Here is a 141,519-nt window from a genome sequence, read left to right as displayed (position 1 = left end):
CCAGAGTGTCGTCAGCTCCATCTTCTCTGATGCCTGGAGGAGAGGAACACAAGGAGAGGTGTGAATACACTCTCTCACACACACACACTGTTCTGTTAGTTTCTGGACTACTTTTCCCATGATCCTCCTCTGCTTTCCTACCAGCGGTCAAAGGTCAAAGGACGTATGGCAGTTCCTCTGTGTGCAGGAGGAGGGAGCGGAGGTTAGACAGGAAGTGATGTAACAGGCATGTTAACAGTTTGGCTGCAGCTTTCAGCCTCTGAACTGTCCGTGTTTGCAGTGGCGTCAGTTTCTTACAGATTTAACCATGAATAAAGTTGGAATTAATGATAAAAACTAATTAGTTCATCACCCACATTGGTTTTTTTCATCATGCATGTGACTAATACATCTGGTGGTGATTTATCGTAAAGAAACAGCTTGTTCACAGGAAGTTTGACAGTTTTCACAAGTTGAAGCAGTTAGTTTGATGTTCAGGTTAGAGCACAGTGATCACGTGCACGCCAGCTAAATACAGTCCAATAAAACAGACTTTTATTACAATATGACAGAGTTTTATCTGAAATATCCCAGAGCACCAAACCAAACTCTAATTCACCCTCAACAGAAAGTTGGAAGATGCTCAGGAGAAAAGGTTTAACTCTTTAAAGACCTAAACTGCAGCTGAAGTGTTGGTTTTCTTTCTAACGTCATGGTGTGATGTGTGTTTACCCGAAACTAATTCAGTTCTGTCAGATCAGCTGTTTCTGACCAAATCAACACGAGTTTGAGCGTTTTGTCGGGTTTGTGGTAGCATACAGAATACAGCACGCCTGAACGTTACGGCGCTTTGTTGATGTCACAGTTTGCAAAGGAAGGTTTTCTTTACTTTCACCTTTTCTTACTGAACCCAGACTGTTCTGTCCAATCACAGCGCGGCTCTGACAGATGACAGAAACTCGCTTTCTGACTGCTGTGATGTTGCATCTTGCTTTGTGTTCACGACGTCTCCTTGTAATGTTCTGTTCTTCCTTCCTCTTCACTCCATCTTCCTCTCTGCAGATGATGAAGATCGACCCTATCAGTAGGCCCATTCCTGTGCTGATACCCACCCTCTCCCCTCAGCCCACCCCCCTCTCTCAGACTCCGCCTTCCAGGAGCAGCTACACCGACGGTCTGGTTCCATCAGACGATTCCTCCCCCTCACCACCCTCGCCTCCTCCGCCTCCACCCGGAGTCACGAGTATGACCCATCAGCCGGCGCCCGCCTCCTACATCAAGTACAGCACCCTGGCTCGCCTGCAGAACCAGAACCTGTCCAAAACGCAGCAGGCAGGTGGTGCCGTCCCTCCCTCCCTTCCCCTCCAGTCCGCCAAACCAAACTACAACACCCTTCCTGCTGCTTACAGCACCTCCCCTCCATTACCTCCATCCCCTCCCCCTCCTCCTCCACCTGCTGCACCCATTCCCGGCTCGGCCATGGCTGCGCTCAAGTTCGGTCCACCAAGCCCCTCGGCTCTGCCTCCCCCCCCGCTGGACGAGGAGGTGCACGACCCCTCCTTCCTTCCACCTCCTCCACCAGAGAGCCTTGAAACCAATGGGCTGCCACCTCCTCCCCCTCCAGACCCGCTCCTCGAATCCTGCCCTCAACTCTCCAACTCTGGCCTCCAGCAGTTCTTGTCACAGAAGTTTCCCAACATGGTTTACGACTTCAACCCGGCAGCGGAGGAAAACTCTGCCCCACCTCCTCCACCTCCCACTGAACTCTCTCCTCCTGCCTCCCTGCAAGTTCTCCGGCCCCTATCCCCAAACGCTCCCCCACCTGCACCTCCCAAAACCTTCACCGGTGGGTTTCCACCACAAACCGCTCGCAAACGCTCGGGTCCCTCCTCCCTTCCCATTGCCCTCTCACCAGTGTCTCCAACACAGCCACAAGTTGGACACGGGCCGGTCCGAAAGCAGCAGAGCTTCTCAACGGGACACTCCCCCAATCAGCCCCCTCCCACTCTGCCAAAGCAGCACAGTCTCTCCTCTAAAAACCTCGCCATCTCTCCTTCTTCCTGCTCCTCATCCGTTTCCATTGCAGCCGCTACCTCCTCTCTGGTCAAACAGATTGTCAATCAGTTCCCCGGAAACGCCTCCTCTCAGCCCGCCTCCAACGCCGCTGCTCCTCAGTCTCCCCCAGCAGTTAAAGCCAAACCAAAGTGGCAGCCGGGCGGCGTCGTGGCTCCACAGTCCCCAGAGTTCCCGCCACCTCCTCCTGACAGCTCACTGGGAGACTTTCCTCCTCCTCCCTCTTCTTCCTCCTCCTCTAAGACGGGTTCCCCCATCAAGAAGTCTCCTTCCACCTCATCTACAGGATCAAGCAAACGGGGGCCTCCACCGGCCCCACAGAGGGCCTCCTCCATCCGAGAGACACAGGATGAGAGGCCCAAGAAGGTGGAGAGCCTGGTCAGTAAGTTTGGCCAAGCTCCCCAAACAGGAACCTCCTCGAGCTCATCGTCTGCGACAGGTTCTCCTTCTAAAGACTCGTCAACACTTCCAGCTCCGCTCCCAAAGCCGGGGAAGCTGAACCTGGCCAATCTGCCTCTGGCACTCCAGGGACTGCAAACGGGTCAGCACCATCAGCCCTCCGAGTTCCCGTCTCCTCCTCCGCCGCCGCCCCCCTCCCAGCCTCCTCATCTGGACTCGTCACCAGACTACTTCCCGCCTCCCCCCACTGACTCCGAGCTTTTCCCTCCTCCGCCCCACCCATCAGAGTTCCACCACCCTCCAAAGGTTGCGGTGGTGAACCCCCAGCCTCAGATGCAGCCCACGCCACAGTCTGTAACCTCTTCCTTAACGTCATCGTCGTGGAAACAAGGCTCGCTGAAAAAGGGCACGGTCCCGCCAGCGACACTGAACCGGCGGAGCAGCAACACCAACCAGTATGACAACACAATCTCCCTCCCGCTCTCACCCCCACCTCTGTCCCAGACGCCCCCTCCCTCCCTGTCTTCTTACTCCTCCTCCCCGGTTCCTCCCACCTCCCCAAAATCCCCGGGACCAAGCTCTTTGGCACTTAAGCCTCACTTCCTGGAAGACCTCAACCGCACCCTTAAGAGGAAGTCGGTGTCGCGCCACGGCTCGCTCACCTCCTCCCACCTGATCTCCTCCTCTAAGATGGAGCCTGTGGGCACCATGGACGACATGGCGCTCCTCCCGCCTCCTCCCCCCGAGCTCCTGCAGCAGCAGCAGCAGGGTGTCCGGGGACACTCCCAAACTCTGTCCCGCCACCACTCGCGCTCCCACTCCACCAAACATGCCAACATCTCAGGCTATGCAACGCTGCGGCGAGGCCCGCCTCCCGCGCCCCCCAAACGGGACCAAAGCACCAAACTGACCAGTGACTGGTAGGGAAAAACAGAACTGAGCTATTGGGTCTCGTTGTTCCTGCAGAAGAAGAAATGTCTCCGTCTGTCATCCTCAAACATCCACCCTTAAATTCCAAACAAGTAGCAAGTTTCCTACTCTTAATCTCAGATTATGATTGTTAGTATTAGCCTCCTTATTACCATCATCATTACCAGAACATGTTTAATCCAACATGAATAGAAAATATATATATATATGTACATATAAGCAAGCCAGAAAATGGAGAAAAAAAAAGAAAAAAAAGTCACGATTCAAGCTTTTTTCACATCTGTGCAGCTTTGCAATGAAATATACAAAAAGACTTGAATGACAACAGCAACAGAGACATTTTGCTGCAAAATCACAGGTACTGCATGGAGTTAAAGAAGGAGCATCGCCGATCGATGGAAGGAACAAACAACGAATGACTGCGATGACGTGTACAGAAATGTATATTGTGAACTGAGGGTTAGGGGTAGTGGGGGCGAGCCTAGAGGGAGTATTGCCATTAATTTCACTCTTTTTTCTGTTTTTATATAAGATTATTTAATACTGGAAAGATATTGTTATAATTATTTTAAATTTTAAGAGGCGTCAGAAGAGAACGAGTTTGACTGGGTCTGTTTCCTAAAATATTTGGTTTGCCAAACGATCAGTTTTCATGTTTGGATCATTTCATCAAATGGTTTTCTTTAAATCTGGAGAATCACGGCTGATCGGTTACTGCTGCCAACTCACTGATGGAGCTACTGCTTCCTGTAGAGAAGCTGCCAGTAAAGCTGCTCTCAGATCCCATTTTAAACTCATCCAGTCTTCATGTCTTCCTTTTCCTCCACGAGTCTAATTAGGACACAGTTTGCACATCCATGTGTTCGTCGTCTCGCTGCGTTTCATTTGAACTCGGAAGTGAGAAAATTTAAATTCACATGAACTCAAAATCCAACATGGCTGCTCAGCGCATGAAGAGTGATGACAGCTGCGGTAACAAAGTGTTTGTTAGCACTTCTGTCAGTTTGTGTTTCAGTAAATCCGCCGCAGATAGCAGCAATTAGCTAATAATTAGCTAATTGCTAATAGCTAAATGCTAATAGCTGAATGCTAATAGCTGACTTGAAACTGGCTGTTTTTAAAATTTGGTGTGTTGGTAATAGGGCGATATGAGCTAAAATAAAATCTCTGATCCCCCTAAACTCTGCAGTGGACCGTAGTTTATTCCTGGTCTGACATCCAAACCCGTTCCAAACAACAGAAGCCACTGGGAACAAACTTTTCCCGCATGCTGCCACAGTTTGTGTCCCTGTGGGAAGGAAACGTCTGAACTATGGAAGCCCGGAGGCAGCAGTGGAAGTTAAAGAGAAAAACTACTTTCTTTTACAAGAGATTATCCTAAACCACGGAGTCGAATGAATCCATGAAGTCATTTTTAATGCCCAGGTTTACCTGGTTCCAGTGTGGCGGTTCAACCCCGGCTGATCGTTGCAGGTCTCCAGGAACCGGACTCCCTTCCCCTGCTTTAGAACCCCCGACAGAGGTCCATCTAAGGTTTCAGAATAGATTAAACCAGAATGATGAGGAAATGCCAATATCAAGGTCCACTGTAGACTTTAACAAGGTTCATTTTAGGTCGAAAAGTCAACCAGAATCACCCCTGGTTTAAAAAAGGTCACTTTGAACTCTAATTACAGCCAATTTAGGGTCAACGGTTAACCTAACATGCATTCTTTGGACTGTGAGAGGTTAAAGAATAAAGTTCTGAACCACTCCACCACATCCATGTCCTTCATCAGCTGTTCAGATTAGTTTTTTTCATTTTAGTCAGAATCCTTAAATCTGAGCTCAGCCTTACTGGTCAGCAGTATGAAACATTTCCTCAAATTCTAACAACCAACTCCATTACCATCGTGTTTAATCGGACCCGGTGCTGATAAAAGCTTATCGGCCACATCGAACTCTGCCGGAATGAAGGCGACTTTGCTTGTTAATAAACCCATCATGTGTTTGTCATTGCAATGACTGTCAATTACTTTGTTAGTTAGTGATGAAGGATGTTTGTCCACCTCATATCTGTAGTGATGAGAGTAGCCCAAGGGATGCTTTGGGAACAAGTGCCTGAAAAACAAACTGGTCCAGCGTTAGAGCCTGGAGTTTAGGATCTATAACTCACAACCATCAGCCAGATGCTGTAGTCAGACAGTCCTAATGTGGCGCAAAGGAAGCTCATGAAGGAACTAAGATGGGCTTAAACACCAGAGAACATGCCCCCTACAGGCCTTAATGTGTCATTACAAGAACAGTGAACCTGAAAATCACAGCAGTTTTAAATCACAACGTTTCAGCGACTGTAGACCGTATGAATAGATGGACGTGGTCACCGTGACGCGACAGACTGGTCTGTGGGGTTGCTTTTTGATTGGGTTTCTATATGTAACATGCCCTGAGATGGAGCTACATGAATAAAATTTAACTAAAAGCGCCAAGTCTGACATTTTTGACATCACCATCTTGTCTTTTTAAATCTGACCAAGAAAACTGGGCAGCAGCTTGTAGCTCCACCCTTGACATCCTACTTTGTCTTTTACTCTGAACAGCACCATAATTTACTAGATGCTGAATTAAAAGAGTCCAAAACGTTTACACAGTCAACAGGTCAAAGGACAAATAGTCATTTTTTGGCTAAATTTGGTTGTATCCAAGTTTGTTTACGACTCCTGCCTGTCGTATCCAAGTTTATTTGGAGCATCATCGTCTGAAATTAACATTATTTACACATTTGCTGTAATAAATAAGGGGGTAACCAGGAGAGGCAGTGTGGCTGGATACATTTTAAGGGCCCTGGACAACATCCTGAGAAACAGCCCGAGTAGACTGGTATTTTTGTACTTATTCCAAAAATCAAACGTGATTAAACAGTTTAGGGCCTGAAGCATTTAGTCTGGGTTACGGTTTAGTTTTTCTGCTGAGTAGCTCCAGCTTTCTTGTTTACGGCATCCTCAGTACTGTCAGTGTCTCTAGTCTCTGAACCTCCTGACGTTAAATTAAGTGCTTGGAAAACCCCCAAAGCAAAAAGGTGGAAAGCTCACCTTCAGTATTATCAAATACCAGGGCCAGTGGGAAACTCTAAAAGCCATAGCATATGAAGAAAAAGGCCGAATGGATACAACCCAGACCACTGTGTGCATCCGATTAGCTTGTAGCTTAGCTGAAACGCTCATACAGACTGATCGGTTACTGCCGCTCCACCCAAACATCCTTCAGCTGAAACTGCTACAGAAACTGGTTCAAACAGGTTTCTGATCAGTTTATTACTCCATCACACGCCGCTGTTTCCGTTTCTACTTCCCGTTTTATCTTTCTCTTGAATTCTCTGCTCAGTGTCACCACCACTGCGACAGCACCGATGCCAAAACAGTTGAACGAACTCTTCTTTTGTTTATGAAGTAGTGGATTTATATTCAGTGTTTAGAAAATGTTTTGTCAGTTTCCACATCAGATCTGTTCTGTGATGACGTTGTAGAGGAGGACTCCGCCGCCCTGCTGGACAACGCCGTCGTGAAGCGTTTCAGAGACACTAAAGAACATCAAAACAGAAACTGCTCAGTGTCTTGAATCGTCTTGCTCAAGGACACCCGTCAGCACACATGGCTGTTAATGGTGTCAGAACTGTTGTTGCATTTCAAATAAATGACTAAATCAAGCGCACGTTGTATTGATTTCACACAAGCCCACATTTACTGTTACCGGGAGTTAAAAATATGATAAAAGCATCAAATGTAGTCTATGTGGTTCGATCTGTCCCCATAAAAAGTTAACGACCCATCACCCGAACCCATTAGTCTGACTGAAAATGTGTTAGTTTCATAAAGTCAGAATAACACATCCATATAATGCAGTTGGAAGTTGAATTACTTGGATTTATTCTACTGACAACCTGGAACAAGCCATGTGAAACATAAAGCTCTGTCCAGATATCAAATTCACTGCTCAACATGGTAACAATTTGCCATCAAGTAGATTCCCAATAGTTTCTCATGTGAATACATTTTTTCTTAGTTAAAACCCTTTAATGGGCTATTTGAGCACTTTGTACCTGGTAGCCGAGTGGACATTAATTACAGAAGAAGGATTTAGACTTTTAAAGCACGTATTTTTTATATACTGCTGCTCTGAACTCCATATGTTAGCATGTACCATAAACTCGCATCATAAAGACGACACGTGCTATGGGACCTGTTCAACAAGATGGGTCCAGTTTGCTGAATCTTGTTCCGGGTCCTTAGTAGATGTGAACAATAATTATACTTCAGCAACGGACAATCAAATGTTCTCCATTTGTTTGTTTAAATCTATTTCAGTGTGGATTCTTGGCACCATTGACCACTTCCATATCCATTTAAAACAGTGCAGTGTTGCTGTTCTGCTCATATGAGGGAAAAAAGAATGGATATGAGGCCAATAAAGCTAATTCTGATCTAACTTTAGTGGGCCCACTTTAAATCATAAAAAACAGCACTGCAAATGTGATATTCCATCACCTTTTTATTATTTAGGATCTAAATATTTATTTAACTTCTGACAGCTGCATGTGTGCTAAAAGATCTGGGGTGCGATAATTCCCTTAAAACAATTCCTCCTGTTTGAAGTCTGCGTAATGGTCAAAAGGTGACTTAAGGTCACTTAATTTTAGGCTTCTTCAGTAAAACTTTCTGACAACACTGACCTAAGTAGGATGGTGTGAATTTAGCTTTAAAGGTGCTTCAAATTATGACAAAAATGGAGACAAACCGTCTAAACTGGTGACAAGTGGAGTTTGGAGCCAATTAATCAAGTTATGATCCTGAAAAAAGAAAAAAAAAAAAACGTTTCTCTTATTGAATGTCAGCTTGATTCAATCTTTAAAAGAGTCTCTTGATCGATAAAACACACCCAAACTTAAACAATAATTCAACTTACAAACCAAATTAACTGATTAATTAAACAGACTCATCTTTTTTCCAGTAAAGTAGAAGCTTTACAAACAAACCTGCCATCTGTAAATCCACCGACTCTCGCAAACTGGCGCCAAACGTCGAAGAACAAAATGGCGGCCGAAAAAAATAACGACCGTTACAGTTTAAAACCGAAGCCGTGGAGGGCAACCTGCTGGTTAAATGGAAGTACGGTTCACCTGTGAGTACATGCAGCAGGTGTACTGAGACGTAGACGTCTTCTTCTTTGTCATTTAAAAGTCATTCACAGCTTTTAAAAGGTCGCCACCTGCTGCCAGCTCTTATTAAATGAGAGAGGCTGCTCGTTAGTAGCCCGCAGCGTCATATTTTAAGTAACTGAACAGATAAATACTGTACTTTAACTACAAATTTACTATGATTTCTGTGTCCTGTCTTTACAAACAGTGCAGCAGACATATGTTCAAATGTTATAAGTCAAGTTTCAGCACTGAAATCCGTTAAAAAATAAAATAAAAATAAAAAAAACTAGCGCTTAATTTCCTTTTCAGAGCAAACAGACGTTTTTCCCATGAACTAGGTCCTGAAATCAAATTGAGGGGTTAATCAGATTTTTATTCATGTCTTTGTAGCAGCAAATTGTGTTCTACATTTACGATGTAAACATTTTACATGAGGAGAACATCAGAGGAATAATAATAATACAGCAAAAGTGAGTGCAGGGTGAACAGAAATCTTTAGTCAAGACAGAAACTGCAGCATGAAGACAGAAGTAGCTCACAGCAGCCGTGGGATCTGTTAACCGTTGGAGTCCAGACGGTGTCTGCGGTCATCCTGGTCCAAGGAGGAAGCAGAACAACACAGAAAGGAAAAAGGTGATGATATTGTTATTATATTGTAGCTGCCGCTGCAGTGTGGTCAGCTAACTGTGGCTTTAGATGGATGAACAGACAAAACACCAGATCAGGAAAAGCTGGAGCGGGATGGGAAATGCATATTTAAAAAATGCAGTAATTCTTACATTTTCTTTTACTTTTATTTCCTTCCAGATATTTAATGTTTTTATCTCATCAGCTTCCCTTCATTTGTTAAAATACATTCATGCGACAGTAGTTTCCGAGTTCTCCATCATTCTCTGCTGGGGACAGGTCAGGACTGCAGGCAGCAGTGCGGGGGGGTGGTTGTTTCTCTGCTGGGGACAGGTCAGGTCTGCAGGCAGCCAGTCCAGCACCCGTACCTCTTCTTCCTCAGCCAGGCCTTTGGAACGTGGCAGAATGTGGTTTTCCATGGTCTGCTTGAACAATGCTGGGACGTCCCAGGAAAAGATGTGGCCTTGAAGGCAGCATATGTTGCTGTAAAATCTCAGTGAGCTTTTCTGCATTAATGCTGCCGTCACAGAAGTGGAAATGAGCTTTGCCCCCTGATCCAACCCCATACCATCACAGAGCCTGGCTGCAGGGACTGGTTGCTGACAGCAGGCTGGATGCTGCTTTTGCTCTTTGCTCCATTTCTTCCACCAAAGATGTGGAATACTGATGGGTCTGACCACAGCACACGTTTCCACCGTGTGACGGTCCATCCCAGACGCCTCCGAGCCCAGAGAAGTGGACGAGGTTAACATCAGGCTTCTTTCCTGCACAGTAAAGCTTGTGAATGGAACTCTGTATTGTGGTGCTGGACAAAGGTTTCCACAGTAATCCCTTGTCCATGTGCTTCTATCAGCTGCTGATGAATGACGGTTCTTGATGCAGCGTCTGAGGGGTCAGAGGTCACGGGGTCCAGCTTAGGCTTGCTCCCTCGTCCTTTACACTGAAACTCCTCCAGGTTCCCTGAATGCTTTAATGATTTTCTGCTCTGTAGAGGCAGAAATATGCAGATCCCTTCCAGTCTTTCTCTGAGGAACATTGTTTTAAACACAAACTGGAGCTCCTCTGAACATCTTTGCTCCTCACAGACTGTCATGGAGGCTGCTTTAGGACCAGATCAGGCTTAAAATCACCCGTTTAGTTAACATCTTCATTTCTTTTTACATCATTAGTAGCTTTGAATTTTTTAGAGGATGTTTTAGGACTGAGATGTGTAAATATTAAGATATTAACAAATCAAATGAAGTTGACAAGATGAAACATTAAATATTAAGCTATCGAAGCTACTATTCCTTGATCCTCTAAGAAAAGAGGCATGGACTGGTTCTGAGACGGTTGTGAGGACGAGCGATCGCCTGTATTTCTGCTCTCAGAGCCATGAGTCAACCTGTCACTTCTACCTGAAACAGTTGTGTTCAAAGTCTTTTTGTTTTTGCAGTGAGTCTGCGGCCGTGAGTCTGCGGCCGTGAGTCTGCAGCAGTGAGTCTGCAGATGGAGTCTGCGGCCGTGAGTCTGCGGCCGTGAGTCTGCGGCCGTGAGTCTGCGGCCGTGAGTCTGCGGCCGTGAGTCTGCGGCCGTGAGTCTGCGGCCGTGAGTCTGCGGCAGTGAGTCTGCAGATGGAGTCTGCGGCCGTGAGTCTGCGGCCGTGAGTCTGCGGCCGTGAGTCTGCGGCCGTGAGTCTGCGGCCGTGAGTCTGCGGCCGTGAGTCTGCGGCCGTGAGTCTGCGGCCGTGAGTCTGCGGCCGTGAGTCTGCGGCCGTGAGTCTGCGGCCGTGAGTCTGCGGCCGTGAGTCTGCGGCCGTGAGTCTGCGGCCGTGAGTCTGCGGCCGTGAGTCTGCGGCCGTGAGTCTGCGGCCGTGAGTCTGCGGCCGTGAGTCTGCGGCCGTGAGTCTGCGGCCGTGAGTCTGCGGCCGTGAGTCTGCGGCCGTGAGTCTGCGGCCGTGAGTCTGCGGCCGTGAGTCTGCGGCCGTGAGTCTGCGGCCGTGAGTCTGCGGCCGTGAGTCTGCGGCCGTGAGTCTGCGGCCGTGAGTCTGCGGCCGTGAGTCTGCGGCCGTGAGTCTGCGGCCGTGAGTCTGCGGCCGTGAGTCTGCGGCCGTGAGTCTGCGGCCGTGAGTCTGCGGCCGTGAGTCTGCGGCCGCGAGTCTGCGGCCGCGAGTCTGCGGCAGCGAGTCTGCGGCAGCGAGTCTGCGGCAGCGAGTCTGCGGCAGCGAGTCTGCGGCAGCGAGTCTGCGGCAGCGAGTCTGCGGCAGCGAGTCTGCGGCAGCGAGTCTGCGGCAGCGAGTCTGCGGCAGTGCTTACCAGCACGTTGATCCACTGGGATTCAGCGTAGATGTACAGAGCTCTTCTGTCTGTTCGGAGCACCATCACATTCTCCGCCCGAAGCCGTCTCATCTCTTTCTCTCCATCTGCAACAAAGATCTGACAAAAGAAAACAACCGATTTCCGCTGTGAGCAGACAGAGAAGCAGCACATGCAACTAAACAGAGTGTCGGCTGGGATTGGTCCATCTATGACATAGGTGTCAAACTCTGGCCCGCGGGCCAGATTTGGCCCGCAGTGTAATTATATTTGGCCCGCGAGGCAATTTCAAATTAATATTAGAGCTGGCCCGCCAGTAATATACGGCGGCAGCGCATATACTACAAATCCCATAATGCTTTGCTGTTGTTTTGGCGCGTCAATTAGGACAGAGGCAGACACGCCCCCTCCTCTGTGTCAGTAGCATCTATGCTAGCGGTCTTCTTGTGCCCCCCGCCTCTCCCCCAGACCTCAAACCACAGCTGTCACTGTTACCTACCAAAAAATGGCCAAAAGAAAGGCAGAAAATAGAACTTTTCTGGACAGGTGGGAGACAGAATATCTGTTTATGTAAAATACAAACCTGTTTGTCTTGTTTGTGGTCAGTAACTAAGGAGTAACTAAGGAGTAACTAAGGAGTAACTAAGGAGTAACTAAGGATATAATATCAGACGACACTATGAAACGAAACACCAGGACAAATATAAGGACCTGGACACAGCTCAAAGGAGCCAGAAAGTAAAGGAGATGAAAAGAGGTTTATGTTATTTTATTTTCACATTTATTAGCTTGTGTAAGAAGCTAATTTTGACATTTACCTCAGAAGGCTGCAAACAGAAAGGAGGCATTAAATTTAAATTTAATTTAATATGCCATTGATATGTTTTTATTATTATTATTATTAGCAACTCAATTTCACACCCCTGGACTTTAAAGTTATATAAGCCTTGCTGGTTCAGTATTAATTGTTAAATCTAAACTTGTTCCATATTAACAGGTTAATTTGTTCAACCTTGGCCCCCTGTGTGTTTGAGTTTGACCCCCTGATCTACGAGGTGTGGTGTTGATAACAGATGTTCATTTGTGAGCCACACTGACCGTCTGGACTCTGTCCTGGAGCCTTTGTGGAGTTTGAACCTGTGAGCAGCTGCAGGTGGACGATGGTCCTCGACTTCCTGAGTCTCCCTGCAGGCCTGGCAGGACGTACACTGGAACAACAGAGCCAGCTATCACAAATCAGGCCCTTTCCCTTCCACTCAATCTCCTTCCCAGCAGGTATCCCTGGCCTGGTGTTACGCTGCTATCTGCTTTCCCAGCAGCTTGTTGTCCCTCTTTAACAGTTTTCTTCCAGTTGAAACTGAGTTTTCTGTTTGTTTCGGTTGTAATTTAATCCTTTACGTAACGATCAGTAAACATGTGATTCTGTAGAGAAAAGAGGGAAGTTTGTTCCTACTCTCTCAGCCATGAGCGCAGCATCCATGAGCATCTGAGAGCTAAAGCTTCATAATTCTGATTCAAAATGTTCGTGAGGTTTTTACCTTTTTTAATCTGCACCATGGATAATTAACTTGTGTTGACAGGATTAAAGAAGTTATTAACTATTCCCCATCATGCAGAACTTGTACTGGAGCTGCCATGTGGTCACAGACCTTGTCCAGGTCGTCCAGGCTCTCCAGTTAGACCAGGCAGTCCTGCTGGACCAGGATGTCCCTGCTGTCCCGTGAGCCCTCCAGATCCCCCCAATCCCTGCACACATTTAGATTAGATTAGACTAGATTTCCTTTATTGTCCCACAATGGGGAAATTCACACAGGAAATTAGCAGCAAGCAAGAGACAAAAAGAGGAAAGACAACAGAGACAAAGCAGGTAATACCACCAGATAAAGATAAAATTGCACATCGTTATTATACACATTATATACATTATACACATATGCATTATATCAATTATACACATTATATACATTATATACACATTATATACACATTATACACATCATATACATTATACACAGTGGTGTTAAACAGTCTGACAAGAGCAGGAAGAAAGGACCTCCAATAAATGCAATGAATGCTCCTTTAAATCACAGATTGAGGGACACATTTGGCTGGTTTTCAGGCACACAAACAACAATATTTTGACACCAACTTGATTAAAAGCATTCTGTGAATAAGACATTGACTTCTAAACAGAATTTTCTGATTTCTTCACTCCAAATTGGGACATTTTCAGAGTAAGCAGAGCTCCAGACTGCAACCTTTTAACTGAATTTAGCCACCTTTTTCTTTTTAAAAGACTTCTTCTTCTCCCATTAAAGATCACCAGAAGCTGTGTATATTTACCATGTTTCCTCTGGCTCCCAGCTTTCCTCTGGGTCCCTGCTCTCCCCTCGGACCGGCATCGCCTCGCTGCCCCGGGTCGCCCTGAAACACCACACATGCAGCCTCACAGCTTCTGCACATCCAGCTTCTACCTGGAGTGCTTCAGCCAGCGTTTTACCTTCTGTCCCGACCTCGCAGGGATGCCACGCTCCCCCTGCAGACACACATCCTGATCAGTTCACCTCAGAAACAAACTGTTAGGAAAATTCTCTCAAAATCAGGCTCAGAGTCGCTGGAAACGATGAACACAAAACATTTATTTCTTGCAAGAAAGAGACGAGTCGGCACAACCTGTCAGGAAGCTGCTCAGAGTTGTCTCCCCGACAAAATGGTGCTCCAGCTATTTATGTTGTTTATGCTTTCTGATCACACAATGTTATGAGAAAAGGTGCTTCTCTCACCATTCATTATTATGGGAAGGAACATAAAAGGTGCTTCTCACCAGTTAATATTATGGGAAGGAACATAAAAGGCATTTCTCACCAGTTAATCTTATGGGAAAGACTAGTACAAGAGTCAAAACACTTTTGCTTGAATCATAGAAGAGGAAAAGATGGAGGGACTCTTCTGTCACAGTATAACTTTATAATTTTTCCAACACAAACGCACAGAAAGAGAAGAGTTCCCCTCACCTGCTCTCCACCGAGGCCTCGGTATCCTTTCACACCCTTATGGCCCTGAAGGATCGACAGGCATGAGCTCAGAAACAGGCAGAAGAGGAAGAGTTGAATAAGCCAGGTCACTGCTACTCACCCTGGATCCTTTGGCTCCCTTACTGCCCTGCAGACACACAGGATGAGCAGAAGTTTCTCTGCAGCTCGCAGCAGACGGTGCCACACTTTAACGTTAAAGATGCAGTAAAACATGCAGATTGCTTGAGTAGAAGTTGTTTCAGGGTTTGGTGCTGATACTGGGCCGGTATAACATTCAGTCGACCCGATTTCAGATGTTTGGGCCACAGATGGAGCTGCCGCACCACCACAAACTGGTGCAGATGACCAGCTTTAGGTCAGAGATGTGTGAATGATGGGAGGGGGTCACCATTAATTCAGCTTAAGTGTGAAACTCTTCACCAGTCAGAGCTCAATAAACCATTTCTTTACATTTTATTTGGATTATCATGACCTGGACGACAGAAATCTCTGCATTTAGCTGTTAATTAAGTCTTTTTCTTAGCTAACTGAGTACATTCATTATGTCTTTGAGTCAAACAGCATCTTTCGACACCTTTTTGTTCATTTTGTTTCAGGCTGTTAAACAATAAATACATAGGATTGGCTTTAATTATCGGTCGCCCTACGGTTACAGTGGGAGTTGCCATTTAACTGAACCACCGCCCTTGTAGCTGTTTACAGGAGCAGAAGCAGGTTATTGGCTAAAGTATTTCTGACGTGTGGGAGGTCCTGGTCCATGTAATCCAGCTGAATTCACTGCTCAGACGCTGTCTTTCAGCTACTTTAACGGTGATTCTGTGGTTATAAAAATCAGGATTTTATTAGAGCAGAGCGACAGTCTGGAAATGCTTTAACACGTAGTCTTTATGGGCTGATTTCAGCCCCAGTTTCTGACTAAAGAGACAGAAAAATATGACAGAGCAGCTTTATTGGAAATTCAGCTGGAATAAGTTTGAGTTTATTTGAGTATCACTCCTAGGGTGTGTTGGTCCAATTTTAAGAAGCTCAATAAAAGTCCGGCTTTGGTCGGACAAACGTAATTTATTTGTTTTTTACTCATGTGAACATGACTGAGTCTGCACAGTTTAGTTCATGTGATAAACCAGGTGGTACATAATGCCAGAATCCTTTAGCAAAGTAATGACAAGTCTCTTAAAGGGGAACTCCGGTGTTTTTAAACCTAGACCTTATTCCTACTTTTTCTACTTTTAGTTTATCTACTGTGCTGCAGCAGCGGGTCGATGACGTGTGTAGAAAGCCCTCAATAAGCCCCCCGATAGCCGCCAATAACAACAACACAGCAGCTATGAGCTAACAGAGCTATGAGCTAACAGAGCTATGAGCTAACAGAGCTATAGCACACGTTCATTCATTCATTCTTCTTAAAGTATTGGTGAAATAAAGACAGATAATGCCTTATTTAGAGGCTGCATCCTCTAAGCCCCGTTCACTCCGTTATATGGATCTCGAGGAATCTAAATATCTTCTGAAGGACGCCGACTTTCACCAAACTGTTCTCGGTGAGCAGATGAACGTATTTCATGCCAGAAATAAGGTTTAAAAACACCGGAGTTCCCCTTTAAGTCACATTTGTCTGATTCATTCCAGCACAGCTCATTCACTCCGGTAAGAACGTCCATCTTACTCAAAGTCGTCGTTCAAGTTGTCAAAATCTGATAAATATCCTGCCATGTTGCACAAAACTATCAGCAGCAAACTCTGTGTGAAGTTAGCCGACTGTCACAGAGCACGGAGTGAATAAACTGTGCTGCAGGGGGGCGTGTGGATGAAGTGGTCCCAGTAGAGTGCCTGTGTAGAAATCCCTCCGTTAGCTCTCCTATAGCTGCAAGTAGCCACATAACAGCAGCTATGAGCTAACAGAGCTATAGCACACGTTCATTCATTCATTCTTCTTAAAGTATTGGTGAAATAAAGACAGATAATGCCTTATTTAGAGGCTGCATCCTCTAAGCCCCGTTCACTCCGTTATATGGATCTCCAGTTATCTAAATATCTTCCGAAGGACGCCGACTTTCACCAAACTGTTCTCAGTGAGTAGATTAACGTATTTCATGCCAGAAATAAGGTTTAAAAACACCTGAGTTCCCCTTTAAGATCTGAATGAATGCAGCAGCAATCCCAGCTGTGATGTACCTTTATCATCCCAGGAGTTCCGATGTCTCCGTACAGACCTCTCCAGCCTCTGTCGCCCTTTTCTCCCTGCAGACATCCATTCATGAGCTCCAGTCAACAAACATCAAATAAGCAGTTTCATGTCATCTTATATCTAAAGTATGACCTTCCCCATGAAAAAAGATCTAATATTTTTATATTCTTGCTTTTGTTTGTGCTGCAAAAACAAATCCAAGACACATAATATTAGGTATAAAGCAGAAATACGTGATATTTTCTCATCTCGGGGGGTTTTAAATGTAAGAGAATTCAAATTAAATCAAGAAAACATCTTGTTCTGTTTGCAGATAGTTTTCATCATAAAAAATTAAAAAAAATTAAGAATTACCAAAAAAAAAAGGTATAAATTCTCCTGATTAAAGTGAAATGTTCTCACATAAAAATATGACCTAAAACAAGCTCAACAATGTTAAAAAAAGAACTTCTGTACTTGTTCTTATTGGTATTTTAAAGTTAATCATGTCTTGGAAAGGCTTTGCTCTCCGAACTCTGCGTCCAATGAAATGTTTCCTCAGAACTTTGAATTTAAACAGCTGATACAGAAAAGTGGGCGGAGCCTCATCAGCCCACTGAAGCCGACCAATCAGAGCCAAAGAAGCCGACCAATCAGAGCCAAAGTACCGTTCCAATTCAAAGTCAAGGAGAGAACATCAAAGTGCGTTTTCGCCCATTTTACGGAGGATTCGTCTCGGGACAACTTGTGCGGACTTGAGGCAGCCGAATATTCCCAGAATGCATTGCGCTCCAGGTGAAGGGAAGATGGCAGAGAAGAAAAAGACCGATTCTCGAATTATTAAATTTTTTTTGGTGTACCTGAATGATTTTGGGCGGTAATGTTGTTGTTTAAACCTCAATCAGGAGGTCGATTCATAGTTAAAGTCTTTCAGATTTGGTTTTGATGCTTGACTAAAGCTTTAGATAAAGCTTTCTAACTGCTCTGTCCATTTTAAAAGCTTATTTAACTTATTTAACTACTTACACATACGTTTGAGCTCGAGTTAGAGACGGTTACCTTTTGACCCGGCTGTCCCAGGGTACCTTGTGGTCCTGGTTCTCCTTCTGGACCCACCACACCAGGTCGACCCTGAAATACACTTTTTTTTACAAACTATCATCCATAATCCACCCGTCTGAAAACATTTTGAGACTTATTCTTTACCTCCGGTCCTCTCGCTCCTCTGCAGCCCTTTGACACAAACACCAGGAAGTGAACCGCGTCGTAAGAAGATTAAAAACAGCAGATTCCATATTAACAGTACATGTAAATACACCGATAAGCCATAACAGTATGTATTTCTACTGAAATATGCCATTTTTTGGGTTTCTTTCTAACAACAGTAACAGTTTCCTGTGAAAGTCACTAAATATGCATCATCACTTGCTCATGGAGGCTGAGGGCCGCCCTTCCTGGTTCTGATGGAGGTTTATTTCTGTTAAAAGGGAGTTTTTCTTCCCACAGTCGCCTCGTGCAGCTCAGGACGGGGGATTGGATCAAAGTTTTTATCGTCTTTATCTTCTTTTACTTGTATTTATTGTCATTTTATCGGTTCTTATATTCTTAGCATTTTATGATCTTCTTGCTGACTCTGAGGCCCAACTTTTGTTGTTTTTAATTGTGCGACATAAATAAAACTTAACCTCGACCTTAGCAGCGTTTTTATTAATAGACTCTGTATGAGTTGGACGAATTTGAGAATTGGCTTGAATTGAACTGTATCTTTGACATGGATGACATTTGTTGTGATTTGGCGCTTTATAAATAAAGCTGAATTGAATGGAACCTGCTGAAGAAGTAAATCCAATGAATGGGAGCCCCACCTGTGGCTTGGTGTCCACCTTCAGAGGTGGAATCAGTAATGACTCGGCGCTGTTTTGGCTACCAAAGGGACCTATTCAGTATTAGGGCATATCGGTATGAACATTTGCGTGAATAAAAGGAGAATTTGACTCACCTTTTCCCCTTTAGGTCCTGTAATGGCTTCCGTTATATCAACCTGTAAAGTCAAGTTGAGTCAATGCTAATGTGACGTTTAATCCACAAAAGATCAAAGAACGTAGCTGTAGGACTGGAAAAGTTCAACAAACAAACAGAAGTCATCACCATCAGTTCCGCTTTTCGTTTGATTGGAGGAAACATAGGAGGAGGAAGAGGAGGGGGGACGAAGACTTCACACCTGCTGCTTCTGCTCGATGGAAATCCTGCAGACGTACAACAGTTGGACACATGTGTTAGAAGCCTGATGAGCGCTACTCTGCATCAGACTCCTGCTCCGAGACATTCGTCTTCCAACTTGGTCCATTACTGCTGATGAGAAAGCATTGTTTGCTAGCATCTGCAGCTAACTTACAGCTAACTGCTAACTTACAGCGAACTGCTAACTCACAGCTAACTGCTAACTCACAGCTAACTGCTAACTCACAGCGAACTGCTAACTCGCAGCAAACTGCTAACTCACAGCTAACTGCTAACTTACAGCTAACTGCTAACTTACAGCTAACTGCTAACTTACAGCTAACTGCTAACTTACAGCTAACTGCTAACTTACAGCGAACTGCTAACTCGCAGCAAACTGCTAACTCACAGCTAACTGCTAACTTACAGCTAACTGCTAACTTACAGCTAACTGCTAACTTACAGCTAACTGCTAACTCGCAGCAAACTGCTAACTCACAGCTAACTGCTAACTTACAGCTAACTGCTAACCTGTTTCCCTCTGGGATCAATAGAGTAACTCAGTGGGTCTCCATGATGAGATTAACTGGATTACAGCTACAGTTGGGTTCTGCTCCTTATCTGAGGGTAATTATCCTTGGATATATGGCGGTGAATGAATGGAATCACTGGCACAAAGCATGTCATACCCCGAAAATCACATAACGGATGTTAGCTAAGTCTCCACCCCAAAAACCAACTGTTAACAAAGAGGAAACAGACTGCCACTGTGCTCATACCAGCAGGTATTTTAACCTAAACCTGTCTTGTACATCTCAATAAGACCTCAGAAGACTGTTAAAATGGTACAAAACTAATCAGAATTAGGCTTTTCTCTTTAAATTAGTGGAGATTTGTGACTTTTAGCATGTGTGGGGAGAGTTGTGATCCAGGTCACAGCTGATTCGTCCCCGAAGGATCATTAAGTCAGATTGTCCACGGACCACAGAGCAGCTAGTGAGGGATTAGCGCTTTTTTAATTAACCGTAATTAACGGTGCACATGCATTACGATGAGTTACGCTGTGCACATCTCCAGCTTGGTCCATTACTGTTGATGAGAAAGCATTGTTTGCTAGCATCTGCAGCTAACTTACAGCTAACTGCTAACTTACAGCTAATTTACAGCTAACTGCTAACTTACAGCTAACTGCTAACTTACAACTTACAGCTAACTGCTAACTTACAACTTACAGCTAACTGCTAACTTACAACTTACAGCTAACTGCTAACTTACAGCTAACTTACAGCTAACTTACAGCTAACTTACAGCTAACTTACAGCTAACTGCTAAACTGTTTCCCTCTGGGATCAATAGAGTAACTCAGTGGGTCCACATGATGAGATTAACTGGATTACAGCTACAGTTGGGTTCTGCTCCTTATCTGAGGGTAATTATCCTTGGATATATGGCGGTGAATGAATGGAATCACTGGCACAAAGCGTGTCATACCCCGGTACGATAGGTGGCGCTGTCCCCATTTCAGCTATCGCTAATAGATCCACGTCCTGTTGACGTCTTCACCACCAACAACAACAAACTCAGGCATTCGATCCACTGTCGTCTACGTGTACATTCAAAGGGGAATTGGATCGAATTATCTTAGGGTCTCAATTCAATCGCAACTAACCCGATCCGATCCGTTTATTTGTCAGTTCCCCTTATTTATCGAAAGTACTCATTACACTTCGTAATGTTAGCTTGACAGCTGGATCTTTTGGTGTTGTTCGTACTTACTGGATGTGAAAGAGGAGGCAGCCGGCGGGAGGCCGGCGAGCAAGGCAGCCCATCCCAGAACCAGCAGAGCCAGCATCTCTTCTCCTCCTGCAACAACAGGAACAGCTCATCAAACACCAGAAGTCTTTAATTATACCCCTCTGTCTTCGACTATTCATCGGGAATTACTTTGTGGAAAATATACGGCAGCGCTTTCAGAGATTAGCTGTCATTTTTTTTAGCTAATTGTGACTTTGGCTGCAGTTTTCAACCCGATCAGTAGATGTCGCCACTAAGAATTACTCCGCAGGACAGGCATTGATGTACAAATAATATTATCATACTAACAAACAACTCAATATAATGTCAACAACAATAGAATAAAACCTGAAATCTCCAAACTTCTCATTCTTAAACAGTTGAGCAGATAGAAAATTAGTAATAATTCCAACATATGTTGTGTTTCATGAGTTGGAAACACAGAAAAACACTGTTCATGCGATCATAAATAAGGAAGAAAGCATCTTTATTTCGACTTATTTACAGCAGCTCTGACCGTCCAAATTAGGGCTAAATGTTAATGTTTAATAAACTTCTTCAAATGACAGATTAAAGGAGTTCTCTTTAGGTTATGAAATTTCATTATTATTTTAAAATCTTGACAGCATCAGAGATATTTGATCATCTGTAGCATCTGCTCTGTTTTATATTTATATTTCCAAAGAAAAAACCTTCCTGACTTTTAATGTTTTTTTATATTTCACAGTCTGGAAAATTGGTCATAATCCAAAATAGCGATAAAAATATTTACAAATGGCTAAATTAAGACATTTATATGATGATAAATGACATTAAAATTAAGCATCATATTAAATTATGCAAAATTAGGAGACATGTAAAAAGTAAAAATGGAAATAAATAGAAGAAAATGCAAAAAGGAAATTAAAGAGAAGTAAATACATCAAATAAAATTCACAAAAATTAAGACCATTTACGGTGAAATCGAAGAAAAATAAAGAAATAAATAATTTGGAGGGAATAAATAGATGAATATGATGTAAAGGAAACTAAAAATAAATTAAATATATTCCAATCAAAATAAATAGAATCTAAATGTAAATAAATAGAAACATTAACAAAAGCTTAAATTAATGCAGATTAAAAAGCAGAAAACACATTTTATACGATTGTGTTTGTAGAACTGTAGTTAATTAGCATTTATTATCATATAAACTTCATTTATAGATTTTTGTATTTTGGCAGTTTCAGTGCACCATACCACAGAACTTAAAATCAGCCAAATATGGCAACTTTGAATGTCGATTTAACAGCTAACGTGCACGTGCACGTGCTGAAGAACAGGTCAAATTACAGGCATCTATGCTGGTTTCCTCACTGAAAATGAAGCGGTTTAAAACAGGTTAAAATGAAGTTTTTATGCCATAAAAGCCAGAGTTTGGCAGCTGTTGCACCGGTTTATAGCCTGAATGAATCCGTTTGCATCCGATGTGCAACGTTAGCTGGTGTTAAACGTGCTAAATGCAGTCACTACTGTACCACTGTTGGCTGGAAGTTTGCAGCTGGAAGCAGAAATCTGTTTGGCTGATGAAGACATTTGAGTTCTTCAGACAGATTTACAGCTTTCAGTCACACTTAAATAAATTAAGCTGCTGTAGCTTTAATTCTTGGGTCTTTGCAGGGAAACAAACCCACGAGTGTCCTGATCAAAGTTCAGGATGCATCCTGCTGCATCTCGTGTGAAAAGTTGCTCACATGAGGCAGATTATCATCATCAGTCATCAACAAACATTAAAAACTCAGTTTATAATGTGAAGAAGCAGCTGAACACGAACCCAAATGAGCAGAATAACACAATTCTTCCCCTGAAATGTCGATAAAATGCAGCTGTGAGGGAAACAGCTGGACTCTGGAGGAGATCTGCACCTAAAAAGAGACATTTTCACAGGCAGAGAGGAGCGTCTTACCTCGGTGGCGTTTCCTCTGGAAGTCCTGCAGAGCTGGAGCAGATTCTGCTGGGCTTGCACGCCGAGTCCGACTCATCTCCATAAAGTGTGGAAACGCTGGCAGCGCTCAGCAGGAATAATCACTTAATTACTTAAACACTGGGCCAAAGAGGAGCTCCGTCAGAGGATGGAGGAGGATGGAGCCGGTGCCATCATCTTGGATTATATCAGCGTTTCAGGTTCTGGCAGCAAAATGTCTCCATAAGCTGCTGCTTATAGAGACAAAAAAAGCTTCATTTTCTCTGCTGACCTCGTTTCTTCGCTTTACTTCAGCAGCGGTTTGGGTGGAGTTAGGAGGTGCATCCATCTTTTATTTCATCCAGCTACAGTAACTGAGCTTTTTAAAAAAAATAAAATTAAAAAAAATAAAAAAAAATCACCAAACTTCATAAAATAATTACTTTTACATCCAACAATGAGTACGGAAGCCCAGAGATGCCAAAAAACACCAAAACAAAAAGTGAGGCTAATTTTTCTGCCACTTTTCCTTTTTTTTTTTTGCCTTTCACAGAACTATGGAAGCCCGAGAGGCAAAGAAAAAGAAAATCTAATATAAACCTTCAAGGTGAAGAAAATAAATAATTAATCAATTTCCTAAAACTTTTCTCCTCACTTAAAGACAGAAAATGGATGAGCAGAATTTTTTTTCTTTCCAAATTGCAAATTATTTTGTTTGTTTGATTTTTAAAATATGGAAGCCCGGAGGCAAAAAATAAAAATAAAAAAATCTTGACATCCTTTGACATTTTTTAAACTTTGCCCTGAAAAACAAAGAACAATTTTGCCTCTTTTCTTCTTGTTTGTTTCCATTATACTCGTTTCTGCTACCAGAGGGAGTCTAACTGAACCATCTGACAGACTTCAGCGTAAAACCATTTAACCGTGATGGAAACAGATGGAACTAAATGTCATGAAATTCAACTTTTCTGCAGCCATGAGCCATCCTGACATTTTCCATCAAGGAAAAGAACCACAAGAGTTTCAGTATTTATGTTTCAGAACTGCAGGCCTGCATCAACTCTTCTTCTATTAAATCAAACTGAAGACTTTTCTGTTCACCTCTGAGTTTAATCAATAACCTTTACTGCACTTCACTCTCACCAAGTTCTAATTCTTCCATGTTCTCTGTGCATCTCCAAGTTAAAGCAGAACCAGACGAGGTTCCTGAGGGGAACACGGAGGTCCAGAAGGAGCATCAACCTTCAAAGTAATCAACATGAAGAGTTAAACGCAGATTTAAAGCCTAATAGGAAGGTTTGAGATGTTAAATTCACACCAGCAGGAAGAAAATAAACCAGAAAAACTAACATTCAAGTGAAAAACTGAAGTTTCAGGAGCCTGAAAGTCAAATAAATAAAAAAAAAGTGGCTTTAAGTGTTGTCAGTTCCATCTTTTATTAAAGTATTTAAAACCACATAAAGATCGTGGGCTGCAGTCGGTTTGAAGACGATAAAAGTCCAATAAGACGTTTAGGTGAGTAAAAGGTGTAGAAACTAAGAAATACTACAAAATATACAAGAGCAGAGGTGTAAACCGCCTGAAAAGAGGCACATGAGGGAGTCCGTATGTACAGAGAAGGCGAGGACGGCGAGTCGCTCCTTCGTGGCACGTAAGAAAATACAATTCATGTTGCGACTACAGTTTAAAACGTGCGTTTTGAGGCGGCTGCGCTTCTTTCATCGTTTCTTAAAATCATAAAATGGAAGCAGCGGCTCGAACTAAAAATGGAAGAAAACGAGCTGCTGAAAATCATTAAAAACGAGGCCAAAAAGCTGAAGAAAATCCAGTTCAGATCAGCGGAGTGCGTCCGGTTAGTGTTTGCCGCCGCCGCAGAGACGCGCCTGCAGCTCGACCACGAGGCGCCTCATCACGCCTCCCAGCTGCTCGTGCATCGCCACCAGCTGCTGCGGCGTGCAGCGGCCCAGCTCCAGCGGCGTCACGCTGCAGCTCAGCGCCTCCACCGCCGCCGGCAGCGGCGCTTCCTCGGGTCTCTGCTCGCCCTCGGGTCCGTCGGGGGTCTGAGCCGCCGTGGCGTCCTGCTCCGGTCTCACGTCTGCAGAACTCGGCTCGTCGACCAGCTCCGTGGCTGCAAACAGGAACGGGTTCGAACACGTCAGGGAAAGTTTGTCATTTATCGGACGCAGCTTCAGTTCAACGGATTACACACCGAGGGTCTCTGCTGAGCTCCTCTCCTCCTCCTCCGGGTTTTCAGGCGCTCCGGCGTCCTCCGAGGTCATCATCTCCGTCTCGTCGAAGCTCTTCAGCTCGTCCACTCCTCGCCCTTTGCGCTGCAGGACCACAGATCAGCCGTTAAACACAAACTTTGACCAGTTTCCTCACCATCTGAGCCTTGACAAACCTGCTGCTCGTAGATCTTAAGAGCCTTCTTGACGTTTGAGATCTTCGGAGAGCGAATGGGCAGCGTCTTGATCTCACCGGGAGTCAGAGCGCTGAGGTCGCCGACCGTCTTCACGTTTCTGGCACGAATCAGCTGCCCGAAGCCTCGAGACCTGCGGGGAGACAACCGATGAGCCGAAGTGCCACTCGGGCCCTCGTTCAAACCTCTTCCTTCCAGATGTGCTGTTCTCACCACATGGTGGAGGATATCTGAGGCAGCACCGCCTCCACAGGTGCAGAGCAGCCAACCAGGGCGGGGAAGATGCAGTCTCTGGACACGGCTCGAGGCTCCTGGCTCATTTCAGAAATCTGGGAAAAACTAAAAGTTAAAAACTGCTCCAGACACATGAACCAAACTGAAAGCCACATTTCCAGAAAAGCGTTTGCCTGTTAACTTAAGAAAGTATCGATGGTCGAGGATCCAGTTGAGCCCGAGCCTCAGAGACTGGTTGTTGTTGCTGAAATCAGCCCCAATAAAAGGAACCATGGTTCTCTAACCCAAAAACAACATACCAGACACTTCTTGGAGCTTTTGAAAACCGGGCTGTTCAGGTTTCTGGGGCTCAGGATCGGTAAACCCTTCGTTGGAGTCGTGACCAGCTGGAACAAAAACAGAAGACCATCAGAAAGCCTGTCAGGATCACCTGAAGTACGGCGCCGCTGGTTCCGTGCATACCTTCGGCTGCGGGATGCTGCTGCCTTTAGACCTTCTGGGGGAGCTGGTTCTGACGGCCGGACTGCGGCGATCGATGTCGTCTGCGGTCTCTTGCTGTTGGATTGGATTGGCGAAAGACACACGCCGAGACTGCAGAGTTAAACAAAATAAAGTTACGGGCAAACAAAAAGGGTCGAGTCCGTGTTGGGGAACAGAATCCGGCTGCGTTCGGTACGTACTTTGACCAGAGGCGAGATGGTCTCCACCTCCAGTGGCCTCTTCTGGCCCTTCTTGAGGATGCTGGTGGAGGGTGAAGCTGAGGGAGACCAAGTTCCCCTGGTTCGTCCATCGCTGGGGCTTTGTCCAACATCTGGTCCTGTAACAGACTCCTGGTCCTTCCGCTTGACTGGAGACTCCTGGATGGTTTGTTCCGAGGACCCTGGGGTGCTGCACGCATCGGTCAGGGCAGTCTCCGAGGACCCTGGGGTGCTGCAGGCATCGGTCAGGGCAGCCTCCGAGGACCCTGGGGTGCTGCAGGCATCGGTCAGGGCAGCCTCCGAGGACCCTGGGGTGCTGCAGGCATCGGTCAGGGCAGCCTCCGAGGACCCTGGGGTGCTGCAGGCATCGGTCAGGGCAGCCTCCGAGGACCCTGGGGTGCTGCAGGCATCGGTCAGGGCAGCCTCCGAGGACCCTGGGGTGCTGCAGGCATCGGTCAGGGCAGCCTCCGAGGACCCTGGGGTGCTGCAGGCATCGGTCAGGGCAGCCTCTGAATGTTCACCAACGGCAGCCTCGATCACCTCGGCTTTACGGTGTAAAGGTGCGGCGTCTTCCTCGGCCTCCGTCAACTGAGTTGAGGCAGATAGTTTCTCCATCGCGTTTTGCGGATGCGCCTCTTGAGCAGCATCCTCTGCTGGAGCCACAGGAAGTTCTCTTTGGTCTGAATCAGACTCCAGCGCTGGTTCTTCTGGATCCACATCCCAGACTCCCGATACTTCCGCAGCCGAATCCTCCAACGCCGCTGGGACTTGGACCGTCTCTGATGTCTCGTCAGGATGATCCTGGTCCTGAACCGGATCGCTTACAGATTTGAGCATTTCCACGTCTTGTGAGGAAACAACCTCATCGTTTATTTTAGAGTCTCTCGGCTCGGTGTTTAGCGGTGCCTCGCTGCCCTGCTTGGTGTCATCGGCCTCGGATTCCTTTAGAGCCTCAGAGGTTTCGACAGCCTCAGAGGTTTCGGCAGCCTCCGTCTCCATTGGCAGCTCCTCTTTACTTTGCTCTTGGATGTTTCCGGTAACCTGCGGCGAGTCCTTCATACCTTGTGTTTCCGATGGCTCCTTTACACCTAAACTCTGAATATCAGCCCCTGGAGAAGCGTCGGCCTTTCCCACATCGCCACTGGGTTTGGATTCGAGGGTAAGAGGACTCTGCAGAGACACTCGAGGCTTCCTTCCTCTTCTTTTGGGAACAACAGAACTCACTTGGACTTCAGAAGATTCGGACTCAGAGGACTCCACAGCGGCTGCCAATGCTGGGGAGGATCTTCGCCTGGAGTATCTGCCCCTACCTTGGGAGGACTCAGATCCAGAAACATCTAGAGACTGGGAACTGTCAGGGGTTGATCCAGAACTGGACTTTGACAGCTTGCTCCTTCTGGTCCTGCCTCCAGCCTCTTCCTGACTGGTGATCGGTGCTGAAGACTGAGACCTTCTCCGCACTCCTACAGAATCCGTATTTTCACCTCTTTCTTCGGACTCTGCTGCCTCAGATAAAGTCTTGCTTCGCCTGGATCTACGTTTGGATGAAGGTCTGGTCTGAGAGTCCTCTTGGCTGAGCTGTTCATCCATAGTTTCTGTGGCGTTGCATTTCTCTTCGACCGTCTCCTCGCTCTCCGACTTCTTTATTGTTCCATCCTTGGACTCAACAGGTGGAGAAGCTGTGATGGTCTGAGGATCTGCTTTTTGTTGGGGTAGGACATCAGTTTGAGATGAAGATATGACCATTTCCTCCTCTTGTTTCGGCTCCTCTGTCTCGTCTTCAGCTTCTTTGGACTTGCTCTCTGTTTTAGGGGATGGCGTGATGATCTGGGAGTCCGTGTTTGGTTCATCACCATCCTTGGCAGTTTGGCTGGACGCCTCTTTGTCCGTCTCCAGCGGCCCTTTGCGTGGCCGGCCGCGCTTCCTCTGCAGCTGGCTTTCATTGTCTGACTGTGTGTCTGATTTAATGTCAGTTTGGCTGGACTCCAGCTCGCCGGTGCTCCTCCTTTTGCGGTCGGGTTTATCGAGGAAGTCCTCCGAGCTGCTGTACAGTTTGATCTTCTTGCGCGTTCGACCCTGAGAGTTCGTTTGGCTCGACTCACTCGAGTCTCTGCTCGACCTCGATCGTAGTCTGTCTCGGCCGCTGCCCTCAGCAGGCTGCTTACTCCTCGTGTTCGGCCTGCCTTCAGGCGTCTTTGGAGAGTAGATTTTGGGATCTTCTTCAGAACGCCTTCGTTTGGACTGGGTAAATTTTGCTTCCCGTTCATCGGGGTCTTCTCCAGGGAGCTGTGGTCTGACTCTTTGGCGCCCGGACCGTCTGGGTTCATCTGGAGACGCCTGGGACTGAGAATCCTCCAGTCCTGGTTCAGACTCCTCTTCCTGGCTCGATTCCTCCTCAGCCTGGGTGTCGGGGATCACGTCTTCATCCTCCGTCGAGTCGTTCTGCAGCCTCTCAATCAGCCTGACAGGCTCGCTTTTCGCCCTGGACTCTGGCGGCCTTCGAGGGGACTCTGGGGCTTTCCCCATCTGAGTGGAGTCCTGAGAGTTTGGACCTGTGGTGGGCTGAGAGGCCTCAGCGGAGGAGGACTTACTGGTGGAGGGCTTTACAAGCGGACCCGTAAACGAGGACACACTGCTCGGGCTGGCTGGTTTTCCCTCAGCGTACTTCTCCAGAGTGATGAATGACTGGCGCCGACTGTTGGGTTTCTGGGGAGTCCCTGAAACCAAATCTGAAGAGGCGGATATGTTTGGGCTCGTGTCGTCTTTGGACTCCATATCTTCTGCCACGTCAGTCTGAGCATCATCCTGCACAGGAACATCTGCAGAATCTGGGGCGACCTCCTCCTCCTGAAGGTTTTCAGCCGTCTTCTCTACATCTTTAGGGCTGGCGAAGTCTTGAGTCTCTTTTGTTAGAACTTCATCACTCTGAGGAACCTGAGAAACCAAATACAAGTTACTAAATGCATTTGTAAGAACTTAATCTTTCTGGCGTTAGTTCAGGTTCGAGTTTCATCACCTCGCCCGGAGCCTCTTTGGTAGCATCCTCGGCCGGTTCAGCTGGCACTTTGTCCCTGTGGTGACAGGGTTTGTTATTCGGTGTTTTAAACCACAGATGGAGGACTTTCTGAGATGCTGAGGGCTGAACTTACAGAGTGTCGTCTTGGCTTTGTGTGAACTGGCTGAACGCCGTCGTGTCCAGAGAAGCATCGAGGTTGTTGTACATGGCAGGAATGTCAACCCTGTGGGAGCCACAGAAAACTCAGACGAAGGCGTCGACGACCGAATTAACACCCGAACAAAGAGGAAGTCTGACCTTTTGGTTTTTTTCACCTCCTTCTGGTGCTCCGTCAGAACCCGCTCCTTCGTCTCAGGAGGGATGAAGACGAAGTCGATGGAGGCCTCTTCCTCCAGGAAGTTCCTACGGGGAGGTTTGGGAGAACCAAAGTCCAGCTTCGTCTGGGGTGAGAAAGCAAATTAATTTTAGATTACGGCAGCTTCAGGCCTCCATAGGACACCATTATTATCCCTTCACATGTAAATGGAAGTTTCATTGCATCCAGGTGAAAAAGCTGTGATGTTATATTCCACAAAAACTGTTTCAGATAAACAAAACATTACATTATCAGTGTCACACTGCTCATCATCATCCTCCCGTCACCAGAAAAGCTGCAGCTGCAAGGAATTATGTGACAGAATGAGCTCGTTTCTCTCATAAAGGCGTTTCCTGAAGGAGATTAAGGAAGCATCAGAGCTCCTTTCCTCGGTTTGAGGCTTTGGCAGCAAATTTTGCATGATGCATGTCAGTTGATTAAAAGAATTCCCAGAATTGAACCCTGAGGAACTCCACGCTACTGCTTGGATGCATCATTTTACTGTTGGAAGGTCTGTTGAACCGGACCGTACCACTAAAGCAACACTGCTACGAAGCCCGACACTTACAGAAACCGGTTTGGGGCTCTTTGTGGAGCTCCTGTCCTTCTCGGCGGCCTTCTCCATCAGCGAGTCTCTTTTCCCGGCAGAGGTCACGGGCATCCCGCTGAGCTTCGTCTCCAGCTGCGAACTCTCGCTCTGAAAACAAAGACGGCTGAAAACAGCTGGAAGCAAAACACGAAGGTGGGAGCAGGACGTTTATGGCAACTCACCGAATACGGCTCGCTCAGCTCGTCGGGAACGCTGACCGCCTCAAAGCCGGGAAGGATGATGGGAGTCTTCTGCTTCACCTGGCTGAGGATCGGCCTGCGTGGAGCACACAGAAACACCTGAATGAAGCTGAAATATTCTCTCACAGCAGCCTACAACGCTCAAACTTCCAGATTTTCACCTGATCTCCTCGGGGTACGTCAGGCCGGCGGCGTTGGCGAAGGTGGCGTTCCAGAACTGCGTGACCGTCGCCCGCAGGTTCTTCTTCTTGTGAGGAAACGCCACACAGAGCAGAGGCGACAGCAGAGCCAGCAGCTCGTCGTCGAAGGCCAGGCTGGAGCGCGTCTGCAGGCAGCCGAGAACGTCGCCGAGGAGCTTCTCAAGCTGCAGGACGACAGAAACCGTTTAAAACGCCGCACACAAACCTGGAAAAGCTGCGCACCTGCCAGTGAAAACCGACCTTCCCCAGCAGCTGTGAGCTGAAGCCAGCCGTCTCGCCGGCTGCTTGTTTGTAGAACAGCGTCAGAGGCTGAATCAGAGCGGTCAGAGCCTCCCGCACGGCGTTGCTCAGGACGACGTTGGCGAAGAGAGCCGACAGGATGGAGACCAGGGCGCAGCCCGTCGCCTCGCAGGGAGCCTCCGGGGCGTCCAGGTAGACCTCCAGACACTGAACCAGCAGGGACTGGAACGTGGTCAGGTTGCCCAGGGCTTTGTTCCGCTTCCGGGTCCAGTTCACCGGAGTGTGAGGAGCTGGAAGGAAGGATTTTAAAAAGGTGAATAATCGACAGACACTGAGGAGAAGGACGGTCAGGAGTTTCAGTTCTTACACTTCAGCTTCTGTTGGAAGTGAGGCGTGTACGGAGAGAAGTCCACGCACTCCACCATCACCTGCAGGACGCTGGAGACGGCGTTCAGCGTTGAAGGAGCCTTTGGGATCGGACGGATACTTAAATGCATCTTCTGCCACGTTAAAAGGTTCAAATTAAACTAAACTTTTCGTTAGCAGTTCTCACCGCCAGCGCCTCTCTGTCCAACGCCGCCGCCATCTTCGCACAGAGCTCCTCGCAGCAGATGTTCTCCTCGGCCGTGACCACCAGAGCGGAGCAGCGAGCGAACACCTTGTACAGCTTGGACCAGGATGACATCATCGCCTTCTGGGCCGCCTGAACGAGACACAGCGATCAGAACCAGCAGAGCGACAACACGGTGAAGCTGAAGGGCTCCATGAGCACAAACCGACCTGCGGGAGCGGCGAGCCGCGCAGCAGGTGCGTAACGGGGAACATCAAGGCGCAATGCATGGCGCTGAAGTTGTGCTCCAGAGCGTCACCTTGGTTCACCTCATTGGTCTGTAAGAAACATCAAATGTGTTGAAAGTGACGGAAAACTGAGAATTAAAGGCGTCGAACAAAGAAATCCTCGTGCACCTGTGTGATGGTGTCAGTGAGCGGTCCGACCACCGCGCTCCACATCCTCCACAGCTGCTCCTTGTTCTGCAGAGACCCGGCGCTGTGGCCGACGGCGCCCAGAACCGCCTCCGCGAACGCCAGAGGGGAGGCGGGGCCCGACAGGCCGCAGCCGACCAGCGTCTGGAGGCAGCGAAAGAACCTGCAGAAACACGAGGTCGTTCCGGTTAAAAACCACAGAACCACAGAGTGGAGCAGCTTCTCAGTGAAATGACCCACCTCTCGTCCTCGATGAAGGCCGGCAGCATGCTGCTGTTGAAGAGCAGCAGGATGAGGAACAGAGCCGGCGTTCCCTGAGGAAGCAAACAAAGTTTAACCCTTTAGGACCGCCATCAAACATCCGCCAACGCCACCAGCTGAGCTGAGGAGTCGATGCTCGACCTTAGCAGCGAACACCATTTGGTCCTAAAGAGACTCCAGCTGAAACGATTCATCGAGCAACTCGATTAAAAAGAAAGCCTCGATGTAAACGATGCTTCGTTTAAGTCCCATTTATTACCGCCACACAACGTGCGCACGTTTGTAGAAGCGTGATCTGATGGAGGAAACAACGAGGAGCAAAAATCAGAGAAGTGTCTGAAGTTTGGGAGAAAGGACAGAAAATAACAAACTTATCCGATTAAATCGATGCAATAATCCAAACTCATCCGATTAATCGATGCAATAATCCACCAAATTTATCCGATTAATCGATGCAATAAACCAAACTCATCCGATTAATCGATGCAATAATCCACCAAACTCATCCGATTAATTCGATGCAATAATCCACCAAACTCATCCGATTAATTCGATGCAATAATCCACCAAACTCATCCGATTAATCGATGCAATAATCCACCAAACTCATCCGATTAATCGATGCAATAATCCACCAAACTCATCCGATTAAATCGATGCAATAATCCACCAAACTCATCCGATTAATCGATGCAATAATCCACCAAACTCATCCGATTAAATCGATGCAATAATCCACCAAACTCATCCGATTAATCGATGCAATAATCCACCAAACTCATCCGATTAATCGATGCAATAATCCAAACTCATCCGATTAATCGATGCAATAATCCACCAAATTTATCCAATTAATCGATGCAATAATCCACCAAACTCATCCGATTAAATCTATGCAATAATCCACCAAATTTATCCGATTAATCGATGCAATAATCCACCAAACTCATCCGATTAATCGATGCAATAATCCACCAAACTCATCCGATTAATTCGATGCAATAATCCACCAAACTCATCCGATTAATTCGATGCAATAATCCACCAAACTCATCCGATTAATCGATGCAATAATCCACCAAACTCATCGGATTAAATCGATGCAATAATCCACCAAACTCATCCGATTAATCGATGCAATAATCCACCAAACTCATCCGATTAAATCGATGCAATAATCCACCAAACTCATCCGATTAATCGATGCAATAATCCACCAAACTCATCCGATTAATCGATGCAATAATCCAAACTCATCCGATTAATCGATGCAATAATCCACCAAACTCATCCGATTAAATCGATGCAATAATCCACCAAATTTATCCAATTAATCGATGCAATAATCCACCAAACTCATCCGATTAAATCTATGCAATAATCCACCAAATTTATCCGATTAATCGATGCAATAATCCACCAAACTCATCCGATTAATCGATGCAATAATCCACCAAACTCATCCGATTAATCGATGCAATAATCCACCAAATTTATCCGATTAATCGATGCAATAACCAAACTTAACCTATCAGTCGATGGAATAATCGAGTACCTAAATGATCATTTGACCTAAAAACAGTCAAAATCACCAAAGTCTCTGGGGTGGTAGAAGAAGAAGAATAAATTATGTCCGACTGAAAGCTCTCAGATGCCTGAAGATGACGACAGCCGTGAGCTCAGTCCACCTCCTGATGTCCCGATCCAACTTCACGTCATAAAGTGCAGGTTTAGTCTCATTTTAACCTCAGAAACTCTGTTTAGACTCTTCCACACGAACGCAGGACTTTACTGGAGCCTGTGGACGCCACATGAAGCTCCTATTGGCTCAGAGAGCTGTCAATCAAAAGATAAGGCAGGCTAGGTTCTGACATCACCGAATCAAGAATATTTACATCTATGAGGGAATATGTGACCGGGATCATCAGCCCAAAGTTCAGCCACTTCAGAAACAGAAACAGGAAGCACTTACGTTCAGAACGTCCATCTTTCCCACTTGATATGAAGCCGAGCTGAGGACTCTCTGAGGGATACCCTTCACCGTGGCCTCAAATAGAACCTGAAGGGGAAGATTTACCGGGTTTTACCACAAAGACTTCAGGAAATGGTGACAAACGCATTACATTTACAGATAAATCTGAGAAAAATGAGTTCAAACTCCATTTTTACATTTGCAGTGAGAATTAATCTGAATCCAGGCAGGGAAACGGCAACCTACCAGAACTCTGTCTGCCGGCAGAGCCTCCGAGGTGACGATGCTCTGCAGGGCCTTCAGCATCAAGGTGAGCGCCTCACAGCCCTGACGGTCCTTCTTGCTGCCTGCTGAGCACAGATTACATCAGTCGGTCTGTCCTGAAGCGTCTCAAACTCACCTGAAGAGTCTCTGAAGGTGAAGGAAGGCTCATCATCGGGGGAAACACCCCTCAGAGTTTAGGGTCTTCACAGCAGCTCAGACCGCGAGGATCTGAGGCTTCAGACTTAAACTGATGACGAAATGAGAGAGGGTGAGGCGGGGGAGGAGGGTGGGGTTTCACTGGCCCTCCTCCCACATGACGGAGCCTCCACCCAATCAGGGTGCTGTATGTGGAGCTGCGAGGCGAACCCACAACTCAAAGAGCCGCCTATTGAGCAGCCGCCCACAGAAACTGAGCATGCAGCAGGGGCGCGTCCTGCAGCGGGAGAGCGTCCAGGAGAGCGTCCCCACGCCGCCGCGGCGGGAGGAGAGCGTCCAGGAGAGCGTCCCCACGCCGCCGCGGCAGGAGGAGAGCGTCCCCACGCCGCCGCGGCAGGAGGAGAGCGTCCCCACGCCGCCGCGGCAGGAGGAGAGCGTCCCCACGCCGCCGCGGCAGGAGGAGAGCGTCCCCACGCTGCCGCGGCAGGAGGAGAGCGTCCCCACGCCGCCGCGGCAGGAGGAGAGCGTCCCCACGCCGCCGCGGCAGGAGGAGAGCGTCCCCACGCCGCCGCCGCGGCAGGAGGAGAGCGTCCCCACGCCACCGCAGGAAAACGTGACCCAACTTTACCAGAACTCACAGCCAAACCGAACACGAGCAGAACTCACCGGATTCTATGGTTAAGCTGACAAAGCGGACCAGGTGCGTCCATAAGACGGCGAGCAGCGACTCTGCGGGACGGAAAGATGCAACAAAACCGCTGATTAATGCAGATTAATCAGAGTCATTGATTTCAGTTCAATAAGAATTTATTCAGCATTTCTCTGCAGTCTTACTGTAACCAAAGTACAACCAATGAGCCTCCAGCAGGGAGGAAGGTGGCGTTTTCACCTGGAGCGTCTTTTCCGACGCTGGTGAAGCCGTCTCTGACGTTGGAGACGAGCGCCGCGGCGTGTTTGGTGAACGATGACGAGCCAGAGAGCAGCGGGTGGTTCAGGGGCTCTGGGAACGACACGAGAACACGTGCAACAGGTCAGAAATGCACCGAGCAGAGCCAGGAAAGTGCTTCCTGGTTCATCTAAAAGCAGCAGAACAGGTTTAAATCGGCCACAGTATGGCGGAGCTTTCTGTGAGGCTCTGACCCACCCAGAACCAGGACCAGTTTGTTCTTCGCTGCAGCAGAAACGACCTCCGGACCCAGGAAGTAGTGCAGCAGCATCTCCAGCCCCAGCAGCTGGATGGAGGGGAAGGTGGAGGGCAGCTGCAGGCTGGAGTTCAGGCTCATCCGAGGGGTGCCGGCCGAGGTGTTGAAGCTGGAACTTCCTGCTGAGACAAACCAGACGGTCAGACAGCTGAAAGGAACCAGAGGGCGACGCTGATGGGGGAGGCGGAGGCCCACCGGACTTGGGTGTGCTCGGCGCCACGGCTCCGTTCTGAGTGACGGGTCGAGAAGGAGTGCCGGGCACGGAGGGGGAGGAGGAGTCGGACCCGATGGTGGACTGAAGCAGAGGGACAGAAACCTGCAGAGACGTTCAGTCCAAACAGAAAGAAAATCAGTTTAAGGCAGGGGGGTCAAACTCAAACACACAGGGGGTCAAAGTTCAACAAATTAACCTGTTAATATGGAACAAGTTTTGATTTAACAATGAATACTGAACCAGCAAGGCTTATAGAACTTTAAAGTCCAGGGGTGTGAAATTGCTAATGATAATAAAACATATCAATGGCATATTAAATTAAATTTAAATAAAAATGTAATGCCTCCTTTCTGTTTGCAGCCTTCTGAGGTAAATGTCAAAATTAGCTTCTTACACAGGCTAATAAATAAATGTGAAATGTGAAAATAAAATAACATAAACCTCTTTTCATCTCCTTTACTTTCTGGCTCCTTTGAGCTGTGTCCAGGTCCTTATATTTGTCCTGGTGTTTCGTTTCATAGTGTCTCTAATATTATATCCTTAGTTACCCCTTAGTTACCCCTTAGTTACCCCTTAGTTACCCCTTAGTTACCCCTTAGTTACCCCTTAGTTACCCCTTAGTTACCCCTTAGTTACCCCTTAGTTACCCCTTAGTTACCCCTTAGTTACCCCTTAGTTACCCCTTAGTTACCCCTTAGTTAGCTCCACAAACAAGACAAACAGGTCTGTCTTTTACATAAACAGATATTCTGTCTCCCACCTGTTCAGAAAAGTTCTATTTTCTGCCTTTCTTTTGGCCATTTTTTGGTAGGTAACAGTGACAGCTGTGGTTTGAGGTCTGGGGGAGAGGCGGGGGGCACAAGAAGACCGCTAGCATAGACGCTACTGACACAGAGGAGGCGGCGTATCTGCCTCTGTTCTAATTGACGCGCCAAAACAACAGCAGAGCATTATGGGATTTGTAGTATAAGCGGTGACTGCGGTGTTACGGCGCTGGGCAGGGCAGCCAACATGGTTAAACTGTTATAACAGCTTAATGCCAGCTGCTCATGAGACAAATGCGCGCGATAGCATACGTTTCCATTATTCTGAAGAGATCAACCGGGCCTTATGTGTCTAAAGCAGGCAGATTTCACCAGAACAAGCCAGAATCTCATATTTCAGACTGAATTATGATCATATAATGCCGTTTGTCTCTCTGTGTGGACGGGCAGCAGCTTGGCACCCATCAAAATGTCTTCAGAAATGTTCTCGGATTATTTGAAATTGCCCCACGGGCCAAATATAGTTACACTGCGGGCCAAATTTGGCCCGCGGGCCAGAGTTTGACACCTATGAGTTAAACGCTCCGATTCTGGCGTCAGTTTGTTCTCCAGAAACCGTGAGAAGAACCCGGTCTTCATCACTACCGACTCCGGCCACATTCAGACCGAACATCTTCCTCTTAGCTGGGAGGAAACTCTACAACATGACTGCCACCTAGTGGCAGTGAGCAGAACTGAGATCTGACTTTCAGCCCGTTTTATTCAGCCTGGTGGAGCTTAAAGTCTCAGCCAATCAGCACCAAGAGGAGCAGAGACTCCTTCAGGCCCGACTGAGGACGTTCTTTAACTCACGGATCATTTCTGAAGATAACGGGAGGCGTGACCTGACCTGGTCGAAGTTGGACGACAGGTTGGGCCCCAGCTGCACCACCAGGTACCACCACACCTCCACCTTGGTGAGCAGCAGCGCTTCCGTCCTGACGTGGATGGAGGTGAGCGGCTGCATCAGCAGCTTCACACGTTTGGCGCTGCACAGGATGTCTGCAAGAAATGCGTTTAAAAACTGAGAAACTGCTCCTGGGCAGCTGCAGCTGAGAGGTCAGAGGTCAGAGGTCACGGCTGCGGACTCACCTGGGTTGAGAGCGAAGTTGTCGATGAGGCTCTTCCAGGCGATGAAGGCGATCTTCTTGATGGTGGGAGACGAGCTGCGGAACCCGAGCTCCTCCAGATGCAGCAGGGAGTTGATGAAGGGGCCGCCTCTGTGCAGCAGCTGGGCGGGAAAGCGTGTTAGTCTGAAGCCTTCAAAACGCCGTTTTTCTTCTTCATGGACTGCATTAAAAGCACGTCTTTTACCTTCCCCAGCAGCTTCACAAACAGAGGCCACAGCTTCAGGACGTTCGTCTCATTCTTGGACATGAAAAGCTTCTGCAGCTCTGGGATCAGCTTCTGTGAGGCGAGCAGGTCACAGGTGATGACATCACAGCACTATTAAATCACCACGGAGACACAGTAAACCCCGTTTTTTACACATCTGGCCGCAGGCGCTTACCGATGACATCATCGGCTCCATGATGGCGGCCACCTCCATCTGTTTGGCCAGCAGCAGCGGCATTCCCATCTCCATGGCGGCGGCGGCCCGCAGACGCACCTTGGAGGCGGAGTGCACCACCAGCGGGACGATCAGCTTCGCCCACTGCACCGCCCGCTCGCCCATCTGGGTCGGTACCTGCTCCAGCATCCTGAAAACAGCCGGAACAAACAGAACCAGAATGATGGCTGAAGCTGAAGCCGCAGTTTGGTGATAAAAGACCACGAGAGGATGATCCCAACAGTCCCGTTTCAGGCTGGATCTGAACCAGCTGGATCCGAACCAGCCGTCGGGCTCGGCCATGTTTCAGCTCTGAGAAACTCTGGTGCTGCTCAGCAGGATGTTTGGATCAGGATGAAGCTTTGGAGGCATTTACTGGACCTGGAGCAGATCAGATGTTTCAGCTCAGAGTTCATCAGCAGCTAACTAGCGGTTAGCATGTAGCAGTGTAGCCTCTGAGTTTGGGTCCACACCTAGAGGAACCCCACACACACACACCTAGAGGAACCCCACACACACACACCTAGAGGAACCCCACACACACACACCTAGAGGAACCCCACACACACACACCTAGAGGAACCCCACACACACCTACCTAGAGGAACCACACACACACCTACCTAGAGGAACCACACACACCTGGAGGAACCACACACACCTGGAGGAACCACACACACCTGGAGGAACCACACACACCTGGAGGAACCACACACACCTGGAGGAACCACACACACACCTGGAGGAACCACACACACACCTGGAGGAACCACACACACCTAGAGGAACCACACACACCTAGAGGAACCACACACACACCTAGAGGAACCACACACACACACCTGGAGGAACCACACACACCTGGAGGAACCACACACACCTGGAGGAACCACACACACCTGGAGGAACCACACACACACCTGGAGGAACCACACACACACCTGGAGGAACCACACACACCTAGAGGAACCACACACACCTAGAGGAACCACACACACACACCTGGAGGAACCACACACACCTGGAGGAACCACACACACCTGGAGGAACCACACACACCTGGAGGAACCACACACACACACCTGGAGGAACCACACACACACACCTGGAGGAACCACACACACACACCTGGAGGAACCACACACACACACCTGGAGGAACCACACACACACCTGGAGGAACCACACACACACCTGGAGGAACCACACACACACCTAGAGGAACCACACACACACCTAGAGGAACCACACACACACCTAGAGGAACCACACACACACCTGGAGGAACCACACACACACCTGGAGGAACCACACACACCCGTCCCAAACATTATGGACCTGAACTGTGGATAAAAAGTGTTTTAATCTCTACATGGCGGCGCTGAGATGGAGGGAAAAGACTTATTAAAGACAAATTAAAGTCTGGAATGTGTCTTTAATCAAGTCTGAACTGTTTTATATAGAGTTGGGGGGGAGGGGGGGGGGTTCAGGTGTTTTCAGGAAACCCAACAAGCAGCGCCGTTTAGCTTCGGTCCAACACCTTCGGTCCAACATTTACCTGATGATGACGTTCAAAGCCTCGTGCTCCATCACCACCGACTGGATGTCCTCTCGGGTCCAAACGCTCTCCAGAGAGCTCAGCACCGCCGGCACCTGAGCAGCAGAACCACAGGGATCAGTACCGGCAGAACCACAGGGATCAGCACCGGCAGAACCACACGGATCAGCACCGGCAGAACCACACGGATCAGCACCGGCAGAACCACACGGATCAGCACCGGCAGAACCACACGGATCAGTACCGCAGGATCAGCACCGGCAGAACCACAGGGATCAGTACCGGCAGAACCACACGGATCAGTACCGGCAGAACCACACGGATCAGTACCGGCAGAACCACAGGGATCAGTACCGGCAGAACCACACGGATCAGTACCGGCAGAACCACACGGATCAGTACCGCAGCTTTCGCCCCAGTTTCCCCGACCCGCTGCTGATGCTCACCTTCTTGGAGACGACGTCTTGGTGGAAGCTCTGCTTGGAGATTACCCACAATGCTCTGGTGCAGGTGTTCTTGTCGGTGGACTTCGTCACCAGGGAGCAAAGCGCCGACAGAATGTCGGCCGCGAAGGTTTCTGCAAAAAGAGAAGCCGCCCGTTAATCCCAGCAGCTCAAATCTGACCGACGGACAGACGGACGGACGGCACCCACCGGAGACTCCGGACACAACGTGAGAGTGATAGACGCAGAAGCCCAGCGCCTGCAGGGCGGCTTGGCTCAGCTCCGCGTTCGGGCTGCTGATGTGGGCCTGAAAAACAGCAGAAGTTAAGGTGGAATTACAGCCTTTTCTTTTTTTTAAGGCGGATGAGTGAAGCCAAGGAGACTCACCAAGATGGCTTCCCCCAGGCGAGAAAAGTGCTTTTCAACCGCAGGGAGAAACTGGCGTCCTTCCTCTCCGCTCAGCCGGCTGCAAACAAAAGCAGAGGTCAGCTTCCAGAGGTGACCGCCGCCCCCAGGAGGAACCGGGCCGGACGGGCGGGGGACTTACTTGGCGATGGTGAGGTAGGCGTCCGTCTTCTCCGACTGTCCAGCAGCGCCGTCCTCCAGAGACTCCAACAGCGGGAGGAAGCTGGAGGTGCTGGGAGGCTCTGCCGTCGCCATCATTATTACTCGCCCCTCGAGGCCTTGAAGGGAGGAGAGGGAGGCAGGCGTTAGGTTCCTTCCTGGTTCTGAGACAAACCGGGGCGATGGTGAGCAGATTGTTCTGAAGCATCCTTCGTTACTCAGTCTGTGACCAGAGTAAGCTGCTGCTGCGACTCACCGACCATGAAAGGTTCAAACCGACCATGAAAGGTTCAAACCGACCATGAAAGGTTCAAACCGACCACACGGCACCGTTAAGGCGAGCAGCTGAACAGCCGGTGCCGCCGCCGCACCAGAACGGCGCCCTTAAAAAAGCCCGTTTGGTCACGAATGATCCCTGTTCTGAGCGGTTTATCCCAGCTGTCGATTTAAAAAAGCCAATCAGGATCGTTTCAACCGTCTCGCCATTTATTTTGCTTTAAGGTTTCCGTTGTGCCGTGTGAGCCTTCATGTGGAAACCATGGCAACACGCCGGGTTTCCCTCCTGGACCCGACCTCAGACAAGAGGAAGATGACGATGGAAGACTCCTTTTAATTCATTTGTAACGTTTTAAACTCTTTATTCCCTGTAATTATCATCATCAGCTCCGTATCTGATTAAAAATGTGCTCACGGGTCATAAAACGGGTTTAAACGGCGTGTTCTGGAGCACGCTTCATCCAAAGTTTCTGCTGCAACACGTTCAGGGAAGCTTTAAGATCAGTTCCAGGTGCAGGAGTGACGAGTCGTCTGCGTCAGGCTTTAATTACGGACACAAAGCTCCAGATAAACTAAATAAGAAGAATAAAACAAGTTCCAGAGTGTTCAGAAGGACGAAAACAGCCCGAAAGGCGGGAACATTAGTTAAAATGTGGCTGTAAATAAAAAGGAGAACATTCAGCTCTAAAAAGGCCTTTTTTTAAACATAATCTGTACTCAGAGCAGCTTTTCTGCCTGTGCAACATGACCCAGGTGTGTCACCTTGTTCAATGAAGGGAAACTAGTGTCTGGACCTGGTTGGTTCTGGTAATTATTATAATATTAAGACTTTTTTAAATAAAACAGGATGTCACACTGCTGTAAAACACTCATTTAGTTCCTCACAAACATCCTCCTGATGCACAGTGTCATTATGAAGGTCCCTGGATGGCTGGCTGTCTGGTTTTTAAGGCTCAAGGTAAAGCAGAACCGAACTGGGCCTGCTGGGTTCCTGACACCATTTATTCTCCTGCTTCATGCTCAAAAACCTTGTTTACTAATCAGTTTCCTGCTTTTTGATACGATCTACGATGACAGGAGTTTCTTTTCTCATTTTACAACATTCTTGTGCTTTATGTGGTGTTTCAGGGAGCCTTAAACATCTTTTATCCAGCTGAAAGAGGGAGACATACCTCAGAGAGACGCGGGTCCAGCTGCGGGGCCCTTCACCGGCTCCACAGCTGCAAACGACACAGAAAAATAGGTCAAAAGGACGAGTTGGAGAAGTAAACAGGTCTGAGTTGAAGCTTGTGGGACCCACAACAAGTGTGCCGGCGTCCTGCAGGAAGAAAAAAAGCACTCAAAGACACTTCTGTGTGGGTTCCGGGACCAGAACCTGCAGGCTCCTCCTGGAACGTGCGGGGAGAAGCGAGCGGCTAGCTAGCTGCCACAAGTTAGCCTCACTAGCAGGCTACATGTCGACTGCCCGGCTAACGAAGCCTTCAGTCGGGCTAACAGTCGGGTTGCCCGCAGAGAGGGGCTCACACAAACCGAGTTTTAAGACAAACTCACCGCGGACAGACAAACATTTACACCCGCCCGTGAACCGGCTGCACCGCTCCCACACTGACCGCTCACCTCCAAGTTGTCTGACGGGACAGAGAGCCACCATCCAAGCCGGACACACAAACACTTCACCGGCCTCTGAACTCCGCTTTTAATCGGCTGAAACTGTAAATACAGCCGCAAACTTTGCTGATTCCTGGTTCTTTCTTCAGCTGCGCCGCTCGTTGTGCGGATACCCCGCGAATTCTGCTGGCGCCAAACCACCACGCCGACGTACGAAATTACCTCTGACCTCATCACGTCACGCTCAGGACCGCCCACTTTACCTTATAAGGAGAAAAGCAACGGCCCACTACAAATTCTCCTGTCACTGGTACTAAAACTACTACAAATACTGTTTTTATGATAAAGTACAAACAATAAGTTCATGTTTAACACAACAGTTATTATAAAACACATTTATTTGATCAAAGCGTTAATAATAATACAAATTCTTATTAAAAATATCAAATATTTTGCAGAAAAAATATTATTGCAATTATTATTCCTGTAAATGTGATTAAAAGAAAAGACATCTGGCTGGGTTAAGTATTTACGTTGCCCTGAAATGCAAATATGATGTATATTAACAGATAAAATAAAGTATCTATTTAAAATGACGTTGATTCGGACTGAATCTACACTTCAGATGTGTAAAATAAAAGATGAACATCACAACTTAAACGAAGGCTCTGTTTTCCAACCCCAGATTTGTTTCAGTAACAGGTGAATCTGCCTAATGTAGGCGCAGATTACTCTGAACGTGGCCAAGCTGCCAAATATCTTCTACACAAAAGCATAAAATGAACAAAAATAATGATATTGATGATGTAATCAAACAGAATAGGTCCTAATCTCCAAAACAAATCTTGATTATTTTACTAAATCTGCAGGAAAACATTCAGTCATTTACAGCTGCTGGAAATGTGATGTGAAAAAACTCTCCTGGGTGACAAAAGAAACTGAAATCAGACTGAAACCAGAGATTTATCCTAATAAATCATCACCAAAGACACCTCCTATGTTTGCTGTTGCTGTGAGAGCGCATTTTAGTGTGAAAGTCAACTCAAAATAACCACAAACCACCATTTATTAACCATTTAAACCATTTATTTAGCATTAAGCTACACTGAGCACTGCATTTATTTTCAACAGCACAAAATTCCACCTTGTTTTATTCCCAGAATTCTTCCTTTAATGACTCATCCATACAGACACTGAGATAACCGACGACATGAAAACAGCAGCAGCAGTTTGAGAAAAACATCAGTACAAGCTGTGTGTCGTGTTCAGGGCGACGTATTGTAACTGGAAGCCGCCGGCGGTGACGGAAGCATCCGAGAGAAACTTCAGCGTCATCACGTTTCCTGTAAAAACAACAAAAGCTTTGCTGGAGTGTATGGAAAGCCATTTAAGCCAAAATTAAACAAAGACAAAAGAGCATTCTTATTTACTTTATGTTTATCTAAGCACCATCAGTGATACAGATTCATTTCTTTGCTTTTGCCTTTTTATGTAGAATTAAGAGGCACGCTCACCTGTACTGATGATGTCATCGGGTAAATAATCGCCACAGAACCTGGAGACAGATTAAATAAAAAGAGATGCAGCAAATTTAATCAGTATTCATGAAAATATCCTGCAGTGTGGAGGATGCAGGGGTTTAAACTGCCTCAGAGTATGGTAAAGAAAGGCCTAAAAATCTGTTCTCAAGCCCTTTTCACGCACTTTATTTACAAATTAAAGAAAAGTCTCAAAGATATCAAAGAATGAGGCTCAGTGTTTGCATGATAAAAGCCAAGATCTGCCACTCAGCCCGGTCCAAAAGCCAGCAAGAAGGAATATGGGTTTAAAACCACTGAAGGTCTGAGCTGCTCTGATGTGAAAAGTTAGGCTGGTCCAAAGATTAGGAGCCTCAGCCGAAAAGACTCCATCACCTCCACCCTTTAGCCTGGATCTCAGGTGGTCCTAAGCCAACAGATTCAAAGACCCCGGTGCTTTGGGTGGAGCGTGAGGCTTCAAAAGCTCAGACAGGTAAGGGGCCGCCGTCCTGTGATGAACAGCCTGCAAACGGCTGATCAGCACCAGCATTCAAAGAATTACAACCCAAACGAGAGGTCATAAAAGCCTGAATTACTCTGAATAAAGTGATGTCGGTCCTCGCTTTACTGGGGAGTCTTAACTGGAAAAAGCTCGGCTGGATGTACGATCGAAGGTCGGTTCCTTCGCAGCCAGGTGACAGAAAGCAGATTGTTCAAAGACAACCATTTCCTTCTTCTTTTTGTTGAGATTACGAGCGTTTAACTCCGGCCACGATCCCAAAGACAGTTACTGCCTGTCCAGAGACGCAGGAGCAGGAAGGAAGGACCCAGAAGGTTTTATTCCAACAATCTAAATCACAGCTGGAAAAAAACTGGAAAATGCACAAGAAAACTGACGAAACTAAACTGTGGGAGGAAACAACGAGAGAACAACAAGGAGGATACGGCGAGCATGACGGTGCGGATCTGATAAAGAAGGAGAGGAACCCAGGAGACGAAACGCTGGGGAGGAAGTGATTACTGAGCAAAGACACCTGAGGATAATCAACACTGGAGATGGGTGAGGAACTGGAGACTGACAGGGAACTGGGAATGATGATGAAGCTCATGGAAACTAAGACTAGAAACAAGAACACAAAACTAAACCAGAAAAACACAAAAACACTACCACTGTTACTTTGAATCAGAGGATAAATCTGTAAATCATCAGCTGTGCTTTTTAATAATGAAGCCTTAAGGTGCCCCACAGGTAAACTGAGGACCTAATCTAACTGTCGTCTGAGGGATGAGACTGAAAGCATCCCAGGTGTTAAATAATGTTGTGATCTATGGTCCAAAAGTACCAGAACAACCAGGATCCACTGAAAAAAGCAGCTTATCTAAAACATCTGTTTCTGTGCTGCGGCTCGACTTGAAACCAGGAACAGAAATACTGTTTGAGACAATGTAAGCCTGCAGTTTACCATATATTTACCTTTTCTGAGACCTTGGATTAAAAAACTAGCTTAGAAACAAGTGCAAAATTAAAAAAGTAGAGTCCAAACAGTTAAATCCAGATGTGCTTATTGATGAGGGGTTGAAAGCAGCTGGAACACAATCAGAGAAATTGATCAAATCCACAATAGATTGGACATGAATGTTAGAAACTTCCTATAAATCAGTGTTTCCCAACCCTGGTCTTAAGGCCCTGCATGTTTTCCATGTTTTCCTGCTCCAGCACCCCTGATTCAGAGGAATGTTTATGTTTATGTTTCTGTATTTAGCAGCTGCTTTTATCCAAATGAAGATATAACAGCTTTATAAAAGCTAACAATAAGCTACATAGAAGGAACCCAGGAGTCCGACTCTGTCAGAGGGGACAGAGTAGAGATAGGGTGCAGGCATAGAAGGAAGTGCAGAAAGATAAAGTGCAGAGATAGAGGGGGGAGGGAAGTACAAGGTAAGTGCTGGGATAGGAGATGCTCTCTGAAGAGCTGGGTTTTCAGGAGCTTCTTGAAGATTGGGTCGTCCTCAGCGTTCTGCAGAGCTTAAAGACCCGACCCATTCCTCTGAATCAGGAAAACATGCAGGGCCTTGAGGACCAGGATTGAGAAGCACTGCTATAAAAGACAAGATGGGAACCAGGCGACCTCATGTGCTGAACTATTGCATTTAAGGAGAATACAAAGGAGAAACAGCTGGATCCACAGCGGGAGGAGAGGGAAACAACCCGATTGTTATGTTAAATTAAAGTAATATCCCAATACGAGCTGGTTGAATTCTCTAAATGTGAAGTGAAGCTTTTCAGAGAATGTGAAGGTAAATTATCTCGTATTAAAGCGCCACAATGTAAGAATCCCCCTGCGATACGGTCCATGTTGGTTCTGTGGTGTCGTTTGGCTAAAAGTTGATCAGATGAAGGCAGGAGAGGAAAAAAAGAAACTGATCTTCAGAGGAGACACTGAACCGTGGTGCTGAGGAACGAGATGAGCTCAGAATAATGTTCCTTAATGTGAAATTCTCATGGGACAGTTAGCAAGACACAGCGCTGGCTAACGGCTGCAGTGATGAAGCAGGGAGATCCTCACCTCCCAGCGAAGCCCGACACGTCGTCGTAGCTGTCGTACACCTCCAGGTAATCTGCGAGACACGACGTGTCGTCCTCCACGTCAAACTCCAGGAAGTGGAGGTGGATCCTCTGACCCAGACGGGCCCTGATGTGCCAGTAGCAGATCTGCCCGTCCTGATACTCGTCAGGGAACCCGGGAGACTGAATGAGCTTCTGCTGGTCGGTCAGAACTCCACCGCACTCCTTAGCTGTCAGAAAAATGAGAGATTTGGTGAGAAAACACATTATTTTTTTCTTTGGAACCCCCTCAGGAGGTCAGTTAAGAATCAGGCCCATTGATGGCATGTTTTTAAGGGCTTTTTAAGGGTTTTCTATCCAGAAAGAGAAAGAGGGATGTTGCAGCTCTTTGTGTTCTTTGGGATCACTTGTATTTGTTAGGAGGCCTTCTTTGGGCAGATGTTCTGGTGTCTTCAGCACCAAGAGGCAAAAGGAACAAAGGAGGCTGGAAGCATTGTGGCTCAGCTCAGCTGCCTTGAAGGGATGAACTGAAGGAAACCCGAACTACAACCATCAGTACTGTATAAGTTATAAATGAGTTTATTCTACAGTTTCAGCAGCTGTTTGACAAAGTAAAGCTGGGGATATTTTCTGTGTTTGACCAGTAAATTAGCATATTTCATCCTATCACAGGCACAGGTGAAGCCTGTGAGATGATGCAGTTACACCGACTTCCCACCAGAGTGCGCCACCGGTTAGATCCTTCCAAAACGTCCATCACAAGATTAAAGCTGAGCCAAAATGTCTCAGATCTACAGAGAGTTCCCAGCGCTCTAAAATGGAAAACTCAGAGATGAGTTTGTTCAGCAGCAGTTTGAGGAACACAGGAAATACAGAACATTACGACCCTGTTCGTTATTTATCAGAGACACAAGTTGTAATCTCACCGTCTCTGACTCACAGATGAAGCCTCAGTTAGCTCCTCAGTTCTGTTTCACACCAACATGGAAATAAGCTCAAATATTTCAGCTCTTTTAGAACATTTCACACCAAAGTCTTGGAAATTTCTCTGCTGCCTTCACATACGCCCTCTTGTCATGTAAACATATGGACTGCTTCAGAAACTGGACGGTGGTCGCAGTCATAAATCTGTTTAATTGTGTCTGAAGGCCGAAGCTGAGCAGGAAGTGAACGTTTCAACAAGATCTTGGTCCTTAGTAGGGTTAATGAAGGGGTTCATGAGCACAAAAAGCCTCAAACAGCGGACTGAAAAAGGCTAAAAGATGAATCCGGCAGCGAACAGTCGGGTGTGGCGGCTGTGTTTTAGTTATCTGTTCCACCAACATCTTATCCTGCCGGTTTATTCTTGGTCCAACCTCGATAACTCACAGGGTGGGCCTGAGACGTGGTTTTGAGTCAGGATAAAGGAGGGTGAAGTTATCTTCACCATCGGTCAGTGCCGACAGCTTCCTGAGTGAGTCTGTGGCGCCTCAGGCTTTATGACGGTTCTTAACCTGTTGGCTGAGGCCTGCTCCACTGGGACTCCGACTATTTTAAGCTGCTGTGTATCAGAGTTTCAGTTACACAAACACCATTATTACTCCTCCACTCCCACTTCAAGTAGATAAACACTGAAATGTGCCCCATGTGTTGATAGCTTTTGTATTAACAATCAGCTGAATCGGTTCTCTGTTCTTCTGCTCCCTTGGGCCAAACATTTACAGCCTCTATGAGCTCTCTTTAAGCAGAATCTCCTTCCAGAGTGTAAATATTAGAGCAGGTTTGTGTGTATTACACGTTGAGCCCATTAGGATTTAACTCTCTCCATCCTGGATGTTCCTAAACCAGAACCAGACCTAAACAGAAGAAGCTGTCTGATTCACTGATTTACTACGGTTTCCAGATCTCACCATCACCGTGTGATGCAAACAAATGCAGCTTCTCGACAAAAATTAACCAGATATGAGGTTAATTTTGCAATTGTTGTGAGTTATTTGTCAACACTGACAAGATGAAGCCTTAAAAGTCACGTAAGTGGGTGTAGTTAAAGTGTTTATTACTGTTTTGTGGTTGTATTGAAGAAGATTACAGAGGATTGTAAGTGAATGTTCTCATTTACATGTGCTGGGGTCATATTTGCATCATATACTTATAATTTTCTTTGCTTAGATGTATCTGAGTAATCACATCTAACAGAGTTTGCTGCTCAGAAACAGACAGGCCTCAAAGAAAGTGAATTTTTTCCTAATTTGCTGGTGTGCGAAATACCAACCATAAAGTGCTGTGTGAGATCAGTTCAATATCAGGGAACTGACTCGAGTCGATTGTTTCTTGTGAGCAGTGATGTTAAAGGTGACATATTCTGCTCTTTTAATGAATTTAACACAGTTTTCTGAGGTCAGATACAGATAATTACTCTATTGATCCCAGAGGGAAACAGTTTAGCAGTTAGCTGTAAGTTAGCAGTTCGCTGTAAGTTAGCAGTTAGCTGTAAGTTAGCAGTTAGCTGTAAGTTAGCAGTTAGCTGTAAACTAGCAGTTAGCTGTAAGTTAGCAGTTAGCTGTAAACTAGCAGTTAGCTGTAAGTTAGCAGCAGATGCTAGCAAACAATGCTTTCTCATCAACAGTGATGGACCAAGCCGGAGATGTGCACAGCGTAACTCGTAGTAATGCATGTGCACCGTTAATTACTGCGTTTAAACATTTTGGATATATTAACCTCATTAAACAATTACCTGGAGACCTCCATCTTTATCAGAAACATGCCGATGATGTAAGGCTAACACACCGAGAGCGGTACACGACGTTCAATGTAGCAGCGAGAGTGAGGAGAGGACCGGTGTTGTGTTGGAAACACACCTTAAACACAGCTGCAGGTTGTCTGAGTTACAGAACAGAACCGTTCAACTAGAAAGCTTCAGCTAACAAAGTAATGTGGGAACAATAATGTTCATCTTTCAGAGAGGAACAGCAGTAACTCCTTAGAAGTTGGTGTACGTCATCTTCATTAGCTAAGCTGTTAGCGTTAGCTGCTGCTAAAGGAGGAAATAAATCAGTAAATAAACCATGAGGAGTTATTTCTCAGATATTTACACTTACATTGAAGTGACATACGCCAACTTTGGTCTATGTCACTTCAGCCCTCCCCCGTTACTACAGGTGTACCCCAGGGCTCAATCCTGAGCCCCTTCTTTTCAACATTTACCTCATTCCCCTTTAAAATATTTTCCTATAATATAGCATTCATGGATGACACCCAGCTCCGTCTCTCCAGTAAACCCACTTCTACCCACTGCCTAATGAATTAAAATCCTTGTTTTCTTCAAAATTGTTTTATCTAAACTACAAAACTGAATTTCTTCTTCTTGGTATAAAATCAAGACTATCCAAAGCTGTCCCGTTTTACGTTGTTTTTAGTTTCTTCGAGATTGTTTCTGTGATTTTGTTGTGTCCTTAACCAAATGCATTGTTACATTATTTACTGACAACATTAAAGTAAAAGTTGTACTCACAGTTTGGGTTGTAGCAGTAAACATCCCATTTCTCACTTTTGTTCAGTCTGTGTCCGTAATCAATGATGCCGACTCTACCAAACCCACAGTTGGTGCCAGCTTTGACGATGGGGTAGCCAACGTGTCCTCTGTCAAACCATCCCGCAGCACACACATGGAAGCCTGAAAAAGAGAAAAAAAGACCGTTTTTTTGCTTCTACAACCCAACCACATGCTGTTCAGAAGCTTCCTTTCATCTCCTACAAACAGGCCTGTGGATAAAAGCCTGCTGGTAACCACTGCAATATTTAGTTCTTCTTATTTGTGGAGATGCTCGGAGTTTAGATAAGAATCAGCAGAACAGATGGATAAAAGAGGGGCGTCTTGAGCCGCCTGGTGTGGGGAAGCTCGGCTGTAACCTCAGACAGGGAGGCAGCCATAGTTAGAAGCTGGATTCAGTTTGAGTGACACAGAAACAGGGATTTTTCCCATCCTAGAAGGTGTTAACAGGCTTTTACAGCACTTGAGGGATGTTTAAAATTTGCCAGTCGTGCAGCAGTGAAGGACTCGTGGAAAAAGATGAGTTTGACTCACTGCTTCACATTAACCTTTAACCCCTCCCTGCATGTTAAAAGCATTCCTGCAGTTATAAGTCGTGTTATATCAGAGTCCTGTCCGCAAACCTGATGCTGAAAGTGTTTTACAGGAGAAAAAGACGAGCTCAACACAAGCATCAGGAGGAATGGATTAATGATGTGCATGAAACAACATCAGGCTAACAGATCAAACAGCTCGCTGTGGCTTGAGGGAACCAGTGTTAGGATGACAGAAGAACTGAGCTGCAGACCTATTTGACGCGCTGCCTCCAGTTGTTCATAAGTGGCCAACTTTCCTCCCTCGTATTTGCAGACAGCCTTGGCCTCTTTATATGTCAGCTGGTATCTCCCTTTGCGCGACTCCCGGTGGTAAACTCCAGCTGCTTGTTCTGCAGAGAGGGAAAACAGAAAAATTAGCATGAGCTGCTGAGGGCGACTCTCACAGTCGCTTTCATCCCAGCTACGTGTTTAAGGTCCAGAACTAAACTCAGAGAGACTGACTGTTTTTTTTATTTTTCAGTAGTCACTGGTCCTCTCAACATGGAGTCCTCGACTGATCCTGCTTTGGCTTAACACATGCATGACTGCAAAACTTGGCAGGATACACTCAAGATTAGCCAAAAGCAGTTATTTTGATCTTTTCAACCTGTTTGATGAATGTTTCTACACTAATCAAACCCACGTGCTCACTGCCTTTCATCCTTTCGTCCACCTAACAGAGTCATTTTCATAGATTAAAAAAATGTAAATCCCTTTTACTTAAAATTTAAATTTTAACCTTGATTTTTTTTTTCTGGTGTTACAAGGCCTATCATTAGCAAAAACAACACTTTGGGAGAGAATTTCTGTTTTGAATCTGCAGAATAAGACCAACAATTTCAGAAAGTTGAGATCAAGTAGTTTGTTCCAAGTAGAATATTTGAGGTCAGGGCTGTTTTGCAAGCTTGGTGACAAACTATTGAAATGTGAAGAAAAAGCTATTTGTTAGCTTGCGGCTAGCTGCAGCCAGCGGCTAAAAGAGAGTGATGCTAACTGCTTGTGAGTTAACCAGGTCTTGACCTGTACAATTGGACTGACCCGGTGTAGCAACTAGCTGCTAGTTAGCTGTAAGTGGACCCAGCCAATCAAATGGGTGCTAGCAAACAGATTTAGCCCAGCTAGCACTAGCTGCTAGCCACCGCTAGTGGGCAGAAATGTAAACATGGCCAGATTAGCATATTCATAGATAAGTGGCATCAAAGCCAAACCCCACTAAGTATATTTTTGGTTGAAAAGATGTTAAGATATGCTAAAAATAGATGGTTTGTGGATGTCATGGCTAATATTGTGCAAAATTAACTGCATAAGTGAGAGTTTAAAGTTTTCTCAATGTCCATTTGAAGATAATATTAACATTTAGCCCAGATTTCACCACGACTGAGATAGAAACAGTCCCATAGTGAAAGAAATTGAAACGCTTCATTCTTTACTTTCACATTAATAATGTCACTAACTGAGCTCTTCAGCCATGTTGATATTTAAAGCACCACCACAGTATTTTACCACTGATTTAGGAAACATTCAGTCTGAGGAGCTGTTGATTCTTTTCTGTACTTTGAAAAAGTTTAGATACTGTTTAAACCACTTTCACTGCAAACAGGAACTACTTCAAATGTGTTAAAACTTGATTAGCTATTTTAAATTTATGTATTCAACCTCCCTCTTTACAATGTGCTGGAATCAACATGCATGTACAGCTCGTTTATTCAATGAGTGGAATCCAGTGAAATATAAGTTTGGAATTTCCTTATTAACCAATAATGTTTTTCTTTCAATTTACAGCTGAACAAAGTGCTGAAATTTTGACTTGTTGATATTATAAAAAAGTATTTTCAGCAACAGAAAAGTGGGCGAAAGTTTAAATCTTTTATTCTCTTGGATTTTAGCACAAATGACTTCAGTTGACTTACATATTTACAGATATATGTGAGAGTATTATTGATGGCTAAATGAAAGTTATAACTGCATAGTGTTAAAATCTAGTTCTCAGGTGGCAAATCATTTCAGGGCCATGGAATTCGTTTATTGGCAGCAGTTGGTTGAAGATTAACAGCTTCTGGAGTGCATCTTGACACATCCAAGTCAAACCATTTATCAAAATAAAACCTGCATTTTTACCTCATTAAATTAAAAAAGGATGAAGTTAGAGTTGAAGGTGTCTGTTTGGGAAAGTCAGCAGCTTGTCTGAGTCAAATCTTAACACCTATAAGCTGTGATCTTCATATTATTTCACCAATATTTTCAAAAACACACGCGGAACATGATTTTCTGAGAGAATAGAAGCATTCAGTGTTGCATGGTGTTTTCTGAGGGTCTGGAGAGTTTGCAGAGCCCTAAGATGAAGTCATTTCCACTTGTTTACGGTCCTTTTGCAGCACAGCCAGGTCGTAAACATGCTGTTTGGCACAAGCAGCCGGACTCCTGTGCGTTTAGTCTTTGTTTCTCCTGACAATGTGCCTTTAAATCCAAACAGTGGTCATAAAACAGACAAGCACTGAAAAAGTAGCTTAAAAAAGTGAAACAAACCAGAAAATCAGCAGCGATTACGCACACAAAACAGTTCTAGGTGCTTCGTGTCTAGATTGGATTCTCAACTTCATTCCAACCAGAACATGAGAGAAAAGGAAGGAAAAGTCAAGCTGAGTAACAAAGTTCTGCAATTTCCAGCAAGACAAACAGATATATTTACCCAGCCATATAGAATTGTGAAATATTCCATTTCTGTAGCCCCATGCCTGCGCCTCCTTCAGCAGGAAGCCGAGTGTCCAGAGGAGAGCCAAGATGTGCATCCTGCAGCCGTGAGCGAGCAGCTGTTCTCTGCAGATGTTGCCAGCAGCTCCGTCCTCCGCCGCTCTGCTGCTGCTGCTTTATAAACAGACTGCAGCCTCCCAGGAGGGGAGGGGAGTGTACTGGGAAGGAATTAAGCACCGGCTGAACCACTCTGGCTGCTTTACTTTTACAGGCTGTTCATTTTCTTTCTGGTCTTTCACACAATTAGCAAAGTGAAATGCTGCAGTTACACCTTCTAACCATTTAGATTTGGTCCAGTCTGGACCAAACAACCCACACAGAGAAGATAATAAGAACATTTCCTGAGAAACATGGCAGTCTGTTAGGCTTGGTGGAGGCTGTAGAAGACCCACATGCTGAACAGCGAGCCGGAGGTAGATGGATGATTGCTGGAGGATTTTATCAAACCGGAACTGGAAACCTGAACATCTGGAAAGGCTCCAACATTACTGAAAGGTATAAACAGGTTTTAGAGCAACATCTGCCCCCATCCAGACGATTTTTCTCTGGTTTTGTTTGTGTCTTCTTCCCTAAAAGTTTGGTTTCCAGTAAGCGAGCAGCTTGTAGCGCCACCTGCTGACCACACTACGCACGCTCGGTTGTTCCCTCCAATTCAACTGATGGAAAACACAACATTTCATGTTGGGAACATTTAAAAAAACTGACAAACAGAACAAATATTCTTGTTTTATGAGCTGTACATTAGTTTTGATTCTGGAGAATGTGAACGTTTAGCCTGGGAATAAATTACGGGTTCAATTTGAGCCGGAAAATGGAGCAAAGGTGGAGTGAGTGCCTTTTTTTACAGGCATCATAAAGGATTTGTTTGCCGAGCTGCAGAGTTTCGTGATGTTTCTCTGCTGGTGGCCTTCACTGTGACACTTAGCTCTTTTGTTCATTGTTCACATCATAAGAAGAACTGATAAATAAGTTGAGTTCTGGTTCAGCGGGGGGGGGCTGAAGCTCTCCTGCAGCGTGTCGGCAGTTACTCAACAGCACAGGCCAGTGTGGGAGGCTTTCCAGATGTGACGCGTCTCCCACGGCGATGGGGTTCGTGATCTGAGGTCAAACACGGACAGAGTTTTAAAGCCAGATGAACGGCAACGTCCACATTTCTGAGAGACTGAAGCTAAATTTGATGAGAAGTTGTTGCTTTTTGTCTTCTGCAGCTGATCTATTTGATATTAAGAAGCCAGCTGACCCCCCCCCCCCCAAAACGACCAAAAACATGTCGTAATTTGGGTTAAAAGTACGTCAGATAAATGCTAAAACCAAAGAGTTGTTATATCTGACACATATAAAACGATATCTTGAGTGATAGGTTGATGTAACACCAACACACCAGCGGCTGGCCGGTGAATTGGTTCCAGATCTGGGAGGAAATGATCTGTGCCATCTTAATTCTCGGAGCACCTCGTGCAATAAACCCACACATGGAAAGTCTGTCTCAGACGTTGTAATTGTGACATACTGTACATTACGGCTGCATTTTAATAGAAGATGCATCATTATTTCCATGTGTCCAACAGCTAAAGGAAACGCTGTCAACGGCTGTAACTCAGTAAATCATTTAAACTGCTGACACCATGTCTGTTCTGAGGTTAATTAATGTACAAAAACATCATGAATTTACACAGAAATAGAAGAAAAGGCTATTAAATTATAAGAGAGCTCATAGCTCAAATGAAAAATACAGCAAGTTAATGAAAATAACATCTGAGCAGATGCAAATAAAAGGATTTTATTTTGAACATTTGGACCTGATCTCACCTTGTAGCCATTAAGCTGTTTTTATTTCTGTTGTTTTTGCTCATTATGTGTCAGATTGAAGAGATCTTTGTAGGTTGAAAAATCCCCAAATATGAGAATAAATCAGAAAATTAAAAAAAAACCTCCAGCAAGTAAGAAAAACATTAAAATTTCACATTTGAGTTGAATTTGACCCCAGAAAAATGTGTCAAATTGTTAAAAAGGGCAGAATATGTCGACTTTAAGCATCATTAAAAGGACGAAGTACTGGTTGAGGTTTTCGTTGGGTGTGTTACGGTGTAAGAGAGGTCGGGAGAGGAGGCTTTCTCTGAGGAGATGAGTTTTAGAGAGTGCATTTGGTGGCTGGTTCCAATAAATAAGAACAATCTGGACAGAGACTGCCTCGTTTGTTGGGGGGGGCAGAACCAGATGAGGTTCCTTAGAGCTCAATTCAAGGAGATACCGTAACAAACAGGGGTCCCAGCACCGAACCCTGAGAAACGGGGGTCTGGTGTGCACGTCTGTCCTTGATTATGCACTAAAAGAACGCTCAGAAAAGTGGGATTCAAACCAGGAGTGTGCCTTGCTTATTACCTCAAAGAGAGCAGATAGAAGGATGCAGATAGAAGGATGCGGATAGAAGGATGCAGATAGAAGGATGCAGATAGAAGGATGCAGATAGAAGGATGCAGATAGAAGGATGCAGATAGAAGGATGCAGATAGAAGGATGCAGATAGAAGGATGCAGGTAGAAGGATGCAGATAGAAGGATGCAGATAGAAGGATGCAGATAGAAGGATGCAGATAGAAGGATGCAGATAGAAGGATGCAGATAGAAGGATGCGGATAGAAGGATGCGGATAGAAGGATGCAGATAGAAGGATGCAGATAGAAGGATGCAGATAGAAGGATGCAGATAGAAGGATGCGGATAGAAGGGTGCAGATAGAAGGATGCAGATAGAAGGATGCAGATAGAAGGATGCAGATAGAAGGATGCAGATAGAAGGATGCAGATAGAAGGATGCAGGTAGAAGGATGCAGATAGAAGGATGCAGATAGAAGGATGCAGATAGAAGGATGCAGATAGAAGGATGCGGATAGAAGGATGCAGGTAGAAGGATGCAGATAGAAGGATGCAGATAGAAGGATGCAGATAGAAGGATGCGGATAGAAGGATGCAGATAGAAGGATGCAGATAGAAGGATGCAGATAGAAGGATGCGGATAGAAGGATGCAGATAGAAGGATGCAGATAGAAGGGTGCAGATAGAAGGATGCAGATAGAAGGATGCGGATAGAAGGATGCAGATAGAAGGATGCAGATAGAAGGATGCGGATAGAAGGATGCAGATAGAAGGATGCAGATAGAAGGATGCAGGTAGAAGGATGCAGATAGAAGGATGCGGATAGAAGGATGCGGATAGAAGGATGCAGATAGAAGGATGCAGATAGAAGGATGCAGATAGAAGGATGCGGATAGAAGGATGCGGATAGAAGGATGCAGATAGAAGGATGCAGATAGAAGGATGCAGATAGAAGGATGCAGATAGAAGGATGCGGATAGAAGGGTGCAGATAGAAGGATGCAGATAGAAGGATGCAGATAGAAGGATGCAGATAGAAGGATGCAGATAGAAGGATGCAGATAGAAGGATGCAGATAGAAGGATGCGGTTGGTTACTGCGCCAAAAGCTGCAGAGACGTCAGAGAAGATAAAGACTGACGCCTTCAGGGCCTCAGAGAAGTGGCCAGACTGAAAAAAGGCTGTTCTGTAAGAGGAAGTCTGAGGCCCGTCTGATAACATTAGACAGGAATCCACCAGGTGAAACTGGCCAGTTGTAACCAGGGTTCTGAGTCTGCTTTTTGACCAAAGGTGTTACCTGAGCCTCTTGGAAATGTGCCATTTGAACCAGGGACGGTCCGAAAGAAGATGGACCGAATCTTTCACGCCTCATGTTGAGCTTGAGGTAAGAAGCCGAACGCAGGACTTTCAGACGTGGAGGCAAAGGCAGGCAGAGGTTTTATTTAAACTTAACTGAAGGCGGTGCCTTGAGAGGCAGGAGAGAAAACAGAAGACAGAAAGTAACAGAAAACAGGATGTAGGGGTAATGAAAAGAAACAAGAGTACACAACAGAATCTGAGGACTGAAGCAGAGGAATAAGAGACTAAACTAAGGTTCTGAGGAATAACTGAACCAGAGCACAGAACCCAAAACATGCAGAAACAGGACGGATCGTGACAGAATCAGGCCCAACGACCATGAATCAGGACGGCTGTCATCAGTGAGTAAAGCAGTCAAAGGCTGAGCTCAACTGAAACCTGTAGTAGTCTGTAGTAAATCCTGGAGAGTGTTTCTGAGCACGTGGAAGATAATTACTGCCCTGAAATGACGTGAAGTTCTCACACATGTTCAGAGCTGGTTTTATTACTCAGATTCTCACAGAGGACGTCTGTAACTGGACTACATCCAACCGACCCACTCAGAGAAAAGGGGGTGTGCACGGAGGACAATGCTGCCTTTGTTTCTTTTTTATTACAGTAATTCTTACAATCTGCTCCCACTGACTTCCACGGATTTACATTTTGGAGCAGGGTCCTCCCTGCGGCGGTCTATGACACACATCCAGTCACATCCACACCAGACACAAGCAGTTAGCAGAAACACATTTAGTCATCCCTCTGGTTTCCCAACTGAAACATGGTTTCCAAAGTAAACTTGTGTGACGTCACATAAGTGTTGCTCATCACCTTCACAGGAGATATTACTGGCCCGTCGCATGTTGAATCTACAGCCAGTTATGTTGCAGGAAGACAGGAAAAATGGGCTAAAAATCGAACTTTTTCCTACTTGTTTTTAGGTCCAATGTATTAATAAAGTTTGTCAAAATGAAAAAAATGACCCACGTGAGGCTGTGCTGAAAATAATGACACCAAACAGAGCAAGCTTTTTAGTTTTTAACAGTTTTTAAGGTGAAATATGAAGGTGAAATCAAAAGTAGCTTTAAAAAAAGGCAAATTATAACCTGGGCTAAAGACAAAATGTGAAATATCTTGAGTTCATACTGTCTACAATCAACTGAAAAGTCAAAGTTAATGGAGGAAACGCTGTAGGGAGACATGTTTTACTGTATAGATCTACATATAAAAAGCAGTAGACTGAAACGGGAGTATTTTCACCTCTTATGAGCTCTGGCGCCCCCTAGTGTTCACAGATTCAAACTGTGAACCAATTAAAGGGAAATTTAATTTATAAAATGCCTTCCATGTTGGAACGGATCACTGGAAATATCTGGAGGATCAACAACCCTTCACTGTCCAAGAGGCCCTGGATGATCTACACCTGGATTAAGGAGGATGAAATTAAGCTTAATTCAGGTAAAGGTGAAGGTTTGACACATTAAACGACTTAGAAATGGAGGTCTGTGACTCAGTCTGAGTCCTGGGGTGTCATGAAGGGTAACGTGTGATGGGATGATAAGGAACTGCACACAGTGTGGCAGAGCCTGACCTTAAAGTCAGGCTTTAAGGGTCGTCCTGGGTTCACCTGAAGCAGCTGACAGGTACCGAGGCGCTGCAGCCTCTGGTTAAACCTTGGGTTTGGGAGGAATTCGGTCATGTAGACTTCCGTAGACTTCCGTTAGCCTCGAGGATGTTAAATATAAACCATATGGTGACCTGGGAGGAGAACTGTTCACCCAAACTGAGGATATTGTTTAAGGGGCATTTGGCACTTCTACCCTTTTATCCAAAGTGACTTACAGGTCATGAGATCCTTCCCCAAGTGGAGGAGTTCCAGTATCTCGGGGTCTTGTTCACAGTGAGGGACGAATGGAGCGGGAGATTGACGGCGTCTGCAGTGTTGCTCTGAACCGACCCGTCGTTGTGAAGAAGGAGCTGAGCCAGAAGGAGAATCTCTCTATTTACTGGTCAATCTATGTTCCCATCCTCACCTGTGGTCAGGAGCTGTGGATAGAGACCGAAAGAAGGAGATCGCAGATACAAGCGGCCGAAATGGGTTTCCTCCGGGAAACCGGTTTCCTCCCTTAGAGATAGGGTGAGAAGCTCAGTCATCCGGGAGGGGCTCGGAGTAGAACCGCTGCTCCTCCGCATTGAGAGGAGTCAGATGAGGTGGCATCTGGTTAGGATGCCCCCTGGACACCTCCCTGGTGAGGTGTTCTGGGCCCGTCCCACTGGGAGGAGACCCGGGGAAGACCCAGGACACGTTGGAGAGACTATGTCTCTCGGCTGGCCTGGGAACGCCTCGGGGTCCCCCCGGAAGAGCTGGAGGAAGTGGCCGGGGACAGGGACGTCTGGGTTTCTCTGCTCACCCCTACTGGAGACAGTACCTTTCATGCAGGGGATTTGAACCCTGGTCTCCCACACAAAAGGTGGCAATGATACCAATATCCAGCCCCTCAATCCCTAAGACCCGCCCATCGTCTTGGCCGAGCTTCTCTAGGGATGGACGAGGTTTATGTTTCTGTTTCTGTATTTATCAGACGCTTTTATCCAAAGCGACTTACAAATGAAGATATAACAGCTTTATAAAAAGCTAACAATAAGCTCCATAGAAGGAACCCAGGAGTCCGACTCTGTCAGAGGGGACAGAGTAGAGATAGGGTGCAGGCATAGAAGGAAGAGCAGAAAGATAAAGTGCAGAGATAGAGGGGGGAGGGAAGTACAAGGTAAGTGCTGGGATAGGAGATGCTCTCTGAAGAGCTGGGTTTTCAGGAGCTTCTTGAAGATAGACAGGGACGCCCCTGTTCTGGTAGCGCTCGGTAGGTCATTCCACCATCGTGGGACGACACATGAACAGAGTTTGGATTGTCTTAGGCGTGGTGTAGGAGCTGCTAGACGACAATCCTGGGACCAACGGAGGGACCCAGTTGGGACAGAAGCCTTTGCAAGAGCATTCAAGTTCATCCCGAGATGCTAAAGGTTCTTTGGTGTCGCTTGGAGGTCTGGAACAACACCTGTGAAGTGGCAGACCGGGATGCTGGTTCCCACTTTACAAAAAGGGACCAGAGAGTTTGTTCCAACTGCAGGGGCATCGAGTACTCAGCCTCCCCAGGAAAGTTTACTCCAGGGTGTCGGAGAGGAGGCTCCTGACCGATGGTCCAACCTCAGATTCAGGAGGAGCAGAGTGGTTTTCACCCAGGTTGTGGATAAAAAAAGGTGGAGCAAAACTATATATTCACCCCCTAAAGTAAAAAAAAGCTTAAAGAATTATATATTCACCCCCCTTAAAGACTGTAAGGGTTTGTCTTTATGAGCCACTGGGATGTTTGGACAGGTTCTGCTGGTGTTCAGCAATCTTTTGGACATGCCACAGATTCCCAGCTGGATTAGGTTTTGGGCTCTGACTGAAACATCTAAACGTTCCCCCTTAAACCACTCCAGAGCTGCTTTATCAGTAAGTTGAGGGTCATCGTCCTGCTGGAATGTGAACCTCCGTCATAGTCTTAAATCCTGTCTTTACTCTGGTCTAATCCATCGTTCTGAGCAGTTTTCCAGCTTTTTTAGTTCGTTTTTTCACAACTATCATTATTTATCCACCCCAACATAACTTTACACCAATTTAATTACTTGTTTTTGTTCTGTGGCCTGTGTTGGATGTTTTCTTGTGGTGAATTCCTGCTGCACACAAACTCAATTGAATTATTTACACTATTATAGCCACCAGGGGGCAGCAGAGGACAGGATACAGTTGACTGTGCTGCCCTCTGGGACAACTGGAGATGCATTAAATAAATTCCAGCCTTCTTTATGCTTTTATTGCACTGAAACAGAACCTCAAATTCTTCTGAAGTGTTTCAAGTATCTTTGTGTGCTGGAGGAGCTTCATTTAGAGCAGGGATGTCAAACTCTGCTCCTCGAGGGCCGCCGTCCTGCAGATGTTTCCCTGCTTCAACACACCTGGTTTAGCGGGTTTGTGCAGAACTTAACGATCTTTTGGAGAGATCCATTTAATCTGAACATCTAAAAACTTCAGGACAGCGGCCCTCGAGGACTCTGGTTTGATGTCCCTGATTCAGAGGAACAGAAGGAAAATGCAAAATCTGCACAGTCTCTTGATACATTTATCCAGCTGAATCATTAAGCAGGGTTACTGTCACGCAGGAGAAAGCTGGGTGGCACCAGAACCTCGGATCAGGAGGACTGTACCATTATTCAGCTGCAGGAGCTCAAAGATGGAGGATCTGAGACAGAGACTGAGTTCAGACTGCAGGCCTTAATGCTCAGTTTGCTGCTCAGATCAGATTCTCTGTTGGCCCGTTCACATCAGTCAGTGTGATACTGAGCCGACCCACATGTGTCCGGGTAACGAAAAGAGGCTGAGGTTGACCACATGATGACGAGGCCCAAATCGCAGGTGAAAAAACTGGATTCTGTGCTGTTTAAAATGTGAAGAATCGGATCGAGAGGCTGAATGTGGTCTTTCTGACTGTCGGACACGGGTCACTGAGCTTTGTGTTGCACGTGGCCTGATTGTGTCGCAGCCGTGTGATGTCAGAGCCCATCAGCGCCATGTTCAGGGAAGCATGCCGACAGCCCACACAGGTCTCTGGTCCTCACATGTTCCACATTTATTTGTGTAAATTTGTGTTTTTAGCTCCAAATAAATGTACTTATTTGATAGTTTTTAATCCCGACCGACAGCGACCGACAGAGACCGACAGAGACCGACAGCGTCCGACAGAGACCGACAGAGACCGACAGCGACCGACAGAGACCGACAGCGACCGACAGAGACCGACAGAGACCGACAGCGTCCGACAGAGACCGACAGAGACAGACAGAGACAGACAGAGACCGACAGCGACCGACAGAGACCGACAGCGACCGACAGAGACCGACAGCGACCGACAGAGACCGACAGCGACCGACAGAGACCGACAGAGACCGACAGCGACCGACAGAGACCGACAGAGACCGACAGCGACCGACAGAGACCGACAGAGACCGACAGAGACCGACAGCGACCGACAGAGACCGACAGCGTCCGACAGAGACCGACAGAGACCGACAGAGACCGACAGAGACCGACAGCGTCCGACAGAGACCGACAGAGACAGACAGAGACAGACAGAGACCGACAGCGACCGACAGAGACCGACAGCGACCGACAGAGACCGACAGAGACTGACAGCGACCGACAGCGACCGACAGCGTCCGACAGAGACCGACAGAGACCGACAGAGACCGACAGCGTCCGACAGAGACCGACAGCGACCGACAGCGACCGACAGCGACCGACAGCGTCCGACAGAGACCGACAGAGACTGACAGCGACCGACAGCGACCGACAGAGACCGACAGCGACCGACAGAGACCGACAGAGACTGACAGCGACCGACAGCGACCGACAGCGACCGACAGCGTCCGACAGAGACCGACAGAGACTGACAGCGACCGACAGCGACCGACAGAGACCGACAGAGACCGACAGAGACCGACAGCGTCCGACAGAGACCGACAGCGACCGACAGAGACCGACAGAGACCGACAGCGTCCGACAGAGACCGACAGAGACAGACAGAGACCGACAGCGACCGACAGAGACCGACAGCGACCGACAGAGACCGACAGCGACCGACAGAGACCGACAGAGACCGACAGCGTCCGACAGAGACCGACAGAGACCGACAGAGACCGACAGAGACCGACAGCGACCGACAGCGACCGACAGCGTCCGACAGAGACCGACAGCGTCCGACAGAGACCGACAGAGACCGACAGAGACCGACAGAGACCGACAGAGACCGACAGAGACAGACAGAGACCGACAGAGACCGACAGAGACCGACAGAGACAGACAGAGACCGACAGCGACCGACAGAGACCGACAGCGACCGACAGAGACCGACAGCGTCCGACAGAGACCGACAGAGACCGACAGCGTCCGACAGCGTCCGACAGAGACCGACAGAGACCGACAGAGACCGACAGCGACCGACAGAGACCGACAGCGTCCGACAGAGACCGACAGCGTCCGACAGAGACCGACAGAGACCGACAGAGACCGACAGCGTCCGACAGAGACCGACAGAGACCGACAGAGACCGACAGAGACCGACAGAGACCGACAGCGTCCGACAGAGACCGACAGAGACCGACAGAGACCGACAGAGACCGACAGCGTCCGACAGAGACCGACAGAGACCGACAGAGACCGACAGCGTCCGACAGAGACCGACAGAGACCGACAGAGACCGACAGCGTCCGACAGAGACCGACAGAGACCGACAGCGACCGACAGAGACCGACAGCGACCGACAGAGACCGACAGAGGCCGACAGAGACCGACAGAGACCGACAGCGTCCGACAGAGACCGACAGAGACCGACAGAGACCGACAGAGACCGACAGCGTCCGACAGAGACCGACAGCGACCGACAGAGACCGACAGAGACCGACAGCGACCGACAGAGACCGACAGCGACCGACAGAGACCGACAGCGACCGACAGAGACCGACAGAGACCGACAGCGACCGACAGAGACCGACAGAGACCGACAGAGACCGACAGCGACCGACAGAGACCGACAGCGACCGACAGAGACCGACAGCGACCGACAGAGACCGACAGCGACCGACAGCGACCGACAGAGACCGACAGCGACCGACAGAGACCGACAGCGTCCTACAGAGACCGACAGCGTCCGACAGAGACCGACAGCGACCGACAGCGACAGACAGCGTCCGACAGAGACCGACAGAGACCGACAGAGACCGACAGCGACAGACAGACACCGACAGAGACCGACAGAGACCGACAGCGTCCGACAGAGACCGACAGCGACCGACAGAGACCGACAGAGACCGACAGCGTCCGACAGAGACCGACAGCGACCGACAGAGACCGACAGAGACCGACAGCGTCCGACAGAGACCGACAGCGACCGACAGAGACCGACAGCGTCCGACAGAGACCGACAGCGACCGACAGAGACCGACAGCGAACGACAGCGAACGACAGCGACCGACAGAGACCGACAGAGACCGACAGAGACCGACAGAGACCGACAGAGACCGACAGCGACCGACAGAGACCGACAGAGACCGACAGAGACCGACAGCGACCGACAGCGACCGACAGAGACCGACAGCGACCGACAGCGACCGACAGCGACCGACAGCGACCGACAGAGACCGACAGCGACCGACAGAGACCGACAGAGACCGACAGCGTCCGACAGAGACCACCAGGTGCAGCAGAAGCTGAGGACAGAAACGGTAACGAATCAGCAGGGTGAGCGGAAAGAAGCTGGAAGGAGAGTCGAAGGGAAGTTCTTCAGCCTAAAGAAGGAACTGAAATATTCAGATATTCAGGAATGAGACAGTTTTTCTCAGAGAAGAGGAAGATGACTCACAGGAAGGACTCACTCTCTCTGAAGTGGTTTGTCCTGTGGGGAAAGTGGACGATGGAACAAATCACAGCAGAAGTCATCTCACAGCACTTTGTGGAGAAAGTAAACCAGTTAAGTTTGATAAGTCGTGTTGAATAAAGACCGTTCATCCAATTCATTATAATCCAATTCTTCATAATTGTATTCATATTATAGCAGTTTGTAAAAACCTGCTCAGCAAAGGGAACCACATCACTTTGACTCGTTCTGAAGAAGCTACAGCAGGGAGGAGAACTCATTTATAGCAGGAAGAGGCCTCCATCAGAACCAGAACCAGGACTTCAAACTTTGTTAATAAGTTCATTTATGTGGTGAAATCTTAGATACTTTCAGATGACCGCTGCTCAGATTATTGCTGCTGTTGCTCACTCGTTTGCTCCTTTTTTGCAGCAACGAGGGAAACAAACATGAGCTTATTATACTGAGAGGTTGACTGAGCATGCAGCAGACCACGTGCACACATGTGCACGTTTGTAGCAGCTTGATTTGATGGAGGAAACCAGAGAAAACAACAAGGAGCAAAAGACAAAAAGAAAAGTTTTGGAGCGTTTCAAAGAAAAGGGAAAATACTGCACATTAGCCAGTTAGCTTAGCACGATAGCACAACATCAAACAAACGAGAACTTTTCACTTTAGCATTTTAATGGAAATCATTTGGCTTGTTAGCTGAGAATCGAATGATCAATAGAATACTCGATTACCTAAATAATCTGAAGCACTGTAATCTTTTAATTTCAGTGGTTTCTGTGGCACTTTGCACTGAAATGTGTTATATTCTGTGAAGAAAGGAGGACTCGGGTGGCTCATCTCTTTTAGCTTGATGTAGATGTTCATGGCGTCCTCTCTTAACTTAAATCACTGGATTTCTGTCTCTCTTTGGGCCTTGGCGTGACTGGATGCTTCGTTTGGAGCTTCAGCATTAATTGCCGCCCCGAGCTGTGTTAGATAATTAAACACATCGATTCATTTAATGAGGTCAGACTCTGCTCTGCGCTGCAGTAATTAGTCTCGATCGTCAGCTTCAAACGATTCAAGGTTTATTTCACTCTGTGGACACTTTTTAAACCGGTCCTCCATCCTTCGATAGCGAGATCTTACCTGAGCTCATCACTGTCCTGATGGATGACTTTTTCATACAGGAGGAGGAGGAGGAGGCCGGCTGAAACCCTGCAGGAATGGGGAAGGTTGTGCAGACTTATCAGCTCACCTCAAGCAGAAATAACAGAACAAACACTTTGTTTCCTTCAGAGAAGTCAGTAAGAAGTAATTCTTCAGTGTACAAAGATGTAAGAAAGGTCTTAGTTGATGCATTTGGTGTGTTCAGGCTTTATACTCGTAGTTTTCAGCTGTATGAGGAGGTATATTGAGGAGTAAAGCTTGTAGAGTCCCAGATTTAATGGGTAAAGCTTGCAATGCTGCAGACCTTCAGGACTGTTGGGTTTTGATGAACTGCATCAGGTGAAGACAAACACATACCTGCGAGAATAAGGTATGTGAGGCAGGCCAGTTTGTGCATGTCAGGACAAAAACTGGCCATAAAGTGCAAGAAACTGTGCTGACGTTTCATTTTAGGTGAGGAAAATATCGAGGTGAAGGCCTAAAAGTGCTTCCAAAGCCCCGAGAGATCCAGGAGGGGCCTCAGTACCTGAAACAGAGGATGTTAAGAAGAACTGCTGGAGTGAATGCAACCAAACATATAAACCATCTTTACACTGGCAAAAAAACCAGCCAACAGCTTGAGTTTGAATGCAGTGACAAAGTATCAGATTTGGATTTAGTCTCTCGGCTCCGGCTCTGATCAGCATTGATGGGAACACGAGGCCCGGATGCCTGAGCTGACTTTACTAAGGATGCTGCACTCGGGCCTAAAAGGGTGAACACAGCTCCCCTTATTTACCATAACCCACATATCCACATATTTACCAACTGTAACGTCTCATCTGGAAGCTCAAAAACAATCGATTTCAGCGTCCAACGGTCTCTGCTGTGTGGATGATGGTAAATTAGCTTAATCATCTCAGTAAGTCGGCCCACAGGACGCCATTTGATAGCAGTTGAGGTGTTTTTTGCCTGTTTTAAAGAGGAACTGATGCACTTTAGGGGGAAACAACCTTGTGAACTGAGCGTCAGATTAAAATGACGTCACTCCCCAGCTGTTTGTGGTATGAGGGGGAAAAGCAGGACTTTTGCAAAGCTGAACATTAGACCTCAGATTCACTCCTAATATCCAAGCATGAGGCAAACGAAACGAGACAAAAGCTTTTGACTGAAGCAGGTTTATTGTTTGAGCAGTGTTACATCAACGTGGAGAAAAACGATCATTTCATTTGGCACCGTATGTACACACAATATAATATTTACACACACACTCTCCAAGTCCCTGCCTCACTGTGAAACCATGAAGGCCACAGTGCAGCCGCCCAGACCGGCCGCTGGCGGTCAGATTCACTGCGACAGCTCAGGCTCCGCCTCTTCCTGTGGGAACATGACGGAGGATTTATGACCCTGGACACAGCCTGCATCCACTCCCACAGCTGTGAGGGTAAACCCAGGCTGACATCTGTTCTGCACCGAAGCAACAAATCGTCACCTTAACGTACGACTGAGCTGTCGGAGGCCGTCGGTAAATCCGCTTAAACAGGAAAATAAAGACGTTTTTCTGAGCATCCAGAGGCTGAAACAGCTGATCGCTCGGTGCTGAAGAACTCCTACTGTCCAGAAACTGTTCAAAGTACAACAATGATGTGAAATCATTCAACAGACAGCTGCAGCTAATTAGAATTTTCATTAATCTGTCTGTTCGTGTCCCAGTTTTCTAAATACAGATTATTTTTTGTTCAACCTACAAACTGTAAATCAGGGGAAGGAAAACAGCTTAAAATCCACCTTAAAACCAAACACTTTTCTCTCAAGTTCAACGTGAGCACGAGTTTCCTCCATTAATGAGGTTTTAATGCACCATCACAGGTGAAAACCAAGTGTTTAATGCCTTAAAAGTGGCTGCAACAACAACAGAAATCTGTTTTTATTCGTATCTCTGTGCTAAACCGCCTTAAAAGGCACAGAAACTTCAGAGAAGATCAGTCAGGATGGATGAAAGTGGGAATAAACACTGGAGTCGTTTTTCCTATTTGAAAATTACTGATAAAGACCATTAAGCCAACAGATATAGATGTATATCAGAGCTCAGCTCTGCGGTTTTATGAGGAGCAGAGTCAAAGAGAAGAAACCGCTGGAAGATGATTCTACAGCTGAAACTGTGTTCTGGACCCTCAGAGTTCTGGGTTTTGGTCTCCGACAGGATCAGAAAGGCTTACTTCTTTATTCATAGACCCAAAAATACGAGCTGCAGCAACCATTTTACAGCGTGAAAAGATTACTTTCATAGGAAATATTCTTTAAACTTTAATCTTAATGAACAGAGATTCTTTTTTTAGAGGTTAATCAGTGCTCTTTAAACTGGTGTTTAAATCAGATTTAATGGTCCCCCCTTTAACAAACTGGCCATTTTCACAGCTTCTTCCAATTTAAAAGAGGCTCTGCAGAAAGATTGGAAATTAATTTGATCTGAGCAGTCAGAGCTGCTTCAATAGAGTTTTTTTTATTCTAAATGTACAAAACTTTGATATTTAAAGCAGTTTGAATCGTTACTGTGAGGCACATGTAGTTGTATTTTTTCACCACTGTAGTTTTAACATTGTTCAAGTTGCTGTTTGAAGTTATTTTCAACCTATTTTATTAAGTTTTTATCCTCTTATGGATTTAAATGATTGTATTTGAGGCCTTGAGAATTAAATAATTGGTTTGGGACCAAGTCAGAGGACAGATTTTCAGTTTCGTTGCTCTGGTCTGAAAAATAAGAATAACCATCAGGTTCATCCTCTGAAGTTCCGGTGCCGGAGGGGTCTGTTGGTGCTGGAGGGGTTTGTTGGTGCCGGAGGGGTCTGTTGGTGCTGGAGGGGTTTGTTGGTGCCGGAGGGGTCTGTTGGTATTGGAGGGGTTTGTTGGTGCCGGAGGGGTTTGTTGGTATTGGAGGGGTTTGTTGGTATTGGAGGGGTCTGTTGGTATTGGAGGGGTCTGTTGGTATTGGAGGGGTTTGTTGGTGCCGGAGGGGTTTGTTGGTGCCGGAGGGGTCTGTTGGTGCCGGAGGGGTCTGTTGGTGCCGGAGGGGTTTGTTGGTATGGGAGGGGTCTGTTGGTGCTGGAGGGGTCTGTTGGTATTGGAGGGGTTTGTTGGTGCCGGAGGGGTTTGTTGGTGCTGGAGGGGTCTGTTGGTGCTGGAGGGGTCTGTTGGTGCTGGAGGGGTCTGTTGGTGCTGGAGGGGTCTGTTGGTGCCTGAGGGGTTTGTTGGTTCTGGAGGGGTCTGTTGGTATTGGAGGGGTTTGTTGGTGCCGGAGGGGTTTGTTGGTATTGGAGGGGTTTGTTGGTGCCGGAGGGGTCTGTTGGTGCCGGAGGGGTTTGTTGGTGCCGGAGGGGTCTGTTGCTATTGGAGGGGTCTGTTGGTGCAGGAGGGGTTTGTTGGTATTGGAGGGGTCCGTTGGTATTGGAGGGGTTTGTTGGTGCCGGAGGGGTCTGTTGGTGCCGGAGGGGTTTGTTGGTGCCGGAGGGGTCTGTTGCTATTGGAGGGGTCTGTTGGTGCAGGAGGGGTTTGTTGGTATTGGAGGGGTCCGTTGGTATTGGAGGGGTTTGTTGGTGCCGGAGGGGTCTGTTGGTATTGGAGGGGTCCGTTGGTATTGGAGGGGTTTGTTGGTGCCGGAGGGGTCTGTTGGTGCCCTGCCACTTGGATTAAAGAGAAGGGAGTGCAACTGGAGCCTTTAACACACACACATGCACACACACTCATACATAACATCAAAGAAATCTAAATCTTTACAGAATCTGACTCTTAATATTCTCTGTGCAAAATGAAAATAAGAAGTCTATTGCTTAGTAAATATTAGTAGTACCAAATCATCACTACAGCTTCCCTCAGAAGTATGTGCTTTTAATAATCTGAATTATTTGTTGCTGTTCAGAGTCCCGCTGGGCAAAGAGTTCATACTACAAAAGCATCTTTAATGTTTATAAAAATATACAAATATAAGCTTGCTGCTCTGTACATGGTGCTTTACGTGGTTGTGAGTTTATTTCGTGTTTGTCTCGTATCAAGTCGAGGAGGTTTGGCTGCTGATCGGCAGCCCGGATCTGCTCTGTAACGATCACAGAACCCCCCCCCTCGGACTCATCTCACGTCCGACATCAGCGCAGAGAGCAGAGGGAGGAGTGTGTTCAGTCCAACGCCCGCCTCGCCTCCTTCCTCCTGGGGTCTGTTTGTCGGACCGGTCCTGCCGTGCCCCGTGCTGAGGGATCAGTGGACCCCGCCGTTGTAGGACTTCCCAAACATGCTGAAGTCCGTTTCTACGAAATGTGTGGAGACGGGCTGCTTGTACAGGGGGTTGGAGGCCTGAGGGGGGGGTCACAGACAACGACAGACAGTCACAAAGTGGAACGAAACGCCAGCGAACAGGTGAGGATGATCACACTTCTGTATGGTCAGTAATATTTGGCTGATGTATACATGTAACCGTGGCAACAGGAAAGCTGTTGACCGAGTTCAGCAGCTAACTGAGCGTTACAAACAAACACCAAGTAATGCCTGGAATAAGACCCGAATCAAGACGAGTTGAAAGAGGAGACGTCTAGGATGCAGAGTAGGGACAAAACAGAGAAAAAGGAGGAAGTTTAAATAATTTCTTCCTCTGATCATCAGGGGAAATGTGAGATCTCTGGTGGATAAAATGGACGAGCTTGGAGCCCTGATGAGGACGCAGCAGGAATATCAGGCAGAGACCTGGCTGCAGGAACAGCTCTAACAGCTCTCTGCTCAGCTTTAAGACTATCCGGGCAGACAGAGACTGCAGACAGAGCGCTAACAGTAAAGGAGGAGGATCACAGAGCTGGTTAGCAACAGATGGTGGAATCCTGGACCTGGCTGCAGGAACAACTCTAACAGCTCTCTGCTCAGCTTTAAGACTATCCGGGCAGACAGAGACTGCAGACAGAGCGCTAACAGTAAAGGAGGAGGATCACAGAGCTGGTTAACAACAGATGGTGGAATCCTGGACCTGGCTGCAGGAACAACTCTAACAGCTCTCTGCTCAGCTTTAAGACTATCCGGGCAGACAGAGACTGCAGACAGAGCGCTAACAGTAAAGGAGGAGGATCCCAGAGCTGGTTAACAACAGATGGTGGAATCCTGGACCTGGCTGCAGGAAGAACTCTAACAGCTCTCTGCTCAGCTTTAAGACTATCCGGGCAGACAGAGACTGCAGACAGAGCGCTAACAGTAAAGGAGGAGGATCACAGAGCTGGTTAACAACAGATGGTGGAATCCTGGACCTGGCTGCAGGAACAACTCTAACAGCTCTCTGCTCAGCTTTAAGACTATCCGGGCAGACAGAGACTGCAGACAGAGCGCTAACAGTAAAGGAGGAGGATCCCAGAGCTGGTTAACAACAGATGGTGGAATCCTGGACCTGGCTGCAGGAAGAACTCTAACAGCTCTCTGCTCAGCTTTAAGACTATCCGGGCAGACAGAGACTGCAGACAGAGCGCTAACAGTAAAGGAGGAGGATCACAGAGCTGGTTAACAACAGATGGTGGAATCCTGGACCTGGCTGCAGGAACAACTCTAACAGCTCTCTGCTCAGCTTTAAGACTATCCGGGCAGACAGAGACTGCAGACAGAGCGCTAACAGTAAAGGAGGAGGATCACAGAGCTGGTTAACAACAGATGGTGGAATCCTGGACACTGAGAAGGAGCAAGTCAATACATTTCCCCTACATGTTTCCTTCCCTCTGAACATTTATATGGTTACTGAAGCTTTAAATTGAAACAGGATCTCTAATATTTGTTTTCTAATCAAGTTTCAGATGAATGAGACTCTTTCTTACCATTTCATATCGGGCACGTGAACGTGCGCTCTGGAAGCGAGAGAACTCTCGCCGGTCATGCATGGTGATAACCAGCTTCCAGGTGGCGAGCAGAACCACTCCCACCAGCAGGATGCTGCCGACCACTGCGAGCAGCACCATGAGGGCGTCCGGACCAGAGCCGCACTCTGAGGGCGGAGAAGGACAATCAAATTTCACATGAAGAGAAGCTGCCAGGAGTCCAAAGTTAATGGGTTGAATCCGCTTTAAATGTGAAAACCAGTGACTGTTAAACTTTTATAAACAAACAGAAATGACCTGGTGAATAAACACTGAATCAATAAATAATTAAATACTAACGATGATTTAACGAGTCGTTCTGATTTTCCTTTCTAAATGAGTCACTCCTTAAGTTGACTCCGCCTCCTCTGCTAAGCCCCGCCCACTCACATCCATCCTGCTGGACGGATGAAGCCAGCTTCTGGTGGAAATGTTCTGCTGTCAGCTGCACTGAGGAGCATGCATCTTCCATCCAGCAGCAGCCTCAGAGGATATAAGAGCCCAGTGGATAAACTATATCTGAGGCTAATGTTCCAGCAGAGTTAGCTAAAGACCGTGAATGTGCAGCAAACACTTTTCATCCCACTGTTTTAACAACTTGGTCCAGTTCAACGCTGGACTGAAGGAACTGAGCCACAAAGAGGATCAGTTCCAACTCTCAGAGCCTGAACTTCAGAGCAGGGAAATGGAAGCATCTGAGAAATAACTCCTCATGGTTTATTTACTGATTTATTTCCTCCTTTAGCAGCAGCTAACGCTAACAGCTTAGCTAATGAAGATGACGTACACCAACTTCTGAGGAGTTACTGCTGTTCCTTTCTGAAAGATGAACATTATTGTTCCCACATTACTTTGTTAGCAGCAGCTAACGCTAACAGCTTAGCTAATGAAGATGACGTACACCAACTTCTAAGGAGTTACTGCTGTTCCTTTCTGAAAGATGAACATTGTTCCCACATTACTTTGTTAGCTGAAGCTAACGCTAACAGCTTAGCTGATGAAGATGACGTACACCAACTTCTAAGGAGTTACTGCTGTTCCTTTCTGAAAGATGAACATTATTGTTCCCACATTACTTTGTTAAGTGAGTAGCTGCTGACCTAGTTACCAGAGAGCTGCTGTGCTTAAACCAACAACCAGCTTAATAACTCATGATAACGTTGCTATGCAACACTGTGTTTCCAGTATTTGGTCCAAACGCTGTATTATCCAAATAAGTGTCGCTACAGAGACAAAAAGCTTTGTCTGTTTGACTGACCGGGCTCTTTCAGAGCGGTGAGGATGGACAGTCCGCTGGCGTGTTCGGAGTAAGTGAACTTCATCACACAATCGTTCTCCGTCTTATACAGACACAGCACGGCGCCGGGCTCGTCTGTCCCTGGAAGACAAAGGAAAACAACTTTGAGAGAAAATGAAGAGGACGTGTTTAACTTCTCCAAAATTCCATTTAAATTACTGGAAATTTCCAACTTTCTGTTGCTGTTGTGTTCAGGGACAAAGAGGAAAAGAGGACTCTTATAAACATTTGTCACATAGCCTGAATGTGTTGGCGGTGAAATCACAACTGCACAGACACAAAAACACATTTCTGATGAGACGCTGACGTTCTGGGTGCCCGAGAGGGAGGATGAGGTCAGCCTGCCCCGGTCCGCCCCTCCCTCAGCCCCTCCTTTTCCATTTCATGCACAAACTATCTGGAATGAACATGTGGAGACCATTAAAGCCGGTCAGATGGCTGAAGGAGTGAGGAATGCCATGAAACACGTCACATCTGGGCTAGGGCCACACTGGGCTGATGTGGAATGTTTCTGAATAGTTTCTGCAGATAAAACCGAGAGCCGTCAGTCTCCTCCGAGCGCCACAGAGCTTAAAAACTGCCGTGTAATAATGACTATGTTCATAGGCTTCTGCGAGGGAGCTGGGCCTCCTGCTTTCTGAAATCACACATGAGGGAGGCATGGCTTTGTTCAGCAGGTGGACACAACCAACAGAGCAGGATTTATCTGGATGGACTGGACTCTTTGAACTGAATGACGGGGTGTAGCCGGAGGTGGGGCCTGCTGTGGGGGTGGAGACAAAGTCTGGGGAGCCTCAACAGATCTCACGATGCCCGTTAATAACAGATATTTCAGTTTGAGCCACATCATCAGCACAAATAAAGAATTCTTAGATGGGAAAATATTTACTGGTTTCATTCGATATTATTCTTCAGTAAAAAATGAACAACAAGATCAGATACAAGTCTGGTTTCCATTTACTGGTCAAGAAAAATCTGAGACCATCTTTTGAAAAGCCACAACAAATAAATATGAATCAGGCAGGTTTCCATTGATGGTCTGAAGTGGCCAAACTCAGCTGTGTGGTGTCACCAGAGGGGGCGCTGTAGGCTGTGCTGTTGGTGGTTGGAATTCAGTAGAAGAAGTAGTTCTATTAGGAAACTAAGCCTGAGGAGGGAAATGCAACAACAACAACTGTGGTGGACATCCACAGGAGGAAAATGGAGAGAGCTCTTTTTCAGGAAGTACTCTAATATCTGGGATATTACATCATATCTGGGAAGTTTATCGTTTGTCGTCTCAGACCAGAAACAGCTGCTGAGTCGCATCAATTTAATCTTTCACAAGGTTGTTTCCTTTTCCTCTAAACAACATCAAGTCTTATTCAAAACAGAGAAAAGCCACCTAATGAGAGAGAAAATACCTTTTTTTCCTCAATATTTAACATTTCTATGAACATTTTCTTCTAAATGTGAAGCTAAAAAGCAGCAGGAGTAGCAGTATTGTGCATCAAATTGTTTTAATTGAGTTATTCGAGGAATCAGCCGTAGTTTTAATAGTTTCTGTGAACTCAGTTTCCCGTTAGCGACCTGCTGACCAAACCAGTTCATCCACATTAAACCAGTTTAAATCCCTCAGAGTTTGAGGTAAAGTTATCAGAGCATGCATTGCTTTAACCAAGCTTTGAAAGGCTGTTTGATGAGGGTGTGGTGTGACACCAACAGATCCGTTATGGAATCTGCAGCTTTGTGTGGGAACCACTCCTCTCCATGTTGTGCTTTATTTATAGAAAGTTGTTCCCTCCCTTTATCAACCAAAGAGCTGAAGCAGCTCGTCCATAAAACACTTCTCTGTCCGATTCCACTTGAACCTAAAGTTAACAGAGGAATAAATCAATCCATCTCAATCTGAGGTTTCCTCTAATGGCTGAAATCAGAGGACGACTGACAGCTTGTTGGCTCCGTCGCAACAATGAAAAGTTACAGGGCGGAACGTAAAAACCAAAACAGATGGAGAGACGCTTCCCTGCTGCCCAGCTGCTGTTAGTGTTCACTCACGGAGGCTCTCCACAGTGATGATTTCATCCTTGCACAGGCGCTGGCAGGTCTGGTTGTCCGCAAGCATTCCCGAGTTGAAAAGCCGACACTCGATACACTCCCTGAAACAGAAGAGAGGAAGTTCAGTGGAGAAGAGAAAGAACGATGCACAAATATACTCAGAACCCAGAGAGAACTTCTTCAAAATCACTTAAAACTGGAAATTCTTCTGTGGGTGAACCGGAGAGCGCAGAAACAAAGCTGTTACAGTCACCATGGTTACAGTTAGGTCATCAGATATGCTAAAACCTCAATTTGTGCCTCAGCATTTTGGTAAGATTGGAATAAAGAGACACCATTCAGTACGGAACGTCATTAGAATCAATACTGAAGAAATAAATGTAGAAAAACAAACATTTTTATGACATAGATCACGAAATAGATTTGGTGGGCTTTTGGATATTCCAGGGGGAAATGGATGTAAATATCGTTAGCTAAATGGGCCACAATGTGTGCTTTTACACAACGTGTTAAGCATCTAAAACAGCGTTCAAACGAGCTTCAGCCAAAGAATTGGAAAGTTTTCCACCCAGTGAGGAAAGGGCAGACCTTACTGATTAGCAGCTATGCTATGCTAAAGTATGCTATGATAACCTTTGCCATGTTATGCTAAGCTTTACTATACTATGTTATGCTAGAACATGCTATGCTATACTATACTGTTATACCATGCTAGGCTAACCTTTGCCGTGTTATGCTATGCTTTATTATGCTATGCTATACCATGCTATCTTATACTATACCATTATATGTTATGCTATACTAAAACATGCTCTGCTAAAACATGCTATTCTAACCTTTGCCATGCTATGCTATACTATGCTAAAACATGTTATGCTATACTATACCATGCTATGTTAAAACATGCTGTTATACTATACCATTATATGTTATGCTATGCTAAAACATGCTATTCTAACCTTTACCATGTTATGCTATGCTTTACTATACTATGTTATGCTAAAACATGCTATGTTATACTATACCATGTTATGCTATACTATACCATTATATGTTATGCTATGCTAAAACATGCTATTCTAACCTTTGCCATGTTATGCTATGCTTTACTATACTATGTTATGCTAAAACATGCTATGTTATACTATACCATTATATGTTATGCTATTTTTTTAATATATATTCTATTCTATGTTCTACGACTACTTTTATACTATAGGAAACCAATCGTAACTTTAATTTATATAAATTTGATTCATGGTTTTGTCAGATGTCTACACGAGTTGTAACTGTAAAAACATGCTATGCTATACTATACCATGCTATGTTAAAACACGCTATTCTTACCTTTGCCATGCTATGCTATACTATGCTAAAACATGCTATGCTATACTATACCATGCTATGCTAAAACATGCTATTCTAACCTTTGCCATGTTATGCTATGCTTTACTATGCTATGTTATGCTAAAACATGCTATGTTATACTATACCATTATATATTATGCTTTTTTTAATATATATTATATTCTATGCTACGACTACTTTTATACTATAGGAAAGCAATCATAACTTTAATTTATATAAATTTGATTCATGGTTTTGTCAGATGTCTACACGAGTTGTAACTGTAAAAACATGCTATGCTATACTATACCATGCTATGTTAAAACATGCTATGTTATATTACACGTGTTATAACTGTGCTGTTGCTGAAAAACATCCTGGTTAAATAAAAGTTATTATGATAATAATTATAATGTTCAGTCAGTGCAGTAATCCTGGCTTCTGTTCAGCTTCACATCATCTCTCAAACATCCACATATCACAGATATTTAACCTCAAAGAGCCCGAGCTGCAGCAGTTTTCTTTGTCTGGGTCACAGGTGTCATGAGACCGATCCGAACAACTCTCTCATGACTGCGTCATCAAAGACTCTTCAGAGAGCGTTATGGTGGGTTGACCTTCTACCTGCAGCACCAACAGCTTCTCAACACTAAGACTAAACTGAGACTAACTGCTGCGTCTTGTTTCAATTTCCCACCTCATCCATCATCAGTTCACACGATTATCGCAGAACAAATGCGGCGCTGCCTGAACGCTGGCCGAGTCTGTCTGAACGTCCTTAAAGTTCCTAAAACCATCTAATGGGTGGATGTGTTAATATTTCACCAGATTATCTATTTATTTATCCTTTATGGGGATTTTGATGTTTGAATTTTGTTTTTCTTTAACTTTTGTTATAAATTATCTTCACATAAAAGATTATTATTATTATTATTATTATTATTATAATATTTCAATATTTTTTATATAATCTTTATGTATTTTTTCCCTTTTCGTAACAAGAAGATGAAGAAATGTTTAAAACAGATCAAATAAATAAATTCCCTTCTGAAACGAAACAAAATTAAATAAAATAAACTTTTTCCAATAAAACAGATAAAAATAAGAAAAAAACAGGAAAAAAAACCACAAAATTCTGAGCATAATTAGCTTGAATGAACTTCATAAAGTAAACTGCACACAGATAAAGCTGTGGTTACCTTTTGGTGCCGCAGGCGTCGGGGCATATTAAACCGTGTCATTATTTACTGACAAAATCAGAAAAGGCAGCAGCAGTAAGAGAGAAACTAAGTGAACCCCTGATCCAGCAGCTTCAGCAGCAGTGAGAGAGAAACTAAGTGAACCCCTGATCCAGCAGCTTCAGCAGCAGTGAGAGAGAAACTAAGTGAACCCCTGATCCAGCAGCTTGCGACAGCAGTGAGTGTAAAACTAAGTGAACCCCTGATCCAGCAGCTTCAGCAGCAAAACTTTTTCCAATAAACAGATAAAACAGGAAGGAAAACAGAAAATTCTGAGCCTAATTAGCTTAAAATAACTTCTGTAAACTACACACAGATGAAGCTGTGGTTACCTCTTGGTGCCGCAGGCGTCGGGGCAGGTGGGGCATTTGTTGCAGGTCTGTCCGAACGCTCCCGGCTCCGTGCACTCGCAGCGGCCGCAGACGCACTTTCCCCGGCCGCTGCACATCCTCCCGTCGTCTGACATGCACGACCCCGTCTCCATGGAGCAGTTGCAGTTGTCCCCGATGTAGCCGGCGTGGCACTTGCACTCCCCGCAGTGGCATTCTCCGTGACCTGGCAGAGACAATCAGGGGGTTTTACACCTTTTAGAAACTCAGGTTTACCACCAGCCGCCTTCAGCATCATTTTATCTGAACTAAACCCAGCAGCAGGCGGCCCCCCGGGGGCCGATTCGTCTCGGTCATCCACGAGCGCCCTCCCTCCTCCGCAGGCTGCTGGGAGACAAGAGGAGTCCTTGATGGAGGGAGGACAGCAGCTGCAATCGAGGAAGCATTACTGAGGAGCTCATTTCACGCTCCACAAAGACCACTTTCACCAGGATGCTGCCACAGACGGACGAGCGATGAGAGAAAGGAGATAAAGACTTGTCAAAACAAGCCGAAGACGAGTCCAATCAATCGGCTTCAGACGATGATGATGATCCTGAAGCTGCAAACTGCTCTGACTGGACCTGAGGTCGTGGAAAAAGCAGCATCTGGCTTCACCTGCCCCCCCCCAAACCCTCGTAAACACCTCGTGGGAACGAACCTCGACTCAGAAGAACAACCGAGCTCAATTAAAGAGTTTAACACCCTGAATTAGACATTTTGTTCAAATAAAAGCACCAAATTGTCCAAACTGTAACGTTACATCTCAACAGAATCTTGGACAAAACACATGGAAGAGAGATGTTTAATCTTTGTTTCATGTTGAAGCAAATTTCAGTCAAAACCACCAAAAAATCGAATCTATTCTTGGATAAAAGCGTTTTAGATGATTTTTTTTCATATTTCAACATAAACACTGCATCAAAACCCTGAAAATGGTTGCAGCTCAATACTTTCTCACACTGGCACAAACGGGCTTCCGTAGTTTCAAACCCAGCCAGAGCAGCTTCTTTGCATTTCTTTGTGCGTTTCACCTGCTGCATGAAGAGTGATCGGAAGCCGAATTCTTCACAGTTTGGATGGAAACAGAATTCTGATCTAATGTAGAAGCGAGGGTGGAGGAAGTGGGTCAGATGAAGTCAGGGTTTGGGAGTGGCTGCTGCTTCCGCTCAGGACAGCTGATGGAGCGCTGAGACGACTCCACCTCAGACGGGAACAAGTCCAGACGTGCTATTTCTGCACAAACGCTTCCTTTTTCTCAGAGCTGAGCATCATTTAGGTGGGGAAACTGATGAAGTTAATCTTTTTCTGGTGGTGAAGAGGCACCACTCCCAAACATTACCGAGCAGAGGCTGACTCACGTGTCCTCGGATGACCCTCTGGGCACCCGGAGGGTAAAAGGAGTGAAAGTACAGCTGCTTTCACGTCAACTTTCAAGTGTTGGCGAGCTGCTGCCAGTCTGTTAACACTCCTCCGCTCATTAGATCTGAGTGGGAGGTTGGAAACGCTCTGCTGTCTCTCTTTAGGAGTGTCTCGCTGGTCTTTTGCATGAACATATCCTGCGAAACTTTATCGTATTCACAGAGGTTCATTGGGACGATGCAACAGCAGAATCCTTCCTCTGCTGTCACCGTGCTGCTCTCTGAAAACTATCGAATAAAAGCAAAAATGGATTAAGAACAAAAGAAATGAACGGAGGGAACGACGCTGAAACAGCCAAAAACCTGAGAAACCCGTCTCTGAGCTCAAAATGGCACAAAACACAAAGATAAACTGTTAGCTGGCGAACGCAGAGAATAATTTATCTGCCGAGGAGCCATGAGCCTCAAACCAGACGGGGTTTTATATACTGGTGTTAAAATCCAGTAAATAACCTCAGATTAACAACACATGACATATTAAACCGTGTCTTTATTTACTGACGAAAACAGACAAAACGCAGCAGCAGTGAGAGAGAAACTAAGTGAACCCCTGATGAGGTCTGGACTCTGACTGGACCATTGCAACACCTTGATTCTTCTCTTTTTCCCACATTCTGCTGTAGATCTGCTGCTGTGTTTGGGATCTTTGTCCTGTTGATGAGCCAGTTTCAGCCCAGCTTTAGCTGTGGGACAGATGGCCTCACATCTGACTCTAGAATACTTTGGTATCCAGAGGAGTTCATGGTGGACTCAATGACTGCAAGGTGCCCAGGTCCTGTGGCTGCAGAACCAGCCCAGATCATCAGCCCTCCACCACCGTGCTTGACAGCTGGTATGAGGTGTTTGTGCTGATATGCTGTGTTTGGTTTCCTCCAAACGTGCTGCTGTGCATTAGGACCAAACATCTCCACTTTGCTCTGGTCTGTCCAAAGGACATTGTTCCAGAAGTCTTGAGCTTTGTTCAGATGCAGCTTTGCAAACCTAAGCTGTGCTGCCATGTTCTTTTTAGAGAGAAGAGGCTTTCTCCTGCAGCCCTTCCAAACAAGCCATCCTTGTTCAGTCTTTTTCTAACTGTGCTGTCATGACCTTTAACCTTTAACCTGCTAACTGAGGCCTGTAGAGTCTGAGATGTAGCTCTGGGCTTCTTCACCTTGGGGTGACCTTTAACCTTTAACATGCTAACTGAGGCCTGTAGAGTCTGAGATGTAGCTCTGGGCTTTTTCACCTTGGGGTGACCTTTAACCTTTAACATGCTAACTGAGGCCTGTAGAGTCTGAGATGTAGCTCTGGGCTTCTTCACCTTGGGGTGAACTTGCTGGGACGTCCACTCCTGGGAAGATTGACAGCTGTCCTGAATGTTTTCCACTTGTGAATAATCTTTCTCTCTGTAGAATGATGGACTCCAGATAGTTTGGAAATGGCCTTATAACCCTTCCCAGACTGATGGGCAGCAGCAGCTGCTTCTCTAAGATCATTGCTGGTGTCTTTCCTCCTTGGCATCGTGTTAAAACACACCTGAAAACTGACAGAACTTCTGCTTTTATAGAGCTGCTCACACTGACTGATGATCAGTTAATCAGAGCATTGATCAGCAGCTCCTGGCTGCTTCTTACCCTCTTAGTTCCTGTGGAAGCAGTGAGGGTTCACTTACTTTTTCACACCCTGCTTCTGTTTTATCTCAGTATTTGTTCAGTAAATAATGACTCAGTGTAATTTGTCATGTGTTGGATTTACTGAGTTTTAACACCTGCTGAGGAACAGATCATTTTAATATATTTTGATGCTTAAAACACTAGAAGTGAGAACAGAAAGAGGGTGAAATGCTCCTTTTAATCACTGTTTTTTGGTTATGCATCAGTGGGTCCATGACTCCCACCATCCTTTGAGCATTCCTGCAGGAATGGATCCTTCTTCTTAGCCTGAAACCCTATAAATATCCCTCAGTGTGGCAGCAGTTGTCGCACCTTGAGGCATCGCTCAGCCTCTTCCTCTGGATACTGAAAGTCTTTGGCTCTCTTCAGCGCTGGCGTCCCGACAGAAGAAAAAAAAACAGCCCTCAACACACGAGCTCGCCGTCGGTCTGCCTGAAAGCAGATGTTTGGAGAACTGAACGTTATTTCTGTCATTTCTTTTCGTCACCGAGCTGCCAGGTTTAATCTCCTCTGCTGAGATTAAAGTCTGTTGATGACAAACAGAGCTGCAGCTGAGGAGGAGACGTGTTCAGATCCTTCAGAGCTGCGACCTTTTCCATGACGTTTTACTCAAAGCTCTGCCAGCCAAGCAGGAAGGAGCTTTTTCTTCAAATCGGAGACTCTTTTCCTCAGTGGAAGCTGTGCTCCAGTTCCAGAATGTTGCATAATCTCTAACCACTCCTGCAAATCAGATTCAATACATGCTCTGTTAGCAATCAGATGAGCTAAACAAAGCAAAGCAACAGAGCTGTGAAAGCAGCAGACGGCTGCAGGGAGGAAGTCTGCCCTGCAGGACAAACCGAGGATCTGAGAGGAGCAGCGCAGAAACGTCAGTTTCATCCGCCCACCAGAGAACAACAAGTGGAGAAAAGTCTAAAAACCACACCAAGAGCAGAAGAAGAAACATGATAACATGATAAATCCTGAGTGTGGATGGTGCAAATGGAAGGAAAATGTTCTGTGAACGGATGAAACACTTTGTTTAGAGGAACAAAAAGAAACAAAAGCACGGTGGAGGGAGCATCATGGCTTGGGCCTGCTTTGCTACCATTTTATCCTTCAAGGAACAAGTAAATAAAAACTGTCTGCCGGAAAAATCACTTCTGTTTCAATCAAATTTCTCCTCCGAGTAAATATTCAGTTGGACCCAAACTGGCCGAGGTGGAAACCACAGAAGAAGAAGAAGGAGGCGGTTATAGTTGCTGCATAAGAAGCAACTCTGTCCCAGTGTTTTCCTGCTTCCTGCCAGACACTCGTCCCAGGAAGGAAGGAATTCCTGGACTCGGTGTTCAGGCCAACACAATGAAATGAAACACACTTGAAACGCTAAAAGGAATCCAAACATCTGGATTTCAACAACGCCTCGGGATAATTTCTGCTCCGAAAGATAATCTGATCAGATAAAAAGCTCCAGAACAGCAACAGGACAGGTTATGGTGCCAGATCATCCGCTGTTTATTCAAGCTTCAGCGTCTAAAAGGAGAAACGGACACATAACGAGGGTCCAAAGAGCAGAAAACTCCCAGATCTGCACCTTGGAGCAGAGGGTCTCCAGATTTCAGTGCCGGGCACCTCTGCTCATGAATCATCAGGCAGCTCAAAGCTGAATTACAGCCCGTCTTTTCTGTCAGACTGGCAGCTTCAAAAAGACACTTTTATGGGATCAGGAATAAATTCCTGCTCTGCAGACTCTCATATTTCACACACTGGATTTCAACATCGCCTTTAAACAGGCTAAAGTAAATATTTGTGGACTACGTGAAGAGGAAATGAGCTGATGGATTAACTTATCATGCAGCTTTTAAACAAACAGGAGCTCAAGCAATGCCTCCCTTTCAATAAAGCACACTTTCTGCCCTTTTGTTCACTGGTTGACACAATTCCCTGAAATGTCGGCTTCCTTCTCGCTCTGCAGCTCCGTTCATAGCAGAAAGGTGGCAGTTCCAGGCCGTAAAGCCGTTTCCCTGTGGTTTGTTTTTCATGGCGAGCTCTGCTGTTGAGCTTCAATAACAAACTAAAACACTGTAATCTAAACTTTCTTTCTGGGATAAGACGTGTCAACCTCTGATTACATATTTTAAGGACATAATATGAAACAAAAATCCATTTTTTCTGCGCTTTGAAGCACAAAAGCGAGTAGCTAACGTTACAACATGTTTATCTGCACATTATGCTGCATTCACTGTACCTCAGACATGGAAAGGCTCGGTTTTTGCTTTGCTATTGACATCAGATTTCATCTGCAGTGCTATGGTTCAGGTTTCCTTGTGGTTCCCAGAGTTTCTAAAAGCAGAATGGGAGGCAGAGCCTTCAGTTATCAGGCCCCTAAAAGCAGAATGGGAGGCAGAGCCTTCAGTTATCAGGCCCCTAAAAGCAGAATGGGAGGCAGAGCCTTCAGTTATCAGGCCCCTAAAAGCAGAATGGGAGGCAGAGCCTTCAGTTATCAGGCCCCTAAAAGCAGAATGGGAGGCAGAGCCTTCAGTTATCAGGCCCCTAAAAGCAGAATGGGAGGCAGAGCCTTCAGTTATCAGGCCCCTAAAAGCAGAATGGGAGGCAGAGCCTTCAGTTATCAGGCCCCTAAAAGCAGAATGGGAGGCAGAGCCTTCAGTTATCAGGCCCCTAAAAGCAGAATGGGAGGCAGAGCCTTCAGTTATCAGGCCCCTAAAAGCAGAATGGGAGGCAGAGCCTTCAGTTATCAGGCCCCTAAAAGCAGAATGGGAGGCAGAGCCTTCAGTTATCAGGCCCCTAAAAGCAGAATGGGAGGCAGAGCCTTCACTTATCAGGCCCCTAAAAGCAGAATGGGAGGCAGAGCCTTCAGTTATCAGGCCCCTAAAAGCAGAATGGGAGGCAGAGCCTTCAGTTATCAGGCCCCTAAAAGCAGAATGGGAGGCAGAGCCTTCAGTTATCAGGCCCCTCTCTGTGGAACCGGCTGCCAGTTTGGCTTCAGGAAGCAGACACCCTCTCTACCTTTAAGATCAGGCTGAAACTTTCCTTTCTGATAAAGCTTATAGTTAGGGATAGCTCAGGTGAGCCTGAAACATCCCATAGTTCTGCTGCTATAGGCCCAGCCTGCTGGGGGAGCTCCCATGATGCACCTCTCCTCCCTCCATGTACAGATGACATCATTGCTGTCATTAACTTGTGTTTCTCTCTCTCAGCAGGTATCTCTGGCCTGGTGTTACGCTGCTTGTTGTCCCCTCTTTCCTGTCCTCTCAGCCCCAGCTGGTCCAGGCAGATGGACCCTTCCTGGTTCTGGTTCTGATGGAGGTTTCTTCCTGTTAAAAGGGAGTTTTTTCTTCCCACAGTCGCCAGGAAACTATATTTTAATTGGCTTTGCATGAATTGGGCTGATCTGTATTTGAATCGATTCAATAAAAATTGGATAATGATTTCTTGGATTGCAATTGGTTTGAATTGAAGTGCCTTGAGATGACATTTATGATTTATGATTGTACAGATGCAGATATGAGATGTTCAGGCAGGCAACACGTCAGCCTTGTGAGAGGAGCTGCGACTGTAGAACCAAATGTTCAGCAAGAAAAGCGAACTTTGACAGTTTTTATCTGTTCTCAAAGCCGGAGGTCATCAAACTAAACCCAGTAACCCTCATCAGGAATGCAGAGAGTGTCTGATGCGATGTGGAGGCTCTCAGAGCCGAAGCTTCTTCCCGGGTCGATGCGAGGAGAGAAGCGTGCACACTTCCTGCATCGTGGTCAAAGAGCTGCCTGTGTCCCAGTGGCTGTGGTGTGTTTGTGTGAATGGAAGGAAAACATGAGCTGTAACCTCCGACTTCTCCAGTTACACTTTGAATCGTCGCCCTGCATTCTGCTCTTATGAAAAGCCTTCGCTGGATGTTTGAAATGCTTGTGGTGCTGCAGAGTCGGCCTGAAAAAAGGAAAGTCGAAAGGAAACCAGTCTGGAAACGCTTCGCATCCTCCCTGTTCAACACGTCACATTAATGTTGATACAAACACGTGAAATTAGGTCAAATATTAAAACAAAGCTGCAAAGTTAAGGTGATGCATTTAAAAAGCGCTTTTCACACAGCGGGAACAACATAGAACCGACTTATACAGGCCAAACAGAGGCGGATCAGCGCCGAAATAGGACCAGTTTATGGAGGTTTCAGTCTGCTTTCTGCCACAGCAGAGTGAAGGATTGTGGGTATTTTTCCAATGCAGTCAAACAGAAGTGCAATCCTCAAACTTTAGCTTATATGAACAGTGTGTTTCAATGTTTTTGTTCAGAAATCCATTTATATTAAAGGTTTAATTTAATTTAGGACAATTACTGACCAAATGCTGAGAGTATAAACTCTTTCCTCCTCGTATTGATCGATTATAAGCGAGTCAGAGGTTTTTACTTCTCTCTGGCAAACATAAGCTGGTTAATCTTCCTGTTAATTATTAAGATGATCATACTGCAAGAGACTTTTTGACTTGTGGGGGTGAACACACATGCATGCACCAGTTTTGTTTCCAAGAAAACTTCACCAATTTGGACCATTTCTTGACATAAAATCCCACAAAAATCGCAAAAACATTAGCAAAGACTTTTGCAAGCCACACTAAAAGCTTATTCTAAAAAAAGGAAAATCTAAACAACTTGTGCAGCTTCTCAGTTAATAATTACCTCATATAGAAGATGTGTTGTGGCCTCTTTTGTCTGACTTCATTTAAACAAAGCAAACATGTCAAATGACAGAGTTTTGTGCAATAATTTCAGAGCAGCCTGACTTAACTTAACAACTCCGCAGCCCCTCCCCGACCATAAAATATGACTGCAGGGCTTTAAATGAGAGCTCTGACAGCAGAACAATATCACCATAAAACACTTAATTACACAGTGAGCTGCGGGATGAGATTACAGCTCAGACATGGGTTCAGACCGGCCCGAGAGTGCACGTCAGATATTTCAGCAGAAGCTGCTCCCATCAGGAGTTCAAGGCTTCAGTGTGGAATGGAGATAATTTCCCCCCTTATAAATGGAATTTAAATGTATATTTAAAGCGCCAGATACAAATAGAAAAGCCTTCGGGGGACCGGAGGAGACTCCTGCTCATCTGTGGTGAAAAACAACTGCTTCAAACTACACATCAGCGAACTTCTACCCAGAAGACTGCTGCTGCCAAAAAAGGTCAGGAAGCAGATGTGATGCTTTCATGACAGCAAGAAGCAGCAGAGGAAAGAATGAGCTTCTCTATTTGTGGCGAGTCAGTGAGCAGCCAAACTGCTGATGAAGCACAAACATTTTTCCACAAAGAGTTCACAGACGGGACCGAAGAGGACCGAGGACACGCTTCAGGTTCACCAGAGGACTCGGTCCAAGTTTAAACAGTCTCATTAATGAGGAAGGATGGGTAATCTTCCCTCAGGGCTACAGGCTGGGAAACATTCTGTTCTGATAAGAGGAAGACACAACACAGCGTTGCAGCCGTCTGAACCCGAAACCGAGAGGGAAACAAACTCCGATCACAGCGAGGATTCAGGATCTTAAAAACCTGCAGTGGCCTGCGTGGCTGAGAGCTGGAGGCTTGAACTGGTGGGAGAAGTGAAACACTCGCTGTGTGGGAACACAGAAGTTTCTGTGGGAAACTGATGTGACAACCTGCAGCCTTGTTTACCACCAAACAGTGGCGTCAGCACGCTGTGACGGACACCGCTGAGCTTTAAGTAATCAGCACTTATGTCAACATAATCAGGGCCAAAAAACATATTTGTCTACAAACATTCCTCCTCCTGATACAGATAACAGGACTATAGAACAGCAGATATTAGCTTTCTAGCTAACATCCAGCTGTGTTAACATCTGTTAGCTTCTCTCCTCCTGTCTCTGCTTTCATAAACTGTTTTAATGCAGCTGAAATCCTAATAAAGCCTCTTATTTCCTGTTTTATTGTCCGTTGTCAGACAACACAGTGACTCCGAATAACAGCTGTTAACACGACAGCTTAACCAGCAGCCTCTGATGTCAAAGATACAACACGTCTGATATAATGAGCTGTTTTTTTTTTATTGTGGTTGGACTTTGATGCGACTCAAAATATTAGTTCACATTAGCTTCCTCCTGTTCTCTGCTAGCTTCCCCCTGTTCTCTGCTAGCCTCCCTCTGTTCTCTGCTAGCTTCCCTCTGTTCTCTGCTAGCTTCCCTCTGTTCTCTGCTAGCTTCCCTCTGTTCTCTGCTAGCTTCCCTCTGTTCTCTGCTAGCTTCCCTCTGTTCTCTGCTAGCTTCCCTCTGTTCTCTGCTAGCTTCCCCCTGTTCTCTGCTAGCCTCCCTCTGTTCTCTGCTAGCTTCCCTCTGTTCTCTGCTAGCTTCCCTCTGTTCTCTGCTAGCTTCCCTCTGTTCTCTGCTAGCTTCCCTCTGTTCTCTGCTAGCTTCCCTCTGTTCTCTGCTAGCTTCCCTCTGTTCTCTGCTAGCTTCCCTCTGTTCTCTGCTAGCTTCCCCCTGTTCTCTGCTAGCTTCCCCCTGTTCTCTGCTAGCTTCCCTCTGTTCTCTGCTAGCTTCCCTCTGTTCTCTGCTAGCTTCCCTCTGTTCTCTGCTAGCTTCCCCCTGTTCTCTGCTAGCCTCCTCCTGTTCTCTGCTAGCTTCCCTCTGTTCTCTGCTAGCTTCCTTCTCAGCTAACAATCCGACTGATTTCCATTAAAATGCTAACATGAAATGTTCCCTTGTGTTAGTTCCGCTCAGTGGACTCTATGTGTGAACTGGCTGCTTTCTGCTGAGATGCTGTAGCATTGACGTTGTGCTATCGTGCTAAGCTAACTGGCTTTTACAATGGATACCCTCTTCTGTATTTTCTCTTTTCTTTACTCTGAAATGCTACCAAACTTTAGAAGTTTTTCCTTTCTCTCTCCAATTTTGCTCCTCATTGTTTCCTCATTCAAACCAAGTTGCTACAAACACAGCATCATGGATGTATTCATAGATCCTGCAACGGCGGCGCCATATTGGGTTGGGGTTGTATGAACCATAACGCCTTTCAAACCGCAATCGTCATAAAACAAGTCAAGCTAGCGGCAGCAAGCAGCAACATTTACCTTTCCAGCCACTGAGCTAACCGACTGACATGTTGTGAATGTGACTGTATGTAGCTAACAAGCTAACATTTCTTACAGTCTTTCCAAATGGCAGCATCTACGTTTACGTTTGTACGCACATTGTTTTTAAGTTCCAGATTGAGAACCAAGCTAACCTGGCAAATATTATTAGATAAGTAAGATTTTCTGGTCATATCACTCATCCCTAACTGTTGAAAACGTAAAAACTAGCTTATTTTGTGTCATAATGTACAAAATCTTTTCCGATTAATCAATAGAATGCTTGTTTACCTAAATAATCACTGGCTGCAGCTCCAGCTGATTTATTTCAAATTAAATCTGAAACACGAGGTGTCTAAGCTGACGGTTTAAGAGAAGCTCTGAGAAAAGTTAATCGGTTAAATCCAACACCAGATTAAGGCGATTTTCAGACCTGAATGACGTGTTCCCCTTTAAAAAGGTCTCTGTGTGTTTCTGTGGGGGTAAAACAGCTATAAATGTGGGTTGTTAAAATGTGCATGCAGAGCGAAGCACAGTCCATCAATAATAAACCTCAGATATCTCCCAGACACAACTTCCTGTCCGGTCTGGTTGTCTCTGCGGGTCAGAAACAGCAGAACCGCGTGGCGTCAGCAGCAGGATTTTTATGTGAATAACAAACTTAACAGACAACAGTCATTTGCAGCCATGAAAATAGTGTTTACTTCTAGATTCGGTTGGTGTCTGAATCACAGCGTGCCTCAACCTCCTCTGACATGACTCAGCGAGCTGAAGACAAAAGCAGGAGTTTCATAACTCTGCAGACGCCGGCCATTTGTCAAACACTGACGTGTGCTGTGTAAGCATTTCACACTCCAAACAGCAGAAAATCTGAATTATCTCTTTATTTGTATCTAAATTAACACACTGAAGCTCAAAATGGATGCACCTTGAGTTGGGTGCAAGGAAGTTAATCTGCTTCCAAACACAAAAAACTCTTTCCTTTGCTGCTAAGCTTCTGTTCCTTTGACATCTTTGACCTTTGGGTTTTCATCTGTTAAATCTGGGATAATTAGGCAGAGATCTTTGGTCTCCATCAGTGCTCTTTGGGTAGATCTGTGCTGCTCTTTGCTGGATTTAGGAACAAAACAAACTCCATTAGAGTTACAGAGACTGCAGGAGCTGGATGAATGGAAACTGGTTGGTCGAAACATTTCCAAACAGCATTCTTTGTATTTTTCTTTGGATCTCAATGTTCAATGTAATGTAAAAAGCAACGACAACATAAACAACATAACGGGCTCTTTAAAGGGCAGCTGCAGTCTTTTCTTCACCATTAATTCCCAGCAGAGTTTTAACCTCTCAGAAGCTCCTCTAAAACAATCAATTATTCTAAAACCTGATCAGTGAAAACAGTCTCCAGGAATCTGATTGTTCCCGATTGGTCATTATCTGAAACTTTGACCGATGATGTGGTTCTGTTGGCTTCTTCAAGCCGTGACCTTCAGTTCACAGCTGAGTGTGAAGCAGCCGGGATGAAGGTCAGCTCCTCCAGATCTGAGGCCGTGGTTCTGAACCTCCGGGTCGGGATGAGTCTCTGCCTCAGCTGGAGCAGTTTCAGCTTCTCTGGACCTGGTTCTCAGTGATGGTGAGTTGGATCAGAGATGGACAGACGGATCGGGGCTTCGTCAGCAGTAATGAGGGCGCTGCTCCGGTCCGTTTGGTGAAGAGGGAGCTGAGCCGGAAGGAGAAGCTTTCAGGTTCCTGCTCCATCTTTGTTCCAACCCTCACCTGAGCTCACAGATCTGGGTTCTGACCTAAAGAAGGAGGTCGTGGATACAAGCGGCTGAAATGAGTTTCCTTCAGAGGGGGGCGGGGCTCAGGCTTAGAGATAAGGGGAGGAGCGCCAACATCTGGGGGGAGGAGCTCCACCATCCGGGGGAGGAGCTACACCATCCGGTGGGAGGAGCTTCACGTCTGGGGGGAGGAGAGCCAACATCCGGGGGGAGCAGCTTCACCATTTGGGGGAGGGACTCCATCATAAAGGGGGGAGCTCCAACATCAAGTGGGAGGAGCTCCAACATCAAGTGGGAGGAGCTCCACCATCCGGGGGGAGGAGCTCGGAGTAGAGCCGCTGCTCCTCCACATAGAAAGGAGTCAGTTAAAGTGGTTCCTTTGGTTAGGATACCTCCTGTGAGGCGCCCCGGGTCAGAACCAGAACTAAATGGAGGGATTATATATCCCATCTGGCTCCCAGGAGGAGCTGGAGAGGGATGTCTGGGTTTCCCTGCTGGACCTGTTGCCTCTGCACCCCGACCTCAGATAAGAGGAAGGTGATGGATGGATCCTTCGTTTATTCCCTCTTTGTTAAGAGTTCAGTCTTCATGAATAAATAAATCAGTGAGAAAGAGAACTAAAGAAAAGGGAATCAGAATCTGCCTCTTTAGGCTCATTTTTTCCTTTGTTAACATCTGTCAGTATCTATAAACCGAGTCTTCTTCCCTGCTGAGTTGAGGAAAACCAGAGGAGCTAAACCCTCCACATGCTGCTGATATCTGCAGGTGATGGACTGTTATTTCTCAGCTGTTAAATGACAGCAGGGCATAAAAAGAAAGCAGCTGCAGAGGTTAGAGGATGTTCATTCAGCTCTGAAGAATGACTCTGGAGGCCTTTTATGAACCCATCCCATAAAACCTCACATTGGTGACTCCGAGTAAACAGAACTACTCCATCTTCAGCGGGAAACCAGCCTTTAGGTGGATTTAATGCGAGTCTGAGTGAAAAAAACGCACAAAATCCTCCCTCAGCTCGTCTCTTTTCTTTGAGACTTGACTGAACTCGACTGTCGGAGACAAAGAAACAGATTAATTAGCGGATTAATTAACTCAATCGGAAACTTGTAGGAGTTTCTTGGCAGTCGTGATTGATAAGAAGTGCGAGTCTCACTCAATCTGGCTGATCTCTCAATAAATGTAGTTAATATTTTAAATTAATAGCTCTTGGGACACAAGTGGAAGCTCAGGAAATGCTTCTTTAAAGGAGAACACCGTGTCTGTTTAGAGAATCAAGTGTTGCATCTGCTTTTTCCACTTTACGGGGCGATGTGGGAATTGAACACATGAAGCCAGAAGAGGAAGAATTTCCTTGACAATAAGCAGCTGTTTTCTGGGCCTCATTGTAAAGTCCAGTGGGCTGGAGGCAGCATAAAGAGTCCCCAGAGGTTACTGGCTCAACACCTGGATTTAAACCTTCAGCTCAACAGCTGACTGTACCTCTCAGAGAGGCATAAAAAGGCTCACAGCTGTTTTCTCGATGCTGGACGCACGCTGTGCCTCAACAGAGTGTCAAAGCATGACCCCGATGAGAAAATAAAGCTCCTGAATACAGCTCAATAATCAAGCCGACTCCAGGAACTGGAAGCTTTTCTTTTTCCGCTGATTTCTGTGGCTCGTCTCTGCTCTAAAGCAGCTGAGCAGCTGAGCAGGTGAGCTTGAGGACGTCTGCAGGTGGAAGTGATGAACATCCTGAATCTATAGCCGTCATCGCTGATGTTTCATCTGTTCACTCTGAGTCAGTGGCAAAAAAACGGTTTTCTGAGGTCAGATTCAGATGTAGGAGACATCTTGGTTAAAAACACCTGCTGGTTTAAGCACAGCGGCTCTCTGTCTTATCACAGCTGCCTGTTAACGGTTTGTTTGCAGCGGCTGAGACTTTGTAAGTGCTCAACTTTGACCTTTTGATGAGGTCAGCAGCAACTCACCTGCCTCTATATATAGATAATTACTCTATTGATCCCAGAGGGAAACAGTTCAGCAGTTAGCTGTAAGTTAGCAGTTAGCTGTAAGTTAGCAGTTAGCTGTAAGTTAGCAGTTAGCTGTAAGTTAGCAGTTAGCTGTAAGTTAGCAGCAGATGCTAGCAAAGAATGCTTTCTCATCAACAGTGATGAACCAAGCTGGAGATGTGCACAGCGTAACTCGTAGTAATGCATGTGAACCGTTAATTATTGCGTTTAAACATTTTGGATATATTAACCTCATTAAACAGTCGTACTCTGAGACCTACATCTGTATCAGAAACATGCCGATAATGTAACGCTAACACACCGAGAGTGAGGAGAGGACCGGTGTTGTGTTGGAAACACACCTTAAACACAGCTGCAGGTTGTCTGAGTTACAGAACGGAACCGTTCAGCTAGAAAGCTTCAGCTAACAAAGTAATGTGGGAACAATAATGTTCATCTTTCAGGAAGGAACAGCAGTAACTCCTTAGAAGTTGGTGTACGTCATCTTCATTAGCTAAGCTGTTAGCGTTAGCTTCAGCTAACAAAGTAATGTGGGAACAATAATGTTCATCTTTCAGAAAGGAACAGCAATAACTCCTTAGAAGTTGGTGTACGTCATCTTCATTAGCTAAGCTGTTAGCGTTAGCTGCTGCTAAAGGAAGAAATAAATCAGTAAATAAACCATGAGGAGTTATTTCTCAGATGCTTCCATTTCCCTGCTCTGAAGTTCAGGCTCTGAGAGTTGGAACTGATCCTCTTTGTGGCTCAGTTCCTTCAGTCCAGCGTTGAACTGGACCAAGTTGTTAAAACAGTGGGATGAAAAGTGTTTGCTGCACATTCACAGTCTTTAGCTAACTCTGCTGGAACATTAGCCTCAGATATAGTTTATCCACTGGGCTCTTATATCCTCTGAGGCTGCTGCTGGATGGAAGATGCATGCTCCTCAGTGCAGCTGACAGCAGAACATTTCCACCAGAAGCTGGCTTCATCCGTCCAGCAGGGTGGATGTGAGTGGGCGGGGCTTAGCAGAGGAGGCGGAGACAACTTAAGGAGTGACTCATTTAGAGATGAAAATCAGAACGGCTCGTTAAATGAGGAACTTATAAACAAAGAGGAACTGAACTGACAACACTGCAAAATCATGAACTGTCCATTTTTACTGCTGTAAATGAAACTAAATATCAAACTGACCAATGCATCTGATGATCTTTGCTTTCATGAGTCTGTGACGGCTGCATTGCAGACACACAAACTGCTGCATGTTCACATCAGGGGACAGAAAACATTAATGCGAACACTCGATCAAACGCTTCACAGCCAACAGACCAGATATATGCTCCAAAAAACTGATGAAAACCAAAGGAACAAAGGAGGAACGAGAAGCTAGCTTGTTTTACTCAAATGTTCATGATTACAAGGACACGAAAATATGAGATACTTCTAAAAATAATAACAGTTCTTGGCTGAGGCTGCACATATTTTCTTAATCTGATGTCTTGGCAGAAGCGCCAACATCATTTCTGTCTCTTTGTGTCAAACTGAGCTGGTTTAAATCTCCTGTAAAAGAGCCTCAGCTACGCTCTGCACGAACATCAACAGACACACATGCTACCATTTACCCTAAAAGGAGACACGCACACGTGCGTGCGCACACATGCACTTGTAACAGTTTTATTTATGAGGTAAAGGAAGGTTTGTGTGAGTCTGGGAAGTAGAGACATGCTATTTCTGGCAACTGGAGTCCACTGAGCGCTTAGATCACCATTTAGGAGCAGCTGTGGAGGAGATGTGGGTCAGAGGGGCAGGAAGTCGAGATTTACTGAAGCCGTGTTACAAAAGGACAGGAAAGAAGAGACTCTGAGGTGCATCGTGGTGTCCACCTCGGAGAGTAAAAACACATCTGGTAAAGACACATCAGCAGCATGCATTATGAGGTAATCAGATTACAGTTGACCGCAGTACCTGCCTGCACCACCAGGCGGAGTCTCTTACGGTTCGGTGACACGAAGTTTGTTTGATAACAACGTTAAGAGTAAGAAAAGTCACTTTTGATTCTGCAAACTCAACCACAGCATCCGCAGAGTGGAAGTTACCAACATGAGGACATGTCGCTGATACCGAGGATAAGATTACAGGAACATTCAGAGACCGACAGTCGTCCAGAAGACGCCACCTGACCCGGCGTCCTCTGCCAGGCTCCAACCTGCCAGGCTCCGACCTGCCAGCTGGCGCCCACTCTCACTCTGTGAATGCATACTGCTTCATCCCTTTGCCAAAGTTGATTCTTTAAAAAAAGTTTTAGCGTCAATAATTATTGTTAAATCTCATATTTTTATTAGAATAAGACATTAAAACGTCTCACTTATATGCCTCATCCTAAGAAAAACAGAACTTTATGCAAAAGAAATGTTAAAGCTGGTCCAAACATTCGTAATGAGAGTCAAATAAAATCAAATCTGAGTATTTAAACCTATTTAAAAAAGTTTTACTATCAATAATTATTGTTAAATCTCATATTTTTGTTAGAATAAGACATTAATATTTGAGTATTTAAACCTTAAAGTAGGCAGAGTTCTTACTGAGACTGACGAAGTTAACCTGAATATGCTGAATGAATGAAAAGGGGAAGAAATGTTGGAGAAATCCAAATATCATGAGGCTCCTCCACAGCCTCACCAGGGTGAACAAATTCAGGCGATGATTTGAGCTTTAATCTGTTTGAAAATCTGCCGAAAGTGTTGAGAAATGAGACTAAAAACCGAAACTATTCTGTTAAAATAAAATAAAACGTTCCTAATAATCAACTTGAATCTCTTTCAGCTCATAAAAAGGCCTGAAAATAAACGATCTGATGACAAACTAACACTGACTGGAGCAGAATCTGGGCCACCGGGTACGATGCTGTGTCACTTTTATCACCAGCAGGAATCTCCACCGTTCAGCCTGAAAGATGAGTCGACCTGGGAGGTGATATCACAGCTGAGCATCTCAAACAAGTGTGAGTGGAGCGAACCAAGAGCAGAAAAGACTTCCTTTTTATCTAAAGTTTTATCAGCTCGACACGGAGCGAGAAAAAACCCGATGAGCATCACTTCTTCTGCTGCACGCCGACTCCTTTGTGCACCAAAACAACTCCAAGCAGAGACTGGCTGCCTCACTTCAGACGTGCACAAACGTGCACTTTGACAGCTCGAGCAAACATTGGAGTTCAGCTCCGACTCCACAAGCAGCCAAACTGGCTTTTAACAGCTTTACAGACGCCGTTACGCACAAATAAACCTGTTTTACGTGTTAAAAACACTCGGAGGTAGAATCCTCTCCGACTGTGAACAGATGACGTCTGTAATTACAAATAAAATACAGTTTCTATTCTTTAAAACACTTCTGTAGCAGAGGATCTCTGCATTTAACATAGACAGTACCGGCAGATAACTTTGGTCCTGCTGAGCAACAATCCGTCGGGGTTTGAGATGAACTTTCAGTTCCAAAGACTCTTTTCTTTATCCACTTTAGCTCATCATCCATAAGATTAGGCTACATCTCTTCTTGATTTCCTGACCCATAGAGCGGACCGTGAGGAGGAATTTTACAGGAATTAAAGCCTCTTTCTTGGTGGTTAGCATGTCCCCCCACAGCTGATTCTCCTCATGCATGTATGAGTACTCTGGCTTCCTCCCACCGCTCAGAAAACATGCAAGTTGGGTTAATTAGTGACTCTAAACTGACCCTGGAAGTGAGGCTGCTCCTCCACATAGAAAGGACTCACTGCAGGGATTATAGATCCCATCTGGGCCCATGGGAACCTGTTGGTTCTGACCTCAGATAAGAGGAAGATGATGACAATAATGATGAAAGTGAAGGATCTAAATTTTACTTCTTCAATCGAAAACAAACTTGTCGAGTTAATAACCGATTCCAGACCTCAGACATGAGTCAGATGAAGCGTTTCTGGCAGAAACATCAGCTCCAGAACCGCCGGACTTTCCCGGACCGACTAAATCCGAGCAGGACCAGTCCAGGTGGAACACACTTTACAGGAGATTCCTGCAAGCTGCGGAGCCTTAACAGCACTTCCTGTGAGATGCTTTTACAGCGTGGTTAACGCGGTGCGCTCCACATTAATTACATGAGGTGGGGGGGGCGGTTTGGCATCATTAGGAACTCATTATGGTTCCACACTGAGAGGAGGAGTGAGACAGGAGGTAGTGGACTGTTAACATTTAATGGATGATCAGTAGAAGCAAACAGTCATTCTGCTGCGGACGCCTCTGTTTGTGCTCAGAAACACAGGCCGGCTTTGTCTTCGGGGATTGTGCCAAAGCTGGCCCCACCGCCACAAAGCGCCCTCTGTGGTTTCACAGCACCAACCGGCCACCGTCCCTCCCCCTCCCTGCCAGGAGGTCTCACACCACCGTCTTGGACCCGATGTTCTGGGAACACAACAGACTCCGCCTGTTCGGTTCAGACACACCGAGCCAAACCGGCCTTTTCTCCCAGCTCTAAAGGCTCAGGCTGCATCGGTGGGACAGCCAATAAGAAGACAAGCAGCTCAACCTGGCATCCAATTACCGGAGCAGATCTATGCCTCGGTGTGGCAACATGGAGAAGATTAGGGGCCACGGTCCCACGGCCACTCTGCTCCCCTGAATATTTACCATCACAGCACGCCAGTCATAAATCTTTCCAAGACAAGTATGATACAACACTTCCTCTGAGGCAGAGCAACAACAAAGCTTCAGCTGAACTGAAGAAGTCGTTCAGCAGCTGCTCCTCACAGGGAACGAAGCCCCCGAAGGTGATGGTCCTCAGAGAAGCCGAGTCATCAGAGCACCAAAAGCAGGAGTTTAACCATTTCCTGCTCTGGTCAAATTGTCTTTATTGATACACTTAGAAAATTATTCCACCAGACGTCAGAAACAGAATTCACCAAAAGCACAGCTTCAAACCCTCAGAATAAAAACAGGACAATAAACAGATTCCCATGAAAGCACATTTAGCTCATTCAGATCAGACTGACTCAAGAAAAAACCCTAACCAGAACCAACCAACTCGAACTAACTAACTAACCAGAACCAACTAACAAGAACTAACCAACCATGACAAACTAACCAGATCTAACTACAATCATGACTAACCAGAACCAACTAACTCGAACTAACTAACAAGAACCAACCAACTCAAACTAACTAACCAGAACCAACCAACTTGAACTAACTAACTAAAATCAACTAACAAGAACTAACCAACAATGACAAACTAACCAGAACCAACTAACTCGAACTAGAACCAACTAACCAGAAATAACCAACAAGAACTAACTAACCATGACTAACAACAACCAACTATAACCATAGCTAACTGACCAGGATTAAGTCATTAGAACCAACTTTAACTACAACTAACTCAAACCAGAACTACTTATAACCAGGACTAACTCCAACCTAAATTAACTAACCAGAACTAACTAGAACAGTTTATAACCAAAACTAAGTGATTATGGTCTAACTAACTAGAACCAACTCTAACCAGCACTAAGTTCAGGTTACTTACCGACACCCTTTGGTAACCAGAAACAGAACCAGCAGTGCTGGGCCAGAACATTAAAGACTTTTTCAGGCTTCGTTTGGTTTTCAAAGTAAAGCCGGAGTAAATGTTTTAATGTGTTCAGTCGACTGTAAAAAGCTTTGGAAGAATCTCAGCTTTTTACAGCAGGTTCAACAACTTAAACGCAGCCGTAAAACCTCGGCAGCTCAACCTCATCCCAGCCCGCAGCATCAGAGGAGGCCGTCCTACCTGAGCAGAGGACGCCTTTGTGGCGGGCGCAGGAAAAGTCGTCGCACTCGCAGAAGCTGCCGTAGATCTTCCCGAACTCGGACTCGTAGCACAGACACTGGTTGCAGCTGCACTCGCCGCGGCCGCTGCAGAACTGCTTGCCTTCGGCCTCCCGGCAGGCGCTGACGTACATGCTGCTGGCCTCGCTCTCCTGGCACTCGCAGCGGGTGCCCAGGTAGCCCGGCTCACACTGACAGGTGCCGCAGTTGTACGTACCTGCAGGGCGAAAAGAGTTAAGGTCTACTGGCAGCTGTGTCCGGTTGATTTAAGTTGATAGCTTCAAACATTTATACAACTCAAATTTTAAAAAATAATGGTCAAGAAGGTGCCCTAAAGGCTGAGGCTCTCACTCATGGTTAGATTGTAGTATTTCAGTCCTTCTCTTTAGTTTCTGGTCAGTTTCTAGACTTTTACAGTGAAGCTGAGAGGAGAGAAGTCGGAAAATTCGACTTTAAAAGTAGTTGAAAGTATCATTTTGTTCTTAAAATCACAGTCATTACCGTAACAACAAACAGCACCACTGTCAAGAAGGCAAATCTGTGTCTGAACCCTGCACATGCACAGCCATAAAGGCCACAAAGCTGCGGTATCTCAGCTGCCGGGGCTGCTGGGGCGGTTTCAGTCCACAACAAACCGATTTCATCGATTCATTCCACTTTGTGGTTGAAGACGAGTTGTTTTAATAGGAAACTGGTTTTCTCCGTAACTCCCTCTGGGCTTCCGTAGTTCATACTGCTGGCTCACTGCCACCTGCAGGTAACCATCACTGTGGGCGTGTCCGTATGACCGAGGGGGAGGAGCTTACAGATTAAAGACCTGTTGGACATTTATACGGTGGAAAAGCCGGGTTTATCCACAGGATGAAACACTTTGGACCCAGCTATGTGCTGCCAGGCAGGAAGTTGGACACCTGCACAGGTGAAAAGGCTCATTTTACTCTGCTACAACAGACCTCTGGTCCAGCAGAACCAAGCAGCCGTAAATGAGTCTGACGAAGCATTTTATCAACAAGGACTCTGAGTTTGGGAGGAAAAATATCTGAGATTTTATCTTTAGGTCACAACAACCCAATAATAAAAAGGCTGGTGTACTTCAAAATGAGTCTGAGACACAGTTTTATGGTTCACAAACTTCCAAAGTCAGGTCCAAGAACACCGATTCAGGTGCTTAAAAGAAAGATGGTTTCTAATTGAATTCTTTGTGAAAGTGTTCAGATATAATCAGGCTTGAACAACGCAGCCATGAGTCGTTCTGTTGGTATTTTCACATTATGGGACTCCTGGAAAAACACTGAAAATGTCGATGATTCACCCTGCAGGCGGAGGCGGGAAAGACTTCCTGTCCAGCTTTGAGTTTCTCTAAAGCCGGTGAGTAATGATAAGTGGAGCCTGATCAGGCCACTGCAGCCGACCAATCAGAGCAGACTCTGCTTTCAGGCAGGGGGGGCAGCCTCCTTAAGATCAGGAAAACTAAACTCAACATTCAGGTAAAAAAAAACATGAATTCTCTAAAGCCAGAAGGATGAAATCTGAGAATGGAGGAGCAGGAAACCAGCTGCTCCCTCTTCAGTGTCCTGGAAGCTTTAAGTTGGCAGCAGATGGCTTTTTTAGCTCCTTCTTCAGGACTTCTAAATATGAGGGATTAAATGTGATGAAGCCACGTCTTCAGCCAGTCTTTCCCAAACAGCAACCTGCAGGATGCAGTGTAAAACCTCCCTTCATGTTGGCACCTGCAGGCTTGCTCCCTGCCAGGTGGCGGTGCTTTCTGGACCTGTTCTGAACACACCGCTGAACACACTGCTGCCAGCAGCAGGAAAGGATTTTATCCTGTCAAACAGGTGTTCCCACGTTTGAAAAACCCGTTTAAAGACGCTCCTTTAAGCAGGCACCGCCTGCTGCCTTCAGCGGTTACACTAAACAAAGGCCAAAAACAAGAATCCACCTTTAAATATTAATAATATTTGGGTTTAGAGTGTTTTTTCCCTCCAGAAAGGTCTTAAATTACACCTGCATAACCCTGACCTACTGAATGTGATCATATTAAGCTTTTATTAATCTCATATGAATGTATTTCAGGGGGAATATGAGCTGAAATAAGAGATTAGAATGTTTTTTCCCTCCAGAAAGGTCTTAAATTACACCTGCATAACCCTGACCTACTGAATGTGATTATATTAAGCTTTTATTAATCTCATATGAATGTATTTCAGGGGGAATATGAGCTGAAATAAGAGATTAGAGTGTTTTTTCCCTCCAGAAAGGTCTTAAATTACACCTGCATAACCCTGACCCATTGAATGTGATCATATTAAGCTTTTATTAATCTCATATGAATGTATTTCAGGGGGAATATGAGCTGAAATAAGAGATTAGAGTGTTTTTTCCCTCCAGAAAGGTCTTAAATTACACCTGCATAACCCTGACCCATTGAATGTGATGATATTAAGCTTTTATTAATCTCATATGAATGTATTTCAGGGGGAATATGAGCTGAAATAAGAGATTAGAGTGTTTTTTCCCTCCAGAAAGGTCTTAAATTACACCTGCATAACCCTGACCCATTGAATGTGATGATATTAAGCTTTTATTAATCTCATATGAATGCATTTCAGGGGGAATATGAGCTGAAATAAGAGATTAGAGTGTTTTTTCCCTCCAGAAAGGTCTTAAATTACACCTGCATAACCCTGACCCATTGAATGTGATCATATTAAGCTTTTATTAATCTCATATGAATGCATTTCAGGGGGAATATGAGCTGAAATAAGAGATTAGAGTGTTTTTTCCCTCCAGAAAGGTCTTCAATTACACCTGCATAACCCTGACCCATTGAATGTGATCATATTAAGCTTTTATTAATATAATATGAATGCATTTCAGGGGGAATATGAGCTGAAATAAGAGATTAGAGTGTTTTTTCCCTCCAGAAAGGTCTTCAATTACACCTGCATAACCCTGACCCATTGAATGTGATCATATTAAGCTTTTATTAATATAATATGAATGCATTTCAGGGGGAATATGAGCTGAAATAAGAGATTAGAGTGTTTTTTCCCTCCAGAAAGGTCTTAAATTACACCTGCATAACCCTGACCCATTGAATGTGATCATATTAAGCTTTTATTAATCTCATATGAATGTATTTCAGGGGGAATATGAGCTGAAATAAGAGATTAGAGTGTTTTTTCCCTCCAGAAAGGTCTTAAATTACACCTGCATAACCCTGACCTACTAAATGTGATCATATTAAGCTTTTATTAATCTCATATGAATGCATTTCAGGGGGAATATGAGCTGAAATAAGAGATTAGAGTGTTTTTTCCCTCCAGAAAGGTCTTAAATTACACCTGCATAACCCTGACCCATTGAATGTGATCATATTAAGCTTTTATTAATATAATATGAATGCATTTCAGGGGGAATATGAGCTGAAATAAGAGATTAGAGTGTTTTTTCCCTCCAGAAAGGTCTTAAATTACACCTGCATAACCCTGACCCATTGAATGTGATCATATTAAGCTTTTATTAATATAATATGAATGCATTTCAGGGGGAATATGAGCTGAAATAAGAGATTAGAGTGTTTTTTCCCTCCAGAAAGGTCTTAAATTACACCTGCATAACCCTGACCCATTGAATGTGATCATATTAAGCTTTTATTAATCTCATATGAATGTATTTCAGGGGGAATATGAGCTGAAATAAGAGATTAGAGTGTTTTTTCCCTCCAGAAAGGTCTTAAATTACACCTGCATAACCCTGACCCATTGAATGTGATCATATAAAAGCTTTTATTAATCTCATATGAATGCATTTCAGGGGGAATATGAGCTGAAATAAGAGATTAGAGTGTTTTTTCCCTCCAGAGAGGTCTTAAATTACACCTGCATAACCCTGACCTACTGAATGTGATCATATTAAGCTTTTATTAATCTCATATGAATGCATTTCAGGGGGAATATGAGCTGAAATAAGAGATTAGAGTGTTTTTTCCCTCCAGAAAGGTCTTAAATTACACCTGCATAACCCTGACCCATTGAATGTGATCATATTAAGCTTTTATTAATCTCATATGAATGTATTTCAGGGGGAATATGAGCTGAAATAAGAGATTAGAGTGTTTTTTCCCTCCAGAAAGGTCTTAAATTACACCTGCATAACCCTGACCTACTGAATGTGATCATATTAAGCTTTTATTAATCTCATATGAATGTATTTCAGGGGGAATATGAGCTGAAATAAGAGATTAGAGTGTTTTTTCCCTCCAGAAAGGTCTTAAATTACACCTGCATAACCCTGACCCATTGAATGTGATCATATTAAGCTTTTATTAATCTCATATGAATGTATTTCAGGGGGAATATGAGCTGAAATAAGAGATTAGAGTGTTTTTTCCCTCCAGAAAGGTCTTAAATTACACCTGCATAACCCTGACCCATTGAATGTGATCATATTAAGCTTTTATTAATATAATATGAATGCATTTCAGGGGGAATATGAGCTGAAATAAGAGATTAGAGTGTTTTTTCCCTCCAGAAAGGTCTTAAATTACACCTGCATAACCCTGACCCATTGAATGTGATCATATTAAGCTTTTATTAATCTCATATGAATGTATTTCAGGGGGAATATGAGCTGAAATAAGAGATTAGAGTGTTTTTTCCCTCCAGAAAGGTCTTAAATTACACCTGCATAACCCTGACCCATTGAATGTGATCATATTAAGCTTTTATTAATCTCGTATGAATGCATTTCAGGGGGAATATGAGCTGAAATAAGAGATTAGAGTGTTTTTTCCCTCCAGAAAGGTCTTAAATTACACCTGCATAACCCTGACCTACTAAATGTGATCATATTAAGCTTTTATTAATCTCATATGAATGTATTTCAGGGGGAATATGAGCTGAAATAAGAGATCTGAGGTACCGATGGAGCTACAGATGCTGCTGTTGGGCTTTGCATCCCGGCTGCAGCCGCAGTCGCACTGAAAGTCCACAGCAACCTCCAGGCGGTCCTTGAAGCCCACTGGCTTGATGGTGAAGCTCTGGTCGGTGCCACGGGGGGGGCAGCCCCTCGCCTCCACGCTCACGTTGAACGACACCTACAGAGGAAGAAACAAAGCTGTGAGTGGACTGAAAGAGGCGCTAATGGAGGAAGGAGAGCCACTTCCTGTTGTTGGTTCCAGACCAAGTGACACGAGCCCAGAGAGCATCAAACACTCTAAACCGCTTCCAGCCTCACGGGCCTGAACTGCACGTGACCCCGGCCTGCGTTGTTGTGTTTACTTCACTGGACTCTTCTCCCAGAGAGGAATTTACAGGCTGCTCAGAAACTGGGACACGGGACCAACACCCATTTGATTGCTCAGAGGAAGGAAGTCCTGACAAGAGAGGCCCAACCCGAGCATAAGCCGGCTCTCCTGGTATTCCTCTCATATTCACTCAACCAAACCAATCATCTTTAATGAGGTCCGTTTCATGCAGAGTTCAGGGCTTTCCCGCTTTCATGCTGCCTCCACTGAAGCCACGCTTCAGCGAGTCCTCAAAATGTCCGTTTTCAGCTAAGTCCTGCAGAACCATAGAGGTCCGAGTGACACAAACTGCTCTGGTTTGGCTCCGAGGTCCGGCTCATTGGATCAAAAACAAACCCACAGTGCTGAGGTGCCAGAGTCCAGCTTTAATTTGAGGGTGCTTGCAGTCATATGAAATCAGCTATTTTTTAAACACATCCCTGATTTTAGAGTGATAAAGTGAGAGTAAAAGCAGCTGCAGGACGGGTGAAGCTTCATGAGCAGAGAAAACATCTGTTTCACCAGCTCTGACCCGATGCGTTCAACCAAAATCAAACATTAAAGCAGCTCTAGAAAAGCAGAAGTTCTGTCAGTTTAACACGATGCCAAGGAGGAAAGACACCAGCAATGATCTTAGAGAAGCAGCTGCTGCTGCCCATCAGTCTGGGAAGGGTTATAAGGCCATTTCCAGACTATCTGGAGTCCATCATTCTACAGAGAGAAAGATTATTCACAAGTGGAAAACATTCAGGACAGCTGTCAATCTTCCCAGGAGTGGACGTCCCAGCAAGTTCACCCCAAGGTGAAGAAGCCCAGAGCTACATCTCAGACTCTACAGGCCTCAGTTAGCATGCTAAAGGTTAAAGGTCACCCCAAGGTGAAAAAGCCCAGAGCTACAGCTCAGACTCTACAGGCCTCAGTTAGCATGTTAAAGGTTAAAGGTCACCCCAAGGTGAAAAAGCCCAGAGCTACATCTCAGACTCTACAGGCCTCAGTTAGCATGTTAAAGGTTAAAGGTCATGACAGCACAGTTAGAAAAAGACTGAACAAGGATGGCTTGTTTGGAAGGGCTGCAGGAGAAAGCCTCTTCTCTCTAAAAAGAACATGGCAGCACAGCTTAGGTTTGCAAAGCTGCATCTGAACAAAGCTCAAGACTTCTGGAACAATGTCCTTTGGACAGACCAGAGCAAAGTGGAGATGTTTGGTCCTAATGCACAGCAGCACGTTTGGAGGAAACCAAACACAGCATATCAGCACAAACACCTCATACCAGCTGTCAAGCACGGTGGTGGAGGGCTGATGATCTGGGCTGGTTCTGCAGCCACAGGACCTGGGCACCTTGCAGTCATTGAGTCCACCATGAACTCCTCTGGATACCAAAGTATTCTAGAGTCAGATGTGAGGCCATCTGTCCCCCAGCTAAAGCTGGGCTGAAACTGGCTCATCAACAGGACAAAGATCCCAAACACAGCAGCAGATCTACAGCAGAATGTGGGAAAAAGAAAAGAATCAAGGTGTTGCAGTGGTCCTTTCTTTTTTACAGGACTGTGTGGGCAGCAGTACACTTTATATTCAGTTCGACACTTTGGATCCTGAGGTGGATCTCTCAAACTTCCCGCTGCTTTATTTTCCCGGGATGGGAACCGGTCGGCGGAGGAGCTGAGGGTGATTCAGGCTGGATGAATGGAAGGGGCTCATGTCTTTTATCCCCAGGGCAGCAGCTCTGTCTGCTGCCTGCCAAGTTTCCTCGTCTTTTCTGAGGATCCTGGCCAGTCCGCTGCCCAGGTGTCAATCACAGGCTCAGTGTTAGCCGTGAGGCCTGCCACTGCATCTCAATGAGCTCGCACAAAGCAGCGGGGGGGGGGGGCTGTGAAACTGCAGCCGTGAAAGGAATACTCTGGCAGGGGGAGAAAGGCTCGCCATGGTTTTCATTGTCGCGCCCGCAGACTGACGGGATTCGTGCATGTGAAGGAAACACACCACGGGTTCTTTTTCATTAAAAGATTTTTTGTCCAAACAAATCGGAATCATTTGAATTTCGTTACGTCCCGTTTTGTTTGACCTCCTTCACTGGCTTTATCTCAGCTAATTGAATTTTGGGCAGTCATAAGAATTCCATCATCTGGAGAAATGTATCCATGGCAACGCCGCTTTGTTTTACTGCAACAGGGAGCGTGAAGCGTTTAAGTCAATCATCCACTTCCTGTTGCAGAGCCCCTCCTCCGTCATCAAGCCTCAGAACAAACTCAGACTCTCCCTGGATTAGATCACACAGCAACACAAGGAGGCGTTTTCTCAATGAGTTTTCCCCCCCGTCCACTACTACCACCCCCCCACCCCCGCTAGCTGCCCTAAAGAGCCACATGATTGGGTGGACCAGCCTCCTCGCGACTCACATTTACAGTAAATTTAATTGTGAGCCTCGTTAAGTCGTTAAGCTTCCCGCGCTGGAGCAGAGGGGGTTTCTGGGAGACATGTGACAAAGGCTCTTCCTCTGCTCTGAATCGCTTTGCATTGTTTGTTGGACTGAGCTGAGAACAAATGGTCCTCCAGGGGTCTTCCCCCCCGACATTTAAAAGTACAAACAGAGGCTCGACTTTTGATATAGGCCCAGAGATGCATCTGAATCTGTGAAATCTACGGTCATGTCTTCCTTGAAAGCTGCAGAATAATTTATCTGTAACCACGAAATACCAAAGAAATGACAGTTTCTTATCAAGACTGGACAAAAAAAGACTGTGGGGAGTAATTTTGGTGAGGAATCTTGAATATGAACCAGACATTTCACCGGGAGCTGCCTCACTTGTGATTAATTGAATTACAGCACTGCAAGCAGCAATCGAGCCTTTGGGTCATAGTCTGATGAACCGGTCCAGCTCCCGTCATTACAAAGACCAGATCTGAGAGCTTCTTCTTAAAATGGGACTCTTTTACATTCAGGAGGGACAGAAAACTTCAGATTTAGCAAAAAGATGAAGTTAATGCATCAAAAAAGCAGTTTAAACAAGTTCAGCTAATGATTGAAGATCTATTACATGTTAAAAAAAAAGGTGAAACAACCTCAGATGTAAGAACTTATTCAAAAGGTTCAACTTTACCGCTTCCACAGGAATTAAAAGGGTACGTGCTGCAAATCAATGCACTGATCAATTGATTATCAGCAAGAGAATTGAATGTTTCTAAATGGGAGGCTAGAAAAAGAATGACAAATATCCCGTGTCCAGCCTTAAAAACTAGAGTAAAGCATGAAGATAACCCCGAAGGTGGAGACAGATGGAGCGGTCATTGCTGTGCTTTACGTTTCTTATCGCAGATAAGCGAGGTCAGTAACATGGAAACATCTGCTCCCTTTGGCCTCACTTCCTGCTGACAGCATCTAGAACAGCGAATAACGAGCCAAAACCAGCAGAACTCAAAGGAACCCTTCATGCCTTCAGAAAGCAGCGCTGGAAGGAGGCTGTTAATGTGGGGGAGTGGCAACAGGTAGCAGAGGGATGGGTCTAATTACTGAAGCAAGCCTCCAGTTGAATGTTTCTACTGGATAATAGTGGTGCAACGGATCCTCATTGATCCGCTCGGATCAATATCTCCGGGTCGGTACGTGATCTGAGGATTGATTTATGAAAAAAATGTTCAGTCCACTCGCAGCGTGGTCATGGCGGGCGGAGGAACGGAGGAGCTTGAACGCACCGCGTCATTCAAGTCCGCTGTGCGGGGAAAAGAGGTTATATGTTTCTGTATTTAGCAGCTGTTTTTATCCAAATGAGGATATAACAGCTATATAAAAAGCTAACAATAAGCTACATAGAAGGAACCCAGGAGTCCGACTCTGTCAGAGGGGACAGAGTAGAGATAGGGTGCAGGCATAGAAGGAAGAGCAGAAAGATAAAGTGCAGAGATAGAGGGGGGAGGGAAGTACAAGGTAAGTGCTGGGATAGGAGATGCTCTCTGAAGAGCTGGGTTTTCAGGAGCTTCTTGAAGATAGACAGGGACGCCCCTGTTCTGGTAGCGCTCGGTAGGTCATTCCACCATCGTGGGACGACACATGAACAGAGTTTGGATTGTCTTAGGCGTGGTGTAGGAGCTGCTAGACGACAATCCTGGGACCAATGGAGGGACCCAGTTGGGACAGAAGCCTTTGCAAGAGCATTCAAGTAGATGGAGCCGTTCCATTAAGCTCTTTGTAGCTAACATCAGGGACTTGAAGCGGTTAAACCGTGACGGTGTGTCGGCACAAGACAAATGACAGGAAAGGCATCAGACATGAATCTGAAGCAGCAGGTTTCACTGAGAGGAGAGAAAACGAAGGCTGCTCGACAGCCACAGATCCCAGCGGCAGTTAAACAGCGCCTTGTTGCACAATCCGACCGGTTAAAGCCTCACAGACGCTGTTGGTGTGTTTATAGCTGCAGACACGAGGCCAGCGAGGTTAAAGGGAGGAAAAATTAAGCTGGTTTTCATTAACTATGTTAAAAAGAAGATAATATGCCTTAAGATGATTTTATATCATTTAATTTAATAATTTAAAAGTGTTGATAAACAAAAAGACCAAACTTTTTTTTTTTGCTGATCTGAAAAATGATCCGATCCGTGAGTTTTTTGACCCGTTGCAGCCCGACTCCCAGCCCAGCCCCCCCTCAGAGGGTACATATAATGTATAATGATGATGAAACTTTCCCCACAGATTTATCCCCCGTGAGGAAACAGCCTATAGTAGCAGAGGAGTGTTACACCGATTGGATCCGACCAAAAGATAAGAATTATCAGGCAAAACACAATCAGGTCAGAGGTCAAAGTGAGGCGACTTTCCCACATTAAAACTCACTTAGTCTTAGCTACGGTGGCACTTTGCAGGTGTCAGATCTCTCTTTGCTCACAGTAACATGAACCCTCCTCCTCCTGCTGCTGAGCTCTGATGTCAACAGGCTGGAAGTCACTACACGAGGGTTCAAAGGTCACAGGCTGATAAAGTGACGCTACTATCATTCAGGAGAGAAGACAGATTGGGTCTGTGTGGCCTAAGATATGCAGCATATGAGCTTGGAGCCATGATCCAGATTAAGCTGATCCTGAGAGCCTGAATAAAGGCAAAGAGCCCCGTTACCGTTATTCAAGCTCTTAAGATCAGCAACAAGAGATTTAAACAGAAAAGTCAAAGACAACAAAGAGTCCGGCTTCTCAGGACCAAACTGAAGGTGGTGGAGGTCTCAGAGAGCGTCACCAGGCAGGGTTCAAAGTGCCCTCCACATCATATAAAGGAGACGTGTCAGCTGGTCAAAGAAAGAGTAGAAGGACAAGCTGAACTTTAGCAGTTTCAGCACATTTCAGCAGTCAAAAGAAGCCGTGTGGAGACACCCAAACAGAAGCTGGGTGTGGTGCACGAACCTAAACATTACAGACGCAGGAGAACAAAGGTTATCCATCACTGCAGGGAAGATAGTGATGAGCTAAGCTAAGCTTTGTGCTGAACACACACCTGAAGGCAGACCAACAGGCTGCTGTCCCTCCACTGCTGTCCAAAACAAAGCAGGAAGTCAGGAAATGAAGAATCATTTCACCAACTTTAAACATCTCCGCATCGACTCGTGGGAAGGAGCCACTTAAACCCGTTTTATCTGAAGCTTCACCTTCTGAAGTGTTCGTAACACAGAGAGAAGAGAGGAGGGAGGAGACAGCCGAGAGACGTCTTAAACACTAAGATAAGAACAAGGAAATACCAGCAGGGGGGGGGGGGTCTGCCTTCTTCATTCTTCAGGATTCAGCGTTCATGAACTGAACTGTTCAGTAAAAACAGCTAAATCAGAACCTGGCATCAGGCACCGAGCAGCAAAGCTTGTTTTCTGGACCCTGAAACATCAAACCGAGAGTTTCTGTCGCCACAGGCTGCCGCTGCCCCCCCGACGCCAGCCGCCCAACCTCCAGCCACCCGCCCGGGGCTCTTCTGACGTGCTCAGGAGCCCCGTTCAGCCTGAAACCAGAACAGGTGCAGCAGCAGCTCGGGGTGTCTGAAAGGCTTTGAACCACAGACCTGACACGCTCAAACCTGACGATGGGAGGGAGTTACGTTTGAAACTGCAGCTCAGACTCATCCGACAGGTGATTTGATCGGTGCCTTTGCTGCTGCTTTAAAAGTTTCACTTTTCCCTCCAGAAACTACGGCAGCAAAGGACTGAATTAGGTGGTGATTTCAGGTGAGACCGAGCGGAGCCCAGATATCCGGAACCACGGGGTCCAAACCTTTTCCCTGGATCTGGATCAACTTTCATTCAGAAAGAAGAAACGAGGAGAAGCAGAACAACTGGGCGATTGTTTGGAGGAGAAACTTGATATCCACACCTCTGCAGACTGATTGAGAAACTTTCCAAACACTTTTTTCTCTTAAAAAACACCAACATTAATGTCCAGCTGCAGAAAGCCTGCCTAATGTCCGTGTTCACCTCCATAAAAAGCTCAAACTGAATGTTTCTCTCAGGTCAAACCCCTGAAAAGTCTAAAGTGATGCAGGCTGAAGCGTGGAAGGAAACTCACAGTGTCTCCGATCTTCAGGTCGGCACATTTCTGGTAGCCCGGCAGCGGCTTTCCGTCCTGGCAGGTGGCGGTGAAGGACACGCTGATGTCCTCTGGGTGGTCCCACACCGTCAGCTCCACTTTAGAGCGGATGTTCTGAGGAGAAAACGAGCAAGTTAGTGAAGAAAAGAAAATCAGGGCGTCTGTGGCTGGGAAACAGGGTTTATAAGAGTGAAGCACGGTTAATCTGAACACAACCACCAATGTTTCTGTATTTAGCAGCTGCTTTTATCCAAATGAAGATATAACAGCTTTATAAAAAGCTAACAATAAGCTCCATAGAAGGAACCCAGGAGTCCGACTCTGTCAGAGGGGACAGAGTAGAGATAGGGTGCAGGCATAGAAGGAAGAGCAGAAAGATAAAGAGCAGAGATAGAGGGGGTAGGGAAGTACAAGGTAAGTGCTGGGATAGGAGATGCTCTCTGAAGAGCTGGGTTTTCAGGAGCTTCTTGAAGATAGACAGGGACGCCCCTGTTCTGGTAGCGCTCGGTAGGTCATTCCACCATCGTGGGACGACACATGAACAGAGTTTGGATTGTCTTAGGCGTGGTGTAGGAGCTGCTAGACGACAATCCTGGGACCAATGGAGGGACCCAGTTGGGACAGAAGCCTTTGCAGGAGCATTCAAGTAGATGGAGCCGTTCCATTCAGCTCTTTGTAGCTAACATCAGGGACTTGGATCTGATGCTAAGGGCAGCCAGAGGAGCTCAATGAACAGAGGGGGGACGTGTTCTTTTAGGCTGATCCAGGACCAGACGCACCGCCGCGTTCTGGACCATCTGCAGAGGTTTCACAGGCTGGAGACCAGTTAGGAGACCAGTTAGGAAACCAGTTAGGAGAGCAGTTAGGAAACCAGTTAGGAAGCCAGTTAGGAAGCCAGTTAGGAAACCAGTCAGGAGACCAGTCAGGAAACCAGTCAGGAGACCAGTCAGGAGACCAGTCAGGAGACCAGTCAGGAGACCAGTTAGGAGACCAGTTAGGAGACCAGTCAGGAGACCAGTCAGGAAACCAGTCAGGAAACCAGTCAGGAGACCAGTCAGGAGACCAGTCAGGAGACCAGTCAGGAGACCAGTCAGGAAACCAGTTAGGAAACCAGTTAGGAAACCAGTTAGGAAACCAGTTAGGAGACCAGTTAGGAGACCAGTTAGGAGACCAGTTAGGAGAGCGTCCATGTGGGTGAAGCGGTTAAGAAGTATAGCCGGTTAGCTTCTAGCGTTGTCTGCGTTGTGTTTTTATGAACATGAAGAGGCCCAGACCAGGATATCTTTCTCCATTTATTCTGACAAAAGATGTAAAAAACAACTAAATCCTCCAGTCAATCGTGATCAACTTGAGCTCCTCCAGAAATTAAATGACACAGAAATATGTTAGCGCGCTACACAATAGGTTTAAGCTAGCAAGTTAACTAAAGACTAGGAGACCAGTCAGGAAACCAGTCAGGAAACCAGTCAGGAAACCAGTCAGGAAACCAGTCAGGAAACCTGTTAGGAGACCAGTTAGGAGACCAGTTAGGAGACCAGTTAGGAGACCAGTTAGGAGACCAGTTAGGAGACCAGTTAGGAAACCAGTTAGGAAACCAGTTAGGAAACCAGTTAGGAGACCAGTCAGGAAACCAGTCAGGAAACCAGTCAGGAAACCAGTTAGGAAACCAGTTAGGAAACCAGTTAGGAAACCAGTTAGGAAACCAGTCAGGAGAGCAGTCAGGAGACCAGTTAGGAGACCAGTTAGGAGACCAGTTAGGAGAGCGTTGCAGTAGTGAAGGTGGGAGATGACCATGGCCTGCAGCAGGAGCTGGGGGGCATGGCTGCACGTGTCGCTGCTGAAACTGAACTCATTGTGATGCACATGGACGAGCCTCTGAGTCACCGAGTCTAACCCTGAACGCCGCCACAGCCGGCGGCTGCAGTCGCACCATGAGTAAAATGCAGCAGCGGGTCAAAGGTCACTCCCACACTCTGAGCACGTCGACCCACGACCGACACAAAAGGAGAGCCGAGGAGGAATCTGAACGCCCACACAGGAAAACATTCAGGGAAAGCCCGGCGGCACACTTCCTGCTTCGTGAAGCCAGTTGTTTAATAATAAAAAGGTAATCGGATCAGAGCCCGGCCCGCATTTTAAAAAGGTTTTAACATTTAAAAAATAAACTTAGTCCATCTTATATTAACTTTACAGACAGTGTGAAGCCAACAAAAAGTTTTATCTCATCAGCTTCATTTAATCTGTGAACAAACATCATTTCTACACCTCAGACCTGCAGCATCCCATAAAGTCAGTGAACCTTTTCCCACTTTGTTTCCTTCTGCCAACACTTAAAGCCGTTCTGACTCTGAGGAAACCAGGTGATGCAGAGTTCCAGCTGTTATTTTGTCCCATTCTTCCTTAAACAGGTCTTAAGGTGTGCAGCAGTGCGGGGGGGTGGTTGTTTCTCTGCTGGGGACAGGTCAGGACTGCAGGCAGCCAGTCCAGCACCCGTACCTCTTCTTCCTCAGCCAGGCCTTTGGAATGTGGCAGAATGTGGTTTTCCATGGTCTGCTTGAACAATGCTGGGACGTCCCAGGAAAAGATGTGGCCTTGAAGGCAGCATATGTTGCTGTAAAATCTCAGTGAGCTTTGCCCCCTGATCCAACCCCATACCATCACAGAGCCTGGCTGCAGGGACTGGCTGCTGACAGCAGGCTGGATGCTGCTTTTGCTCTTTGCTCCATTTCTTCCAACAAAGATGTGGAATACTGATGGGTCTGACCACAGCACACGTTTCCACCGTGTGACGGTCCATCCCAGACGCCTCCGAGCCCAGAGAAGTGGACGAGGTTAACATCAGGCTTCTTTCCTGCACAGTAAAGCTTGTGAATGGAACTCTGTATTGTGGTGCTTGACAAAGGTTTCCACAGTAATCCCTTGTCCATGTGCTTCTATCAGCTGCTGATGAATGACGGTTCTTGATGCAGCGTCTGAGGGGTCAGAGGTCACGGGGTCCAGCTTAGGCTTGCTCCCTCGTCTTTTACACTGAAACTCCTCCAGGTTCCCTGAATGCTTTAATGATATTCTGCTCTGTAGAGGCAGAAATATGCAGATCCCTTCCAGTCTTTCTCTGAGGAACATTGTTTTAAACACAAACTGGAGCTCCTCTGAACATCTTTGCTGCTCAGACTGTCATGGAGGCTGCTTTAGGGCCAGATCAGGGTTAAAATCACATTTGAAATAACACAATTTTTAACTCATTTGCCAGCTTATCCCAGATTTTTACACGTTTCAGCCTGAAAAGCAAAAACCGACGTATATTATCAAATAAATTTAACTTAAAATCCTCTGTTTAACCGTCTTTAATGACATTTCAAAGAGAAACATTTTTAAGAGCCACAGCCATAAGCGGCCAACTTTAAACAATCTCCTCCTCTTATCAGATTCCTCCACATTAGTCAAATATTTCCCTCACAAACAGGAAATCAGACTTCCTTCACTCACATTGTAGGCTGTGATGATCAGCTGGATGACGTTCTTGGAGTCCTGGTCCAGGATCTCGACTGTGGTTCCAGGTATGAGTGCAGTGAAATTCTTTGTGAGGACAAAAGATTAAAAAAATCAGTGAGTTTAGAGTCACAAAAGCAGGTGAAAATGTTGGATTTAGTAAGAGGAAAACGCACCCTGTAGATGACGTAGAGCCGCTTCGTCACAGCGAAGATGAGGAAGATGTTGTTTTCGGCCAGTTTCTCCCCGAGCAGAGCCAGGGACGGATAATCCTGCACAGACAGAGATGTGAGGGGCAACAGATTTCAGCTCAGAGGACAGATAAGACGCTTTGATGCTCCTCTGAACTCGTGACCTCGGAGCAAATCTCGATGTTGTTTAACAAAAAAAAAACGAGCGCTTATCTCCCTCCGCCTTCCAGATTTCACTTTCAGATGGAATTATTTACTCTGGCGGCCTCAGATTTATATTTCAGACCGAGCAGGAAGAACATAAAAGATTAAACCGAACAGAGCGCTCCACAAACAGGAGGAAACAGCCGTCCGTCAGACCCAAACAGAGCCGGATAACGGAGGCTTTCCCTGTTTCACACTTCACTCATCTTTAATGCATCCTCAGCCTATCAAACCAGCCGTTATCATCCCTCCGAGCCTCTGAGCGTCGGCTGTGATGCAGCTGCAGAGCTCTGAGGTTTTACTGGCAGCCTCCAGGTGCTGAAAGGTGCCTCGGCCCCTCCCAACAAGCCATTATCAAAGGGCTCCTCCTCGATCTGTCTTTGGAATGAGGCATCAAAAGTACCTCAGTCCAGTAATCCTGGACGGATAAAAGCCAGGTGGAAGAGTGAATGTCAGAGAAGCACACTGCAGGACTCCAGCACCCACTTTGCAAACAAAAAGCTTTGTTGAATAATGGAGTAAAGAAGCGTTTCGATGTGAACTCCAGGTTCAAAGTTACCAGAAGCGCTGAAGCAGCAGGTTGAACCTGCATCGCATGTTTATAATGTACACAGCAGTTCTGCTCCTGCGGGAGCTGCTTTGTTCTTCAGAAAACTCCAATAAAACTCTGCTTCCTCCATCCTCTGGATCATCAAATCAGATTCTAAACTCGCTTTTCTCAGTTGTTCTCAGTGTGGTTCCCTGTTTCAGAAGGTTCAGCCCGTATTAAACATCGCCACGGTACCAAAACACCTCTTTTAAAGGGTTTCTGACGAGCTTCGTCTAACTCTGAGGTTCTGAGGTTTCTGTAGTTTGAGGTCCGACCTGATGGAGAGGAGTTTGGAGTCCCTCAGGGCTCCATTCTGGGCCCCGTTCTGTTCTCAGTGCGTCTGATTTCAGTAAAAACAAGGTTTCCTTTTATATTGCTTTGCAGATAATATTAAAAAGTAAACCTAAACTACATCAAAGAACTGGACCTAAATTACTCAATGTGTGAAAAAGCTTTCAGTTAAGACTTTAAGTAACTTAACTCGTGCCTTTGTTGTAGCTCATCTGGAACAAGATGCAGCCGTTAAGGATTATGGTTTAATCACCAGCTTAGGCCTCAATGTGAGCTTCAGTTTGTTAAACTGGTTGATTATTTTTTGTTTTTATTCCAGGTTTTTAAGTCTCTTAACAGTCAAACTTTTGCATTAAAGTCCCCTTTATTTATGCGTCTTATTTAAAAGTAACTTTCAATGAAGATATTTACAACTGGGGGACTGGGAGCCGATGGAGGAAGGTGACGTTTCTCTCTGCCGGCAGCTTTCTGAACCAAATACAAATGGTTGTTGGATCTGAAGCCACATACGAGAGGTTGAGAAGGCACGGCTCACCCTCTCAGGGCTTCCCTTTAGCTACAGCTCTGAGAAACTGGACCTGAAAACACTGAATATTACAGTCTGTAAGCTGGTTCTCATTTAGCTTCAGGAAGTTTCAGCTCATCCACACAAACAAGCGGCAGTTTAAGGGCAAATAAACCTGTGCATCATCTGCGAAACAGTGAAAGAAAATGTTCAGAGAGCATTTCATCTGGAGATGGAGATGCTTTAAAACAGCCACACCTTCCCTCTGATACCAGATTAAACCAGGGTCTGATGCAGCTGTTTAATCAGAATATATTTAAAACATTAAGAAGAGGTTTGTAGCTGCTCTAAAGCTGCTCGTCGGGTCGGATGCTCGGCCTTTTCTGCACAGCCGCGGTCGATTTGTTTCTGCCATTTACTCCCAGAGCAGAAACTTTATGAACATTTCACTCAAACAAATCTCTGAGTTGTAGTTTGTAAGAATCCTCAGAGAAAACCCACAGAACCGGCCTTCTTACCATCTTTGTGGAGGCGCTGTACTCGTTCTGGTCGTTCAGGTGACACCGGCCGTCGTGGGGCTGGACGAGACCCCCGAGCCGGCCGTCCAGCGCGAGGTGCGGCACGTCATCGGTGGCGAACACCAGCAGGTGGGAGGCCTCTTTCCTCCACCCAATTTCCTCCTGTTAAACAGCACAGCAGCCGGGTCAGAGTCCATCAGGAGGCGCTGTTTGTGTCTTATATGAACCCTGAAGTTTGATTTAATCCAATTCTGATGTGGAAACTTTACTGGAACCTGCTGTGAGTATATGAAGGGGTTACAGATCACAGAAACATCGAATCATTTGCACTAAAGTGTCATTATGGACACGTTTTTACTGACGACCGCTGATCCAAAGCCACACAAAGAGTGGAACAACAACCAGAGGTTTCTGCAGAGGCCTTTATCAACAGGAAACAACAGGCAGGGCACAGAGAGCGCTGACCAATGCAAGATACTAAAGAAACACGCCGATCAGCTGGGAGGCCTTTTGTAGCTCTTTTGTCCGTTATGTGTCCCGCTCAGAGCTGCGGACGCCCCGATCCGAGGCCTCTGAAGTGCAACAGAGAGGCTGAACTGTGCATCTCAGCCTTCAGAGCGCAGAGGAGGATTTCAGTCCAAGGACACGTCGCTGTTAGAGCTGTGGAAGGAAAATCCCTTTGTCTCATTTCCACTAAAAGCACCTTTCAGACACAATGCAACTCAATCCTTCTGCGTTTGTTGGGTAAGTCCCTCCAGGACTGATTGTTGCAGCCTAAAACCGTTGATTTCCAGCTAAAAAACTGGAAAATCTTAGGTTTAAAATGTTCACTCGGAGCTGGTGCACAGAACAGTGAGTCTTTACAGAGGATTAAATTGATCTGAAGCCACAGAGTGATCAATTCTGTCAACAAAACACAAAGAAATCCCAATTCTCTGCGTCTACTTTCAGCGTCAGTTCAGAAGCTAAAGGAGCAAACTGGACTGAGAATGAGTGGAAAAGCAGGAACGATCCAAAGAAAAAGACCTTCAGAAAGGTGGAGAACTGCTTTAAAGGTTAAATGAAGTCATAAAGGAACGAGGGCCGAGTGTTTAAACACAAACTTAGTTTAAACTCGTGCAAAACGGTGAAAAAGTGACACAGAATTCCTGTATTTGTGGTGTTCTGGAAGACTGACACATGATACTGTTAAAAACCTCCACCTGACCCACAGCGAGTGTAACAGAAGCCGTCAGATTAGGCCCCGCCCCCCTAAGGGCGAGCGTTTAAACACTGCAGCTCAGCTAAATTACAAGGCTGGAGTCATTCTCTTCCTTTAGAAAGCAATTAAAGTGGGGGAGGGGGGCGGGATGTGACCGGGCCTGCGAGTGACTCGTCCTCATGTTTAACCAGCTGCACCAGGCTTCACTTCCTGCCGCCCCCCCCCGCCCCGCGTCCTTTCCATTAACGAGCAAACAGGCGTGTCAGGAGCTCAGCGGCAGCTTTAACTCAGACCGCTGTCAGCGGCGGCCTCACCTTGCAAACTGCAGCCTGCAGGATGGCGTCAAACCCGCCCTCCGGTGCGTCTCGGTTGCGGGAAACCATCTGCTTCTGCACCTCCTCGTTGAAGCGGTCCACTTTGTCCGTCAGCGAGAGGATGTGGCGGAAACCGAAGGTGGGGACACACTTGGGGAACAGCTTGTACCTGCGCAGGGAGACAGGTTCAGTTTTTACCTGGAAAAGTCCAAGAAAGGGAGAAGAACCCGGCAGAACGCCATCTTTTCTCATCCTGCAAAAGCGAAGGTGGCAGGCAGCTGGGTCGGCCGGGTCAAAATGGTGTCATCCACACACACACGTGCACACACACGTGCACACACATGCACACACGACCCAGATGGGAAGTGATGCGCGATGGCGCTCTCACCTCCGGGCCAAACACTGCGTGCCGCAGCTCCTCTTCCCTCCACCCTAACTGCCCCCTTTCAGCTCAGCTCCAGCTCCCAGAGCTCTATTTCCAGCTCTGTTCTGGCAGTTTGGGCTCTTAGCCTGATACATGATTCATGAACGTGCACGAAAAGGAGCACGCAGCCTCGCTTTAAATGATTATTTCAGGAATTTCCCTCCAACTACTGCAGATTTATGTCAAAAAGAAGCTCCACGAAACGTCATCCATGTCGGTGGTTCTCAACCTTTTTGCATTGCTGTCTGCAGGAAAAGCCAGATTCCAAAAAGTCGGGCTGATATTTACGGAGCCTCGAACCTTTATGAGCCGCCGGTGTCGGCCCGGTCAGAGCCTTCTGTTCTCTGGGGGCTGATCTTGGGACCCCTGCTGCTGCTGACTGTCTGGAACACTTTTTATTTTAAGCCATCGCTCCATTTTTCCAGCAAAGTTGCTGCAGATGTGGCTAAAACAACCTGTTTTTTTTTTAAAATATATCCCCCCCACCATTTCACCACAGAGTGCTTCACTGACCAGAATCTGACCAGAATCTGACCCGATCAGAATCGCATACAAACACTGACTTTTTAAATGACTTTTGGACAAACAATGAAGCAGAAAACAACTCTGTTTGAAATGATGTAATTTAATATGAATGCAACGATGCTTACTTTTAAAATGTTTAAGTTTAAGTTCTGCGATTTCAGACTGTCTTTGAACGCTTTCTGCTGACAGCAGACCGAGGAGAAAGAACATTTCTTTGCTCTGATGTGTGAACGGCAGACATGAGACTCGTGGACAGGTTGTTGTTGTTGTTGTTTTGGTGTTGCCTAGTTACGACCAACAGCAACTGCTTTTGAGTAATAAAATGCCTGTTTGAGACCAACCGCTTGTCCTCCTTCTAACATCCAGTCGGAAGCTACATTAATTTGTGCTTTTACATTTTTCCAAAATGATTTGGCGACCCCCAGAAATCATCTCGCGACCCCAGCTGGGGCCGGGAGCCCAAGGTTGGGAATGGCTGATCTATGCGACCTGAAAGCCGCTTCCTACCCGTTGCAGGGATTCTCCTGATACTTGGGCGCCGTGTAGGAGAAGGGAGACATGTTCTTGTCCACGAAGGAGCCGAAGCCCAGCCGGAAGTTGCTGGTGAGCTTCCCCATCTCCTGCGCCAGCATGGTGCCCAGGTTCCTGATGGTGTTCAGGTCGTCCTTCATGGAAAGCGAGAGGTCCATCAGGTAGTAGAGGTCCACCGGGTAGTCCTCCACCTGCCGCACCTGCAGGCTGAACCACGTCTGGTCTCCTGCATTGGAAAGTCAGCTGGTTCACTCTCAGAGGGATGATTTGCTCTTAAACCCGAAAGGCGGCGGTTCTTACCGGGCCGCAGGCTGAGGGAGACCTTCTGAGGCATGATCTGGACCACGTTGTTCTGGGGCTGCCCGGATCCTTTGGAGCTCAGCGGCATGTTCTGCAGCACCGACATGCTGCTGGTGGGATACTCGATGAAACGCGCCTCGCAGCCCCTCCTCTGGAGGTTTGGACTGAAATCACAGCGTGAATTCAGAGTCCGGCTCCTCCCGAAGTCCTGCGGGTCGACAAAGGCCCAAAGTTAAACTTTCTAACATCTGAATCCACTCAAAATGCTTAGAAATTACAGTTCAAGATGAGTACAACAGATGAACCAGACGATTTAAAGCAGGGATGTCAAACTCCGGTCCTCCAGGGCCGCTGTCCTGCAGGTTTTAGATGCTCCAACACACCTGATTCAGATTAAATGGATCTCTTCGAAAGATTGTTAAGTTCTGCACAAACCAGCTAATGAGGCATTGATCTGATTCAGGTGCGTTGAAGCAGGGAAACATCTAAAACCTGCAGGACAGCGGCCCTCGAGGGCCGGACTTTGACATGTGATTTAAACCAAGGAGTCTGAGACACCAACGAAGAAGTCCTCTGCTGGAGTGCCAGTTTAACTCAGATTAAGTCGATTTACGGTATTCAACCAGAGAAACTGGACAAACAGCTCGGTGAAAAATGGCAAACAAAGCTGTGCTTGATAAGCAAAAACTGCCTTTTTGAAAAGATTAATGAGAACTTTGCTGTTGGAAACACTCGGCCTGCTGGCTGTGGAAGAAAGGGAGGAAGGGAAAGCATCCAGTGAACTCTCCAGCTTCACTGAGGCCATCTGAGCTCCGTCAGTGACTGGGATCAACAGCCTGACTGCATGTTTACTGCATTTCACTTCCTCTCCAGAGTTCTACTGATCCCAGAGGCTGAGAGGCTTAAGTTTGAGCCGCAGTTCCACCGCCACACCTCTAGGTGGCAGTAAAAAAAAGAGTGAATCAGTTTTCCTGTTTCCAACAGCAACAAACCTGTGAGGATGAACTGTTCTCTCGTCCTTCTGCTCCACTGTCGATAAATTCTTCAAAGTCTTTTTTAAAAACCGAATATCGGAGGTAAAAAAGCCGCTCGCCAAGCCGACCAATCGCTGTGGTCGATAACGGCGTCATCACGCCATACGGGTATAGTTTTGATTGGGCGCATGTCAGACCACCGCCGGTATAAATCAGGCTTTGTGGGGGTTGTGGCCCCCCCGGCCGGCTCTTCAGCTCCGCCCCTGGGAAAAATCCAACCTCCGTTTTGGGTTCTTGAGGATCGAATCGCTCTAATCTGGGCTCTAAACACCCTTCCAAAGATGATAATCTAATAAAAATAATAATAATCTAATCTGGGTTCCACTAAAAGACCCAAAAGCAGCAACAAAGAACCTCCCAAACGGACTCGTTTTCATATTCAAACCTGTTATAATCCAGATTTGTGGAAATCTTTTGACAGATTAAAGATGAAAAAGTGTCCTCTGACTTTCCATATTTAGAAGCGATGTTGTTGTTGGTTAGAATAGAAACACAGATATTTATATTTCTGCCTTCGTGGCACAAAATGGTGTCAGTTCCACTCTCAGACGTCTACAACAGCACTCCGGACAGAAAGAGTGATGTTTCTCAGCTAAATAAGACATTTTAAAGACATAAAAACACAGTTTTTAACACATGAAGGATATCTAGAGTCATTGGTTACTGTAATTATCTGATATAGGAGGTAAATATCCAGAATATTAATAAGAATATTCATTTTCTACAACAACAACGTTACTTTGGACATCAGAAATCTAAAGTTTGACACACAGACGTCACATTTTAAGTGATTCCAGCCTTTAAACGTTGCACTAATTGCTCGTTTCTCGGTAAGACGGAGCGGTGAAGGTGTGCACGGCGGCGGAGACGCACCTCCTGTGCGCACCAGGCGCAGCTGGGGTGGATGAGCAGGCATTCCTCACAGGAAGTAGCGCTGCCACTCATGCACATGTTGAGACCTGAGAGGAGAAGATGGAGCACAGAGACTGAAGGTTTAAACGTGCACGAACATGAGATGAGTTCTGTTACAATGCCTCACGTTATACTGGAAGTTCAATGAATTAAGATACATTTTAGAGAGTAAAGAAAAGGAAGGTTTGTATGAAAGGTGCCGACAAACCCCCCCGATCCAGCCGAGTTTCTTTAATCCTTTAAAGTGTCCTGATCAACAGTTCTGCAGCTTTCTGAGGCTCTTTCACAGTTTTTTTTGGCCATTTTCTGCTTTTTCACTCATTTTCAGTCCTTGTTCCTGAGCATTTTCAGTGTTTTTTCTTTGTTCAGCCACTTAACTCTGACCTTTGACCCATTCAGGCAGAAAAAAGGCTCCTAACTCAAGGGATGAACCAGTGTTGTGTCGACACAGAACAGACAACTTAGCAAAGAAGCCGTTTTAAACTGGATCTTTAGGCACTTTGTTACCAGCAGCCTGTCACAAAGACACATCATTTGTTCCCATTTCTTTAGCTGCATCTATGAAAAACAGCAAAGAAAACACAGTTTGACAGACAGAAAATAGGATTTCTGCAGCAACAAGGTGATTCCCAAAGAGCTATTAGCTGAAAACTTGGCATATCTCAGCATGGTGTGCAGTGGGTCCTTAAAACATTTGAGGAAACTGGACAAGTGGAGGACAAAAGAAGAAGAGTCAGGCCTAAAAAACTATCTCCAGCAGATGAACAGGATCTGAAAGTGATGTCCTTAAGAAAGAGGAAAAAATCCAGCTGTGACCTGACAGGACCTGAGAGATGCATCTGGACCTTCAGCTGATCCATCTACTGTTGGCCCAAGCCTCATCAGAAATGGGCTCCATGGAAGGGTGGCTGTCAAGAAGCCGTTCTTAAGGAAGGGAAACAGGGAGAAAAGGCTGAGCTGTGCCAAATGACACAAGAAGTGGACTGAAAATCAGTGGCAACAGGTCTTATGGAGGGATGAATCCTCCCCAGAGCCCGGACCTCAACATTATTGAAGCAGTGTGGGATCATCTGACAGAGAACTGAACAAAAGGCAGCCCACATCCAAAGAAGAGCTTTGGGATGTCCTTCAAGAAGCCTGGAGAACTATTCCTGAAGACTCCTTAAAGAAATGACAGAAAGCTTGTCTCAGAGGGTTCAGGCTGTGTTGGAGAATAAAGGAGCTCAGACCAGATATTCACTTTAAAGCTGCTGAGAACTGAGAAAAAACTCTGTTTCTGCCTCAGATTCTGGGTTTATGTTCATGTTTAACATGTTTCAGTGAATCCCTGCAGCTGTTTCCTGTTTTCATAGAAATATATAAAGAAATGAGGGCTGGATCGGGACTGTTGGAGCTTTTTCTACCCGCATAAATCGCCTCCATGTGGCATTATTCTCCTCCTCTCTCCCCCCGGGTGTTCCTACCTCCGGCGGGCTGCAGCAGCGTCCCCAGCAGCACCCAGCACAGAGCCGCTCTCCCCGGGCTCCACATGGTGCTTCCCACCGCTCAGTGAAATTCCAGATCTGTCGCTCTGCTCTCAGCTCACACACTTTCACACACGCACTCAGACGTGTTACTCTCCCATGAGACCTCTTTTATCTGTGCAAACCGCAGCCGTGTTCCACCGCTTCACGCGCGTCTCCGCGGCTCATTGTGACGGCTCCGCGTGCAGGGATGTGTCTGTGGGACAGCGGGACAACCAGCGATCCGCACCGTCCCGATGACCCGCGTCTACAACTCAACTTTGTGTTTAAACTCCTCTGCAGACCTCCACGTCCCCGACTTCTTCACACATAACTGACAGCGGTCCCTGAACCTCTCTGATGAGTTCACGGCACCATGATCCGCTCCGAAATATGAAGAAATTAGCCGAAAGTGGATAAAAAAAAATCAAGAACCGACCAACCACCTCATCACACAGATGCACACATTTAACTTTGAGGATTTAGTGTCGCCGCTCGGTTTGTCCGCTTTACGTCTCCGCTGGAAGCCCCGCCCATTCCCTGCCGGGGATCGTGCTGCGTTTGGGGCACCTCGGAAAAAAGCAACACCAACAACTCAAAAATGACATTTTCAACATCTGAAGCTCGATGCGAACAGCAACCATCGCTGTTGATAAAAATCGCTTCCAAGGAGGGATGTGGTTCGATTAACTTAAAACAGCGCTTTAACGATCATTTTCAGAAATAAAAAATATAAATAGAGTCGTTTATCGTTCTTTGTAAATGTCCTTCAGGGAATGTCGTAAAAAGCAAACGTCGCGGTTGAGCTCGACAGAACTCTTATTAAATTTCATTGTTGTGCTTTATTTGACATTTGTTCCAAGTTTGGGCAGAGAAAACACAGAGTTCCCTGTTTTCACCGCCTGCTGGGTGACTTTAACCCGTTCTTGGCCCGGTTGAACACGGAGCTAACGGCCGGCTAACGGTCAGATCTAAACCGGAGCCAGAACGGTCACAGCTGTCGGTTTGTGGCTGAAATCAGCGACAACATGACAGTTTAAACAGTTCAAGCTTAATTTTACACCCCCCACACATAATTACAATAATAACTCCAAATTCAGAACAGCCAAAGGAAGAAAATAAAGAAAAATGTCTGTGAATGTAAACGGAAAAGGGGATTTGGTCCGTGAACCTTTCAAATCTGGTGGTTTATTAAGTCACTTTACATTTATATTTTCTAATGAAAGAAAACAATAAGTGATTGTCATTCCTGTTCATTTTAAAACAATGTTTCAACAGCTTATTCTATCTACCTGAAAAGAGGCCATTTAGAATTAACAGCTAAATATTATCTAATAAATACACCAGAGACCCAAATGGCACAGAATTACTCTGATCAGCTGAAGAAAACAGAATAAATATAAGAATATAAGCTGAAAGAGACACGTGTAAATAAGGAAAATATCTATTTGTTGTGACTTTAAAAATCCAGAATGGTGTCATCCATCCAGGCGCTTTTTACATGAAACATTTGCTCTGAACAACTCGTGGATTTTGTGAAAAAGATTTGCTCTTTCTGTGCAAACCTGCATCTAAAACCTAAAAACGTGCAGTCTGGGGTGAAATCTGTTGGCTGAACATTTAAAATCTGTGTAAATATGCCCAAACTGAGCCCTACATCACTGTCCTGGGTGCAAACCCATGAGCCAAACCATCAGGTCACATTACTGCATGGAATCAGGAAACAGAACTACTCAAAAGTCAACATTACATTTGGAAAATGTGGCATTACGGCAGATTTAAAGGACTTATCGTTCACATTCTTTGAAACTATTTCAAAAATAGCTTTTATCACCTACTTAAAGAGGTCATAAAAAGCCTTTTAAGGTTTCTGTTTTGCTTTTTGTGTAAATAAACGGTCTGAAGAATGAGAAAAGTCAGCCCAAAGGAAGCTTTTCAGGCCTCAGCTCTCAGGAAGACGATTAAAAACATCAATTTTACTGTAGTACAATAAATATTTGATAACATAAAGCTGTATTTGGTTGAAGTTAGTCAGATAAAATCAACTATTGTTCTTTATGGTATGTTACAGTCTTTGTTCAGGCCACTGGAGCCGACCAATCAGAGCAGACTTTCTTTTTGGTAGCAGCAGCCTCTTTACTTTCATTTTTTTTTAATGGGAAACGTGTAAATATCGTGTTAAACAACACTCAGTTTTATTCAGCCGTGTGATTAAAGCGAAAACAACCGAACAGAATATCCTTTTGATTTATTGACAAATTAAACAGAATCCAACAAACTTCTAATCCTTTGTAGCCTTGGAAACCGTGTAACTGGAAGAAAACACAGAGTTCGCTTCGACGTAACAACAGTGGAGACCCAGAAACTTCTCTAACAGAAAAACAACTTTGAACAAGTCAACAAAAACTTGGAGGCACCGAGTGCTTCCTTCAACGTCCGGCTGGCGCTGCGTGAGCTCCGCTGTCATGGCGTGGAAGCGTCAGGGCGTGCAGGCTCCCTTCGGACCACAGGCTGGAGCTGGAGCTGAGAGGTGGAGCTGAGAGGTGGAGGTGGAGCTGGGATCAGCTGGACAGAAGCACAGAGCAGACAGCACAAACAGAGGAATTAATCCGTGTTAAAGCTGGAGTCGGTGAACACCTGAAGGCCGGGTCACAAAGCCTCAGGTTTAGGATCCGTCCTGTAAAAGGTCTTAATGGCGTTTTGGAGTAATGTTGATGATGCATCCTGCAGAAATGTGTATTTGGGACAAAGCGTCCAATAAAATGCTAACTCACAGGTTTAAACTGCTTATCCCAACTTTAACATGTACAGAACTGTGCAAACATCTTAAGTCTCAAACAACTGCATCACATCCCTGACAGAAAGGTCCAAGTTAAAGCCAGTACTGCCCCCTGGTGGCTGTACCTGCACATTACGCTGCACTCAGGTTTAACGGGTCATCAGAACCCGTTCTGACCCACAACCCCACCCAGAAAGTTCTGATGAGATCCAACAGCAGAGATCATGTTTCTCCAGTTTTAGCTTCTCTTCATTGGCTCCCTGTTAGATTCAGAATAGAATTTAAGGTTCTTCTCCTCACATATAAAGCTCTTAATGACCGAGCTCCATCACAGCTTAAAGATCTCACAGTTGGATATTTCCCCAACAGAGCACTTTGCTCTCAGGCTGCAGGTTTCCTTGTGGTTCCCAGAGTTTCTAAAAGCAGAACGGGAGGCAGAGCCTTCAGTTATCAGGCCCCTAAAAGCAGAACGGGAGGCAGAGCCTTCAGTTATCAGGCCCCTAAAAGCAGAACGGGAGCCAGAGGTTTCTTCCCGAGTCTGCCAGAGGTTTCTTCCCGAGTCTGCCAGAGGTTTCTTCCCGAGTCTGCCAGAGGTTTCTTCCCGAGTCTGCCAGAGGTTTCTTCCCGAGTCTGCCAGAGGTTTCTTCCCGAGTCTGCCAGAGGTTTCTTCCCGAGTCTGCCAGAGGTTTCTTCCCGAGTCTGCCAGAGGTTTCTTCCCGAGTCTGCCAGAGGTTTCTTCCCGAGTCTGCCAGAGGTTTCTTCCCGAGTCTGCCAGAGGTTTCTTCCCGAGTCTGCCAGAGGTTTCTTCCCGAGTCTGCCAGAGGTTTCTTCCCGAGTCTGCCAGAGGTTTCTTCCCGAGTCTGCCAGAGGTTTCTTCCCGAGTCTGCCAGAGGTTTCTTCCCGAGTCTGCCAGAGGTTTCTTCCCGAGTCTGCCAGAGGTTTCTTCCCGAGTCTGCCAGAGGTTTCTTCCCGAGTCTGCCAGAGGTTTCTTCCCGAGTCTGCCAGAGGTTTCTTCCCGAGTCTGCCAGAGGTTTCTTCCCGAGTCTGCCAGAGGTTTCTTCCCGAGTCTGCCAGAGGTTTCTTCCCGAGTCTGCCAGAGGTTTCTTCCCGAGTCTGCCAGAGGTTTCTTCCCGAGTCTGCCAGAGGTTTCTTCCCGAGTCTGCCAGAGGTTTCTTCCCGAGTCTGCCAGAGGTTTCTTCCCGAGTCTGCCAGAGGTTTCTTCCCGAGTCTGCCAGAGGTTTCTTCCCGAGTCTGCCAGAGGTTTCTTCCCGAGTCTGCCAGAGGTTTCTTCCCGAGTCTGCCAGAGGTTTCTTCCCGAGTCTGCCAGAGGTTTCTTCCCGAGTCTGCCAGAGGTTTCTTCCCGAGTCTGCCAGAGGTTTCTTCCCGAGTCTGCCAGAGGTTTCTTCCCGAGTCTGCCAGAGGTTTCTTCCCGAGTCTGCCAGAGGTTTCTTCCCGAGTCTGCCAGAGGTTTCTTCCCGAGTCTGCCAGAGGTTTCTTCCCGAGTCTGCCAGAGGTTTCTTCCCGAGTCTGCCAGAGGTTTCTTCCCGAGTCTGCCAGAGGTTTCTTCCCGAGTCTGCCAGAGGTTTCTTCCCGAGTCTGCCAGAGGTTTCTTCCCGAGTCTGGTTCTGCCAGAGGTTTCTTCCCGAGTCTGGTTCTGCCAGAGGTTTCTTCCCGAGTCTGGTTCTGCCAGAGGTTTCTTCCCGAGTCTGGTTCTGCCAGAGGTTTCTTCCCGAGTCTGGTTCTGCCAGAGGTTTCTTCCCGAGTCTGGTTCTGCCAGAGGTTTCTTCCCGAGTCTGGTTCTGCCAGAGGTTTCTTCCCGAGTCTGGTTCTGCCAGAGGTTTCTTCCCGAGTCTGGTTCTGCCAGAGGTTTCTTCCCGAGTCTGGTTCTGCCAGAGGTTTCTTCCCGAGTCTGGTTCTGCCAGAGGTTTCTTCCCGAGTCTGGTTCTGCCAGAGGTTTCTTCCCGAGTCTGGTTCTGCCAGAGGTTTCTTCCCGAGTCTGGTTCTGCCAGAGGTTTCTTCCCGAGTCTGGTTCTGCCAGAGGTTTCTTCCCGAGTCTGGTTCTGCCAGAGGTTTCTTCCCGAGTCTGGTTCTGCCAGAGGTTTCTTCCCGAGTCTGGTTCTGCCAGAGGTTTCTTCCCGAGTCTGGTTCTGCCAGAGGTTTCTTCCCGAGTCTGGTTCTGCCAGAGGTTTCTTCCCGAGTCTGGTTCTGCCAGAGGTTTCTTCCCGAGTCTGGTTCTGCCAGAGGTTTCTTCCCGAGTCTGGTTCTGCCAGAGGTTTCTTCCCGAGTCTGGTTCTGCCAGAGGTTTCTTCCCGAGTCTGGTTCTGCCAGAGGTTTCTTCCCGAGTCTGGTTCTGCCAGAGGTTTCTTCCCGAGTCTGGTTCTGCCAGAGGTTTCTTCCCGAGTCTGGTTCTGCCAGAGGTTTCTTCCCGAGTCTGGTTCTGCCAGAGGTTTCTTCCCGAGTCTGGTTCTGCCAGAGGTTTCTTCCCGAGTCTGGTTCTGCCAGAGGTTTCTTCCCGAGTCTGGTTCTGCCAGAGGTTTCTTCCCGAGTCTGGTTCTGCCAGAGGTTTCTTCCCGAGTCTGGTTCTGCCAGAGGTTTCTTCCCGAGTCTGGTTCTGCCAGAGGTTTCTTCCCGAGTCTGGTTCTGCCAGAGGTTTCTTCCCGAGTCTGGTTCTGCCAGAGGTTTCTTCCCGAGTCTGGTTCTGCCAGAGGTTTCTTCCCGAGTCTGGTTCTGCCAGAGGTTTCTTCCCGAGTCTGGCAGAACCAGGAAGAAACCTCTGGCAGAACCAGAGGTTTCTTCCTGGTTCTGGTTCTGCCAGAGCTTTCTTCCTGGTTCTGGTTCTGCCAGAGGTCTCTTCCTGGTTCTGGTTCTGCCAGAGGTCTCTTCCTGTTAAAGGGAGTCGTTCCTTTCCACAGTCCCTCAGGCTCAGGACGGGAGATTGGACTGAAGACAAGTTTCGGTCCAATCTGTTGGTTTCCTTAGCTAGGATATTATTTTTTGAATTGGCTTGAACTGGACTATATTATCTAAGAGCCTTGTTGTAATTTGTATAAATAAAACTGAGCTGAATAACGGAGCCAAACCCGTTGAGTCTGAGCAGGGAACTCACCTCGGCTACATCCCTGCAGGACACACAGCTCTGAGCCTCCGGCCTCCTCACCGACACATTCTGCATTTAGAACAAACCCATGACAACAACCTGAAAGACTTTAAAATCTCCACTTTAGAGGCGGTGACGTGATTAACCTCGAGCTGAGTCCGGGTCCGGCTGGATCTCTGCTGCAGGTTCTGGATGCCGCAGGTCCTCTTCGGCATCGAACCACAGCTCCATGCAGCTGACATCTTCACGCGCTCCAGCTGTCCAGAAAACAAAATGACACATTTAGGACGTAAGGGACAGCTTCTGAGGGGCTTCAGGAACACTTTACAGGAACTTTTCCTCCTACTCAGCTGCTTTTCCTGCTTCTGGCTGTGGTTTAGACGCCTGCCACTGGGCACCAGAGTGGCAGCTCTCCTCGTTTTGTCTTTTTCTTTCTTGGCAGGTTTTACTTTTCTCTGAACAACCTGTTAAAGGAAGAAACACAAGAGTTTATCCTGGTCAGAGAACTTTAATCCCTTCATTTAGCACCATAAACTCTACATGCTTCAGAGAAAACAGCTGAAGGAACCTCTCAGTTTTACCTGAAGCTGGTTGCTAAGGTCTTGGTTAAATAATTTAAGTAATTTAAGTAAATTCCTCAGGTTTAAGGTAAAGGTGGGAAGAAAATCTGAAAAAGGATAAAACCTCTGGGTGTTCCACACAACCGATTTTATTATTAAAGGATCCTCGACTCGGATTATGAGGAACAAAGTTTAAAGCATTTCTTCCTTTAATCATCAGGGGAAATGTGAGATCTCTGGTGGATAAAATGGACGAGCTCAGAGCCCTGATGAGGACACAGCAGGAATATCAGGCAGAGACCTGGCTGCAGGAACAGCTCTAACAGCTCTCTGCTCAGCTTTAAGACTATCCGGGCAGACAGAGACTGCAGACAGAGCGCTAACAGTAAAGGAGGAGGATCACAGAGCTGGTTAACAACAGATGGTGGAATCCTGGACATGCCCAGATGTTGAACTGCTGGCTGTGAGTTTCTGTCCATGTTGTCTGCTGAGAGTTCACCTGAGTTACCTGCTGACGCTGTGTGTGACATCATCAGCTGAGTTGTTGCTAAGCTACAGAAACAACAGCCCAACCCCCTGATGGAGACCTCTGAAGGTTCCTACCACACCTTCCTCTCTGTCAGCTGATTTATATTTAATTTGGTTCTCTGTCTGTAACAGCAGCTGATCTTTGATAATAATCAATACAGCATTGATATAATTTCCCTTCAGGGATTAATAAAGTGAAATTGAATTGAGTTGAACTGAATTGAATTTACCTCAGGGATATATGTCATTCTTCAGGGATTAATAGAATACTATTGACCTGAACTGAAAAAGGGACATCTTAAGTTATTTTTGCACCTGGCTTCTGGATTCAAAAAGCAACAAACAAAGAAGACGTTTAAAAAGTTTCTGTTCGTCTTTCACTCTGCTGCTAACCTGGCAGTCGGTTTGACTTCGATTATCCGGACGGCCAACTTCTGCAGCTGCTTCAGGCTTCTGTTGCTCCCGGGAGGTCCTTAGGACAGAGAGGAAGCCGAATAAGAGCAGCTGGACTGGGTTTGTTCTTCATGATGCTTCACCTCTAATCTGAGAGACTTCTTCAGGTGTAAACTAGTCGATTGTTAGAAAAATTATGTAGATTAGTTATACTATGAGAAAAGCTGCAAGAATAAGAGTTTCTATGATGGGGGGGGAGGCCTCCTCCTGTTTTTAGGTTCTCATAATGCTATGAAGCAAGCAAAAGTGTTTTTGACTGTCTGAACTCGTCTTCCCATAACATTAAATGGATAGTAATGCCTTTTCCCATAACATTGTGTGGCCAGCAAACATAAACAATATAAATATAAATATCACCATTTAGTTAGCAGATAACTCTGAGCAGCTTCCTGACAGGTTCTGCAGACTCGTCTCTTTCTTGCAAGAAATAAATGTTTTGTTTTAATCGTATCCAGCGACTCTGAGCCTAATTTTGAGAGAATTTTTCTGACATCGATAAAGAAGCTTTTCAGATGAGGTGAAACGTCTTCAAGAATCCCGAATAAATCCGGCTGCCCCGATTCAAACTGAATATAACCTAAAAATGAGCATTTTGTAAACGGCTGACATGGAATTAAAAGCAAAGCGTGCGTTACCGTACCAAGACGAGAGGTTTCCCAGCATGTCACCGATGACCTGAAAAAAGACAGAAGCCGATTTCTAACAGCTGAAACCAGCGGCTCGTCATCGGTCGGGAGGCGGAGTCTCACCTGAGCAGGGGTGTAACGCGCTCCTGTGGTTACCTCCTCAGAGTCGACAGACAGCGGCTGCAGCCGCTCCAGAGGAACCCCGGTCAGGAGCCGACGCTTCATCCGGTCGTAGTCCGAGTCCAGCTTCTGCAGAATGCCGATGACGTTGGCAGGATGTTCGTTCCTCCTGCAGAGAGGAGGAGGACAGAAGCTGAAACTGCCATCATTTCCCGGCGTGTGAAAGTGACGGCGTCTCCTCACAGCATGGTCAGCTGGCTCGGTTCTGCAGACGCCTGGTAGAGTCTCCAGCAGTGCTGTCTGCACATGTTGTACTGCAGCGCGAGCAGGCGCAGCTCTGCGCTCTGAGCTCGCTGGAAACAGTCGCAATCCGTCCTCACCCGACGACCAGAACTGAAAAAAATGCAAGAAATCTGACCTGAAGTCAAACGGAGGAGATGCACAGGAACGGCTTGAATGAAGGACCCAACACCGACTTAAAGGAGTAAAAACGGTTCCAGCTCGTGTGATTAAAAGCAGCCTCCAGATTCCTGCCGGCTGAAACATCTGGATGAACAGAGTTCATCAAACATCTGTCCTCTCATAAAAAGGCTCCAATCTGAAGCACATCATAGGGGGGGGCGATATGGAAAAAACATAATTTCACGATTTTTTTTAAAAATTAAATCACGATTTCGATTTTATCGCAATCTTAAATTAAAACGTGAAAAACAGACAGTGTTGCAGAAGTAATTTTCAGCTGGGCAGCTCGTACCGCGGCTCAACTACTTGAAGCAGACATTCGAACCTTTTCTACCTTCTTGAATGGCATCTATTGCAAGATAAAAGGAAACTGCTTCTGTTACCTCTTTCTATTGCTTGCTTGACTTTGTCAAATGCCTGTGTTAATGTTGTCTGCTTTAGTCTTAGCTAGCAGCTGCCTACGCTAGCAGCTGCCTACGCTAGCTGCTGCCTACGCTAGCTGCTGCCTACGCTAGCAGCTGCCTACGCTAGCTGCTGCCTACGCTAGCAGCTGCCTACGCTAGCTGCTGCCTACGCTAGCTGCTGCCTACGCTAGCTGCTGCCTACGCTAGCTGCTGCCTACGCTAGCTGCTGCCTACGCTAGCTGCTGCCTACGCTAGCTGCTGCCTACGCTAGCTGCTGCCTCCCCTGCGGTGCCGGTGCCGCCGGGCCCCTCGCTGTTTGGCTCTCAGCATACTGTTTGGATGCTTCCTCTTCAAGTGATTGAACAGGTTCATCATGTTGCAGTTGATCAGTTGCGGAAAATCCAAACCAATTCCATATGATGGAGGTGGAATTTCTTTAGCGACCAGCTCCTCTGTTTGGCTTTCAGCCACAGCTCTCCATGCAGCTACACACACAAACAAGGAGGTGGGTAAGAAAGCGCGTCACTGCCCGTAATTCGCTGTGATTGGTCGGTCGGGTTGATGATGTAACACGTCTGGTGGGTCGGTGCGTCAGCATAGAGCTGCAATTTATAGAATGTGCCCGAGACGATCCACGATCTGCAGTTTGACAGATCGTTACGGAGCGTCTTCACGTTGCAATCGGTCACGATTTAATATCATATTATCGCCCACCCCTAGCACATCAAACAGATGTGTGTCTTTCCGTTTCCATTTTCTAACATAATAAAGCGCTTCATTAACAGCTGAAGGAAACTTTAAACAGACGACTGGGCTGTAAATACCATGAAGCTTTAACATCTGTATCCCACAGGTTACCTCTTGCTTTTCTCCTTCAGCTCCTTGGACATCTTGAGTTTGATGAATTCCTGAAATAGAGTTTTTATTATCGGTTATTAACACTGTGGCAGCAGCAGGTGACTTGGCTTCATCTGGTTCCTGTACCTCAGTCAGATAGTCCATATCTGCCATGTGGATCTCTGTGATGACCTGCTGCTCAGCTGTTGCTGCAGCTTCGGTTTGGGTGTGAGCCGACGTGCACGGCGCTGTGCACGGCGCCGGCTCCGTGCTCACCGTCACGTCACAGGTGGGAGTCGTGGTGGAGGTGGCCTTCTCTGCGGTGTTCCTCCTGAGGAACGTCTGATCCTCCCGGGTCTCACAGCTGGCTGTCGGAGGGTCACTGCTGATGGCGACGGGGCGCGAGGGAACGCCACCATCATTAGCGCTCAGGTCTTCGCCGGCCAGACAGACGAGGACGCTCTCATCCTCCATGATGGCGTGGAATTTATGGGTCTGATCCTCAGAGCTCAGCCCACACACAGCGTCACCCTGACCTTCCTCCTCTGTGGCGTCTTCCTCAGCCGAGCCCACAGCACCGCGGGTCTGTGGGCCAAACCTGAGCCACATTAGCATGAATTTATCTCATAAATGGGAAATGAAAGACCCTCTAATTCTTACAGATTTACGACTAAACAGAGATCACTTCATTAACTTTGACTTTTATATCAGTTTGAACCCAAAATATTTCATGTTCGACATTTCAGGCTGAAACACATTCAAGAAAGTTGGGACAGAGTCAATTTAACGCTGGAAAGAAGTCAAAATTATAACAGATGTTGTTTCAAACAGCTGATTTTAACCCTGATCTGGTCCTAAAGCAGCCTCCATGACAGTCTGAGCAGCAAAGATGTTCAGAGGAGCTCCAGTTTGTGTTTAAAACGATGTTCCTCAGAGAAAGACTGGAAGGGATCTGCATATTTCTGCCTCTACAGAGCAGAATATCATTAAAGCATTCAGGGAACCTGGAGGAGTTTCAGTGTAAAGGACGAGGGAGCAAGCCTAAGCTGGACCCCGTGACCTCTGACCCCTCAGACGCTGCATCAAGAACAGTCCTTCATCAGCAGCTGATAGAAGCACCTGGACAAGGGATTACTGTGGAAACCTTTGTCAAGCACCACAACACAGAGTTCCATTCACAAGCTTTACTGTGCAGGAAAGAAGCCTGATGTTTACCTCGTCCACTTCTCTGGGCTCGGAGGCGTCTGGGATGGACCGTCACACGGTGGAAACGTGTGCTGTGGTCAGACCCATCAGTATTCCACATCTTTGTTGGAAGAAATGGAGCAAAGAGCAAAAGCAGCATCCAGCCTGCTGTCAGCAACCAGTCCCTGCAGCCAGGCTCTGTGATGGTATGGGGTTGGATCAGGGGGCAAAGCTCATTTCCACTTCTGTGACGGCAGCATTAATGCAGAAAAGCTCACTGAGATTTTACAGCAACATATGCTGCCTTCAAGGCCACATCTTTTCCTGGGACGTCCCAGCATTGTTCAAGCAGACCATGGAAAACCACATTCTGCCACAGTCCAAAGGCCTGGCTGAGGAAGAAGAGGTACGGGTGCTGGACTGGCTGCCTGCAGTCCTGACCTGTCCCCAGCAGAGAAACAACCACCCCCCCGCACTGCTGCTCACCTTAAGACCTGTTTAAGGAGGAATGGGACAAAATAACAGCTGGAACTCTGCATCACCTGGTTTCCTCAGAGTCAGAACGGCTTTAAGTGTTGGCAGAAGGAAACAAAGTGGGAAAAGGTTCACTGACTTTATGGGATGTTGCAGGTCTGAGGTGTAGAAATTATGTTTGTTAACAGATTACACATCTTTTTTGGTGGATGAAGGTTTAAAGTAAAGAAACACACTGTGATGGGCCGACTGCAGGGTTGGTGAAGTCTCCTCTCTGCCTGAATCCTTCCAGCTCCACGTCCACCGACAGGCTGCACCCCGCAGAACTGCTGCTGCTCAGCTGAAACAGCAACAAGCGTCCGTCTTTCACCTTTAATCCACTTCAGCTGTTTGACATCCTGGAGCACACTCACCTTGGGGAGGCTCGGCTTCTGTGTGAGGGGAAAGCCGGCGCCCTGGTGGAACCCGTCCGGCTCGTGGATCGCTGGTGTGCAGCAGGTGTCCTCAGCGAGCTGCTCCTGTGATCCACATCTGCAGCTACAGCAGCGAAGCAGGCCTAAACTGTCCCTCACGTTACCCGGAAGCAGCTCCAACTCCCGGTGAGTGTGGAAGGTTTCTACTTAAAGAAACAAACAGCTGTGAAGTTCAACTTCATCCAGGTGTGAAGAGGATTTTGTACTGCTGCAGTAAAACGGATGAAAAAGCAGCGTCTACTCCGGTATTTTTAAACCTTATTTCTGGCATGAAATACATTAATCTACTCACTGAGAGCAAGTGAGTTTTACACAGGCACTCTACTGGGACCCCTTCATCCACACGCCCCCCTGCAGCACAGCTCATTTACTCCGGTAAGAACGTCCATCTTACTCAAAGTCGTCGTTCACATCGTCAAAATCTGATAAATATCCTGCCATGTTGCACAAAACTATCAGCAGCAAACTCTGTGTGAAGTTAGCCGACTGTCACAGAGCACGGAGTGAATAAACTGTGCTGCAGGGGGGCGTGTGGATGAAGTGGTCCCAGTAGAGTGCCTGTGTAGAAATCCCTCCGTTAGCTCTCCTATAGCTGCAAGTAGCCACATAACAGCAGCTATGAGCTAACAGAGCTATGAGCTAACAGAGCTATGAGCTAACAGCAGCTATGAGCTAACAGAGCTATGAGCTAACAGCAGCTATGAGCTAACAGAGCTATAGCACACGTTCATTCATTCATTCTTCTTAAAGTATTGGTGAAATAAAGACAGATAATGCCTTATTTAGAGGCTGCATCCTCTAAGCCCCGTTCACTCCGTTATATGGATCTCCAGTTATCTAAATATCTTCTGAAGGACGCCGACTTTCACCAAACTGTTCTCAGTGAGTAGATGAACGTATTTCATGCCAGAAATAAGGTTTAAAAACACCGGAGTTCCCCTTTAACATGGGACTGTAAAGCTGCTTTCTTACAGCCTTAAATACACTCGATGTATCTGGAGTTCTCCCACATGAGAACCACCTAATATTACTTCTTACTGTACCATAATAAGACGCCTCTTAACGTCCCTCAAAGCAGAAACAGAAAACTCTTTTTCACATGCAGAAAGCAAAGAGTGAAGCCGACGTCTTACTGTTGTAATCATGCATCTGCAGACTGGATATTCTGTTTATTTACTCTGAAAACTATCGAGTTTAAGTTTAATTAGTCATTTGTGTCTCGCTAAAAAAGCTCCAAGAATTAGTCGTGGTTCAAGGTTACATCCTGTTGGTCTGCTCTGGAGATTAGGATGGAAAATAGGAGGCATGCACACGTTATGATGCGGGAAAAGAGCATTAAAGTGGTCATAAAGGGACGCATTAACCTCTCAAAGGACAAAGAGGCCAATCAGGTATTTCTTTTGTTTGGTCTCCATCTTAAAAACATCTGTTCCACATGTTGCTCGTGTTATTTTATGTTATAAAGAAAGAATCACAGATAAGGTTATACTGAATCCCACTGGAGTCATTTGTGCCTCATAGGGTTGAATTTAACATTCAGTGATTCAGGTTCTTATAGCCCAGCCTGAGCTTCAGCCATCAACAACACACAATGAAAAGTCAGATACTGGCTTCAGAGTGTCGGATGATCCTTGTTTCGTGAGAAAACAAATCATAAGACAGCAGTTTGTTTGCACATTACCACATCTGCAGTTCTTCAAGCCGGACTTTTGAGCTCTGAGGACAAAACAGAGTTTCAGCTGAGAAAAGATGGCGCCTCGTCTCATGTCTGAAGTCACTGTGAGACGTACCTGTGCCTGCTGGATGTCACCGTTGGCTGCGCCCGACTGGCGCCGCCGACCCGATCTGTGGGAGAACGAATAAATGGTCACGTGCACGGCTGTGAGAGCGCACATTCAGCAGCTCCAGACTTACACTTCACAGAAACGTGACCCTGAGACAGCTTCAAGCCGGGATGTCTCTGCAGGAACTGGTGAAATCCTCCCTCATCTGGAAGGAAACACAAACCGTCAAATTCAGATCCAACGCCTGCAAACAGGCAGCACCCGACCAAAAGAGCCACGAAGCAAACGGGTGTCGGGACCACAGCAGCCTTTTACTTATCGACTGATTACTATACAACTCAGGCTTTTCTTTCACCTCCTTTTAACACAAATGTGGGACTTTATGAATCCCTGACATGTCCATCTGTTGTTAACCAGCTCTGTGATCCTCCTCCTTTACTGTTAGCGCTCTGTCTGCAGTCTCTGTCTGCCCGGATAGTCTTAAAGCTGAGCAGAGAGCTGTTAGAGTTGTTCCTGCAGCCAGGTCCAGGATTCCACCATCTGTTGCTAACCAGCTCTGTGATCCTCCTCCTTTACTGTTAGCGCTCTGTCTGCAGTCTCTGTCTGCCCGGATAGTCTTAAAGCTGAGCAGAGAGCTGTTAGAGTTGTTCCTGCAGCCAGGTCCAGGATTCCACCATCTGTTGTTAACCAGCTCTGTGATCCTCCTCCTTTACTGTTAGCGCTCTGTCTGCAGTCTCTGTCTGCCCGGATAGTCTTAAAGCTGAGCAGAGAGCTGTTAGAGTTGAAGCTGCAGCCAGGTCCAGGATTCCACCATCTGTTGTTAACCAGCTCTGTGATCCTCCTCCTTTACTGTTAGCGCTCTGTCTGCAGTCTCTGTCTGCCCGGATAGTCTTAAAGCTGAGCAGAGAGCTGTTAGAGTTGTTCCTGCAGCCAGGTCTCTGCCTGATATTCCTGCTGTGTCCTCATCAGGGCTCCAAGAATTCAGTCTGCGACTTAAAACTCTGGATAAATACCTTCACACAATATAAACCTCTTTCTTTATCTGTGTGATGCAGACACATCCAGACCAAGAACCAGCTCCACCAGAATCAACCATTTATCATCTAAAAGTGCCAGAAACTGAATCCTCTGCATAGTGAATTGGCTCGAGGTTTGGTGCTATACAAATAAAACTCAGTTTAATTGAATCGGACGGCTTTTTGTTACCCAGGATGATCTTCCTGTCCTCTGGAGACAACAACAGATACCAGCGCAGCAGCTCCGTGTCCGTTAAGGCTAAAGCAGGGTGAGCAGCCACCAAGTCAAACACGGACCTGGAAACAGGGCAGAAACAGCTGTGATGCTTCTGCATGATGCACCATCAGTGCGGAGGAGGGCAGGAGCTCACCTGTGCAGGTAGAACATCCTGCTCTCCGTGGAAGCTAAACCATAGTTGGATGATGGACCGTATCCTGGAGGAAACAGAAAGAATGGAGCAGCCAATGGGTTGAAAGTGTCCCACTGCAATTGGGACAATGTTTCGGGGACTTACTTGCTGTCCGGTTATCCAAAATCGGAGAGTAAAACAGAGATGTGCCGGACGGAGGCGCCATAATGGCGCGATCCACGGCCATGAGCGTGGGCCGGGAAGCGGGCACCTGGGCGGGCACCGCCACGAGGAAACCGGGCCACGTTCCCTGGAAAACATTCGTGGGTTGGGTTCCCGGAGAACCCGTCCAATAATCCAAAGAAGTGGGCCTCGAAGTCCCCATAGTGTCAGCTTCGGAGGATGGAACCATAATTTAACTGTGACCCACAAAACTCCCCAAAACAGGCTTTATCCGGGGGCCAGAGCGTCCAAACACCTCAAGTACTAACGGACACCTGAGCACGCGACAACCTGCCCAGCACACCGGGTCAAATGAGCCCTGATTGTGGTCTCAAAGGGTTCACTGCCGTTACTGCGGCGGGATTTAGGTCAGAGATGCCCACATCCGGTCCTCCGGGGCCGCTGTCCTGCAGGATTTAGATGTTTCCCTGCTTCAGATGAAATGGATCTGTTCGAAAGGTTGTTGATTTCTGCACAAACCTGCTAATGATGCACTGATCTGAACCAGGTGTGTTGAAGCAGGGAACCGTCTAAAACCTGCAGGACAGCGGCCCTCCAGGACCGGATGTGGACACCCCCGAGTTGGATGCATGTGGCCAGTCAGGAGTAAAGAAACACCAGTTATTAAATAAATTTACCCTCATTTTAACCTCCACTCCTTCCGTTTTAATGATGTCTTCCAGTCACAGACTTCAAACTAAATCAAATGAGCAGATATTCTCTGGTACAATAAGGCTTGATTTATCAGGGCCGAATATCAGGTCGAAATTTATGGAGTCAGCAAGAATGGACCCCTGTTTCTTAATTATCTTACAAAGCCGTCAAATAAGTGTTGCATCAGACCAAATTATGTTTTAGTGAATAGATTTGGGGCTTTGAAGTAAATATCTGCTAAAAAAAAAATATCTGCAAGAATAATTCTGAGACAATCTCCCGGTAAACGGACCTGGACTAATTTCAGCTGAAATAAACTAAACTAAACGCCGGGATGACAGCACACTTTAATGAAAGTTTGATTTAAAAAAGGATTTAAATATCAGCTGAATATCTTGTAGGGAAATGTTTGCATTGAATTGACAAACTTTCAGCAAAAATCTGGTGAAAAAACAAGTTTAAAAAAGAGCAGAAGGACCAAACAATGAAATGTGTTAAAATTCGCTGCAGCTTTCTGATGTTTGTCCTCCGTGAAATAAGATTCCAACGGTCTTTAGTTCATAAAAACAGAAATAACCGGTTTAAAAATGCGACCTCTAGTGGTTACATCAGATAAAGCCAGACGGACTGCAGAGAAACAGAAAAGAAAGGAAAACTGTCTTTAACTTGGTGTTAAATAGGCACATTCTGAGAGAGAGTTTTAAGAATTGTCCACCTCAAATATATATATTTAGCAGACACTTTTATCCAAAGTGACTTACAAATAGGCAGATAAGGTAAGGAGGTCTTGCCTATTGGAGACAGTACCTTTCATGCAGGGGATTTGAACCCAGAATTCCCACACGAAAGGTGGCATTCATACCACTACACTATCCAGTCCATTTAGTGAATCCAATTTAGTTCTAAGAACTGTCCTTCTCCAGGGGAACTGTTTAATTTTGCATTCCCACATGAGTCGGGGGCCTCGACAGGGACTGATGTGACGCAGCCGTCTGCGACAGACGTGTTACTTTAGCGCCACTCAGCAACAGAACAGAACCCGGGAAAAGTAAGGAGAGAAGGAAACAACAGCACCAAGAAGCTAACATGGAGAGCGAGGAGGCCACCGTGTTCATGGTCTGCATGGCGGTGATATTAATCATGGACGATCACGTCAGGCGTCTAAGATGGAGGCTGGAAGAGCTCACAGCGAGAGTCAGGAGACGGAGAATCCAGCAGCGGGCGATACTTCTTCCTTTCATGGAGGAAAGAAGGAGAGCAGAGCGCCGCAGACAAAGGAGACGAAGTTTAACTTATTAAACAGGCGCCGGTTGGGTCCGTGTCGTATGAGGAAACATTTCAGACAAGGGGCGGAGCTACAGCCACCAAACACCTACGTCATGTTGCTATGGAAACCAGAAAAGACCCTGAAGGAGCTGAAATGGTTCCAGGAACTGAGGGCCGTGGTCCCTAGTTCCTGAGGACCGTGGTCCCTAGTTCCTAAGGGCCGTGGTCCCTAGTTCCTGAGGGCCGTGGTCCCTAGTTCCTAAGGGCCGTGGTCCCTAGTTCCTGAGGGCCGTGGTCCCTAGTTCCTAAGGGCCGTGGTCCCTAGTTCCTGAGGGCCGTGGTCCCTAGTTCCCGAGGGCCGTGGTCCCTAGTTCCCGAGGGCCGTGGTCCCTAGTTCCTAAGGGTCATGGTCCCTAGTTCCTGAGGGCCGTGGTCCCTGGTTCCTGAACTGAGGGCCGTGGGCCCTAATTCCTAAGGGCCGTGGTCCCTAGTTCCTAAGGGCCGTGGTCCCTAGTTCCTGAGGGCCGTGGTCCCTAGTTCCTGAGGGCCGTGGTCCCTGGTTCCTGAACTGAGGGCCGTGGTCCCTAGTTCCTGAGGGCCGTGGTCCCTGGTTCCTGAGGGCCGTGGTCCCTGGTTCCTGAACTGAGGGCCGTGGTCCCTAGTTCCTGAGGGCCGTGGTCCCTGGTTCCTGAACTGAGGGCCGTGGTCCCTAGTTCCTGAGGGCCGTGGTCCCTGGTTCCTGAACTGAGGGCCGTGGTCCCTAATTCCTGAGGGCCGTGGTCCCTGGTTCCTGAACTGAGGGCCGTGGTCCCTAGTTCCTGAGGGCCGTGGTCCCTGGTTCCTGAACTGAGGGCCGTGGTCCCTAGTTCCTGAGGACCGTGGTCCCTAGTTCCTGAGGACCGTGGTCCCTAGTTCCTAAGGGCCGTGGTCCCTAGTTCCTGAGGACCGTGGTCCCTAGTTCCTAAGGGCCGTGGTCCCTAGTTCCTGAGGGCCGTGGTCCCTAGTTCCTGAGGACCGTGGTCCCTAGTTCCTAAGGGCCGTGGTCCCTAGTTCCTGAGGGCCGTGGTCCCTAGTTCCTGAGGGCCGTGGTCCCTAGTTCCTGAGGGCCGTGGTCCCTAGTTCCTGAACTGAGGGCCGTGGTCCCTGGTTCCTGAACTGAGGGCCGTGGTCCCTAGTTCCTGAGGGCCGTGGTCCCTAGTTCCTGAACTGAGGGCCGTGGTCCCTAGTTCCTGTATGTCCAAATGCACAAAAAAACTATTCCTGAGAAGGTTCCAGGAACTGCAAAAGGTTCCTGCAGTGGGAATGCTGCCTATTGTCGAAGTTAAGGTCCTTCTTATTGGTCTGATCTGGCCCTAAAAGTAATAGAATTTGAAGAAATGCTTACGAAAGTAAAGGCTGGAAAAACAGAAAATGAGGCCATGGAAAGTACCAAAGTTTAGCTCTGTGTAATGTAAGGTATGGCCACGTCAAGCAGTAATAAAATGTATGTGTTGTAAAGATAGTAAACAGGAGATATGGATGTAGATGGAAGGTCAGGGGTAGTGGGAAGGACTATTACATGAATAAAGGTTTTAAAAAAAGACAGGACAAAGGGCCCAGCCTCGGGTAAACTAAGTAATTAAGACATAACGGTGGAAGTTTAGGGAAAACACGCCTTATGAAAGGAGGGGCCTCCACTGGCCCAACTTGTACAAAAGAGGGGAACTTTCAGAAGAGTTTTCAGACTTAGCCCGGGCTAATAAACCATCATTGGACCGCGAACCGGCTGAATCTGTCTCATCTTTAACTACTGAGGTGAATTTAACTCCACAAAAGTCACAACAACTCCAGACATTAGAAAGGTTTTAACAATAAATCTGGAAACCCACACCATGAAATATAAAGATCCCCTCACAGCTGTTACAGTTCGGACCCTTTGCCCCCCTGTGAAGGGTAGAAATACTGAAAGTCAGCATAAATCTCAGTTTCCATCGAACAGAACCTCAGAGTCCAGCAGAGGGCAGCAGAATGACTGAAATCCACTTTACCTTTAATGCTGTGAACTCACCAGCTGATATGATCAGATCAGACCAATAAGAAGGACCTTAACTTCGATTCCCTATCAAGCAGGAAGCCTGAGCCTGAATCTGAGGATTGGAGCGAGGTTTTCTCCCCAGATGTGTCAGACATCTGCTGGTTCTTTTGGGTCAGGAGTGAGTTACAGTAATAAAGAAAGGATGAGCTTCTCTGAACCCTTTAAAGACTATTCAGGAGGCACATTTTCATGTTAATTTCTTCCCTTTTTCCTC

General features: G+C 46.4%; 6 protein-coding genes across 7 annotated transcripts in view; 1 reads left to right on the top strand and 5 right to left on the bottom strand.

The window, feature by feature from the left end:
* Positions 1-3,613, top strand: part of raph1a (Ras association (RalGDS/AF-6) and pleckstrin homology domains 1a) — a 79,532-nt gene extending 75,919 nt beyond the window's left edge. For both annotated transcript variants that reach the window (XM_072397546.1, XM_072397545.1), the window contains 2 exons: positions 1-58; positions 1,042-3,613. The exon at positions 1-58 is cut by the window's left edge and continues 73 nt beyond it. In XM_072397546.1, the coding sequence (XP_072253647.1) occupies positions 1-58; positions 1,042-3,375 (2,392 nt within the window). In that variant the 3' untranslated portion in view covers positions 3,376-3,613. The remainder of the gene's footprint in view (positions 59-1,041) is intronic.
* A 5,335-nt stretch (positions 3,614-8,948) lies between these two features.
* LOC140320003 (uncharacterized) lies at positions 8,949-20,759 on the bottom strand. The gene is made up of 14 exons (XM_072397764.1): positions 20,677-20,759; positions 18,829-18,926; positions 18,680-18,721; positions 17,887-17,913; positions 17,740-17,811; positions 16,689-16,754; positions 14,614-14,640; positions 14,493-14,537; positions 13,979-14,014; positions 13,822-13,902; positions 13,128-13,224; positions 12,577-12,686; positions 11,479-11,598; positions 8,949-9,149 (listed from the first exon to the last, which is right to left on the bottom strand). Exons 1-14 carry the CDS (start codon positions 20,750-20,752, stop codon positions 9,114-9,116), a joined length of 933 nt encoding a protein of 310 aa, XP_072253865.1. The 5' UTR covers positions 20,753-20,759; the 3' UTR covers positions 8,949-9,113.
* Positions 20,760-24,037: 3,278 nt separating this feature from the next.
* On the bottom strand, positions 24,038-42,656 carry rif1 (replication timing regulatory factor 1). Its single transcript, XM_072397538.1, has 37 exons — positions 42,451-42,656; positions 42,006-42,053; positions 40,541-40,676; positions 40,381-40,459; positions 40,204-40,300; positions 39,997-40,127; positions 39,551-39,645; positions 37,955-38,144; positions 37,759-37,851; positions 37,537-37,675; positions 37,295-37,446; positions 35,623-35,743; positions 35,370-35,549; positions 35,115-35,225; positions 34,892-34,954; positions 34,052-34,155; positions 33,806-33,892; positions 31,813-31,886; positions 31,555-31,735; positions 31,369-31,476; positions 31,142-31,291; positions 30,956-31,055; positions 30,589-30,878; positions 30,310-30,512; positions 30,131-30,224; positions 29,928-30,056; positions 29,302-29,444; positions 29,138-29,227; positions 29,005-29,059; positions 26,453-28,922; positions 25,971-26,158; positions 25,753-25,881; positions 25,590-25,676; positions 25,270-25,385; positions 25,039-25,189; positions 24,847-24,967; positions 24,038-24,765 (listed from the first exon to the last, which is right to left on the bottom strand). The coding sequence occupies exons 3-37, from the start codon at positions 40,654-40,656 to the stop codon at positions 24,491-24,493; spliced, it is 6,912 nt and encodes a 2,303-aa protein (XP_072253639.1). The 5' UTR covers positions 40,657-40,676; positions 42,006-42,053; positions 42,451-42,656; the 3' UTR covers positions 24,038-24,490.
* An 816-nt stretch (positions 42,657-43,472) lies between these two features.
* Positions 43,473-53,463, bottom strand: tnfaip6 (tumor necrosis factor, alpha-induced protein 6). Its single transcript, XM_072397763.1, has 6 exons — positions 53,318-53,463; positions 50,841-50,978; positions 50,015-50,176; positions 46,526-46,754; positions 43,956-43,996; positions 43,473-43,784 (listed from the first exon to the last, which is right to left on the bottom strand). The coding sequence occupies exons 1-6, from the start codon at positions 53,415-53,417 to the stop codon at positions 43,684-43,686; spliced, it is 771 nt and encodes a 256-aa protein (XP_072253864.1). The 5' UTR covers positions 53,418-53,463; the 3' UTR covers positions 43,473-43,683.
* A 15,006-nt stretch (positions 53,464-68,469) lies between these two features.
* itgb5 (integrin, beta 5) lies at positions 68,470-122,418 on the bottom strand. The gene is made up of 16 exons (XM_072397536.1): positions 121,903-122,418; positions 120,401-120,486; positions 118,494-118,701; positions 118,170-118,419; positions 116,714-116,882; positions 115,199-115,360; positions 113,077-113,172; positions 112,898-112,987; positions 109,391-109,525; positions 102,499-102,673; positions 97,535-97,789; positions 77,800-78,022; positions 74,883-74,983; positions 72,807-72,926; positions 71,510-71,676; positions 68,470-70,019 (listed from the first exon to the last, which is right to left on the bottom strand). The coding sequence occupies exons 1-16, from the start codon at positions 121,967-121,969 to the stop codon at positions 69,924-69,926; spliced, it is 2,400 nt and encodes a 799-aa protein (XP_072253637.1). The 5' UTR covers positions 121,970-122,418; the 3' UTR covers positions 68,470-69,923.
* Positions 122,419-124,420: 2,002 nt separating this feature from the next.
* On the bottom strand, positions 124,421-137,074 carry rbm44 (RNA binding motif protein 44). Its single transcript, XM_072397652.1, has 15 exons — positions 136,930-137,074; positions 135,854-135,928; positions 135,730-135,784; positions 133,880-133,997; positions 133,703-133,806; positions 131,955-132,405; positions 131,829-131,878; positions 130,348-130,497; positions 130,108-130,273; positions 129,999-130,033; positions 129,299-129,377; positions 128,164-128,281; positions 127,964-128,074; positions 127,827-127,886; positions 124,421-124,506 (listed from the first exon to the last, which is right to left on the bottom strand). Exons 1-15 carry the CDS (start codon positions 137,072-137,074, stop codon positions 124,421-124,423), a joined length of 1,803 nt encoding a protein of 600 aa, XP_072253753.1.
* Between the last annotated feature and the right edge of the window lie 4,445 nt (positions 137,075-141,519).

The sequence above is a fragment of the Leuresthes tenuis genome, unplaced genomic scaffold (genome assembly GCF_036924035.1).
Source record: "Leuresthes tenuis unplaced genomic scaffold, fLeuTen1.0.hap1 SCAF_12, whole genome shotgun sequence".
NCBI classification, from domain to species: Eukaryota; Metazoa; Chordata; class Actinopteri; order Atheriniformes; family Atherinopsidae; genus Leuresthes; species Leuresthes tenuis.
This window is presented reverse-complemented; position numbering and strand designations above follow the sequence as displayed.

Bases quoted from the DNA above. Each gene is read 5' to 3' on its own strand.
- LOC140320003 (XM_072397764.1), bottom strand. From the start codon at position 20,752: ATGCTGGCTCTGCTGGTTCTGGGATGGGCTGCCTTGCTCGCCGGCCTC. The intron at 14,641-16,688 runs GTACATCACAGC...GTGTGTCTGCAG, and splicing joins GAACTCCTGGGATGATAAAG to GGCAGTAAGGGAGCCAAAGG. The intron at 11,599-12,576 runs GTCAGTGTGGCT...TTCTTTTGTCAG, and splicing joins TCCAGGACAGAGTCCAGACG to ATCTTTGTTGCAGATGGAGA.
- rif1 (XM_072397538.1), bottom strand. From the start codon at position 40,656: ATGATGGCGACGGCAGAGCCTCCCAGCACCTCCAGCTTCCTCCCGCTG. The intron at 35,550-35,622 runs GTGGGCCTCCGC...GGTTTGTCTCAG, and splicing joins GCCGAGCACACCCAAGTCCG to CAGGAAGTTCCAGCTTCAAC. The intron at 33,893-34,051 runs GTAGGTTGCCGT...CTTCCCCTTCAG, and splicing joins TGCCGGCAGACAGAGTTCTG to GTTCTATTTGAGGCCACGGT.
- tnfaip6 (XM_072397763.1), bottom strand. From the start codon at position 53,417: ATGCACATCTTGGCTCTCCTCTGGACACTCGGCTTCCTGCTGAAGGAG. The intron at 50,177-50,840 runs GTCTGCAGCTCA...TCTCTTTTTCAG, and splicing joins GGAGGCAGCGCGTCAAATAG to GCTTCCATGTGTGTGCTGCG. The intron at 43,997-46,525 runs GTGAGGATCTCC...ATCTGTCTCCAG, and splicing joins GTGTCGGGCTTCGCTGGGAG to GTTCTGTGGCGATTATTTAC.
- itgb5 (XM_072397536.1), bottom strand. From the start codon at position 121,969: ATGTGGAGCCCGGGGAGAGCGGCTCTGTGCTGGGTGCTGCTGGGGACG. The intron at 112,988-113,076 runs GTGCGTTTTCCT...GTCCTCACAAAG, and splicing joins GGCTCTACGTCATCTACAGG to AATTTCACTGCACTCATACC. The intron at 109,526-112,897 runs GTGAGTGAAGGA...TTTTCTCCTCAG, and splicing joins TGATCATCACAGCCTACAAT to AACATCCGCTCTAAAGTGGA.
- rbm44 (XM_072397652.1), bottom strand. From the start codon at position 137,074: ATGCAGAAGCATCACAGCTGTTTCTGCCCTGTTTCCAGGTCCGTGTTT. The intron at 135,929-136,929 runs GTAACAAAAAGC...GTTTCCTTCCAG, and splicing joins GGACAGGAAGATCATCCTGG to ATGAGGGAGGATTTCACCAG. The intron at 133,998-135,729 runs GTACGTCTCACA...CTGTAGCTGCAG, and splicing joins GTGACATCCAGCAGGCACAG to ATGTGGATCACAGGAGCAGC.